Source organism: Tasmannia lanceolata, unplaced genomic scaffold, assembly GCF_043159265.1.
Source record: "Tasmannia lanceolata isolate RefF3 unplaced genomic scaffold, GAP_Taslan_0.1 ptg000005l, whole genome shotgun sequence".
Taxonomy (NCBI): domain Eukaryota; kingdom Viridiplantae; phylum Streptophyta; class Magnoliopsida; order Canellales; family Winteraceae; genus Tasmannia; species Tasmannia lanceolata.
This window is the reverse complement of record NW_027518682.1, coordinates 5,094,157-5,236,626: the sequence shown is the minus strand read 5'-3', so window position 1 is coordinate 5,236,626 and position 142,470 is coordinate 5,094,157. Positions and strand designations below refer to the sequence as shown.

The 142,470-nt window shown below is 39.3% G+C and overlaps 9 protein-coding genes and 2 pseudogenes across 11 annotated transcripts; 6 read left to right on the top strand and 5 right to left on the bottom strand.

Moving 5' to 3' along the window:
- Nucleotides 1-2,981: 2,981 nt before the first annotated feature.
- LOC143877203 (pre-mRNA-splicing factor SLU7 pseudogene) lies at nucleotides 2,982-5,094 on the top strand (annotated as a pseudogene).
- A 918-nt stretch (nucleotides 5,095-6,012) lies between these two features.
- On the bottom strand, nucleotides 6,013-10,139 carry LOC143877204 (SUPPRESSOR OF ABI3-5-like; annotated as a pseudogene). Its single transcript, XR_013250571.1, has 5 exons — nucleotides 9,761-10,139; nucleotides 8,895-9,090; nucleotides 7,357-8,382; nucleotides 6,791-6,982; nucleotides 6,013-6,623 (listed from the first exon to the last, which is right to left on the bottom strand). The product of XR_013250571.1 is annotated as an SUPPRESSOR OF ABI3-5-like (transcript).
- Nucleotides 10,140-11,420: 1,281 nt separating this feature from the next.
- On the top strand, nucleotides 11,421-25,082 carry LOC143877201 (pre-mRNA-splicing factor of RES complex protein). Its single transcript, XM_077379107.1, has 8 exons — nucleotides 11,421-12,041; nucleotides 12,617-13,370; nucleotides 14,295-14,356; nucleotides 14,527-14,585; nucleotides 15,620-15,723; nucleotides 21,328-21,400; nucleotides 21,524-21,704; nucleotides 24,555-25,082. Exons 1-8 carry the CDS (start codon nucleotides 11,828-11,830, stop codon nucleotides 24,638-24,640), a joined length of 1,533 nt encoding a protein of 510 aa, XP_077235222.1. The 5' UTR covers nucleotides 11,421-11,827; the 3' UTR covers nucleotides 24,641-25,082.
- A 508-nt stretch (nucleotides 25,083-25,590) lies between these two features.
- On the top strand, nucleotides 25,591-33,503 carry LOC143877202 (uncharacterized). Its single transcript, XM_077379108.1, has 4 exons — nucleotides 25,591-26,112; nucleotides 28,177-28,230; nucleotides 30,307-30,432; nucleotides 33,113-33,503. The coding sequence occupies exons 1-4, from the start codon at nucleotides 25,723-25,725 to the stop codon at nucleotides 33,284-33,286; spliced, it is 744 nt and encodes a 247-aa protein (XP_077235223.1). The 5' UTR covers nucleotides 25,591-25,722; the 3' UTR covers nucleotides 33,287-33,503.
- A 2,610-nt stretch (nucleotides 33,504-36,113) lies between these two features.
- On the top strand, nucleotides 36,114-44,610 carry LOC143877200 (U3 ribonucleoprotein (Utp) family protein). Of its 2 annotated transcripts, none has more exons than XM_077379105.1 (11): nucleotides 36,114-36,514; nucleotides 37,334-37,496; nucleotides 37,568-38,037; nucleotides 39,926-40,147; nucleotides 40,250-40,570; nucleotides 41,238-41,591; nucleotides 41,696-41,776; nucleotides 41,854-41,931; nucleotides 42,014-42,385; nucleotides 43,534-43,665; nucleotides 44,141-44,610. In XM_077379105.1, the coding sequence occupies exons 1-11, from the start codon at nucleotides 36,182-36,184 to the stop codon at nucleotides 44,306-44,308; spliced, it is 2,694 nt and encodes an 897-aa protein (XP_077235220.1). In that variant the 5' UTR covers nucleotides 36,114-36,181; the 3' UTR covers nucleotides 44,309-44,610. The 2 variants fall into 2 exon arrangements, with proteins under 2 accessions (XP_077235220.1, XP_077235219.1); XM_077379104.1 differs by having other exon boundaries at nucleotides 36,115-36,514; nucleotides 42,008-42,385.
- A 1,439-nt stretch (nucleotides 44,611-46,049) lies between these two features.
- On the bottom strand, nucleotides 46,050-48,636 carry LOC143876506 (expansin-like B1). Its single transcript, XM_077378209.1, has 5 exons — nucleotides 48,464-48,636; nucleotides 48,259-48,365; nucleotides 47,949-48,130; nucleotides 46,755-46,887; nucleotides 46,050-46,535 (listed from the first exon to the last, which is right to left on the bottom strand). The coding sequence occupies exons 1-5, from the start codon at nucleotides 48,606-48,608 to the stop codon at nucleotides 46,326-46,328; spliced, it is 777 nt and encodes a 258-aa protein (XP_077234324.1). The 5' UTR covers nucleotides 48,609-48,636; the 3' UTR covers nucleotides 46,050-46,325.
- Nucleotides 48,637-54,627: 5,991 nt separating this feature from the next.
- On the top strand, nucleotides 54,628-58,076 carry LOC143877198 (haloacid dehalogenase-like hydrolase domain-containing protein Sgpp). Its single transcript, XM_077379102.1, has 5 exons — nucleotides 54,628-54,872; nucleotides 56,675-56,786; nucleotides 56,902-57,056; nucleotides 57,200-57,461; nucleotides 57,557-58,076. Exons 1-5 carry the CDS (start codon nucleotides 54,715-54,717, stop codon nucleotides 57,746-57,748), a joined length of 879 nt encoding a protein of 292 aa, XP_077235217.1. The 5' UTR covers nucleotides 54,628-54,714; the 3' UTR covers nucleotides 57,749-58,076.
- A 92-nt stretch (nucleotides 58,077-58,168) lies between these two features.
- Nucleotides 58,169-66,011, bottom strand: LOC143877199 (agamous-like MADS-box protein AGL65). Its single transcript, XM_077379103.1, has 9 exons — nucleotides 65,812-66,011; nucleotides 60,578-60,637; nucleotides 60,461-60,479; nucleotides 60,283-60,347; nucleotides 60,188-60,200; nucleotides 60,050-60,111; nucleotides 59,518-59,614; nucleotides 58,911-59,035; nucleotides 58,169-58,656 (listed from the first exon to the last, which is right to left on the bottom strand). Exons 1-9 carry the CDS (start codon nucleotides 65,994-65,996, stop codon nucleotides 58,416-58,418), a joined length of 867 nt encoding a protein of 288 aa, XP_077235218.1. The 5' UTR covers nucleotides 65,997-66,011; the 3' UTR covers nucleotides 58,169-58,415.
- A 2,313-nt stretch (nucleotides 66,012-68,324) lies between these two features.
- LOC143877197 (phragmoplastin DRP1E-like) lies at nucleotides 68,325-77,765 on the bottom strand. Its single transcript, XM_077379101.1, has 15 exons — nucleotides 77,497-77,765; nucleotides 77,338-77,401; nucleotides 77,142-77,249; nucleotides 74,273-74,374; nucleotides 72,011-72,061; nucleotides 71,871-71,932; nucleotides 70,944-71,034; nucleotides 70,788-70,852; nucleotides 70,413-70,607; nucleotides 70,203-70,322; nucleotides 70,037-70,107; nucleotides 69,579-69,804; nucleotides 69,325-69,375; nucleotides 68,833-69,237; nucleotides 68,325-68,691 (listed from the first exon to the last, which is right to left on the bottom strand). The coding sequence occupies exons 1-15, from the start codon at nucleotides 77,632-77,634 to the stop codon at nucleotides 68,563-68,565; spliced, it is 1,878 nt and encodes a 625-aa protein (XP_077235216.1). The 5' UTR covers nucleotides 77,635-77,765; the 3' UTR covers nucleotides 68,325-68,562.
- A 4,406-nt stretch (nucleotides 77,766-82,171) lies between these two features.
- Nucleotides 82,172-117,702, bottom strand: NAD-ME1 (NAD-dependent malic enzyme 1). The gene is made up of 19 exons (XM_077379100.1): nucleotides 117,267-117,702; nucleotides 116,637-116,733; nucleotides 114,922-115,040; nucleotides 114,267-114,434; nucleotides 105,550-105,678; nucleotides 101,668-101,728; nucleotides 98,717-98,820; nucleotides 98,521-98,604; nucleotides 95,983-96,089; nucleotides 95,503-95,614; nucleotides 93,973-94,086; nucleotides 90,676-90,741; nucleotides 89,243-89,315; nucleotides 89,082-89,168; nucleotides 83,538-83,592; nucleotides 83,389-83,460; nucleotides 83,229-83,291; nucleotides 82,761-82,875; nucleotides 82,172-82,670 (listed from the first exon to the last, which is right to left on the bottom strand). Exons 1-19 carry the CDS (start codon nucleotides 117,435-117,437, stop codon nucleotides 82,596-82,598), a joined length of 1,872 nt encoding a protein of 623 aa, XP_077235215.1. The 5' UTR covers nucleotides 117,438-117,702; the 3' UTR covers nucleotides 82,172-82,595.
- Nucleotides 117,703-125,260: 7,558 nt separating this feature from the next.
- Nucleotides 125,261-126,379, top strand: LOC143876505 (uncharacterized). The gene has a single exon (XM_077378208.1). It carries the CDS (start codon nucleotides 125,525-125,527, stop codon nucleotides 126,227-126,229), a length of 705 nt encoding a protein of 234 aa, XP_077234323.1. The 5' UTR covers nucleotides 125,261-125,524; the 3' UTR covers nucleotides 126,230-126,379.
- Nucleotides 126,380-142,470: the final 16,091 nt, after the last annotated feature.

The following is a 142,470-nucleotide window of genomic DNA, read 5'->3' as shown; positions in this document are numbered from 1 at the left end:
CCAACCCGATTTAATTTCTGGTTGGGTTAGGGTTGAGGCCTTGGCAACCCGACCCGAACCCGACCTCAATCCTCTAGTTTCTCTTGTTCTTCTAGGATTATGTTTTTCTATTTGGCCCGAGATGAACCCGACTCAACCCGAATCCAATCCGACCTGATGTGGAGGTGGGTTGGGTTAGGGTTGAGAGAATGCTACCTCGGGTTGGCCTCAACCCGACCCGACTTGCATTACATTGTAAAAGGGGGTTCAGAAAATTCACCAGACAAGTAATCCTCATTGTCAATTCTAGGGGTATCAAATTGTGGTTTGCCGTGGATACTGGAAGAACGAATTGGCTATGACCGTCCGATCTAAGATTTGAGATACATGATGGAGCCCAAAATCTGTCTGATTTTCCTTTTAGCTGGTGATGGTTGATGTCAAAGGGCTCACATTCCATAACCGTCTGATCCGTGATCAGATGGTGTTGGAAATTTGAACGTCGATCAAGCACTGGATCATGGCCCTATTTGAGAGTATTAGTTAGAAATATTCTCTTCTCTGGGAATGATTCAGTTGGGTGCCCCATCACTGTAATACAGTAGAGCGAACCCACTATAGGGTAGTGAGTTTCGCCTATAATGATCCGAACCGTTCATTTGGTAGGCCTTGCTTTGGCTCTCCAAAGACCCAAAATCAGTGAGCAGGTCGGAAAAAAGCAGTTTTTGGCCGTCCTTGTCAACTATAAAAATACAGAGTATTAGATGTGAGGATTTAGTGATTGGCCTAATTTTTAAGTTATATGAGATTGAAAGTGAGGCCTATGAGGCGATGCAAATTGGTGTGCAAAGATTGGAGAAGGCTAATATACAAATCCAATTTAATCAATTCTCGATTGATCACTCGTCTTTAGCTATCTTAATTTGGTTTATCAAGTTTTGAAGTAACTTTCAGAAGAAGAACAAATCATGGAGGTTAGAGTGAAGCATTTTTTAGCAACTGAAGAAACTTTCACCTTCCAATCAGATTTAGTTCTATGCAACATGAAGAGCAGATGAATTTGTTTTCTTTTGTCACAATTATTGGTTACTATTCATCAAATTTGTATACAATGAATTTGCCATTAAATTGAAGTTGCCACAGAGTTGGGCCACTGACGAAAGAGGCGACTTGTGGAAAGGGCTACGTGGACAATCTCACCCCTCCACGCGGTGGCAACGTTTGAACCGCGAGATCTTCTCCGAGGGAACTTCATCGTCTTTGAAGGTACACCGGGGTTACCGAGATCTTCCCCGAGCGACATTTCCGCCCTCGTAGGAAACATTGGGATTACCACGCCCTAGATCTGATACCATTTGTAGGGACCCAGGGAGGGTGCCCAACTCCTAGTAAAGCCCATCCGCATCTATTACTTCTCCGATGTGGGATCATTGCTTTCATGTGGAACCCCCAACAATTCAGGAGTGATTTGAACTCTTTATTGAAGTTAGGGGTGCAAGTGTTGGGGAATTGGTATTATCCCAAATGCGACCCGATTCTATGGTAAAATATAGGGGTGCAACTCGGGTCGGGTTCAACCCGAACCCGTCGGCTTCAACCCGAAAAAAAGTTGAGCCAGGTTCAGGTTGAGTTTTCCCAACCCGGGTTGAGTTTTCCCAACCCGGGTTGAGTTCAGGTCAGTTCTGGGTGAGGGCATGGGCAACCAGACCAAAGTGAAATCCGATATTTTTAATCATTTTTTTCTATGAAGCTTAAAAACTCGGGTTGAACTCGGGTCGGGTAAGGTTCGAGTTGGAAAAAAAGGTTCCTCAAGTCAGGTTGGGTTGAACCTCGTTGGGTTGGAACTTGAGTCAGGTCGGGTTTGGATTGAGTAAATGGTTCCTCGGGTTAGCCTCAACCCTACCCAACCCGATGCGAGTTGCACCCCTAGCAAAATCTCACCTCGTATTCCCTAAAATCAACCTGAGTTGCACCCTAACCGGAGTTTTGTATGATAGTTCATAGTCCATATTGATTTGAATTTTTTTTCGAATATTGAGAAGTTAATTAGAATTAATCTCTGGATGAGCTGCATCAATGGAACTTGGTTTTGGCATGACTGATCTGCCATGTCTCTTGCTTATTCCTCTGTTGAGTAAATGGGCTGGGTCTAAGGATACTGCGATAACTGCAGCAGAGGATAAAATTTGTGTAAAGGAAAAAAGAAAGCTCTCTATTTATAGGCATGGTTAAGAGATGATTGTGATCTAACTGAACTTTGGTTGGTGGAGTTTGTAGCAATTACTGAAAGTGGTTTAGAAACTTCAACAACCAAGTAATCTTCACTATCCAATTCTTGGGGTATCAAATTGTGGTTTGCCATGAAATTTGGGATGCCAGATGCATGATTAAGCCCAAGATCTACGGATGGGTTATGATCGGCATGAGAATAAAAATTCCTAAGAAAACTTGAAATTTCGTAAAACTCGCCACTCGAGAACACATAAAAGTAAACTAGTATGAATGGGTGTAAAATGGTGGAACCCATACCATCAAAACATGAGGTTTAATACGGTGGACCCCACCCCAGGTTTGGGTAGAGTTGTTGGGCCCCACCCGTCAAAACCTAGGTGTAAAAATGGTTGTCCCCATCCCACAACAAGCATGTGTAAAATGGTGGCCCTGGCCCCCATCCCATCAGTAACATGAGGTGTAAAATGGTGTTCCCTATCCTATGCATGGATTTGGGTTGAGATGGTTGCCCACCAATTCAAAACATGAGTGGCCCCCACCATACGCATGAGTTTGGATTGAGATGGTTGGCCCACCCGATCAAGTATAAAATGTTGGGCCCCACCCCTGGCAAAAACAAACCATGAGGTAGAAAGAAAAGGTTTTCCCGTAAAAAAATTTCTTGGAATGAAAAGGTTAGCCCCAAATGGCTTTCGGTATCAAAATAGATAAGTCTAGAAAACTTAGGAAAAGTATACTTAAATTTGAATAGACTAGGGTTTAAGTTTCTCTATTTCTCACCGTCCAAGTCATAGTCCTAGATCAAGTTTCTCTCTACCTCTTCTGAGAATCAAGTTTTCTTCTTTTCCCCCTCCTATTCTTCTTTAAGCTTCCTTTATTTTCCATACGAATTGAGAAAGATGGCAACAACATCAGTGACATTTAAATCACAAGAGGAGGATCGAACGAAACTAAAATTGGTGGAAGCTCGTAAAGCTGGGCTTGTTCCAGCTGAGATTGATGAAGATGGAAAAGAAATCAGTCCTCATATTCCTCAATACTTGTCATCTGCACCTTGGTATCTTAATGCAGAAAGACCCAGTTTAAAACATCAAAGAAAATGGAAATCAGGGACCAACTAAACAAAGTCTTGGTATGATCGAGGTGCAAAATTTTATCAGGCTGATAAATATTGAAAGGGTGCTTGTGAAAACTGTGGTGCAATGACTCATACCGCAAAGTCATGCCCGGAGAGGCCACGTAAATTGGGAGCAAAATGGACTAATAAGCACATAGCACCGGATGAGAAAATTGAGACTTCTGAAAGAAAATTGAGACTTCTGAACTTGATTATGATGGAAAACATAACCGCTGGAATGGGTATGATATGGCCACTTATGCTCGTGAAATTGAGAGATATGAGGCAAGGGATGATGCCAGAAGGAAGTACCTGAAGGAACAACAGCAGAAAAAATTGGAGGAGAAAAACAATAACCAGGATGGTGAGGAAGATGAGGATTCATTGAAGGTTGACGAAGCAAAGGTGGATGAAAGCAAACAGATGGATTTCGCAAAGGTGGAAAAACGTGTGCGAACCACAGGTTGTGGAACCACAGGAACTGTAAGGAATTTACGTATTCGAGTGGACACAGCAAAATACCTTTTAAATCTTGATGTTAATTGTGCTCATTACAATCCAAAAACCCGGTCTATGCGTGAGGATCCTCTTCCAGACAGTGACCCGAATGAGAAGTTCTATGAAGGTGATAACCAGTATAGAGTCAGTGGAGAGGCATTGGAGTTTAAGCAACTCAATATCCACGCTTGGGAAGCTTTTGAGAAAGGAAATGATATTCATTTGCAAGCGGCTCCATCTCAAGCTGAGCTGATGTATGAGAATTATAAGAATATTAAAGAGAAATTGAAGTCCCGAGCAAAAGACACCATCATGGAGAAGTATGGCAATGCGGCTTCAGAAGAAGAAATTCCACGAGAAATTATCCTTGGACAAAGTGAGTTGGAGGTTGAATATGATCGTTCTGGTAGAATAACAAAGGGCCAGGAGATGTCCCTTCCAAGGAGTAAGTTCGAAGAAGATGTCTACATTAATAACCACATAACTGTTTGGGGTTCATGGTGGAAAGATCACCAATGGGGTTATAAGTGTTGCAAGCAGATGATTAGAAATAGCTACTGTACAGGCACTGCTGGAATTGAGGCTGTTGAAGCCACAAAAGACCTGATGAAGGCTAACATGGCTCGTAAAGAGGTTGCAGAAGAAAAGCCTAAACAAGACGAAGAGAAAAGGGTGGCTACTTGGGGTACCTATATACCGGATGACTTGGTCCTCAATAAGAAACTCCTTGTGGTAGCGCTCAAGAAGGAGGATGAGAGGAAGAGAGCAAAGAAAGATGAAAGGAAAAGAAAATACAATGTGAAATGGGATGATGAGGTTACTGTGAAGGACATGGAGGCATACAGAATGAAGAAAGCACACCATGACGATCCAATGAAAGATTTTCTGCATTGATAAGGATTCAGATTCGAAGAAGTATCCTTTGGTGCCAAGTGTTGGAGAGGTTCGAAACAAAACGTCCAACCCGGAAATGGGGGAGGACGTCCCTTGGTGGCAGGGTTAGCCCTTATAAATCAGCTATTGGGAACTTGATCATCTGCCTATTGTCCATGTAATGTTGTGAACACTAGATGAGATCATTTTTTATGTCACATTTTTTTCACATTTATAGGTTATGATTCAAATTTGTATACGTTGATTTATTTGAAAAAGATCACTGTTGAAGAATTGATAAAGCGGTTTGGATGCAAGGAAAAAATACTTCCTGACATTGTTTTGTTTTTAATTTTATTTTTGGACATATGTTATCAGACAAGGAAATTTTTTGTCTAAATCATGAAGTATGTTTATGTAGGAGAGAGTTTTTTTCCTCTTAATTTTAATTTTGGACAAAAGTAAAAAAGGCATCCTATGAGGCATAAGAAAAAAGAAGGGCGTTAAGAAGGTAGGAAATCAAACAGCTCCAACACCCCTCTAGAAACTAGCTGATCTCCTAGCATGCTTGAAAGATAAATTTGCTTCACCCACAATATCAAAGTCTCATAAAAAAATCTAGCAAACCGCCACGGGTGCACATGTAAACCCCTTGGCGATCGGATTACATTGAGGGAATCCTCTTCCACCACGATCTTATTCAAATCTTCATTTTCAAGGAGCTTTATTCCTTGGTAGACTGCACGCACTTCAGCCTTGCTTGAGTCTGCAACTCCGATGGAACCCGCAAATGCCCATCTCACTGCTCCAAGTTCATCTCTTAATACCCCTCCAATGCCAGATGGCCTTGGATTTCCAAGACTAGACCCATCAAAGTTTAACTTTAACATGCCATGTTTAGGAGGCTCCCACTTTTGCATAACCTCATAAGGGTGCAACTCGGGTCGGGTAGGGTTGGGTTGACTTTTCCCAACCCGGGTTGGGTTCGGGTCAGGGTCGGCTTGAGGGTTTGGCAACCCGACCCGAGTGAAACCCGACATTTTTTATGATTTTTTTTTAAGCTTAAAAACTCGGGTTGGGTCGGGTTCGGGTTTGAAAAAAGGGTTCCTCAGGTCGGGTCGGGTCAAACCTCGTCGGGTTGGAAATCGGGTCGGGTCGGGTTGGCCTCAACCCGACCCGAGTTGCACCCCTATAACCTTAGGATCCTATTCAGAGCTAAGACAAACCACCTTCCACCCGTTCCATAGGTCATAAGCAGACACAAACCTAAAACAAGGCAAGGCCTTAACCCTAGAGATTGTTAGAGCTATCACTTTGTTATAAGCCACTAACATGACAAACTCATTATTCTATAAATGTTAATCATAAGGTAGATGAAAGGAAAAAAATATTCAATATGGAAGAAAACATTGGATCAGATTATGCAAATTGAGGTAACATCCAGAGTGATGTGCTTCAGTTGGTAAGTGTTGGATCTGCACTTATAAACATGTCTGATATGTCTCGAGCAGTTTCAGATGATCGTGATCCGGAGACCATATAAAAACTTATTTCTAATATAAGGTTGAAAGTATATGTAGGTTGCTTCAACTTAAAAACTGGCAAGGGACAAGAACCCACATGTGCTCCGCTAAAACTAGAAATTGCGATCTTTAAATAACTTGAATTTAGAAAAGGATAGAAGTTCAAATCTGGAATAGAGCAAAAAGAAAAAAATATGAATTTGAATGCATCCAGCTATCTAGTTACCTGAAGCCATCTCTCGGAACCTCGCCTTCTTTTGTATGTGCGTACAGTATGTATCCCCTGCTTGCACCTCCAAGTGCGGATCCACCCTCCTTTGCTGGCTCCCAAGACCTGCTCTATTTTCCATGCCTTGTGCTTGGACTGGCTCTACAATACCGTTGCCAACCTTCCCGAGTCCCTGAATATGTCAAAAGTAAAGAACAAAGAAGACAACCCAACCCCAATTATGAAAATAGGGGTCTTGTCTGCCGACCAATTAGGTGTAGAAGAATATATGAATTTCTGCAGTGTCCATAAATAAATAAAACGAGCAGAGGGAAAATAAGAGGGAGAGAGATACCAAACCTTTTTGCCAGCCCATGTTGCGGAGCATCCGGTTTCCAACATTGCTCTCATCAATAGCTTTATCAGGGGTAATCACCTCATAACTCTGTTCAACTTCAATCCGTCCACGACCAACTCCTGGAGGAAAAGGCATCGCCCCCGTGTCCGACAAAGAACCCTTTAGGAACAGGCATCGCCCCCGCAAGTCCCGATCTTGACAAACAAGTAGTGGTAAACAAGCATTTCTCATAGGTTAATAAATCTTGAATGAGATCAAACAAACAAAACCATGAATTTGGCTGTGGGATGAATACATTTAGACAACAAACTAATGTTTTTCAACTATACTTAATAACTCGACAGTGTCCTACTTCCAGAAGGGTATGAATAGGTTATGCCCGTGATTTAAGGTATTTTTGTGTGTTTACATGGGGGAATTTTGCATCAAAGAAATGTCTGGTTTTGGGATTTTACCCATTTATAGAGTGAACACATCAAACATACCACATACAAATCCTAGCAATATAGGCATCATAACACGGGAATACGAGGTATAATGACCCATAATGGAAATCGTTACTGCTTACTTGGATCGCCAAGCCCAGGGTTCAATAAATCATCTCTAATAGATGAGGTTGATGATCCAGACAGGCTCCTTCTTTCGGCTGCACGGCCGCTATATGTTGTCTGAGTTTGTTCCCTGAAAGTAGTTGGTTGCCGCAGCATCTCAAAAAACCTCCGTTTGCCACTCCCATTAGCCACATGTTTGTACGAACCAAGTTCTGATGCATCTGTTCTGAAGGGAGTCAAAACAATGGCCATCTCAACATTTGCTGTTGTCCCTGCATTGTCTGTAACGGCAGTAGTAGCGGTAGCAATACCACCATCACCACCTGAAGACCCTGAAACTACTCTATCTGACTTAACCACCCCTCTCCCAGAGCCTCTAATGACACCCATTATAGTACCTCCTAAGCTATCACTAACGGGCCTCGGCTTAACCTGAGGATCCACATCTGCAGCTTGAGCAGCAACAGATGTAGTAGAGTTATTTCTGGCTCCACGACCTGCAGCTGTGGATGTAAAATCCGGCGTTCTTGTGGTGTTCTCTTTTGCGGTCACAACATCAAACTTTATCTTATTTTTCACAGATGCTCCCATGGCAGCATTGAAAGAATTGGTTGGTCTATCATCGGTTGAAACCAATGGCCAACCGTAATATAGCCTGACCTTCATGATTCCTTTGTTTCCACATTGTCAAGGCGTTACTCAACTTCTTCTCACTAGCTATAGTACTGCTCTTCGATGCCAGCCTTAACTCTTTCAATTTCTCCTTCTCTTTCTTCTCGGATGCTAATGCTGCCGTGGGAGCATCCTGCCGTGGGAGCATCCTGAACAGCATCTGGTAAAGAGTCCTTCTCGTTTGTTGATATTGTAGTAGGAGGTGCAGATTATTACTACTTCTCTGCTATTTGTGCCATCCGATATTTTGGAAGGTTTGTTGGTAGACTTTCCAGATGTCTTGTCACTCTGAGTCTGATCGGTAGGGATGTACTGCTGAATTTGGTGATCATAGGAACACCAGGTTCCATTTTTACCATCATAATAAAGACCTGCATTGAATAAAAGAATAAACAAAAATAAATAGCAAAGTGTAGCAGCAAACTTGGATAGATATCGGAATAGAAGTACACAGTTAACAACACCTAAATTTGGAAAAAAGGTTGAGCACCATTAAAAAAAAAACTAAAAAATAAAGGCAAAGTTAATTAATGGTAGGAATTTTATACCATGGGTTGCTGTGAATCATGAAAAGCTAACCGTACTCTCTCTCTCTCTCTCTCTCTCTCTCTCTCTCTCTCTCTCTCTCTCTCTGTTTTTTTAAGATAAAAAGCCAATCATATTCTAGAATTCAAATTATCTACTCCCATTAATACATAATAGCTCACCTTCTTCATGAAAATTTTCTAAAGGATTCATTAGCCGACGCCAACTAGTCTGGGACAAAGGCTTAGTTGAGTTGAGTTGAGTTGAGTTTATTAATACATAATAGCTATGGGATCACTACTTAACATTCTTCAATATAAATGCAGTTTTCTAGAAGCATGCAAGAACGAGTGTGTACCTGAGTTTGCATCGTAATAGAAGCCACAAGCAGCATTATAGAAATAGCCAGATGCCTCATCCCATACAAATCCAGATTGGGGAGCTGAACCACCTTTACTACCTTCTGGATTCTCATTGCTGCTATGCTCAGGTCCCCCATCAGACTGTTTTGCATCTGGATTGTATTCTTTAGGCTCCCATCTAACTGCATTGTACTGAAAGTACAACACAGTGCAAACTCATCAACTTTTATTTTTTATTCATTAAAAATTAAGGGCGATGATAAATTCACACCCCCCTGTAGGATAATTCACACCCCTTGTAACATGAATTGTGGCAGACTTTAACGCGGGTGCGAATCTATCATCGCCCAAAATTAATTATAGAACATTCTATGACCTATGATACAGATAACCAATGATGGCAAAAGTATCGCTCACGCATGACTTGCATAAGAATCATAGATGCAAGTTATTTTGAAGTATCAGTGCATCATAGTCTAGCCAGTAACAAATGTAAAGTTTTGAACAGAAGCAACATGTATATATAAAATGTAAAACCATATGGGTGTGTTATTAGCCGTAGGATCGTAACAGTTACGGACAAGGGAGTATATAAGCTAATCCCTTTGATTGTGAGAGTAATCTCACTGGAAAACACAGCTGAAAGCCCCCTTAACATTCATCCATTTGCATTTTAATCTTCTCTCCAACGTGGGTTATCATAAAATGTTAACAATAAGAATTTGTGTGCTCTACACTAAAAATATATGCTCAATGTGCAAAAAAAGAAAAGGAAAAAAAAAACTAGGGTTTGCTATGGCACTGAGGAGAAGAAGAAAAATGAAAAATATGGAAAAATCGTAGAAAAGGAGAAAAAAAAAACCTGTTTACTGCGTCTACTATTTCTTATTGCCTTTATCTTTGCGATTTTCCTTTCTTTCTTCGTCATCTTCCTCCTCGTCCCGACGAGTTTAGGGTTATAGGGTTTTGAGGAAGCCATTTCTGCTGCTTCAAGTGAGGTTGGAAGCTTCTATAGAGAGGGAAAAGTGCATTTTTTGTTTTTATTCATGCGGTGGCTGCTCTCACATGCAACAGCCCATCCGCGAGCCTTCTGCGATGGACGCTAGCAAATCCCCAAAAAAAAGTATATGGTATTGAACTCATGATCCAGACAGTTCTACGGCTACATGTTTCTCTTCCGCCTCTAACAAGAACTCATGGAGGAAAATTAGGGCAAAACAAGAAAATTAGGAGAGAGAGCGCCCCGCCCTTCAAAATAAGGGATAATTACATTTACACCCCCCTCTAGTTTCTGACACATCCACTTCCACCCCTATAGTTTAAAAAGTGACAAATACACTCCTGCAATTTGTTTAAGGTTTGCCCTCTCATTTGAAGGTTCGTCCATAGATTGAAGGGTTAGGATGATCCGATGGAGCTGATTTTTTGGTTCGGGTATGGGCCCACATTATTTGGATGATCCAAAGCGTTCATTTGATGGGTCCTGACATAGATAGGGTGCGTCCAAAAAATCAGGTCCATCGGATCATCCTAACCCTTCAATCTATGGACGAACCTTCAGCTGATGGGGCAAACCTTAAACAAATTAAAACTATAGGGGCGTATTTGTCACTTTTTAAACTATAGGGGTGGAAGTGGATGTGTCAAAAACTAGAGGGGGTGTAAATGTAATTATCCCTAAAAATAACGGAGAGAAGAAATGGGGGTGCGCAAACGTGCACTGATACGAACGCTAACATGAGCTCCTTAACATGCGCCCGCCTGATGTATTGGCCTTTTTATTCCCCGGGCCACACCTCTAATGTTTTTATGATTACTCTTTTTTAGGGGTGCAACTCGGGTCGGGCGGGTTGGGATTTCCAAAACCCTACCTTACCCACCCGAGAATTATCCCAGGTCGGGTCGGGTCAGGTCTAATTTTTTATAGGAAAATCTGAGATTCCTAAACCCAACCCTACCCGAGATAATTTTTTCATTTTTTAACGTAGGATGGTGACTATTTTTTACAGATTGTAGAAGAAAAACAAATCTTAACAACAAAAATTTCTAAATTTATGTGATATTTTCACATAATAGACATGATAACCTTAATCAAAATAATTGTATCAATATATTGGAAAATAATTTTCCAAGTTACTCAAGAGATATTTAAGAAAGTCACATTCTTCGTGAAATTTTTCTAAAGGATTCTTTTAGCCCAATTCAACTAGTTTGGGACAAAGGCTTTGTTGAGTTGAGAATTTAAGAAAGTCAAAGTGCACCCATATGGGTCGGGCTTTGGTTTTTTTTTCTTTTTTAAACCCAGCCCTACCCAAGATTGAGTCGGGTTTTCTAAGACCTATGATTTCTAAACCCGACCCACTCAAGTTGCAACACTACTCTTTTTACACAACAAGGCCACGATGGGGTGGCCCTAAGAAGAAAAGGGGTGCGCATTATTTCAAAAAGTACCAATCACTTTGTTTTAAATTTTTATACATTTTAATTGGGAGATGATAAATATTTCGCTCCCTTCAAGTCCCGATTCGCCCCAACTTTACCAAGTCTCTCTCACTCTCACAGACGCTGTTTCCCATCATCTGAATTCGCGCTTTGTCTCTTATACCCACCCACGGGTTTAGTAGAAAAACTAGAAGAGGGAAACAATACCTGTAGAGAGGAGGGAGGCAGGGCAGAACCCTAACCCTAGAAAGCTGGATTTTATTTCCATGGAATGTTTTTTATTTTTCATAGTTTTATTTTCCTCGGATCCAAACACCCGGTCATCTCTGTTCTTAAACCGAAAGCCCTAGAAATCTCCCATTAGGGTTCCTTTAGATCCAAACACCCAATCGATCTATATTTAGGTTTTTTTCCCTCTCGTATCCAAATCCTTTTTGATTCAATCCTTTTAATTTCTTAAACTTGATAGTCGACCAATAACAGAAAAATGGCAGCTTCTACTTCCGAATCAAAATCTCATTCCCTGAAAGAATACCTCAAGAAATACGAGAATAGCAATGAAGAACAGACAAAAAAGAAGAAGAAAAAGAAGAAAATGAAAACGCAAACGGAGGTAATTGGGGTTCGGGTCGTTGACGAAGATCCGATTTGGCAAAAACCAGTAAAGATCGAAGATGATGAAGACGGCAGCGATTCTGCAGGTGAGGTACAAACCCTAACGGGCCGTTTGGATACATGGATTTTACAATCAAGGTTTCTAAAATCCTGGATTTTACCAGTCAAAAGCTGGATTTTATTAGCTAAAAACTGCATTTTATGATTTTGAAAATGTACAATCTAGGTTTTAGCTTATAAAATTCAGGTTTTAGCTTGTAAATCTAGGATTTTATAATTATAAAATCCTTTTTATGCTAACTGTATTACTTCATAGATGTGAGTGCCAATCCACGATTTTACTGGATTTTATTAGCTAAAAACTGTATTTTAGGATCCTGAAAATGTACAATCTAGGGTTTAGCTTATAAAATTCAGGTTTTAGCTTGTAGAATCTAGGTAAATTCACGATTTCACTGGATTTTATTAGTTAAAAACTGCATTTTACGATCCTGAAATTGTACAATCCAGGTTTTAGATTATAAAATTCAGGTGTTAGCTTGTATAATCTAGGATTTTACAATCATGGTCTATAAAATTCCTTTATCCAAACGTATTGTATTTGTATTACTCCATAGCTGAGAGTGCCAATTCACGATTTTATCTCTTTTCATGTTTTAAGATGAAGAGAAGCCCCAAATTAACGAAGATATTGAAGTTAAACGGATGAAGAGATTGGAGGAAATCCGGTCCCGGCGCCCTTATCTCACCATTTCTGATGATGGAAGTGGTTGGGTTTCAGTCTCTGATACCTCCAAGCCATCTAGTTTGGGTAACCAGATCCCTGATTTGTCCCCTCCACGTCAAAGACGGGCCCGCTATGACACACCCTCACCGGAGCCCGAATCGAAACCCTCAATTTCTGGCAATGAGAGCAATGATTTGTCCCCATCGCGGCAGCGGCGCAGGCGCTATCACATGCCTTCACCGGAATCTGAGCAGAACCTCCCAAATGATGAAATTCCTGATTTGTCCCCGCCACGTCAGCATCGCAGACGTTTTCACACACCAGAATCCGAGCAAAGGCCCTCAAATTCCGGTGAGGAAAGTTCCCATTTGTACCCTCTAGAGCCCAAAATGAAGGCATCAAATTCCAGTAGTACAGTTCGCGATTTGTCACCCCCACGGCGGTCTCGTCCTCAGACAAGTTTGTCAGATTTCAAAACAAAGGATTCAGAGAGAGACCAATTGCCAGACCTATCTCCACCTCGACGGAGTCGTCACCAGTCGCGAGAAGTCGATGGTTTGGACTTTTCGCCTCCGAGGAAAAGCAGGAAGGATTCATCTTCTGTGAAAGAGGGAAGACGGGCTGGTTTGTTCACTGGAGAGGAGATCAAGCAGGAGATTGATAAAAAGAAAAAGGAGGATTGGTTGAGGTAATTATAATTTTTACACAATTCTGTACTAGTTGTATTATCAGAAGAACTACTTGGCTACCATTTTTAAAAAAAATCAGAAGAACTACTTGAAGGTTTTCAGTTACACAATACTAGTTGTATTATCATTGATTTTTACCATTTTATGGCCCATGAAGCATAGCTTCTTGTATTTGCTAACCTTTGAATCCTTTTTTTTATGGCAGTCTGTTGCATGATATTAAAGGGCTTAGCACCAAACATCCAAAGGAGAGAAACCGTCTAGTCTTTTGCACATATGCTATTAGTATGAAAACCTATGTTAGTATAGAAAAAGCACCTCTTATTTTGAGAAACATATTACATTGGGTGGATGAAACAAAGTCTATTTGTGGTACTCTTCCCTGGGCATCGCTTCATTTATCACCAAAATGTATTCATGAATTTTGACTAAGAAATGAAAATATCATTTAGCTGAAGGAGCTTTCAATTATTTTACGTAATGAAGTATTTAGCCAATAAGATTGCAAATGCACTATATTGGTGGTTTCACCTTTTATCCCAAAGCATCCAAGCATTTGAGCTTTTAGGCTTCTTGAGATTTAATTTCTTTAGCCGTATTTTTTCTCCACCTTCATGGTAATGCTTTTTTTCTTGTTTCTTCCTTCACTTATCTATTTGGGCTTTTAGGCTTCTTGAGATTTAATTTCTTTAGCCGTCTTTTTTCTCCACCTTCATGGTAATGCTTTTTTTCTTGTTTCTTCCTTCACTTATCTAATAACGAGCCTTTTTTTTGTTGTTTGATAAACAAAGCATACATTGTCTTGATACGACAAGAATACGAAGTATAAGTGTAAACCACTTCTTTATGTAATTTTGTTTTGTATGGAATTATTGTTGTATAGTAGTGAATTATTTAATAAGTTGATATGCATACACATGTAGGTTTTCTGAGATGGATCCATCTGTAACTGGAAGAGGAGCTGAACCTGTATATCGTCATCAAGGTCAGGGAGGATCATAAGTTCATGGCTTAAACACTTTAAGTGTTCTTATATATTTTCTTATATTATTTATTTATTTATTGGGTTTAGTACTAAATCATCCTAGCAGAGTTAATTTGAAGCATTTTATGTTTTATGTTATATTATGTGGTTCTTACTTAGAATTGTTGCAGGTAAACGTGTAACAAAGGAGGAATTCTTGAAACTGCAACAGGGAGAAGAAAAGCCCAAGGTACTTTTTATATTTTTGCATATGACCTTAGAAATAGCATATCTGTTTGCTGGAATGCTGCTCGAGGCTCGTTTTGTTGAAATCGTGTGACTGATAAAGTTATTGCAAATGGTATCTTATCCAAAACTACCATTTTCCGCATTAGGCTATTGCAGATTGTTTTCAATGTATTGCACACCATGGATATTCTAATAGGTGAATGGGCTTTTTGCCCATCAAATCATTATTTCAAGACGATGGTAAGAAGTTTTGGATGATCTCAGAGTGCCACCAAAATAATTTGCATAAAATCTAGTTCTTGTGTTCAATTATAAAATGCTGTGCCAGTAAGTGACATTATGTTGAGATGCAACTTTATTGTGCTAACACTTACAATGAGCCTTTTTTTGTTGCTATCTTCCCATATCCGAATTTGAAAGTCATGGAGTTCTTTGTTATGATTTTTCGTAATATTAAGTTATTTACTTCGATATTTTTAAAGTTGTTGAGGAGCAGTGAGCTTTTATTGACTAAAGCAAAAAATTTCTTTAGAATCTGCAAAATACAGAGAAATGGGATGACGTGATCTAACAACTAAACTAACAAAAAGTTAAGAAGAGGCCTATAATCACATCTCTACAGAAGGGAGAGAACTTGGCAAAACCCCAACTTAGTTCTTTCCTATACCTTCTCTTGCAAGCAATGTCTTAAGAGTTAAAATTCGTCACTCAACTTGAAACTCTCACAACCCAACTTATATTTCAGTCTTTCATGTCAGATACACATAAACTTACCGAATCAAAGCCAAACTAGCATGGTAACTCTCATCTTCAAATAAGTTACTCCTATACAAGTATACATTTATGATCTATAAGATCTACGTTCACCCAATTGTCTTGCCTATTTAGTTATTTTCCATTTTTCGTACTTTATTGGAAGCTTCATTGACATGATACAGAAGTGCATTTCATCCTCTATTATTTTTGAGATGAAACATCTCTTTCATAGACCTGAGTACCTGACCATGTGTAATCCTTCATTGTGTTCTTGCTCAGGAAAAGCCGTTGGAGTGGGGCAAAGGCTTAGCTCAAAAACGGGAAGCTGAAGCTAGGGAACATGAGTTACAACTGGAGAAGGACAAGCCATTTGCACGAACCAGGTATATTTAAGCATTCTGAATGTAGTTCAAATATACTTGATATTGGAGATTTGAATTTATGACAACGTGATTTGGAACTGGAGAAAGAAAAGCCATTTTCACAAACCCTTTAATTTGTGCACTCCAAATAAAGTTTTAAAAATATTTGGTAGAGGAGTGCTAGTTGAGTTGATGGCTAGGAACATAACAGAGAACATGACCTTGGATAGGAGAGAATGGAAGAAATTGATCCATGTAGACGAACCCAACTAGTGTCAGGATTAGACTTAGTCAATTTGAGCCGGGTAGATTCTTTCACCTTCTTCGTGAAAATTTTCTAAAGGATTCATTAGCCAACCCTATCTAGTTTGGGACAAAGGCTTAGTCGAGTTGAGTTGAGAGGAGTGCTAGCAGGATGCCCGAGCAGGACAGCAGGGCTGGAATTGCCACTCTCCGTGGATCCTCAAATCATTTTCCTATTTGGTATTGGACTAACGGACGCTGAATAAATTATAACTTACAGATACACTAATCTTTCTCAAATAAACTAATTATGCCTTGTTTGCTTAACCAATATAACTTGGCCAGAAGGGGAGGTTCCTTTTAATCATTGAATCTATAATTATGGGTGTTTGAAGCAATGATAGTTGTTCATTAAGGAATTGACAAATGAGGATATTTCCCATTTTTAACTGACACAATTTTTCTAGGAAAAGGAAATTAAGCTCCTCTTCTGAGGTAGGAGCAAAATCGTAGATTTCAAGAAGACCTATCAGCGTAGGCCTAAGGGTTCTAGCCCTTAAAGCTAAGTTTTTATTTTTATTTCTGTTTCAGTTAGGATGACAGCTCAGGTATTAATGTTTATTCTATTTTTTCATTCAAAAGAATAGTGTTAATTTATTCAGTTTTGGGATTATTTAGCTAACATTAGGGGGACTATTAAAATGGGATTTATGGAGTTCTAGGTAGTTAAAATGGAGATGTGAAGTTGCTGCTTGCTAAAGCCTCTGCTAGGCTGCTCGTTTCTTTCTTAGGTTCTTTTAATCAGCCTGAGTCTATTTTACTGGATTTTGTTCCCATTTTCCCTTCTGCATTAAGTTTGGTATCAGAGCATTTTGGGACTGCTGATGTGATTAGTATAATCATGGCAAAGGGTGAAAACCACAAAGGGATGAGATGTTGGTAGATCTAACCTGACAAGTGGCTTCCCTAATGCAACAGCTTCAGGGCAACAACCTGCTGATGGGTGTGTTCCAGGTGAAACCTGTACAATCCATGTTGACAATCAACTGGAAGGTCATGTAGGCAAAGATTGTCGGAAGAAAATCTAGAACAGTCAATCTGTCCACTTGATGCCAAATGTAGAGGAAGAGATTCCTTTTCATAATGATGGGGAATAATGAAACCCTAGAGCACAAATTTTCGGTCAAAAGTGCCTTGGTCCGGCATGCCCAGCCTTCAAAGAAGAGCACAAGAATGAAGATCAATACCAGCGGAGCACTAAATGATTTTGAGAAGGGGAGTAAAATCAAAGTTCCTAATTTTTCACGCTATGCTAATATGATGGCTGATCATAGTTCAGTAACGATTTTAAGTGGTTCCGTTTGGACTATGCTATGTATGAATGATTTTTATGAAGCTCTACACTCAAAGTTGTTAGCCTTTGGAAGACTATTCACTACTAGAAGAAAATGAATTATTTTTTGCTACACATTTAGCATGCCCAAAATGGTGTCATACATATATACCCCTTAAAGCTAAATCTTTATTTTGTATCTATTTCAGTTGGGATAAGGATGGTTCAGGTATTAATATTTATTTTATTCTGTTTTGGGTTTATTGACTAGTGAAGGGGTGCTTTGGGGAATTTGCTAAAAAAACATTAGAGGAGGGACTATTAGGACGGGGCTTAGTGTGTTTGTAGGTAGTTAGAATGGAGATTTGAAGTTGTTTGTGAAAACCTCTGCTGAGTTTTTTTTGTTGCTGTGATGCTTCTTACTTTTTCAGGTTCTATCAATAAATCTACCCTTTTTTGGTGGATTTTGTTCCCATCTTTGCTTCTGCATCATTTTCAGTGCAGCTAGCTTTTAGAAGAGCCTCTTTACTGTTAGGTCCCTATAGATTATGTGAAGCTTGCCGGCTCTAAGACAATGCTTCACACAGCAAAGAGTTAGGAAATGCAATCTTAATGCAAAAATGTGTGTGGAAAATTTCTGGAAGACTCTTCACTATTAGAAGAATATTGAAGACTCTTCGCTACTGGAAGACACACATCAAGACTCCACTTGTGAAGCTGTACGTCAAATTCATGTTATGTAATGGCACAAATTCAAATTCATGTGTTACCTTTGGAAATGGAAGACTCTTTCAATACTAGAAGTATATGAAGCATTTTTTAGCTACACATTGAGCCTGTACAAAATGGTGTTATATACGTATAGAAAACAAATCCATGACATTGTTTTTGTACACCGTAAAATTTTCATCGAGACAATGATTACCACTCAACGGAGACTAGATGTCTATTCTCAAATAATAGAAAACAATTTTTTCCCTTAAGGACCTCTACCTGGAGTTGATGCCTCTAATATGGAATAACTTCTTGATAAGTTCTGGTTTCCTATGAACATAGTAATTGAGTATGATTGATTGTCAACCGTTTAAATGTATCCTGGTCTTTTGAGTCTTTGACTGCAAATTTGAGGACCCCTGTACAGTTGCTTCCTTTGTTTTCAGCTTGGTTAGATGGATTTGTTTCTTAGTCAGAATTGTACCTTGTTTATGCTATTTAAATGCATCTAGTAGCTCTCATCCACTAGAATGAAAGGGCATATGCACTTGCTTAGTAGAGATGCCACCATGCTACTCAAATGCCTGTCAAACATGTAAAGTTTAGTCCACTTCCTATAAATTACAGTGACATGAAAGTGACACCATGATACATAGATTAGTCCCTTTTGCACGGGGCATATTTACCAAGAGATATTGATTAGTCCTTTGTGCCTGGGGCATATTTGGCTATGCTGGAAATTGATTTTTTTGAGGGGCGGTAACTTTTTTCGGATAATAAGTTTCCAAGGTAAAAGTTTTTCATCAAGAGACATTGAAAAAAAAAACCACGCTATAGCAATTTTTTTTTCCTTCAAAACATTTCAATGAAATTTGTTCAGAATTTTGATATGGCTCATTCCTCACCGATCAAGTCACGTGCCTTACACATGGGCAAATCGAACCTATGAGCAAGGTTTTAAATCTCGGTTTCGGTCTCGGTACGAAATTTCAGACGAAATCTTGTAAAAATTTCACCGAAATTTCCGAAATTTCGGGTGAAATTTTGTACTCACCGAAACGTTTCACCGAAATTTCCGACGTTTCGGTCGAAATTACCGAAACGTTTCGGCGAAGTTTGGTACTTTTCCGACTCACTGTGAATTTCGTTTCGTTTTCCACCGAAACCGAAATATTTCGGCCGAAACGAAACGTTTCAGCCGAAATTTAAAACCATGCCTATGAGGTTGGACCTTTCTTACTACCCACATTTTTTTGAATGGCCAAAATTTTATTAATGAGAAAAGAGGAAGGATCCAGGACCGAGATGGTCGGAACAATAAGAGATGACTTTCTTACTGCCTATGAAGCACGGGTACGGGTACGGGGTGCGGGTACGACACGACACGGGTACGTGGGTACGTGATTTGCCAAAAAAACCGGGTGCGGGTACGCCGAATATAATAATATATTTTAATATTTTATTATATATTTATAAAAATTAAAAAATAATAATTGTAGAGCAATCAAATAACAATAACATCACAAAAATGGAAAATTCTAATATTTCTCTTCATTTCTTAAGTGATTAAGTTCCATATTTCATAACATGAGGCATCAATACATCATTCATTAGAAAAAAAAGTCTGTCACCAGTGTGTTGACCAGTGCCTGACAAGATGAATAATTTTTAGAGACCAAATTATGAGATTTTTTTACCGGACTTTTGGGATTTAATAATGTTTGGACAAAATAGATTTTATGAATTTTTAAAATTTGAAAAATACCCTACCGTTTGGAAGTTAAGAAAGTTAAAATTTTGACCGACCATTTTTCTTTGAATTTTGTACTAGAACTGGAGAGTTGATTTTTTTCCTTTTAGATTTGGGTGTTGAAACTATTTTTAATAAATCCAAAAGGGGGGTATTCCGCTATTTACATATAAATCTTAAGTAAATGGACAATAAAATAGTAACTTAAATGGTTTACATGTAAATACCGAGTACAGGAAAGTAGAGAGAAGTACAGGAGAGGAAAGAGAAGCAGCAGGAAGAAGCAGGACGTGTCGGGTACGCGTGGTGCGCACCCGACACGCACCCGACACGCAAAACCAGTTTTTTTTTTTTTTTTTTAAAAAGGGGGTACGTACCCCGGACGTACCCGCACCCCATACGTGTCGGGTGCGGGTGCGGGAGCCCCGGGAGAGTACCCGTGCTTCCTAGCTTACTGCACATATTTGTTGCCAAGTGCTCCTCTCTACTTTGTGTTCCTAACAAGGGCTACCAAGTGGTAAGTTGTAGCACTGCAGTGGAAACCCAACATATGTCCTCAACTAAGTATAGCCTCTGTCATGGTTTTAAATTTCCACCGAAACCAACACAACAATTGAAATGTTTCCATTTCCATCCCCAGCTAAATACATACCAAAACCGAAATGTTTATCGAAATCAAAACCGTATGTGTCAGTGATATACTATATCAATATGTGTTACATAATTATATTCATATAAATTGCATGTGAAATGTGGTGTATGTAATATGCATAAAAATTTATATGAATTACTTGTTAAATGTGTTATGTACCATGTTATCATACATGCGCTTCACACGGTATCGATGCTCTTAAACCATTATGGATTGCTTTGTCTTGCGCTCTTGCTTATGTAATGATTTCTATGTGTGTATTTATGCTAATTCTAATATTTCTTGAAGTTTCATCTTAAATTTCTATCATTTACATATGTTCCATACATATCCGTAATTTTATTGGATTTCCATCGAAATCAAAACATTTCCATTCCGGTGCTGTCCGAAACAGAAATGTAAAACCTTGGCCACACTTAAGATGAGCAGAAGTGTCCATTCATACTTAGTGTTCCCTCTTTGAAACGTGATTCTTTTCCTCTTTATTATTCCTGTCAGTAAACATTATGTGATTTTACTTGAAACCATCGAATGCTCGCATGTGATTGCTAATGTACAATGTTCTTGCTAAATCTTTATCCCTAGGTTTTGGCTTAGGGGAGTGGTTATAATGCTATTTTTTTTTACATCTGATGTTTTAAAGATTTTTGCTTCAATTATGTGATCATGTCTTAGTAATTTGTGAGGTTCTTTAATAACTAGTGTTGATAAGCCTGCTCAATAAGCTTCTGGTTTCTAGTTCTTTCTAGCAGTTGAAACAGTTTCTTTAACAAGTCTACCATGCAAGCTTTGGAGACAATATCTACGTGTTTGTATATCCATTGAGGGAACTGCTCTTAGTTTTTGTTTTGTTTGTGTGTGTGTGTGTGTGTGTGTGTGTGTGTGTGTGTGTGTGTGTCTGTCTGTCTCATCAAGAACGTCCTTTCTTTGTAGAGATGATCCTGAGCTTGATCAAATGTTGAAGGAGAGGGTCAGATGGGGTGATCCAATGGCACACTTAGTCAAGGTAATCCACTTGCTTCTAGTAGGTATAAGTAATTTTGTTTTTGTCCCTTCATTTATTTTGAACAATTTGTAGTACGAGTAATTGGGATTGTTAATTTATAGCTAGATTTTTTGAATTTTGCAGCGGAAGCATTCCGACCTGATTCTGGACGATTTGGGTGATAACGATAAGATGAAAGAATCTGGCTTTGTGATTCCCCAGGCTATTCCCATGCATAGTTGGTTGAAAAGGGGAATAGATGCTTCATTTAACCGTTATAGTATAAGGCCAGGGCGACATTGGGACGGAGTTGACCGCAGTAATGGTATGTTTTGCTCCATTTTCCAGATGCCCGCAATTGCTTTTATTATATTCTTCTAGATTCCTCTTCCCTCAGTATAGACTATGGTGCACCGTGTTCTTTTTTGCTGGCTACTTTGTATCATCCTGGCTGTTTTTGTAACTTTTATGTTACCATTTGAGTCGCACCTGGCCTCAAAACCATATGCTAATGTAGCCATCGTCAGTACTTAGATAGCATCCTGAAAGTAGTTAGGGCATCGGGGTCGCTTTCAGGACTAATTCCCACTATACACGTCTAGAGGCCAATTCTATATTCATCTAGGTTTCTCTTTTCAATTCATGGATGTGCTATATAATTCATACTGCATAGTGGAGTCTATAGAACACCCTTGAGGCTCCAAATGTTGGACACTGCACCAACCTCAGTCATTATTGAGTGATTATCCCCGGTGTCCCAGCCCAGCACAACACCTCTCATATCTAATGGTCACAATGGGGCATATCTGTGCACAGTGAAGGGGCTACTTGAGTATTTATGTAATTATCATTCTATTCCTAGAATATGGTGATCTATCAACATTCAATGTTGTTCTTATATTGAGCCCTCTATAAGCCTGAGGGTGTCTATGATGTGGAACTATTAGACGAACTTGCCAAGTGCCAACAAACTCAATGCATTTAGGGCCTCTATGGAAGCCATCAACTATATCATTTCTAAAACTATTATAATTTGCAAATCATCATATTTAACTTCAAATGGACGGCCTATTTACGTTGTGGCCCATCAAATGGACAGTTTCGAATGATCATCCTATGGTGCGGGCTGTACAGTGCTTTTTGAGAAATACTGGACTATACGGGTTTACACAAAATCTCATAATTTTATTATCTTTCCCCCCTTTGTGTGATGTTATTAGTTGCACCGTCAAGATTTGGTTTCATCCACCCTCCTGGTGCTGGTGTTCAGTTTTTAGGGATGGGCCATTTTCGACACATCTATTACATTGAAACCTCAAGTTATTTCTTCTTTTTAGTATCTTGTACTTGATGCACTTGTGTTTATTGATAGTTGTTGTAGGTGTAGTTATAACTTATAACAATGTTTATGGGTGCTATATATCTACCTTTTGTGTTTAATTGAAAAGCTTCAATACATGGTGAGTTAAGTTGAACCATTTGAATAATCTATTCCTTTGGGATTCTTTGGTAGCTCTAGAGGCATTCAACTGTGAACCCTTTATCTCCATACCTACTTATTTTGGTGGCTAACGCCCTAAGCTTATTAATTCAAAAAGTGGAGGGAAGAAACTTAATTATTAGGTTTACGGCAATTAGATGAGCTCCTGCTGTATCACACTAGCAATTCACGAATGATATCTCATCTTCCTTAAGCATAAGATCTCCCGACAAGGACCCTTCGTTTATCAAGTCAGTGTATGTATGCTATGCTACGTATGAATGCGGAGTAATCGCTCGACTACTTAATGATACATATTCGAAACTGCTAGTGGGAATAAAGATTGATGTAATTCATTGGGCAAAAAGAAGCAAAGTAATGCCACTACTACACATCCATGAAACCATAATCATATGTAAAAGGCGATCACGTTCTCTTCCTTAAAACCCGGTGTCAAAATAATGATCATCATTCTCCTATAGGGAAGCATCTAGTGGGAATAAAGATTCATCTAATTCATTGGGCGAAAAGAAGCGAAGTACTGGCACTACTACCCACCCAAGAAAAGAAACCATTAGAAATCGGAGGATAAAAAGGTGATTATGTTCTCTTCCTTAAACCCTGGTGGGAACCACTTCCTATTGATTGTGTAAAGTTAAATTTTGACTGAAGTTCAAGAGGCAAACCTGGCCGTGCTGGCATATGAGGGGGTTTGCATGCCCATTACGGAGTGGTAATGAGAGCCTATTCAGGTCTCGCTGGGAGTGCAACTCAAATGATGTGGAGGCAAAAGCGCTACTTTGTGGGCTTTAAATGTTTGTGTCTGCTTAGGACCACTATTAATAGAGGGGGATTCTACTAATGTAATCTCATGGGTATTAAGGAGATCATGTTGGCTTTGGAAGCTAGCGACCATAATCTTGGAGATTCTTGATTTATGCCAAAAGATATTCCCATCTCTGACATCAATGAAAATCCACAAATGTTACGAGAGACGCATTACCTAGAGCAGCGGATAGAGATCAACTTGTTAAGGGCACTGGAATACCCCTTTTTTTTTATAGTCGCTTGCTGTTTCTCTAGTGGGAAATTGTAGTTTTTTAGTTGATGTATTTGGGTCAGCTCATTCCTTTTTTATATTGCTTTAGTTTTCTTCCATTCTAGAATAAAATCTTTTACTGTTGAAAAAATTGAATAAAAAAATAAAAATCATCATGTTCAACAAGGCCTGACCATCTGATCTAGATTCAGTGTCCAAAGACTGGATGTCAGGTTTTTTAGATGGTTCAAGCTTGGCAGCAGGCAGCATCCTGGTTAAATGAGCCTGTCTGGTCTTAACTCCTCTAAACATAAGAGTAAATGAAGCTCCTCCGAACGACCTGAAACTCGTGAAACTGCGTCCAATTAATTCAAACAGTCCCCAAGATCATTAGTCTGTAAAGCAACATTTTTGGAGCAAAACCATTATACATAAGCGCAGGGCTTCTGTATTCTTTTATTTTTCGTATTTTCTCTTCTTTTTTCTGTCAATTTTATTTTGCAGCTAGTCTTTGGGCTTTCTCTGGTTTAATAAATCATTCACCGTCAAAGAGCATTGATTTCTTTTTATTTAATGTAATAGAAGAAGAGGCACTACCTGAATGAGCTTTGTCTTGAAGTTCAAAATTAATAGATTCTATTTCTGTGTCTTTGCAGGGTATGAGAAGGGATTATTCCAGAGACAGAATGAGAAGAAAGCCACTGAGAGAGAAGCTTATCTGTGGTCTGTATCTGAAATGTGACACGAAAACATGTACAAGATAAGGCAATTATCAGTTAGCAATCTAATCCCAACAGAGAGGATACAGAGACCTTGCACTTCTGTACGTATGGCTCTTCTAAAAGCCAAAAGGACTTTTCCTTTTTCTCTGCTGGCCCTTTTCTATGGTCGATGAAAATGCCCCTGCAAAAATGCTCTACTATGAAGGGCCTCATGATACCTCCTGCCCTTGGAATTTAGGGCTATTATCAGCTTATCACTGTCTTTCTACTCAGATGAAAAGAGGAGACGGAAAGATGACTCTCGTATTTGACGTCCGATAATATACTAATAGTTTTGCAATAAGCATGTTCTTAGCCTTTCATTTTATAAACGTATTTGTCATTTACATCATGATATAAGGTATTTTTAAGCCTTTACATTGTGACATTTTGCCAATTTCATCTTGTGATCTTAGTTTTCTATGCCATGGGATTTGACCAATGGGGGTGCCCTTTGCTTCCTTCTCTGCAAGGGCACCTGTGAATCTACCATTCTTCTATTTATTTGCGAGTTTTTATATGGTGTAAGGCCTTGCGACAGTAAGGTAGAGGTTCCACTCTTGTCAACCAATTAGTCCTAAAAAATACAAATGCATTGTCGATAAATAATTTATAGAGTTACGACCTAAAATTGGTCCTTATTCTCACTTTTGCTATCCTTTCTTCAGGGCAATAAAATCCTCAGTCCCATATAAATCTAGGGAAATGATATCAGCACAGCAATGTTTTGTTATTTGTCCTAACTTAATAATGAGAATTAGAGTTATTTTAAACTGAAGGGCACCCATGTAGAAATGGGGAGAGAGGGCGCCTCCATTGGCTTAATTGCCCTTGAAAGTGGGTTAAAAATGAAAAACAAGGTCAGTTCGCCCCATTATAAAAACAAGGTCGTGCGGATATCAGTATCCTAAATTGGGCCCAGTATGAAGTTCCTGCATTTTCCGATAAAGCCTTCACAGTCCCATCGGACATCTAACTCACGACGCCCCCTCCAACTCTCTCCCCTTCTCCTCTTTGTACCACAAAATTAACCTGCGCACCCCGCCCTTTTCTCTCTCCGGCCATGACCACAACTTTGCCATGGCAGCCTTTCTTCTCCACAAACCTCCACACGCTCTCCTCCACCCACCACCAATCTATCCAGACCGTCCCGTCGCGCCACGTGGCTTCCATCCAGGCCTTCCGTCGCAGCGACTTTGACCGGTTCGCGAAGCGTGTGACGTCGGGTGAGGCCTTGAGGGACACGTGGCGGAGCGCCAACGATGGATTCGAGCAGCTCCTCTATGAAGCCCAGAAGGCCGCCGAGAGGTTCGACCGCCGGTTCTCTGTCTCGCGCCGGTTCGAGTCCTTCACTCGCTCTGCCTCCTACCGGGCTCGCGAGCTCGACCGCGAACTTGGGATTGCCCTAAAATGGCGAGCTTTCTCTGTCGATTTCGGCAGGAATTGGCCTAGTGTGAGTGTCTTCTTTCTCCCCTTCTCTATCAACATTTTAATCATGGGGCTTCCTAGTTTAAGTGATTTTGATATGTAGGTTTTTAGTATTCTGAGTTATTGGTAGCTAAAATGATTAAATTGTTGGTAGAGTGGTTATCATGCTCGAATTGCATTTCTCGTGGCTATAGTAGCCTTTGTAAACAATTTGCTTCGTATGTGGGTCTTCTTTCTATTCTGTTAAAACTGCTTCGTGGTTTTCAAGTTTAAATGCTTTTGATTTGTGGGTTGTTACTATTCTCTTCTGGGTTCTAGCTAAAGTGATTAAATTGGTCGCTAACTTTAGTTGAATGATTTTATTGGGCCTTCTCTGGGCATATTGGTGAGATGGATTACAATAAATGAGAGGTCTAAGCGTTGCTAAATTGAATTTGTCTCATTGACCAGTCTCAGTTAGACATTCTTATTGTAGTAGAGAATGCCTCCCTCAACTTCGGTAGATGGTGCCTTCTATCCTTAGAGATTCATTCATGTCATCAAGGAGATTCTTGATGCGATTGATTATCACTCCATGGAGTTCCATCACATTTTGCGGTTGGCCAATAGCGACGTAGGTCATTTTGCACAGCCAGGCATTGATAGAGGCGCTTGATACATTTGATCATCTCGGATTTTTTTATTTTGTCGGGTTTGCTGTTTCTGCTTTGTTGCCTTTTTTTTCACTTTTGCTCTATGATTTGTGGACACGGACGGACACGGAGTGTCGGACACGGCGAACCCGCAAACTTTAGAAACGGGGACACTGCTAAAATAGAAAGTATATATAATCATGATTTGTGGATATGGATTCATGTGTCCAGTTTCGACATGGATACGAGTTGTCTAAATGAGATAAATTCAATAAAAAATAGAATGTCACATTTGACATGGTACAAAAACATGTCCACACACCCATATTAAGTCTAACACTTCTAGCAATATAAGTAAAAGTGTCCAAAGGAGTGTGGACACGCGTGTCCACCAGAACACGTGAGTCGACAATAAATTCTAAGTGTTGGCCAAATCATAGCTTTTGCTTCATTTATTTTCACCGCATTCGTCATGTGCTTTTTTTGCCTCCCTTTCAATAAATTTTGACCATTCATAAAAATAAATAAAAAACAACTACTCAAATATATAAACCAGCATTGTTGTCACTTGCAATTGTTGTGCTATTGTTTTTAACTGATCCAAGTGCTCTTGTGAATCACCGTTTTACCTCAACTCATGTGTTTCTCAGTTCTCATCACTCATGTGTTGCACTCAGCCATCATTTGGCTTCTTGGATGGAGACTTTACGCGCTTTACAAAATTCTGGGATGTTTTGGCAGTTTATTAGGAAAATAGGGAGGTTTCAATAAGTGTGCCCTTTGCTTATTTTCTTTATGAGACTTCGTATAATTAAGGAAACATGATCTGGTATCTGGAAACAGTATGATTCAAAATGTGTTGCTGTAGAATCACTAGTTGGGTATGCTGAATTATTTGTTGTTGAATTTTACCATGTGTAATGGGATCATGTAAGTTTTGCTGGAGTGTGGTGTTAGATGCATCTTGCTCCGAATATACCATGTTTTCTCCCTCTTCTTGTTTGACAGGGGAATTCTTGTTTGCACTCAACTGTTATATGGCCCTCTAACTCTGAATCACTTAATTCACTTTCATCATATGCATTTTCAGTTTAGGACATGCAAGGACAACAATAAATCCATTTACGATTAAAAAAAGGACATCCAAGGACGACGTGGAGAATGTACAAATGCACATTGCTAAGAAAATGAATCAAGGGAACCCATTACAAACATCACGTATGCTCTAATGGCGTACCTTGTACAAAAAAAGGAGTTATCTTGTAGCTTCTCATGTTTATCTTCCTATAGTGCAATACAAAACTTGTTAATGATGCTTTTTGTTCATGGTTGGATTTTTCTGTCTTTTAATGTTATCTTTCTACTTTTAATATTTACAGCATATTCGTTATGTTTTATGTCTCTTAGTTGTCATCAATAGGGTGTGTTATGAATTCGTTTTCCCATTGTCCTTGCAGTACAGGAAAGAGCTGAGTGCTTTTCTGGAATCACCAGTAGGAAAAAGTATTGCTGTGAGTATTGTCTGAATGAATTATTTAAATATCCTTCTCCTTTTTTATGTTTTCTTGGTTTAATGAAATGTTATTGTTTCGGATAAAATAATTCTGTATTGCTTTTTCTCTTGACCATGTTTGCAAATCTCTAAGTTTCTGTACATTTGTAATTGTAATATATATTTGCATGTGATCAAAAGACACTTTTCTAATGTAAGTTATTGTGTTTATCACACATTTATTGTATAATTTGTTGCAAATGAAACCTAATTGAAACCTACGATCTACCCTTTGGTTGTATGTTTCTCTTATCAGCCTTGTTTGGTATATTGTGGCTGCTGTGTTTTTCTCCCTTGGGATGTGCACAATTTGAATAACCTCTAGTTCATTTATGATGTTGAGGATCTCAGCAAAGGAATCATCAACCTGCCAAAATAAATGTGACCTCTTATTTGGCCTAAAGTTACAGCATAGATGGGGCCACATACTCCACTCTTCATGTTGTACAAACATCCTACTACTGATTAACTCAATCCAAGTTTGATAGAAGATCCACACCCTTGAGTCACAAAAAATCCCTCCAAAAGAAGGTAAACCAAGATTATTTTGGTAGAAGTAAACCACCAGAGCTTATATTGATTAGTTCAATCATTAATGGACCCATCATCCAATGAGCTAAGGAATTCTCTCTCTGGAAAAACTTGATCCCACAATATCCAAGAGAAGAGGTACGACAAAGACATTAAAGGCCTGTGGCTGTTTCACTCACTTTGCAACGTACATGGCCATTGAGAAGAGTGGATTATAGTTGATTGCATATAAATTCTTTAGTACAATTGTGATATGTTGATAAAACAAAAAAAAAATGATATTATTGTGAGTTTAAAAAATTTGTAGTTCTTCAACATCTAAGAGGAATTGGAGTGCATCTGAAGGGGCTCAAAAAGAAAGGAATTATGACCTAAAGTGGAACAGACCATTATAAACCTGTTTACTTTCATATTGACAATGAGGAAGAGTAACACTGAATACACTCACCCTGGGATCTGATCATACTTAACTAGGAGTTTTGTGGTCACTGGTGTAGCTACTCATCGAAGTTAGAATGTAATACCCAGAGAAGTAGCCTAATGACCTACCAGGACCTCACCATCTGTTCATGGAAGTGGCCAATCATCTGAATTTTTTAAGATACTCAAAGTTTGAATGTGAATAAATGTGTTTCTGTTATTGCTTCCCCCCCCCCCCCAAAAAAAAATAAAAAATAAAAATAAAATAAAATAAAAAATATATATATAAAAATAAATAAAATATATATAAAATAAATAAAATAAATAATATATATATAAAAATAAATAAAATAAAATAAGCTCACCAACAGTTTCCTCATATATATATATATATATATATATATATATATATATATATATATATATATATATATGGCCCCATCATAGATAGGGTGCATACCAAAAATCAGCACCATTGAATCATCCTAACCCCTCCAAAACTGGAGGCCAAAATGGGCAGATTTGTGGACAAACACTGTCTGTCCATTTTGGCCTCCACAAATGGATGGGTTAGGATGATCCTATGGAGCTGATTTTTGGTATGCACCCTATCTATGATGGGGCCTTGCAAATGAATGGTTTAGATGCCCACCAAAAATGTGGGACCCATGTGATTTGGCACTCTACCGTACCTAACTTTAGGTACGGTCGAGCGTACAATCATATACCTATATATATATATATATAGAAGTTTGAATATGGGTGAATGAATAAATCTGACAAAGGTAGGGTATTCTAAAAACCATTCTTGTCTACCCTCAGAGGAATTGGTTAAGACAAGATGAAGGATGAATGGAATATTACTGAAATTTGCAAACCTTGAAAACAATAGAATTTTACCGTCTGTTTCGTTCCCTTCAATTATCTGTCGCTTTTACAAGTTCATCTGGAGAGCTTTTCTTGGCTTATATTTTCAATTTGCACATCATTCTACACACACACACATGCATGTATGTATGTATGACTTTTCACTCATTTACAGCATAATTCTGGTTCTCATCATGGGATTTTTGCTTTTCTGTAGACAATCTTCTTCCTTTGGTTTGCATTATCCGGATGGTTCTTCAGGTTCTTGATTTTAGCAACATGGGTACTCCCATTTGCTGCTCCTCTTCTCATTGGGACAGTTGCAAATAATTTCGTGATTGAGGTAATTTTACTCCTTTACTTCCCTAATGTTGTGATATCTTTGATGATTCATAATTGCACTATTCTATTTACGTTTAAAAAAAATAAAATTGCACTATTCAGTTCTTCTTCGTGCATGTGTTTCTATTTTCTGATTTCTACACCCACGCTCCATTACTATCTTTTATGAGTTGTTTGGGGTGAGGACATGCAAGAGTTGTGTGTTAGCTCTATACTAAGTACCACATATGCATGTCATACTGGGCTTCTTGTTTGACATAGTGCCTGCCTCTATTTTCATGCCTTCTAGTGAGCATGTCTGTATACATTTGCCTACAAATTTACACGTTCGAGTTCATTTAGGTGTATGTATTTGTGTCCGGAAATGGGCATGAATATACATCTCTCTCTCTCTCTCTCTCTCTCTCTCTTTCTCTCTCTCTCTCTCTCTCACACACACACACACACACACACACACACACGATTGCTTTAGAGAACCTACTCAAAGTCTCATTGGAAGCATGCTCCCCACCGCACTAGGAAAAAAACCAATATGAGTTTTTATAATTGAACCTTGAAATGATAACTCTCTACAACACACTTGCCTAAACCCTTTTTCTTCTCTTCTTCCTTTTTAACTTCCATCACAAAACTAACTTGGTATCAGTTCCATATATCGTATTGTCTTTTGTTTAAACAAAGGTGGCACTAATATCGACATGCAATAGGGCTGATGTCAGCTACATTGCTGTCAGTAGCATGTACGTATGTATATTTTTTGAAAGGATAGCATGTACGCATCTATTGAACATTCTTTTAAGAGATTTCATTATTCTACATTCTATTTTAATATTTGAAAGACATTTGATTTGTGTGGAAGAAGTTATAATGATTTGAAGGAGATTTGGTGAAAAAGTGTGCAATTCCCCCCCCCCCCCCCCCCCTCCCTTAAATCTGTGTGTTCATGTGCTACTCCATGATTGTGGGCTGCGCATCCTCTCCCATTTGGATCATTTTTACCCTATTTCCCTCCTACAAGTTTGTTTTCAACTTTTATCCATGCTCATTTGCATAGTTTCTAATGGAGTTTTCTCTTCATTTTTCTTACCGTGAATGGATTTTCTCTCTCAATTTTTTGGACCGTGAATGCAGTTTCTCATTGCTTCTCTGCAAGTCAGCAACCTTGATATCATAATACCATTATAAAGATAATTTTCCATGGACCTTAAAATGTCCCCATGGCATCAGAAATCATCCCCCCATCTTTTTTCTCAACATTCCTGACTTAACATATTCATGTCTATGTTCTATTTATGGTCGGTCATCATCTCCCCCACATAGTCATTCAAAGAAACAAATACATGGTTCAGATTGAAAGAAGCATGATTAAATAACTAACTTTTCATGTCAACTCTTAAAATTGTTGTTGAGTTAGCAGATCTGTGTTTATGATCAGTCATCATCTACCACTACATAATCTAGATTCAAAGTATATACCTGCAGGACACAGCAATTCTTGAAATCTTAGTGCAACAGGGCATCTCAGCGTATACCTGCAGGATACAACAATTCTTCATCTCAAAAGTGTGCATCATAGACCCTCTGTGGCACATACAATATTTACCATTTGTCCCTAGAAGCATAAGTAAATACTAAAGTAAATTTGGGTATGAAAAATGCAGGGATATGTTTCTTAGTTCCTTTCTTTTGTGTCTTGTAGAAGGAGAACCTATTCTTTTATAGACCCCCACTAGAACATCTCTTCTACAAAGAGGACGGAACAAGAAAATAGCTGAATGCGTAATCTCATGCCATAAATCTCGCCCAAAAGGATACAAAACTGCTACGATAAACTGATTGAAACCGAATAATAATTAAGGGCAAAATAGTAAAATTCACAACGGGTAAAACAGGAAAAAAGGAAGAAGCTGCAAAGGAAAAGATAAAGCTTAAGGTTCCAAGTGTTATACAAGCACCAGGTACACATCCCATGCTATGCATGACGTAATCCGGCTCAAGTTTGGTGTATCGTCATGTGATAAAACTTTCCCATATACCAAGCCTCTCTCTTCTTTCCTCTTCTCTGGTTCCCTACTCTTGAAAAAATCATGCTCCATACAAAAGCTCACAAAGTTCTCTCCGCATTCGATGTGGGACTAAAATGTGAAATTCAAAAAACAGAAAAGCAAGAAGGAAAGTGATTTCCCTCCAAAAATAATTTGGAAACATATGCCTTCTTCTTGGTTCTAAAGCTTGAAGCTTATTACTCTATAAAAATGCTGTAGATAATTATAATTAACTAAACTTTGATATGAGTTAGGATACGGTTGATTTGGACATTATCTTCATGTTTTCATATTTGTATGCCTCTACTTTCTAATTAGTTTTAGAAGAATCTTTTGCAATATTTAGTTTTTTCATTTATAGATCTTGTTATCCTTTGAAGAAAACAAAGGAAGATTCTTATGATCTGCAGTATTATTTAGTCTGGTTGTCATAGAAATTTTGGATTCAAGTCAGTTTCAAAACAGTGACTTGAATGCCACAATCTATGGAATACTGACATTTCGTGCAATGTTAGTTCCTTAACAGATGTAATGGTCTCTACATCTACTGTACTATTAGATCGCTACAGAATAATACATAAGTGCAAATTTTCTCCTTTTGTTATTGAATTTGTCTCTACACTGAATTGCTTGCAGGGTGCCTGTCCAGCTTGCAAGAAGCCCTTCATGGGGTATAAGAACCAAGTTATCTGTTGCACTAGCTGCAGAAACATTGTATGGCAGCCGGGAGACGACTCTTCAAGAGGTCCTCGGCCCCCCTCTTCAACTTCTGGGTCTAACATTATTGATATTGAGATAGAGGAAAAGTGATGCGGGTGGGCCCAGTCCAAAATAGAACTTGCAAAGGTAAAAAGAGAATGCAAGAAAACAGCAATCCCAGGTTGTTGGTTGCTGTTTATGGTTTCAAATTCAGTGTAATGGTTTTCTTCTGTGATATTTGCTTCTGTATATTAAGTGTAGAATTCAATGACACCACTGTATATTTTCTTCAGCCCAAGAAAAGAAAAGAATAAGTGCATTTGTTATATACAGAGATGTGAAGAAAGCCACCCTTCCACCTGAGGCCATATTGGCCGGGCTAAGCTAGTGATCTAGATCACTGTTTAAAACCGCCGAGTCACTCATCGACTTGTTCGAGTCAACTGGGTTTGCTTTGGCCTAGTTTTTGTTCGTGTCCGAATTTTGCCCTACCGAGTCAGTCAATCAAAACTCCTTGGACTCCCCTGAGTCAATGAAAAAATAACCACATCAATCATCGACTTGCTGGAGTCAACTCTCTAATAGCTTGGTGCTGTTTTTGTCCGAGTCAGTTATTAAACACTGGAGATTCATGTGGTTGGATTCACATTGAGAAATGTGTTATGTGCATTTTCTTATGATGTATGTGGCGTGGGTTAGAATGTAGTTTTTATTTAGTTATGGCTGTAATTTTTATTTAGTTATGGGTTTTAGGTTAGTGGGCGTTGGTTGTTGCTTATGTGTCTTTTAAGTGGGAAATAGCTCATGGGTAACTACCTTTGTGTTTGTATTTAATTAGTTGTATTTTAATGAAATGGGAAGAGAAGAATTTTACAGCATCAAAGGAAACTTTGTTTAGGATAGTTATTGTTCCTCTCTAATTGAACCGTTAGGAGGTCTGGTTGCCTCGAATCAACCTTTCCCCTCTCTATTTCTCTCTTTTGTTTTGTTAGTTTGTGTTACGGCGGATTAGGCACTTAACAAAATGATAGCCGCACGCCCTTGTTTAATACGGTTGGATTCAATAATGTCAAAGCTGTTTGGATCAAAGGATATAAACAAGGCAAAAGGTGAGGCCCAATAAGTTCCTTTTAGGAAGGAGGTTAAAAATCTACAGCTTGGGATGGTGATGTCCCACATGAAAAATGCTTCATAACGTGGATTGGTGGTGGAATTTTCACTCAGATAATGTGTCCATAACATCTGCCACACATTGTTCATGAGTTGAAAAAATCAAAACAACTTTAATTTCAATCACAGTAATGTTGCATTTCCTGGGGGATTACAAGTTTTGATTTTTGAAAGCTTGTATTATTCAATTAGACCATGTTTGTTTTGGAACAATTGATTCTAAAAATCCAAAACAAACAAGGCCTTGGCATTTTTTGATCCATTAGCCCCTGTTTGGACTGCAAGAAAAAGTTTTTCTTTTCCAAAAATTTCAAGAAAATTTCCGCAATCCAAACAGGGCCTTATAAGACATCCTTGGCCGACTTTTATTAGTCATTGGGCATTCAATGTGGGCCCCAAGTAAACCAAATAGTAGAAAATTATTCCTTGAAAGCTGTAAAATTTTGGAAAGAAAACATCCAATGAAAAGTTATCCTAGAAAAAAAAAAAATTGGCTGGAAAAGTTTAGGAGAGAAGCTTTTCCAAAATTTCCTACTTGTTCATTGTTTGTTTAGGCATAAAAAAAAGAGTAAATTGAACCACCGCATTTCAAGTTCTATTCACAGGGGCCTTCAATTTATAATGACATCCCACTAAATAGGTCATAACCATATCATTTCCCTCTAAATTGTAGAAATGAAAAGAAACTAAGAAAAGTATTTCAGTAAGAAGTGTTTTTACTACAATCCAAACATGGCCTTAGGATTCCGCCTACATTAGTCTAAAACCAAGAGTTCAATATGTCTTCTACTTTCGGAGGAATGATAGATGCAAGGCAGTAAGGGTGCCCTCCTATTGAGAGTTGGAAAAGGGCCCTTGATGGGATCCACGTCATTAAGTGCAACTTACCCTCTGGCTCTTTATGCAAGGGCGCCCTTGCAACTATCATTCCTCCTACTCGAACATGTTCTAGACTTGTGATCACCAACTTTTTATTGGAAAAGGGCCCTCGATTGGATCCACGTCATTAAGTGCAACCTACCCTCTGGCTCTTTATGCAAGGGCGCCCTTGCATCTATCATTCCTCCTAATAGGGCCCTTGATTGGATCCATGTCATTAAGTGCAACTTACCCTCTGGCTCTTTATGCAAGGGCGCCCTTGCAACTATCATTCCTCCTACTCTGGACTTGTGATCACCAACTTTTTATTGGAAAATGGCCCTTGATTGGATCCACATCATTAAGTGCAACTTACCCTCTTGGCTCTTTATGCAAGGGCGCCCTTGCATATATCATTTCTCCTACTCGAACATGTTCCATCCAGTATTTTTTACAAAGTACAGTGGGGCCCGTTTCTTAGGATGATTCAAACTGTTTATTTGCTGGGCCACAACGTAAATAGGTTGTATTCCTTAAATCATCGCCATATGATGAGCTCTGATGATTTAAAGGTTTCCATAATCTTCAGTCCCCTCTACAAATTGAAGGGTTAGGATCGTCATTGGATGATGATTTCATGCTACAAACTTTGGCCCCAACAAATGAACGTTTTGGATCATCTGAGAAGTGGACCTCACTGTAATTTTAAAAAATACTGGACTTTACGGATGGGAGTGATTTTTTCACCTCGTTGTAGGATGGAAACACCTCCCTGTAACGTGAATCGTGGTCAGACTTTGACGCTTTCGACGTCAAATCATGTTAATAGAGGGGTGTATACATCCTACAGTGGGGGTGAAAAAATCATTTCCCTTACTGATTTAGGGCTTTAAAAACAGAGTGAAGAGGAAACAAACAGTCTTACATGCTCTGAAATTAGGGCATCGAGTAATCTGTCTCTGAAAGGAATCACTACAAATGGCGGAGAAGAAACGGAAGTTGAAAGGGGAAGAACACGCGGCGAGAAGGAAGAAGATTCCGAAAACCCTAACCCTAGGAAAGAAGAAAAAGAGGAAGAACAAGGACGAAGGTGGAAGGAAAAAGGGCCCTTTTTTGCCATCGGTTCTTCGCAAGGAGCTCGACCTCATAAACCCTAACCCTAGAAATAGTGACGATGAAATCGATTCCGACGAAGGAGAGAGAAATGATGTTTATGAGTACGACGAACCAATTGCGGAGGAGGAATCTAAGAAGAATCGGCGGTTTGATCCCGTTGATAATCTCGAGTACGAACTTGCAGACGATTTTAAGGTCAGTTTTTTCTTTTTTCTTCTTGTGCTTGGATCTCGTTGTTTGATGTTAGTTTTATGTTCTCTCTTTTTTCTTTGGCAAATTTTCATTGCAAATTTGTTTTTGGGGATGTTTTTTTTTATCTCCCTTTGTTTTAGTTTCTCTTTTTTTCTATTTTCCATTTCTTTTATCCAATTTTTGTAGAGTGAGTAGTTCTGTTATCAGCACTGGCAATTTGTTACGTGCCTAATCGGCAGTAACACAAATAAACAAAGAATAAGATAGAAGAAGAGGTGGAGAGAGGTTGATTTGAGGAAACCGGACCTCCTAACAGTTCAATTCAAGAGGATTCATAACTTTGGTTGCAAATTCTCCTCCTTTTCATTAAGATATAACTTCTTAAATACAAGCACAAAAGATTGTCACATCACTACCCTATTAACCCACTTGCATGACACATAAGTAACAACTAACACCCATAACTCTAAAATACATACCCACAAGTACAAAATAATTACAACCATAATTCTAAAATACATACCCACAAGTAACAACTAACTTGCACATATCACAATTCTGTTATGTTTTTTCTTCCTTCTTCATGAAATAGGAAACTGTTTTCTATTTTTTTTTTATTTAATAGAATTTCATGAATTGCATATCGGTGAATAGCTTCAAGAATTTGATGGGTTTTAATGTTTTTGTTGATTTCTCTTTTACTTGTGCTTGCAAAACATTACAGACGTTTTCTTCTCTTTTGTGTCAAATCGTCTTTTTTCATGAAGTCCACTTCACCTTCTGGTAGAGATAATTATGCGCATGCGATTTTTCACTGTGTAGGATGAGAATTTGCCGTCATCCGATGACGAAGGTTATGATGGTAAAGGGAATGATACGGGGGATTTTTCGGACCATTCAGAAGATGAAGTTGGAGAGGATGACAATGGAAGGCATGCAAGGATGCTACAAGGAATTATTGGAATGCCTGATGAAGTCTTTGAAGGTAAGGAGATGATTCTTTGATCGAATTTTTTCAAATAAATTATCACATTAATGACAAGATTTCATGTTTAGGCAAGAAGAGGAAGAAGGCTAGTTTATCGGGGACAGACCCAGAATCTGAATATAATCTTAAAGCACTTGATGGTGATGGTCGTATTAGTATTCAAGACCTCTTGGACCCGCTCCATGGGAAGCCCGGATATAGCAAGCTCAGGAAGAGGATGCATGAACTAGAGAAGCATTCCATGTCTATTCACGCTCCCCTTCCAAAGCCAGAACGGGAAAAGTTGGAAAGGAAAGCTGCTTATGAACAATCAAAGAAAGATATTACCAAGTGGGAGCCATTAGTCAAGAGGAACAGGGAGGCACCTACTATTTATTTTGATGAAGACACAGACTTGAGGTACTCCACTGTAGGTGCGATAGCGTCTGAATTTGAGCCGCGAACTGAGTTTGAGAAGAAGATTGCTTCGTTGGTTTCTGATTCCAAGGTCATGGAAGCACACAAGAATGATGGGGCGAGGCTACTCGAGCTTAACAAGGTATTGGGATTTAGTGTGTTTTTTTGCATGGAACCTAGAATTGCACCATATTTTGTCAATATTTGGACAAGATGAAGTTAATAGTGCATGCAACATAGATTTTAGTCATTTTACTATTAATCTTTTCCTTGTTTATTCTGGATCAGTGTGCTATTATGTTCTTTTCCCTTTTTAAGTTGATGAAAAGGTAAAGTATCTTGAAAGATCCTTAAGCCTCACAAGTTAACGATACAAAAAAGAAAAGAAAAAAGAGAAGCATTCCCAAGCAACTACCTAAGCCACACTGGGATAAGTCGCTAGATCCGTCAACTCTTGAAACCTATGAACCTCCGGTTTCCTCATTGCATCTTTCCACACAGCATCAGTTCTTCGGAAAGAGTCGCCATCGCTTTCTTTCCTTCCTTTCGGAGATTCCATTCCCTTCCAACAAAAGGATTCTTCTCTCTTTTTTCTGCCCTTTTTTGCATCCGTCATAGGTTCCAGTTGGCCTTTCAATGCAATCCAGTTTGGACCCATTTTCTTTTGGATCGACCGTGAGCAACCATGGGTTAGCTTGCCAGGTTACCACACAAGCCGTATTAAAGTTCGCCTTTTCTCATTTCTCAGATTTTTTCCGTGTGACAGCGCATATCATTAGGTATTCAATGTTGTTTAACAATTATATATCGATGTCTTGCTTATATGATAGTATCCAATTGTGTATTTGTGCTCAGCATTTCCCAATGTTTCATCTTTAAATTATATCATTTGTATATATTTCAATATGTTTCCATGATTTTAAAGGAGTTCCACCGAAATTTCCAACCGAAACCGAAATGTTACCATTTCCTTGGGAACCGAAACCGACACCGAAACAAATACTTAAAACCTTTCTCATGAGCTCCTTCATACTCACTGTTGTAGTTTTTCCTTTAGTGAGGTTTGCCATGGGTTGAAATATCCTTCATAATTTTTTTTATCTGCAGGCCTTATCTTGTGCTTATATGAATTATTTAATTGGTATTCCCTCCATGCTCATAGTTCAGGTGGGCTAAACGCCCTATGAGTGCCCCTCTCATGCCCTTCTTAGTATGTCGCGCTAGCCATATTATATTAGTAAGGGAGCTAGTGCCTTTGAAGCTCCTTCCCGTGGTCTGTTAGCTCTTGAAACCTCTGGTTTCCTCATTGCATCTTTCCACATAGCAGCAGTTCTTCAGAAAGAGTCGCTATAGCTCTCTTTCCTTCCTTTCGGAGATTCCATTCCCTTCCAACGAAAGAGATTTTCGTATCTTTATACGGTCCATATTTGCATCCGTCATATGTTCTGGTTGGCCTTTCAATGCAATCCAGCTGTTCTGGTTGGCCTTTCAATGCAATCCAGCTTGGATCCATTTTCTTTGGGATCGGTCCTGAGCAACCCTGGGTCAGCTTGCCAGGTTACCATAGCAGCCGTAGTGAAGTTCGCCTTTTCTCATTTCTCGAATTTTGAGTTTTCCATGTGACAGCCCATATCATTAGGTGGTCAATGTTGTTAAACTGTTATATATCGACGTCTTGCTTATATGATAGTTTCCAATTGTGTATTTGTGCTTATTCTAGCGTTTCCTGAAGTTTCATCTTGAAATTCCAACCGAAACTGATACGTTTCCATTTCCATGGGAACCGAAACTGATACCGAAGCAGATATTTAAAACCTTGCGTCTGAGCTCTTCATACTTACTGTTGTAGTTTTCTTTTGTAAGCTTTGCCATGGGTTGAAATATCCTGCATAAATATTTTTCTCTGCAGGCTTTATCTTGTGGACCTTATATGGATTATTTAATTGATATTCCTTCCATGCTCGTAGTTCAGGTGTTCTCGGAACATTTTTCCAGCATATTTCTTTCACTAAGTTGTGATGATTTAGCAGATTTCTGTTGAAGATGTGAGGGATCGCCAGAATCGCCTTGCTAAAATGCGTAGCCTTCTTTTCCGTCATGAAATGAAGGCAAAACACATTAAGAAGATTAAATCTAAGACGTACCATCGCATGCTGAAAAAGGATAGGATGAAAGCAGCATCAGCTGAAATGCAAATGGACTCTGAAGCTGCCAAGGAATATGCCTTGAAGCAGGAATTCAGGCGGGCCGAGGTACTTGACGCCTCATTTTTATTCACTGTTTGTGGCTGTCTGATACCCGAAGTGCCATTAGGAATTAATTTCTAAATTGGTTTGTTTTTTAATTTAAAATAGGAGCGTATGACACTGAAGCACAAAAACAGCTCCAAATGGGCGAAACGCATCTTAAAGCGTGGATTGAAAACACAAGATGAAGGCACTCGAGCCGCTATCACTGAACAACTCCATCAACATTCACTTTTGACAAGGAAAATGAATTCTATGAAGGACACTAGTAGCAGTGACGACAGTAGTGATGGAGATGATGAGGTTTCAGGTAGCTCAGAGGGTGAAGAAGCATCAAAGATCCTAAAAAAAGCAAAAGAAAAGATACTCAAAGTCGTAGAAGAGGAGGATGAGATACCTAAATCAGGAGTCCTTGCCTTGCCTTTCATGGTAACCTTTTGTATTCTTGTGACGCAAGTTTATCATGCCATACGATTTCTTATTCTGGGACGGACGATATTTGTCTTTTTATTTCCTTTTTCCTCACTACTTGACTAGCCCCTATTTTCAAATAATTTATTTTTTTTTTTCAAAAAAAAAAAACCCTATTTGGCCAGCCCCTTTGATAGGTTATGTATGCCCCAAGCAATCCACTCTGCATTTTGATCCTTATTGCAGATTGATCTGGCGAAGTTTGGGCGAGTTGTGATATTCAGTTGTTCCTCACTGAATTGGAGTTCATGTGCATGTTGGCTTTGCAACTAATATTTTTATTGATGGGGATTGGCATGTTTTATATTTCCCTCATGGCTGGATAGCTATTGACCATTTAAATTTCCTGACTAATCACAATCATACTCTCACAAAGTCACAAGCACGATTTTGAAAATCTTACGATTTACGATTCAATTCTTAGGATTCAAATCAAATTTTATGGATTTCGATCTGAATTCCATGATTGAATCTAAGTTTGAATCTTGTCTTTCCTCCCTTATCACATCCATCTGCCTCTTTGTTCGAGCTTCCATTGGATCTCGTCCTTGTCTTGGTATTGTTTCTTGTATTTAATATCTAGTAGTACTTTACTGTTGACTTTGCCGATTTTGCTTATTCTTAGGTCCGCGGATTGAAAAAGAGGAAGGAGGCAGCTTATGAAGAAGCTCAGCTTGCTCTTCAAGAGTATGATTCATCATTGAGGCAGCTGGAGGATACGGATGAAGTGGAAAGTCCAAAATTGGGCACCTCAAGTGGTAGACGGGTGTTTGGGGCTGGAAAAAAACTTAATCAGGAAGTCAGTAATGGGGTCAAACCAGATAATATTGATAGGGACAATGAAAGTGAAGATGATTTTGAGGCCAAAGAAAATGTTGATTTGGAGCAGGGAGATGATGTTTTATTGCGGGAGGAGATCCGAGTTGATCCTGGCCCACTTCTTGAAGAATCTGGCATTGGTCAGGAAGCTGTATTTAAGGTATATAGAATTCGGAATTCTCTTCTCTTTTTTTCTGCCCACTTCTCTCTTTATTCAGTATGCTATAACATTGTTGGGATTTATTTATTTATTTTGCCTCTTAGAGTTTCAATGATATTATTCGAGATCATGGGCCAAAGACTACATATGAAGTTGCAATTATCGCATCCGATTCCCGTAGAAAGGTTAGAATGATTTCCACCTCTGCCTTTTAAGCAAATTAACTGTTTTCAGTTTAACATTTTGTAATTATTGTGAGCAGATAAGAAGTGAAAATGGGGGAAACAAAAGGAGAAAATCTTCATTTGTAGAGGAAGCTTCATCCCCACAGGACCTCAAGGTGTGTGTGTGGTTGGGGTTAAATTTTTCCACCTTTATTTATTTGTCTGCGAACCTTATTTGTTTGTTTTCAAAAGTTGAAGGGAGCACATCAAGATAGTGATACCGACAGTGAAGAAGAGATGGTGGATGGGATTTTGTCTTCTGGTGCAATTTTAGATTATGAACTTCCATCTCAAGCAGACCTTATACAGCATGCATTTGCTGGTGATGATGTGGAGGGAGAGTTTGAGAAGGATAAATTGGAAATTCTGAACGAGGAGGTTCCTGAACCTGAAAAGCCGGTTTTGCTTCCAGGTTGGGGTCAATGGACCCATGTCCAACAGAAGAAAGGTTTGCCATCTTGGATTGTAAAAGAGCATGAAGATGCTAAAAAGAAGAGAGAAGAGGCTCTTAAAAAAAGGAAGGATGCACGTCTTAAGCATGTCATTATCTCTGAGAAGAATGACAAAAAGGTCAGTGGCCCTCGGTCTTCCCAATTTATCCTTACGATTGTCTTTTTCAGATTTAAATATAAAGTTTATAAGCCTGTTGAATGGTCAGCTATTTGGGCAGTGGGGGAGGATTGTTGTTGGTTTGTTTAATTGCCTTGGAGTCCCAGTCTGTGTATGTGATTTTGACGTTAAACTGATTTCATCCCCGGTTTGTTTAATTGCCTTGGAGTCCCAGTCCGTGTATGTGATTTTGACGTTAAAGGAAACTGATTTCATCCCCGTTTTTTTATATTCTCAGCAAGCTCATTGGCTGCATATGGTCTCTTCTTCCAAATTGTATCTATGCAATTAATTGCATTGCTTCAGGTTGTCTGTATCCATGCTTTTGTTAAAAAAAAGCATACACCATGTTTTGAATTGCCACGGCGTCGAAATCTTGTAGATGAAATTACCATTTGCTATTATGTGGTTGCCAAAAGTCATCATAAAGGCAATTCATATCTATGTTACATGTTTCGATTTTGTTTGGATGAATGATATGCATGTCTCTTCATTGCAAACTTGATCGAAGCTATTCTTGGTTTTGCATGTGCTGTCATGTAAAAGACCACGATTGTCCATGCCTGTAAATCTGCACAAACAGTATCCGTTTCTCCATTGTAAAGATGATTAAATCTAAGCGTTTCACATTCTACATAAACCATAGGCTACTATTCTATTAGCATGTCATATCTTTTGTAACCAAGATTGTGTGTTTCTCTAAACGAGCACAAATGCAGTTCACTTGCCTTGCATAAACACACACAGTAAAGCCCTGTTCGGTTAAGATTATGAAAACTGATTGTTTGTGCTAAACTGATTACGGGACTCAAATTTAAATGTAATTTTTAGTCCAATAATCAGTTTGGCACTCACAATCATTTGACATAATCTTAACGAACAGGACCTAACTGATAGTACTTGCCGGGCAATCCTTTTTATCTCTGAACCCAGCTTCCTTCTTTGAAGTTGGAGCCATTGCAACACCTTTCAGAAAATACCTTGGCAACTGGGTTGATCAAATAATTCATTATCTTGTTTCGATTGTGCTGCTTTTCTTTCCCCTTATGAAATTATTTAGTTATTGGTAATTTAGCTTGTTTGAAAAGACTATTGTTTGCATTTGGCAGGCTGAAAAACTTCTAACAAAGACATTGCCCTTCCCATTCACGTCCAAGGAAGTTTTTGAGCAGAGCATCCGGATGCCTATTGGACCCGAGTACAACCCAGCTACATCTGTTGGAGCGCTTAACCGGCCGCAAGTAAGTGCTAATAGACTTTACTGGTCAACGATTGAAGCCCTTATTAATCCATAAAAAAAGTCAAATTTGTTGAATGTTTACAAAAAAAGTGGTCAAAATTAACGTAAAAAGTACTCTTATGTTGCCAAATGGAAATGAAAAAAAATAAAGTGATTACTTGTATGGTTAATCAAGTGAGTTTATGAAAGAAAAAGTGAGTTTATGAAATATCATGACAATTTTGAAATACCAGTGTTGCCTTTAATAAATGATGACCCCATTTCTTCACTCAAAATAACCTGCATCCCCATGTTTTGCTTTCTTAAACAACCAGCACTATGTTATTTGCTTTCTCAATCAATTTCTACTACTCTTATCGAAACAAGAAAGAAGCACGGGAGAAGTAAATTCTGAAAAATTTAGCATATGTGAAATGGTTTCAAGTTTTTATGGATCAGATCAATTTTCATCGCTCATACTACTGTTTGCTATTCAGGTGGTGAAGAAGGCTGGTGTCATCATAAAACCGATTAAGTTTGAAGAGGTGAATCCTCATGACAAATTAGGGGAACCTAGTGGGAGCAGGCATGCACCAAAGACGAAGAAGGATAAAAGTAATGGAGGGAAAAGCATCAAGAAGATGACGAAGAAAAAGAAAAGTTAATTAACATGCACCTTTTCCACACTGGAGGAGTTTGTAGGTTTTGTTCTTACTGAGTTCACATTTGCGTTGCGGTGTAGAAAGGAATGCAGAGTCATATTTATGCCGACCTGGTTTGCCAGGAAAGGGAAAAAAATTGATGTATACCCATTTTGTATTCTCAGAACTGTTCTATATCAACAAGTGTAGAACAGTTGAGATAATGAGTAAGCCAAGCCTGGCTAAGTTTCTGTATGCGTTTTGGTATGGTTAGATCTGCTAATAAACAGTTTATCTTCATAATCAAAACCCTCTTTGTTTTCTGATTTGCAGCAGAGTTTAGCCTGGAAGGGAAGCTGGCAGTAATCGTTAAGATTTAAGAACTAGGAATCTAGGATTAGGTTTGTTTTTGTTTTTTTTGCAGTGGGTCAAACCAGCCTGATTTCGAAAATCGGATTAGACAGGTTGGCAAGATTTAGAGGAAGGCTGGGTTAGAGCTGACCCTCGTTAACACGGGGCTCATGTTGGGTCGGGTTAGGGTTGAGGTATTTCTACCTTGGGTCGGGCATCAATTTCCATTTGAATATCTTTGTAGAGGAGGATAGAAAACTCATTTGTCATGGAGAAGAGAATTGTTATACCTTCCTTTTCCAATATTTCAAGCCCTTTTGTTTGCTTTTTCTAAAGATGATTGCATTTTAAAGCCTCTTGAACTTCATTTTCATGGAAAGACAAACAAAAAGGGGTGGAAGCATTATGAAGGAGGGTGGAAAGAATATTCCGGGAAAAAAAAAATCACGGTTGTCAAACATGGCCGAAATGTATGCCCAACTTCAGACCTAATGAAGAGAATTTACACCCTTTTTACAAGCATATCTCGTCCAAATCCTTCCTTTGCCAATTTCACTCGTCATTAGCATGAAATTGAGGCTCATATGTTTAAAGAGCGGAAGTAATAGTGTTACATTGGAAAGAGTTTAAAAACATAACAAATTCCTTTTGCCCTACGCCATAAAAACCAGAGTCCAACTATGTGAATAATAATCATTCTGTCTAAGTCGACGCTTCATTCCCAATAGGGCTGCAACTCGGGTCGGGCGGGTCGGGTTTTGGAGAACCCAACCCTACCCGAGAAATATCTCGGGTTGGGTAGGGTTTTTTTTTCGGAAAACCCACAATTCCCAAACCCGGCCCTACCCATGATAAATCTCAGGTCGGATCGGGTTTTTTCACGTTGACGCAATTTTTTAAGGAAAACTCTTGTTTGGCAAGGCAACTCAACTCATAGAAGCAGAAATTACACTCACATTACACTTGAATCAAACAATGATGTAATTACACTTACATTACACTTAAATCAAACAATGCTATAATCAAACAATGCTGTAATTACAATCAAAAAATGTTGAATCAAACACTTGAATCAACTCAACTCATAGAAGCGGAAATTACACTCACATACTATAACAGTGCGTGCGTGGGTTTTCACTCTTAACTTTTAACTAATAATAGAAAAACAAAATACATACTATAACTTATGTAACTCGGGTCGGGCCCCTTCAAACCTGGCTCAACCCAAGATTCATACAGGCTTTTGGATGCTCAACCCGGCTCGACTCGAAACCTGAGAAACCTGAACCCAACCCAGGCTATTTTTGGGTCGGGTCGATGCGGGTTAGGTAAAACCCGGCTCGAGTTGCAGCCCTAATTCCCAACAACATTTTACTCACTGAATTTAAATATTGTAGTTCTCATGATCAATAGAAATAACAATACTTTAAATATAACTTACTTAAGAGAACATAACATGATTATCGCTTAACAAACACATCTAATAAACCATTCAAAAAAAAAAGGCAGCCCAGTGCACGAGGATCCGGCCATTGTGGGGTCTGGGGAGGGCTAGATGTACGCAGCCTTACCTCAGCTTAATAAGCACATCTAAGAAACCACTAAAAAAAAAAACGAACACATCGAAGAACAACATTAGGAAGAATAACAATCACATCTTTAATGTCTAAGAAATGATGGACGGATTGGATCAATTCATATCCAATTGTATTCCCGAGTCGTAGACATCTCCCGCTTTCCAATCCTGTGGTATGAAATTGGTGGGCACCACCCACGTTTCGTCTCCATCTTCGCCGTTGCTTAGTAGCATCCTTATCGAGAGGGGTCCACTTGGTGGCATGACCGATGCCCATACCGCTCCATAGCTCCGATCCAACAGCCTGCATTTCAGATTTCGGGTCTGCACAGATAGAAAGGGCAATTTTGTCATTACAAAAAAGGTCAATTTCATCCAATTAAGATATTACCTTTGAAATCCATAACTCTCTCATTCTACTTCTAAAAGAGTCTCCTATGAAGCCCGCCAGTTTTTTCTCTCTCTTATTTTTGCATTATACAGTAATCGTACGAGTCAACTCGGTTGAACAAAAAAACGAAACAAGGTTAAAATGACAGATACCTCGCATAGCTGCACGGCAATAACGTCCTTCTTGCCTTGCTGATACCATATGAGAAAGGCCAAGTAGTTAGGATACTTGCTGGCTTCATCAATCTTGAACATTATGTTTTTACTTGGGAAGCTACAAGAAACACTGCAATTGTACTGCCATTTTCAGATTAGCGACTAAATAAAACTAAACCGAGTTGAGTTGAGTTAACTGAGTTGAGTTAACTCAACCAAGTTGCCCCTAGTGCTTGGTACCATGGTTTTAAATTTCGACCGAAATCCAAAATTTCGGTGGAAACCGACACCGAAATGACATAAACCCGAAATGGTATTTTGGAATTTCGGTCGAAATTTCAATTTTTTCGAAATTTCACCAAAAAAACCTGTTTTTTCTTTAATTAATTTAATATTTTACCGAAATTTCGACAGAAATTACAGAAATTTCCGTAATTTCGTCTGAAATTTTATATTGAATAAAATACTCTTTTCCTGGTTTTGCCGGATTTCGGTCGAAATTTCGATTTTCATGGGTCCGAAACCCGTACCGAAACCGAAATTTAAAACCTTGCTTGGTACAATAAATTTACATATAGTCTCTACATATTATATTTTTTCCCCATCAGGTCGCACATAGTGGGATCAAATCATAATAAGGAGGAATGATGGGCTGAAGGGGGCCTCTGCGAAAAACCATGGTTTTAAGGGCGCCTCCATTTGTCCATTTCAAGAAAGTGCACACGGAAAAATTGGAAATGGCAGTGACAACCATGGTTTTAAGTTTCGGTTTCAGCTAAAATTTTGGACTTATCCGAAACTGAAATTTCCGGTGAAATTTAAATCCCGGATTTTTTGGGACGAAATTTCGATCAAAGTTACCAAAATTTCGGTAATTTCGTCTGAAATTTCGATAAATTTTGGGATTTTCTGTTTGGGTCGAAATTTAAAACCATGACTGCCAACTATAAAATCAAAGCAGCAATAAATGCATTTCTTGACAATGACCACTATTTTGGGGTCACTAGTTAGGTACTATGATAACTGTCACAGCCCATCATCATTAGGGTATGACTAACCTACAGCAATGTGGCTTAAAACAACGTGGCATTTGTGTGTATGTACATATGTATGTATTTTGACGTATGCGTGTATGTATGTGTGTGTATATACACTTCTCTTTTAATAGTGAAGATCTTGCTTAGTACCTACCGTCTGTACTCAATGCCCACCACACCGAGGACTAGTAAAGATGGCGCTAAATACATGGTCCGAGCCATCTTGGCGAAGGCATGGCGGCTCAGTATAAAGTCAGTATTATCGCTCGCACCATGATCGGTGACCACCACGGTCACTCCTTTGTTGGAGCAGTAGTTACTGTTGGTGCATCTCACCTAGCGAACCAAAACCATGCAAATACACAAAACACAATCAAAATGTACTAAAGCAGAGTTAAGTGATCATGGAAGTTAGATTGAATCATCAGCATGTTTTTTTGTGATTTGTGTCACTTGATCATCACCTGATAACATGCTCCACATCCTACACCGTCCCTATAGAGATCAGATGTGGCCGTTACATCCCCACTGTTGAGTTTTGCTCCGAATGCCCGGAACCCACATGCCCCCGCTGCAATTCAATCAAACAGAATGTTGGCTTAGCTCACATTAGAGATCATTAGAGAAACAAAGTCAGTAATTATAACTAATTTATCCATGGTCACTAACTCTCCGTTCCAGCCTTGTCGGAATTCGGGTAATAAGCCGCTCTTGATTGGATGAAGCAGTCACTACATGTCGCGGCTCTTGCTGGATCTTGCTTTAGAAGCATAGAGATTAGGAGAATGATAGGAAATTTAAGAGAGGGTGCCATGAAAGTAAAAAACAGAAGAAAGAGAGCAAAGACGAGAAAGTTTTGATGGAAGTGGAGCTCCTACTTGGGACTATTTATAGTGAAATGAGAACTAACCTTTTTCCCAATGGTAAAAGATTTCAAATATAGTAAATGACCACCTCAAATTTCCAATATTTTAAATGACTCCCTTATATTTCTGTCCATTTTACAAAATATATGCAGAGCTGCTGTTAAATTTCTAACTGATCCTGACGTCACCTGCATTTGGCCAACTAATAGGCACTTGTGAAGTTGAAAAGGCCATAATGCACTGTCTTTTAAGCTTAAATAGTTCCTCTATTGTAATTTCTTTCACCCACATGTAACATATATTAGTGCTTAAAAACGGAAAGCAAATGAGAGAGAGGTTACTGAATTTCCAGAGGAACAGGTTCTCCAATAAATAATAAATTTTCTTGGAAAGAAAATGAATATATAATATTAATAAATAGATATCGCACAATGATTTTTTCACCCCCTTTCCTAGCTCCACTAGTAGTATTTTTCCGGAATATGAAGTTGATTTTGGAAACGAGATCAAAATGGTGCGCCCGCGCGCCTGTGTGTGTGTGTGTGTGTGTGAGAGAGAGAGAGAGAGAGCATGGTACCTAAACATGGGAGACTAAGGTAATAACTTCCTTAATAAAATGGAGTTCGGTGTTGTGTAACTTAGAATCATTGCTTGGGAACTCAAACTCAGAATGATCCCATTAGTTGAGGCAACAGGACTCCACAAAATGATATGGGTGCCAGTCGCCAATGAGAGCCCACCAACCATATAAATTACATCCTTACTAATCCATGTAAGGGTTCACCGAATTAGGTACCATGAATTGTTTTCATAATAATTAAATTAGTTTCTCCAAGTGGTGAGAGATGGGTAGTGGGGGTGGGAGAAGGAGAGACTTGAGAGGGCACGGACTAGTAGAGGGTGAGAAGTGGCTAAGCAACACAAGGAAAATGTCCATGATATTTTGGGTAGATTTTTTTGTTTCCTTGTTTTTAAGCTTTTCTTACCCTCTCCCCACTCAGTCCCTCTCCTAGCTATCTCTCTCCTAGCCTCTATTACCATTGGGTCAGGTCAGCTAATATTCTACGAAAAAAAAAATCATAGTAGCCAAACGTGCCCTAAGTGTATAGGCGTGCAAACAAGGAGTAAGGCATACTCATAATTAATAATGAGCACTTTATAATATTCACTAGGTCTATCTAAAAGACAATTAAAGTACTAGAATCTGTTTTTCTATGCATCTAGTTTGGTATAATCATATTGGCCACATGCAAGAACCCTTAAGCAGGTTGTTTTTTTTGTTTTGTTTTGGTAACTAATCCTAGTTTAATATTTAGTTTAGTGATTGCAATTATTACGTGGGTAAGTTCCCCACTTTGGTTTAATGAGTAAAGTTGATCAGGGAATTTTGAGGATGCCCTAAGTTTTATTCAAGCCAAATGATGAAAGCAGGCCTTCCTATGTAACTTATATTCAGAGAAAGGTACAGACTAGGGCTGCAACTCGAGCCGGGTTTTACCCGACCCGCATCGACCCGATCCGAAAATAGCCTGGGTTGGGTTCAGGTTTCATGGGTTTCGGGTCGAGCCGGGTTGAGCATTCAAAAGCCCGCATGAATCTCGGGTCGAGCCGGGTTTGAAGGGGCCCGACCCTACCCGACCCGAGTTACATAAGTTATAGTATGTACATTTTTTTCTATTGTTAGTTAAAAGTTAAAAGTAAAAACCCACGCACCCACTGTTACTGTATGTGAGTGTAATTTCTGCTTCTATGAGTTGAGTTGATTCAAGTGTTTGATTCAACATTGTTTGATTGTAATTACAACATTGTTTGATTACAGCATTGTTTGATTCAAGTGTGATGTGAGTGTAATTACATCATTGTTTGATTCAAGTGTAATGTGAGTGTAATTTCTGCTTCTATGAGTTGAGTTGCCTTGCCAAACAAGAATTTTCCTTAAAAAATTGCGTCAACGTGAAAAAACCCGACCCGACCCGAACCGACCCGAGATTTATCATGGATAGGGCCGGGTTTGGGAATCATGGGTTTTCCGAAAAAAATCCCAACCCGACCCGACCCGAGATATTTCTCGGGTAGGGTTGGGTTCTCCAAAACCCGACCCGCCCGACCCGAGTTGCAGCCCTAGTACAGACACTGGGAAGGCCTTTTCCCTTGCCCGTTTCATATTTTTGTCATGAGATTAAGGGCCTTGTGGGAAAAACTAAAACCTAGGACGACATAATCTGTTAGAATTCATGATAGGCATAACTAAGGCCTATTGACTCAGGTCAGATAAGTGAGGCAGTGATACTCACTGTTCTCTACAACAAAAATGCATAAGAATTCCGTGAGGAACATCCAGCCCCATTGCAAAGATGAGAATGAAGGGGAGTAGAGAAAGATCTCTCCCGTCAAAATTTCAATGATAGAGAGGTATATCCACTGCATGGTCCATTTCATAGGAGTACTTATGACTAGGGCTGCAACTCGAGCCGGGTTTTACCCGACCCGCATCGACCCGACCCGAAAATAGCCTGGGTTGGATTCAGGTTTCATGGGTTTCAGGTCGAGCCGGGTTGAGCATTCAAAAGCCCGCATGAATCTCGGGTCGAGCCGGGTTTGAAGGGGCCTGACCCGACCCGACCCGAGTTACATAAGTTATAGTATGTACATTTTTTTCTATTGTTAGTTAAAAGTTAAAAGTGACAACCCACGCACTCACTGTTATTGTATGTGAGTGTAATTTCTGCTTCTATGAGTTGAGTTGATTCAAGTGTTTGATTCAGCATTGTTTGAATGTAATTACAACATTGTTTGATTACGACATTGTTTGATTCAAGTGTAATGTGAGTGTAATTACATCATTGTTTGATTCAAGTGTAATGTGAGTGTAATTTCTGCTTCTATGAGTTGAGTTGCCTTGCCAAACAAGAATTTTTCTTAAAAAATTGCGTTAACGTGAAAAAACCCGACCCGACCCGAGATTTATCATGGGTAGGGCCGGGTTTTGGAATCGTGGGTTTTCCGAAAAAAAACCCGACCCGAGATATTTCTCGGGTAGGGTTGGGTTCTCCAAAACCCGACCCGCCAGACCCGAGTTGCAGCCCTACTTATGACAAATGAATGTTTTTTCATCGAAACATAAAAATTGGGAAAAAAAATACGAGCCTATGTGGTTGCCCTCTCACACAACATATGCTCTGTGAAATGCCTTCTGCGATGGACGCTAGCAAATCCCTAGAATTAAATAAGAAAAATCTTAGGAAAGGAAAAGAAAATGTTTTCTCCTGAAAGGAAAATAAAATGTTTCCCGGGAATCTGACGTGGCATTAGGAAAAGAAATCTAAGGAATCTGTGCAGGAAAAGATTTCCCTGGACTGTTTCTGGACTGTTCACTTGCGCAGGAAAAGGTTTCCAGGGAAACTGCTTGCCCTTCTTTTTACACTAGTTTTCCAGGGAAACGAAATCCGTGTGTTTTTGGTCGGAAATGAAAATGGGCTTTTCCATGTCATTTTTTGCTTTATTGCAAATATTCCACATGTGTAATTCTATTTTCCCTGGAAAGCATGCCAGAATTTTGTCTTGTCAAGAAAAAAAGAGGCTGTTTTCTAGGGAACGCAAGTGAACACTAGAATTTTGTCTTGTCAAGAAAAAAAGAGGCTGTTTTCTAGGGAACGCAAGTGAACAGAGCCTTAGGAAAATAGTGTATATGCAGAAAATAGATAAAAAGCCTTTATCACATAGAAAATGAGTAAAATAGACCAAACTCGTCAAAAATGACCAAAGCATCCATATTTTGTAAAAAAGACAGAATAACCATATTCAATTGAAAATTACTAAGTACCCTAACCTAAAAAGCCAAATTACCCATATCCCCTGAAATACAGATATTTTGGTCATTAAAATATTGGGATTCTACAAGTATTTTGGTCATTTTCACTAGATGAACGCATTTTAGTAATCTGTTCACTTGTTTTCCCGGGAAAGGAAAATAAAATGTTACCCGGGAATCTGACGTGGCATTAGGAAAAGAAATCCAGGGAATCTGTTCAGGAAAAAGTTTCCCTAGACTGTTCACTTGTGTTGGAAAAGGTTCCAGGGAAACTGCTTGCCCCTCTTTTTGCACTAGTTTTCCAGGGAAATGAAATCCGTGTGTTTTTGGTCGGAAATGAAATCCCTAAAGGGTGGGAAAATGGGTTTTTCCATGTCATTTTTTGCAAATATTCCACATGTGTAATTCTATTTTCCCTGGAAAGCAAGTGAGCACCAGAATTCTGTCTTATCAAGGTCTTGTCAGAGAAAAAATAAGCTGTTTTCCAGGGATAAGAGCATTTTGGCCATTTTCTATTCAGACATGGGCGTTTTTCTAATTTTCCACGAGATAGCGGTACTTTGATTATTTTTTAGAGTCGATTTCACCTCCCTTTTGATTAAGTGCGTAGGGAAATCAAATTAGGGGATAATAAAATGAGTAAAGATATACTTTGTATCGAGACTCTCGTGAGTCCCTTGAGTAGTGGAAAACCCCATCTTATTCTTACCCAATCAACTATTATAATCTTTTCATGTGTAATTAAGTTAGTGTAGGACTTGTTATTTTATCAAAAAAACAAAAGCCTTAATAAATAAAAACCCTGCAAAAGAAGGACTAAACACACATAGAGAGAGAGAGAGAGAGTGAGAGGATAATTTTTTTCTAAACTATTAGATGATTCATTTCTCTACTCCTTCATTTTATGCATGCCAAGTCCGTTTGGGATGTGACGAAGATCATGTGGCTTGTCCTATTATGTTCTATGAGATCAACGGTCTTGATTTCACTTACATTCCTCTATATGCTGGCATGTAGGACCCAAAAAATCTTTTACCATTGATCGTGAAAGTAACTTTCTGCATAGTCGCTCATATGTTTAACAAGTGACACTACTAGAGTCACATGATACGGTTGTTGTTGGGGGCCCCATATTTGTATTTTAGGCTAGTAGGTCTCACATCACTGGGTGATCTAAACCGTTCAAAAGTTGGGCCCCAAAAGTAAATAGGCCGTGCTACAAAAATCTTCTCCATCGGATGATGAATTTCGGAGGGTTATGATCATCATATGGAGAAGATTGATCATCAGGTGGTTTCGATCATTCGTTCACAGTAAATTTTGGCTACTTGGGACCTAAGATATTATGTGGCCCATATCAAAGACCCGAACATTAATACACCTTGATCTCATCATAATAGGATCAAACGGTTCAATGAACATGAAGATTATTAACGGCTTTCTTATAGAAGTCCTGAAACGTTGATATTTACAGACCTTGATTGGTCAAGGCCGAAAAACCTCAACCCATTGCCCGCCCTACAAGGCTCAATGCAGCCCTGGTCCGCCTTAATTGGCCCTGATTGGGCCGGGCTGGGCCGAGCTTGCCCTGATTGACCCTAGCGCAAATACCTGTTAAGAGTGCCAAAAATAAAGCAACCACATATCATATAGAACAAAATGATCAATAAACAGAGAAAGGGAACAAAATAAGACAATATGAATTCAACAACATGACGGGCAGCAGAGAAAATTAATAATAATAATGTAAAGAAACATCAACCCAAAATAATAGAAAACATTAGCAAAAGAAACATGCACAGATGGTTCAATTCTATAATAGAAAATTTAGGGTCGGGCCCGGTCGGGCTGACCCGAGGTATAAACCCTGAACCCGACCCAACCCTGAGTCAGGGCCTAAAAAATGAACCCTGACCTACCCTCAGGGTTGGAAAGTCCAGCCCTGACCCTGTTCGGGCTCAGGGCGGGTCAGGGCTGACAGGGCCAAATTTGCACCCCTACCTAGGATCATCTGATCATTTTAAAAAAAATATGGTGTGGCCCTAAGATGGATCAACGCTTAGGATCATCAGATCAATGGCCCACAAAGTAGTACAATAATTTTGGGAGCATCACTCACATGGCTTGTTGACAAGACAAAAACACAAAAGCAAGAAACCCCACCATTTACAAGAAGAGTCGGTAGATGCAGTTTTATTTTCTTCATTTGTGTTTTTTTTTGCCCGGTAAAATTCATTGTAACCATGCCATGTCTCGTCTCCCTTTCCCACCACAGTGTCTCGCCCAATCTTTTCCAGAAAACCAATCCCCAAAGAAGAAAATTTTGCAGAAGAAATCATGGTAGGATTGTTACCGCTCTTCCCAACATGTCCATTTCTTCAAGTTCCCATGAACCCGGAAGGTAATTTTCTCAAAACCCTTTTATTTCTCTCTCTGTTTTTTATTGTTGCTTTTTTCCTTCTTTTTTTTCTGTGGGTGCTTGTGTTTATACTCCAGAATAGAAAATCTGGTGAAATTCAATGTTTTTTCGCTATACTTCTATGCTATATGTTTTTTTTCCCTTTTTCTTTGCATATAATGGAAAATTTCTCAACAATATCAGGGCTCCCATTCAATGCTCAAGCTTGTATTTGAAATAAGAGTTACAGGCAGAATTTATAATGATGCTCTTAATAGTAGGTATAATTTTCATCATTAGGGTTAAGAGTGGACATGTCTTAAAAATTATATAATGGGCATTACAAAATTCAAACAAGTGTGTATAATAAATAGAGTACAATCCCAAGATCATCCCTGAATTGAATAGTCATTGTGCAACAGAAGACTTACAATTAGAATCTTTTTCTGTTCGATTTGAATTGCTTTCATAATTCTATTTGTGACCCAGTTATTATTTTCCTTTTTTTCTTTTCTGTTCATCTCATAAAAAATTCTGGCTCGAGGAAATGATAATTGATTACTAATATGGCATGTGAAGCTTAGGCCTTGTTCGTTTTAGATTATGACAACAGATCGTCAGTCCTAAACCTATTAGTAGACTCAAAATTACGTTTGAATTTGAGGCCAATAATAGGTTTTGGGCGCAAAATCGGTTGTCATAATCTTAAAGGAACAGGGCCTTGGTAAGAAAAGTTTGGTTACCAGCATGACTAAGGCCTTGTTTGTTTCAGATTATGACGACCGATTGACAGCCCTGAACCTATTATTGGACTCAAATTTAAATGTAATTTTGAGCCCAATAATAGGTTTGGGGCTCACAATCGGTTGTCATAATCTCAAACAAACAGGGCCTAAGGCATTTTCATTGTTAAAGAATCAAAATCTGGGACTTAGCTGGGAAAACTGTTCTTATCTTGTTCATACGCATCCATGCACTCCAAGAGAGGAATAAGAAGAAAGAGTTCATCTGTTAATGGATTATAATGCAGAATTGTTCCTTGAGTACTTTATGCTATTTAGATTGTTGTCTATATTATTTCACTTTTCTGGTTCACTACAAGCAATTTGAAAGTAGACTCCATAGACTTGAATCAGAATTATGGAAATTCTATATGTAAATTTTTTGTCTTTATACACCTACCCATTTCAGTATATTGAAACTAACTTCCCTCATACATCCAACACACTATTAATGCTTGAAACTGGGACTTGCGTTCCCTTTCTCTTTGGATTAGCTGCAAAATTCCAGACATTTCCATTGTCTAGTAAATACTAAAAATCTATATCTTTGGAAGACCCATGAATTTCCATAAGCTATTTTGGCTAAAACAATGAAATAAAATCTTCCATATGAGAGGGAAGTTGCGCTTATTATTGAACAAATTAATTCGTGTTCTCGTGGTTTTGCTTAAATTTGTATTGCGTTGTACAGAGCAGGGGTGGAGCTACATGTAGCATACTGTTGAGTTAGGCCAAATCCTTACTAGGCCCAACTCAATTGGGCCCAGCCTCCTTTAAAATTTGAAGGCCTGGCCCCTTTATGTATAAGCTTGTATAAGCTTGCCCCCCTTATGCATAAATCCTGGCTCCGCCACTGGTACAGAGGTTAATCATATAACTGCTTCACGCTCCATTCTGAAAACATGTGATGGATTTGCAGCTTTCCAGCAATTTCTAAGATTCTAGCTCAATCTCTTCCAACACGTTTTGGCGTCCTTTTGGACAACCCTCCTGATGCTTGGCTTAATCTTGCTCAAATAGCAGGTGTTCTTTATCTCGAATCTCTCCTCTTGAAACAGTTCTATTTGATATTGATGGAACAATATGTGATTCAGACCCTCTTCATTACTTTGCATTCCGTGAAATGCTTCAAGAGGTAATGGCTCTTTAATGCTGGTTTTGACCACAATTCATGAATATTTCAATTGCCGAGTCCATTTTTCCTATAATTGAATATGAATGACAACTCAGTATAAGGGCATGTTTTGTAGGTTGGTTTCAATGGAGGCATTCCCATCACAGAGGAGTTCTTTGTTGAGAATATCAGTGGCAAGCACAATGAGTATATCTGTGAAACCCTCTGTCCTGGCTGGGATCTCCAAAGGAGCCTTAAATTCATGGATGACAAGGAAGCTATGTTCCGGAGGTAATCTACATATGCTCACATGGTATTACAATCATTTCTTTTTTGCTTCGTTCTTTCCTCTTACAGGTCGTTTATGTGTTCCACTGTGTATAGTACATGGTAGATATTATTTCAAGATGAGAATTATGATGTCTGATGTACAGGTTGGCATCAGAACAATTAAAACCCATAAATGGTCTACACAAGTTATGCAAATGGATTGAGGATCGTGGTTTGAAGCGAGCTGCAGTGACTAATGCTCCAAGAAAAAATGCTGAGCTGATGATCTCTATTATGGGCCTGACCAATTTTTTCGAGCTTCTTGTAATCGGCGGAGAATGTGAACAGGCAAAACCATTTCCTGATCCTTACTTAAAGGCTCTCCAAGCACTCGGGGCATCTCCCGACCACACATTTGTGTTTGAGGTTAGCCTTCCTTCAATAATAATGTAATTAAAGAGGTGTAGGTTTCAAATATTCTCATACTCATTCTTTGATGGTTTACTGTTTTGTTTGGTTAGGATTCTGCATCTGGTATAAAAGCTGGAGTGGCCGCTGGAATGCCAGTTGTTGGTCTTACGGTCAGAAACCCTGAGCAGTTGCTGATGGAAGCGGGAGGCACTCTACTTATTAAGGATTTCGATGATCCAAAATTGTGGGCGGCATTGGAAGAGCTAGATCGATTGGCAGCACAAACAAAAGTTTCTGCTTGAGATGGTATTCGCACCGTACAGAGGGCGGCCCAGTGCACGAGGCTCGCGCCATTGCGGGGTCTGGGGAGGGTTAGATGTTCGCACAGTAAAACTGATAGAAAATTTGGTAGCAGTTCAAAGCACCTTAAATCTTTATGCCATGGAATTCTTAGTAATTTCCAATTCTTTGCCATATGGTGTGGGGATACCATACTCATGCAGGGCAATAACACTGGTAGTAGTAAATTCATATCATATGTATTTTTTCCTTTTGTAAGGTCAAGCTGGGTTTGGAGGGACCTTTCCCAGTTTATTAATGAGTAAAGAATCCACAATGGTGTTTTTACCATCATGATGTAGAAATTTGAAGAATTAAATCGATGTCATTGTGAAATCAAAATTCAAACAAATATTAAAAAAGCCACATTCAAACATACCACTCAGAACCCATTTGATCACATAAACAAACAATGTCATTCAATATGAGATAAAATGAAGAATGACTTCACACAGATGCAGGTACATGTTTATGCAGGCTCAAAACACCCCTACCCACCTTGGTTAGGTGGTCTTTTTGATTCGTTAAACATAGGTTTCTAGATAGAATATAAGCCGATTAAAGATGGCACAGTTAATAGAGAACTTCAAACTGCTGTTCAAAATATTTGCCTACTGAAAATTTGTAGAATTAGAAGTAATTCCCAGGCAGATAAGGGTAGAGAATCTCAGCTCCGCTCTTCCCAACTAATTCATTTTGTGCGGAAACAAAGTTTGAGCCGATTGGGTTACTACCTGTTACCATCATGGAACTGTTGAAACCCATGGAATTATGGTCCAGATGCTGATTTGATGGATATAGGGAGGGAAATGGCATTTCCAATCCAGAATCTTCATTTAGTATGTCAGGATTCAGAAAGCTCATGACATCTCTGCATTAAAATCAAAACTGTTAGTAAAATTTCAAGTTCAGAAACGTGCATTAGTATTATGTTAATATAGATTGAAACAAATTGTGTTAATAAAGATTGAAATAAAGTGACATTTCTGTCCCTTTTTCAGAATTTCCACCCCCTTTGGTTTGTCTTTTCCTGAAAATAAGACATTTTCAGTTAAAGGGGCTGGAAATGCTGAGTTGGGGGTGGAAATATCATTTTCCCAAATTGAAATGACATAATGCATATACCCTTGAGGCATTGAGAAGTTGAAATCTGCACTTGGGTTGTACTCTTGGTTCATTGCAAAGTTGGGATCTGCACTCAAGTTCCCACCTATAATGCCACCTTCAGGTAATTGAGAGAAGGGTTGGACCTGAAAACAGTTCTAGAGATCAAATCAAAGCTTGGCACTTCTTTTCCTAATAAAAATTTGGGGAGTGATATATATCCTCCCCCCCCCCCCCCCCCCCTTTTTTTCTTCCTCTGGCCAGCCCCGTCTAATGTATTTATGACTTCTGTTTTCATCCATTTCAACATACTGATCTCGTGTGGTAACTTCTCGTACCATTTGATGCTATCTTTAGTTTTCTGAGATAGGTCCTGTTTGGATAGCAGGAATTTTTTGGAAAAGTTTGGAAAGAAAAATAATTCTAAAATTTCCTACCGTTTTTTTTTACGTGATATGAAAAGAGAAAACTAGAAGCAATCCTATTCAAGTTTGATCTAGAGAGACCTTCAAATTTATGATAGTATCACACTAAAGTAATCATAATCATGTCATTTCCTTGTAAATCATAGAAAGAAAAAAAATTCCCAAGGAAAGAAAGTCCATAGTGATTCATAAAAAGTACACACCTTACTCGCCCGAAGATGATTAAGAGATTTAAGGAGAGATTCTTCCATATCGGTGATCTGAATTGGGCTAACAAGTTTTTCCGGGGCAACCCAACAGCTACAAAAAATCACAATCAATTATCTATCAGGGCACCAGTTCATTTCCATGCATATTAAGAATATTTGACAGCATAATCAATATCATGCTTACAAAGATAGATAGCTAAAATACATGGTAAAAAAGCTTAAAAGGCATTGTATAAACTATAGTTATCCGAAGCTAAAATCTTATCGCTTCCATCGCACGTCTTCTCGAGCACTGTTTCCTATTTAGGTGATTATTTGTTTTTTCTTTGGGCATATTTAGCAGCTATGAAAACATGTAATATTAGTTTACCTAATGTAAGAGAGGGGCACAGACGTGGGTGAGAGAGATATCGGTTTTTGGCACTTTCACCAGCGGTCTTACCGCCCCTAAAAATCATTTTTGTTGTAGACCTTGGGTAAACAAATATTTTTCTAAGTTTTTTTTATAAAATAACATCTTAATCACCTGAGTCTCTCGTGAGCATCACTGAGCCTTGCTTCCATCTGACCATACTTATTTTTGAAATCCTGTTCATGCATCCACAAAAATATTTAACAAGTATTGATTGAGCTACTAAAGAGGTGAATTTTGTATGGTGCATACCTCCAATATTTGGCTGCAGTAGACACAAAAACATAAATATATTAGGGATCAGAAAAACTTGTATGCCATTCATGAAATGATCTAAAGTAAATTACCTTCCATCTGAAAGTGATCCTAGATCAATCTCATAACCCAACTTTTTTAACATGTCCTTTAGAATCTGCCATTCAGATGCACAGAATCAATCCAGGAATCATAAATAACTACTCAACATATAATTTGAACCACAACTGCACATGTAATTTGCTCAACAAACTGCAAATCTGTTCTTACTTTCACATTATCGCGCTTCCTGTTTCAAGAAATGAAAAAAGTTTCACCATCTATCCAGTCAGAGAAATTAAGAATTAACCATTTTGTTATTCATTGAAGGTAAGATCAGGACCCCACCTCTTGGCTCTATCAAAAGGATCTATTTCTGAAAACCTTTTCAGAACTGTGCCCAAGTCGCTGAAAGATGGCAATTTTAAGAGTAAGTATTCCATTCAAAGGGTAATTGATCAAGTCAGAAAAATGCAAATAACTATCTACAAGACCTTGTCTTTCAACCTTGCAACATCTTTCAAATGGATAAATTTTCTAAAATCTGGTTAAGCTGGAATAGATTGTAGAACACAAAATTAAAACCATAGTCATATATGCTTATCTTTAATATTTTTGAAACTATTGTCACATTTTAAAAAACATCAAGATATTTTCTTATTTTATATTTTATCAGAAAAATATCACTAAAATATCGGGATAAATTCATGATATTATTTGTTATGCTAATTTTGTTCTTGAGTTTTTTATTTTATATACATTAAATATTTATTTTTTGTTTTTGGCTATATAAACCCAAAAAAAAATAAAAAATTAAAGTATCCCGATATACATCCCGAGAAATTCCCTGGACAAATATTTGTGACTTTGATTAAAACTACAGATAAGGGCACAAAATTTGCCCCTACAAGTTCCCATTCGCCACCCTTCTACCTGTTGTGAAACCCACAATCAGTAGTCTCTTCCCTCAGGCCTCAGGGTCTAGATGGGAAGTGATATATTCAACACTCCCCCGCCCCTATACTTGGGACAACGGCCATCTATTCTATACATACAAAGTTTTTATATGGTACAAGCCTATATAGTCCAGTATTTTACAAAAAGTATAGTACGGCCCACATCATAGGATGATCCAAAGCGTTCATTTAATAGGTCATAGCGTAAATAAAGTTTCTCCAAAAATCATTTCCATAGGATGATCCCAACCTTCCGATCTATAGAGGTTTCCATAATATGCAGTTCCTCTATAAATCGGAGGGCTAAGATCATCCTAAGGAAATGAATTATGGGGCACAATCTGATGGGGGGTAAAAATTGACACCTGATTTAAGGCAAACACGTGGCGTGCATGGACCCAAATGCTCCAAGGGTATTAGGTTAATTTCATAAGCTCACGTGGAAGCCTTAGAAACCCTAGATTTGAAAGTAGCGGCTGCAAAGCGAGCCGCCATCAATCTTAGAAACCACCTATTACAGGAAAGTAGGCCACAAAGGGTATCTATGGAATCATGTATTCTAGGAAATTGATAAAATCTATGAGGAAAATTCTGCAATTCTGGCAAGGGTTCTCACCCAATCAGGAAAAAGTCCTTTTATCAAGTTGTGTAAAAATTGACACCTAATAAAAGGCAAACACGTGGAGTGCATGGACCCAAACGATCCAAGGGTATTAGGGTAATTTCGTGAGCTCACATGGAAGCCCAAAATACTCTAGATTCGAAAATAGTGGCTCCAAAGCTAGCCGTAGTCAATCTCGGAAACCACCTAATAATTCCAGGAAAGTCAGCCATAAAGGATATCTATGGAATCCTATATTCTAGGAAATTGACTAAATCTATGAGAGAAATCGTGCAATTCTGGGAAGGGTTCTCACCCAATCAGGAAAGAGTCCTCTTATCAAGGTTTGTAAAAATTGACACCTAATAAAAGGCAAACATATGACGTGCATGGACCAAAATGCTTCAAGGGTATTAGGGTAATTTCGTGAGCTCATGTGGAAGCCCTAGAAACCATGGATTCAAAAGTAGCGCCTCCAAAGCCAGCCGTAGTCAATCTTGAAAACCACATATTGTAGGAAAGTCAGCCACAAACGATATCAATGGAATCCTGTATTCCATGAAACTCACCCAATCTAAGAGGAAAATCCTGCAATTATGGGAAGAGTTCTCAACCAATCAGGAAAGAGTCCTCTTACCAAGTCATGTAAAAATTGATACGTAATAAAAGGCAAAAACATGGTGTGCATGGACCCAATCGCTCCAAGGGTATTAGGGTAATTTCATGAGCTCACGTGGAAACACTAGAAACCCTAGATTCGAAAGTAGTGGCTCCAAAGCCAGCTGTAGTCAATCTTGGAAACCACTTATTCCAAGAAAGTCAACCACAAAGGATATCTATGGAATCCTTTATTCCATAAAACTGACTCAATCTAAGAGAAAATTATGCAATTCTGGGAAGAGTTCTCAACCAATCAGGAAAGAGTCCTCTTATCAAGTTGTTTAAAAATTGACACGCAATAAAAGGCAAAAACGTGGCGTGCATGGACCCAATCCCTCCAAGGGTATTAGGGTAATTTCATGAGCTCACGTGGAAACACTAGAAACCCTAGATTCGAAAGTAGCGGCTCCAAAGCCAACTGTAGTCAATCTTTGAAACCACCTATTCCAAGAAAGTCAGCCACAAAGGATATCTATGGAATCCAGTATTCTAGGAAACAGACTCAATCTAAGAGGAAATCCTACAATTCTGGGAAGAGTTCTCAACCAATCAGAAAAGAGTCCTCCTATCAAGTCAAGTAAAAATTGACACGCAATAAAAGGCAAAAACGTGGCGTGCATGGACCCAATCGCTCCAAGGGTAATAGGGTACACATGGAAACACTAGAAACCCTAGATTCGAAAGTAACGGCTCCATAGCCAGCTGTAGTCAATCTTGAAAACCACCTATTCCAAGAAAGTCAGCCACAAAGGATATCTATGGAATCCAGTATTCTAGGAAACTGACTCAATCTAAGAGGAAATCCTACAATTCTGGGAAGAGTTCTCAAGCAATTAGGAAAGAGTGCTCCTATCAAGTCGTGTAAAATCGACACACAATAAAAGGAAAAACATTGTGTGCATGGACACAATCGCTCCAAGGGTATTAGGGTAATTTCATGAGCTCACGTGGAAACACTAGAAATCCTATATTCGAAAATAGTGGCTCTAAAGCCAGCTGTAGTCAATCTTGGAAACTACCTATTCCAAGAAAGTCAACCACAAATGATATCTATGGAATCCTGTATTCCAGGAAACTGACTCAATCTAAGAGGAAATCCTGCAATTCTGGGAAGAGTTCTCAACCAATCAGGAAAGAATCCTCTTATCAAGTCAAGTAAAAATTGCCACGTAATAAAAGGCAAAAGCGTGGCATGCATGGACCCAATCACTCCAAGGGTATTAGGGTACACGTGGAAACACTAGAAACCCTAGATTCAGAAGTAGCGGCTCCAAAGCCAGCTATAGTCAATCTTGGAAACCACCTATTCCAAGAAAGTCAGCCACAAAGGATATCTATGGAATCCAGTATTCCAGGAAACTGACTCAATCTAAGAGGAAATCCTACGATTCTGGGAAGAGTTCTCAACCAATTAGGAAACAGTGCTCTTATCAAGTCGTGTAAAAATCAACACGTAATAAAAGGCAAAAACATGGCATGCATGGACCCAATCGCTCCAAGGGTATATTAGAGTAATTTCATGAGCTCACGTGGAAACACTAGAAACCCTAGATTCGAAAGTAGGGGCTCCAAAGCTAGCTGTAGTCAATCTTGGAAACCACCTATTCCAAGAAAGTCAGCCACAAAGGATATCTATGGAATCCTGTATTCCATAAAACTGACTCAATCTAAGAGAAAATTATGCAATTCTGGGAAGAGTTCTCAACCAATCAGGAAAGAGTCCTCTTATCAAGTTGTTTAAAAATTGACACGCAATAAAAGGCAAAAACGTGGCGTGCATGGACCTAATCCCTCCAAGGGTATTAGGGTAATTTCATGAGCTCACGTGGAAACACTAGAAACCCTAGATTCGAAAGTAGCGGCTCCAAAGCCAACTGTAGTCAATCTTTGAAACCACCTATTCCAAGAAAGTCAGCCACAAAGGATATCTATGGAATCCAGTATTCTAGGAAACAGACTCAATCTAAGAGGAAATCCTACAATTCTGGGAAGAGTTCTCAACCAATCAGGAAAGAGTGCTCCTATCAAATCGTGTAAAATCGACACACAATAAAAGGAAAAACGGGGCGTGCATGGACCCAATCGCTCCAAGGGTATTAGGGTAATTTCATGAGCTCACGTGGAAACACTAGAAACCCTAGATTCGAAAGTAGGGGCTCCAAAGCTAGCTGCAGTCAATCTTGGAAAGCACCTATTCCAAGAAAGTCAGCCACAAAGGATATCTATGGAATCCTGTATTCCAGGAAACTGACTCAATCTAAGAGGAAATCCTACAATTCTGCGAAGAGTTCTTAACCAATCATGAAAGAGTCCTCTTATCAAGTTGTGTAAAAATTGACACGCAATAAAAGGCAAAAACGTGGCATGCATGGACCCAATCGCACCAAGGGAATTAGGGTAATTTCATGAGCTCACGTGGAAACACTAGAAACCCTAGATTCGAAAGTAGGGGCTCCAAAGCTAGCTGCAGTCAATCTTGGAAAGCACCTATTCCATAAAGTCAGCCACAAAGGATATCTATGGAGTCCTCTATTTCAGGAAACTGACTCAATCTAAGAGGAAATCCTACAATTCTGCGAAGAGTTCTCAACCAATCATGAAAGTGTCCTCTTATCAAGTTGTGTAACAATTGACACGCAATAAAAGGCAAAAACGTGGTATGCATGGACCCAATCGCACCAAGGGTATTAGGATAATTTCAGGAACTCACGTGGAAACACTAGAAACCCTAGATACGAATGTAGCGGCTGCAATGCCAGCTGTAACCAATCTTGAAAACCACTTATTCCAAAAAAGGCAACGACGAAGGATATCTATGGAATCCTGTATTCCAGGAAATTCAAGGAAACTGACTCAATCGAAGAGGGAAATCTTGCAATTCTAGGAAGGGTTCTCACCCAATCAGAAAAGAGTTCTCAAGAAGCAACTTTCCCTTCAATTCCATTCGAGGACTTTCACCCTATACAAACTATTCAAAGGCTCAATGGTACGAACTATTCAAAGGCTCAATGGTATGAGTTCTGCAACCAATACTTTTGTTCTTTACGTATCTGTTGCTGGCCTGGCTTAAGCATCGGAGGGCCTTATCGGAGAACAAACTCTGGATGGTATTCTAACCGTTTGTTCGTGTGGACAGGTAGCACTTTTTCTCCACCAGGGTCATCTCAGCATCCATCCAGATGTAGGCCCATAAAATAGATGGTTTGAATCATCTGTAGGGGGCGAACTTAGGCCCCTGAAGTAATAGACACACCTTTGTTCTTGTTTCTACAAGATGTGATGAAAACAGTACAGATCTTAGCATTTTTGAAAGAAAAAATAAAAATAAAAGCAACTGAAATAGGGATATATAAAAAAATATTTACCTATGTTCACCAAGGCATAGGGTGGGTTTACCAGCAGGAGAAAACATTACAAGAGCAATGTCTATGTCACAGAGAATGGATATGTCCTTCACTTTCTTGGTAATACCAACCTTACGCTTTGCATACCTATTCTGCCTCTCACTCGCACTCCCCAACTTCTCCATCTTAATCTTAGCTTTTCCCATCTCGATAAATAACTCTTTAGAGCAAAGAAATTGATCAGAAAATATATGAAAATATGCTTGCAATTGAACGTAAAAACTACAGGAAGAACAAGTGATAAAGAAAAGAAAAAAGGAAAAAAGCCAACCCAGATACAGACGAAGCTTTCAAAGGCGACTAAAAACTTGGCACAATGGGTTTGTGATTTGAGTTGAATATAAGTAGTAGAAGAAGAGGAATATTCGTGAAAAACGTAGGCCTGGATTTCTCCGCTCATGCAGAATGCACTCGATTATTTGGATAAGCACTGCAGTTTTTCTGACTAAATTTCAGAAAATTCGGAGACTCGCATTGAATTGGGAGAGCGACTTCATACGTGTAGATTCTTTTTTTGGACTGTAATGACAGTTTGAATCTTTTCTTCTTTGGATACCATTAGAAGTGACGAATTTTTAGGAACAGAGAAAAGTTTTTCTTAGGAATTCATTACTCTGTTTGGTTTCCCTTATTTTGAGAACAATAACAGGGAATTTAATTCTAGTGATTCGCTGAAGGGTGTTTGGTAGCGAATTTAGCGAAATTGGGAGTTTGACCACCGGGCATGTTGGGCGCTTGTCGGGTGATGTGGAACCCTGAAAATTCGCTTCGCCTGATGAATTTCTCCAAAACAAAGAAAAAATGGGAGAAATTCTCGGGCAAATCTATTATTTGGAGTTTTATTAGGAAGTGGCAAATCTTGGCCAAACCAAACAACATCTTTTAGATTTGCTCTCAATCTCCCCTTTGGCTGATTTCCTTTTGATTTGCTTCTAATCTCCCTTTGACTTCCTCATCTCCAAATCCTCCCAACATCTACCAGGAACCAAGCAGAGCATAGAGGTGGTTTCTTACTTCTTACTTGTTACCGAAGTATTGAACTTAAATGGGTCGTGGATTAAACAGAGGGAAAATAACCTTGATTTCCAGTTTCATTTTGATATCTAACAGCAGTTGAGTGCCCTGGTTTTGACTTTTGGTTTCGAAGTCAAGTATTTTTGAGAAATGAACTGGGCCCACATGGTTCGATGATCCAAACCATTCATTTGTACATCGATAGATAAAGCGAGGAAAATCAACTCCATAGGAAGATCGGAGGGCTAGGATCATCTTATAGAGTTGATTTTCAGGGCATGGCCTATCGAGGTCGAGCCCAACAAATGAAAGGTTTAATTTATGGAATCATGTGGACCCGACTATGAGCATGTTAGGACTCCTTAATTGATTTGGACAATGTTGCCATCACAGAGAAGCCCAATGGGTCCAACTCTTATGCCAAACAAAGGTCTCATTTGCAAGATTTGAGGTGTGCTAGAATTAACAATTTAAAGTCATATTTAGGACATATTTTCACCATGCTCGATAAAAGGCATAGAATTATCCAATAAGGGCGGGGTTAAAGGGCAATTGGGCCTTACTAGTGAAGGCAAACAATTTTCATAGAGACAATAGTCGTACATCTTTTCAATAAGTAAGAAATCCAAACCATACATGGTTGTTTTCCTTGGGCTTGTTCCTTTTGATGTAAATTGGTTGTATCGTAAAACAAATCTCAACGAAAAAGAGGCATAAAAGTTCGATGTAAATTTGTTGCATAGTAAAAACAAATCTCAACGTAAAAGAGGCGTAAAACAAGTTTTATGCCGACTTTAGGTCAAAAGAAACAGCCACGAAAACAAAGTTGGTGTTAAAAAGATATTTCTTTTTTCTTTAACCCGTTTGGATGCCAAGAAGATTTTGATTTAGATTTCTCACATTTGTAGCCCTTTTTCCATTGTAATTTGGATCGCATCAAATTCTTGGATTTCTAATTCAGCAGCTGACAGTGAGAAAAATCAGATTTCTAAATTTACTGTGGAAATAAGAACTTGGAAATCCACAGATATGGCAGTTTCCTTCGCCCTCTTCGCTCCTCAACCTCTCCCCTCCACTAGGAAGTACCCCCCTTTCTCTCTCTCTCTCTCTCTCTCTCTCTCTCCACATGAGCTGCCGGATCTATTCATTTTGTATTCCAAACTCAATTCCAAATCCAAATACAAAATGAGAGGAATCCAAACGGGCCAAGGGTCCATTTCTTTTGGCATAAAATGGGCGTAAAACTAAATTTAGGCACTTTTTTCACTTAAAAATGAGAATCTCCTTCCATAGTTATCATTATCAACGATGTTTAGATGATTAAGCAACGATGTTTAGACTAGGGTAATCAAGATTGATAAAATTCATTAGTCAACAGAAGGTAATTGGCTTTTAGGTGGAACCAGCCGATGGCACCCCCTACAGTCAGGTATCTATTGATGTGTTACCAAAGAACAATCTAAAAGAATAAAAACCAATAGACGATTTCTACATAGAACTCTACAGTGAATCTGAGTGATATACAAATATCCATATTGAAAAGCACGAAAGAATTGCAAATACAGCACAGAGATCAACTATGAATTGACAACAAATATAACAAATATAAAAGAAGCCTCGTAGCAGCGTTGAATCGGAACCCTCTGTAGCTCAATCCATGTTTCTATCATACGTTGCTTCTAAACATACACTTTGCTCTTACCTGACCCAGGCTACTGAATCTACTTCATCCCTTGCCGCCTTATACAATTCAAGCCTCTTTGCACACTGTAGTCGGCGGTCCATCAATGACGGGTCCTCGTCCAACAATTGTGCAAGCTGCTTGCTCTGCACCAACGATAAAAAGATAGAATCAGTTTCCGAACAGAGACAAATAAACCAATTCTAGGCAAAAATCAAGCACTTGCTTAGAATCAGTTTCAAAACGAAGAGACAAAAAAAACCAACATAGGGGAAAGAATTAAACACCTCTCTTTTTCCCACTTGTGTATAAAAGTTATTCAGTAAAGATAGTTTGGCCTCACGAACTTGACAATAAACCACTGCCTTTGGAATCGTGTTCTTGAGCGTATCCGACACCATAGACACATAAGATGACACGTTCGACCCTATCCTCCTGAAGTGACCCTCTGAGTACCGATCAACGGTTGAGGCAGCAGGGTTTCCCCCTCTAACGGCGGTGGCAGCAGCAGGGTTTCCCCCTTTGGCCTCCACTTCCTGTGGAAGCTTCCGGAAGAATTCCACAGTTAGATATGAAGCTTCCATGTCCACCAAACGCAGTGATGTCTTGCGACTATCCTCACGAAATCTTTCCAAAGCTTCACCGGTAGCGGCTGCTAATTCAGCTTGTAGTGTAGGAAAGCGCCTCAATTCCTACACTCCATTCAAAAGATCAGAACAAATTTTTATTTAGCAGGAAAAAAGAACATGAGATCTCAATTGCTTGGCTGAATCTGTTACCTGAGTTTCTCCTATCGACTTACGAACAAGGTCCTTCAAAACAAAGTGCACCTGCAATACAGTTTCTAAATCTTGAATACAAATTAAACAACTCGATCAACTCTAAAAGATCACTGTTTTTGGAGTTATAATGGGATTGGGTGGGATTGGACCTAGAACTGTCCTATCAAGGTTAAAGTTTATGCCACATGCTAGAAAAATTCAATCAGGATAGCTGAGGAATTAAAATCAGTAAGAAATGAGATTTTACATACAGCATCCACTGAAGCTTCTGCCGGGCCTCTGAAATAATTGAGAGAACTCTCAATGAGACGACGATAACCTTGCTCAGGAGCAATGAGATGGGGCTGATAACCATCTGCTTCGGAAACTACTTTCTTTACATTCTGCAGAGAGAGATGACGATCAAATGGAAGCTTCCTCAAAGCCGCAGGGAGCTGGTTATCAAAAACACCATATATCCTATCACCACCAGGTCGCCTGTGCTCAGGAAGACAAATTTCAAAACAAATCAGAGCAGAGTATGCACATCGCAACAGCAAAAAATCCATAGAACCACTTCAAATCAAAACCTGAAAACATAATATGTATTCCTCAGATCTGCATGGACTTTCATAAAATCTATTGAATAGAGCAACTATGCGTATTGCGTTGTACGGATAAAAGTGCTTTAGATGCCTAAGAAGATAAATAACAAAATTGATGCATTTACCCTCCATCAAGATGCTCTTTGAATATCTTGTCAAATGCACGACAGAGTTCTAAAATAGTATACAGTTGAGCCTGAGGATACCAAAAAAGGCAGAATTAGTTATAAAATTCAAGTCCAAATATGCTCTAATTTTCTGGATAATTGAATTGAGATTTCTGAACCTTACCCCTGCATCCACAGCAATGGGCCTACCAAGATGATCCATTTCAGATTCAAGCTCATCAATGGTTTTGTTTATCAAGGATGTGATACTTGGTATGCGTGCCCTAATCACGGACTCCAAGTGCTGCACTCATAATCAACCATTAGAACAAAAGTGCACTCTTAAAATCATGTAAACAAGTACATTCACACAAGTGAATAAGTTGGAGTTTACCTTGGAGAGAAGTTTCGCAAGATATTCTGAACCCATTTTACTTGCCAAGTGACCATAGTCAGGACTCGACGCAAAGTATTCCCGTTCCCTCCTCCTGGCAGCAATCATGTCAACATTCTTATTGATATCAGCTTGCGAACGGTTAACTACCCCAACCCAAGGCTGTTGCAACCGATAAGATCTTCCTTCAAGAACCTTAAAAAAACGCCAGGAAAAAACAGGAAGGTTCTTAGATATACACAGGAATGCCATTATCTAAATAGACTAAAAGATAAATGATAAGGATGAAAGGTCAGATAAAAAATGTTTCCTCCCCGCCCCCACCCCCCCCCCAAACCCCCCACTATAGCTAAAATCATACATAAGGTAACTTACTTCCAGTGCATTTGTTCCCTTATCCATCAAATCTAGTTTTGTCAAGACTCCAAATGTCCTTTCACCTAAGCACAGTTCAAATAAATTCAAACATAAGACAAAAACACCAGAGTGGGGATATCAGTCTAATACAAATGAGCCTGGCCTAGAGATTACCCATGGGATCAACTTCCCTAGCAAGCTTGATAGCATCTGATGTTGCAATATCTTGATTGGCTGGGGATATTGCTAGGATAATAGAGTTAGGCTACAGAAGAAAATAAAAAATAATTAACTGGTAATGATATGAAAGCAAAGCTGTATACCTGAAGTACAATAGAAATATATATAAAACAAAAAATAGAGAGCAGATCAAAGCCACAAACTATATATTGTGACAAGAACTTATTTACAGAGCAATAAAAGAACAAAAACACCACACAGGATCAACAATTAATTGTCTACATCAACCATACCGAGTCTCTTTACTAATACCCAGCGGCAACCTCATATACATATCAGTATTCAGTACACATTGGATTTTAAGATTACCAGAACAAGATACGAGGAGAGTATCTTATAGACTCCCATATTGTTACTGATATTAATACTATTCAGTACACATTGGATTTTCAGATTACCAGTACATGATACGTGGAGAGCATCTTATAGACTCCCAAAAGAAGTAGCTGGCGTCGAAACTTCCAAACCAAAAGAGTGAGTGAAGCAATGGTTTCCTTATACCTATCTTAACTAAAAAATTAAGATAAAAAAATCCTCTTTATCTTGAACTTGACACGTTGAACTCAGATTACTTGAATCATATGCACACCAAAAAAATGAAAATAATAGCTCGCAATATGCTGAAGTATTAAAATGAAATAAGATAACCAATGAAAAATCACATCCTCAAATGAAGCACCCTAAGAAGATAAGGTTCACCAATAAAAAAAACAGGTAAGCAGCACCCAGGATTCCATCCACACATACTAGAAACTTGTGACCAGTTTCTTTTAAAAAAAATATAGAGCTCTATAATGATCACACGAATAATTTCAATTTAATAAGTGAAAACCTCACTGTATTAAAATATTTTATCATTACCTTTTCAACAAAAGAGCGGACCATGTTCTCAATATCGTCGACAATACTCTCAGGCTGTCCCTCTACATGAAATATCCTTGCTTAGCTTAAGTGAAGACACTTACATAAAAAAAAAGGTTACAGTTTTAAAGAAACCTCACCTATAGCAACCTTCGTCAAACCAGGTAGATCTATCAAAGTTAAGTTGACAACTGACAAATGAAGTAAAGCATTTCATTAGAAATATGTGGAATATACAATACATTGATCAAACAGAATGAACAGAACATTGAAGATACTAAGAAAAATTATGAATCGGTGGGGGATGGATTCAAGAACCATTTAACAGCAAGAGCAGAAACAGCATAAGAAATAATTGTGTCATTAAAAACAGCTTAAGAAATAACAGCAAGCAATATAACATCATAGAACATAAGATGGCCAAAAAAAATGTTGAAGTATATAACAACACTAACAAGTGTGTAAAGCATCAGTTTCTGCAATGGACTAAAGAAAGCCAAGAGTTTACAACCAGACCAACCAAGGCTAAGTCTTGAAATGCGGAGCACCATTCTTAATAACTTCCCTTTGAAGCATCCGGTGTAGTCCTCTACCAACTGAATGGCATTCATAGTGTTTGTCATGAGCCATAAAGTGGTGGAAACAAATACTCTCCCAAGAAAGAATGCCAAAGAATCTTAATCTCAATCGCTGAGGACTGATAAACATTGAAAGAAGAATCCACAATATCAATTTCCCATCATAATGCTGAAAAAGAACCACCCCTCCCCCCCCCCCCCCCCCCACCCCCCCCGGAAACATTTCTAGGGTCCCTTTATTTGTCTATCAAAAGAGCAGCTGCTTCTTCTTAATTTCTTTGGTGGGTTATTTCAGTTTTATTTAAGGACTAACTAGGTCAACTCAAAGCAAAAGGATCTATCATTCCTAAGCTCTCCAACTCAGCCATAAATCCAAGAGAAGGAAACAGAGAACATTGATCTCTGAATTACCCAATGAGTGGTTCTCCAACTTCACATGATAAATAGAAAAAAGCCCTACATCATTCCTCTTTTTCCATACCAATGAAAGTGAAAGGAAAACCACCACTATTGCATGAGATAAAAAGGTTCTACAAACAAACCTCACGTTTCATTTTTACACAATAAATTTTTTGCCAAGTACTACGCAAAAATTGACCCCCATCATTTGTGTCATTTGCTATTGCATATACAAACACTAAATCACTGTTTCAAAGACTCCCCCACGTCAATGCTTGACTCGCCTGAGTCGACTCCTTTTACCTTGGCCAAGTTCCTGTTTAAGACTATGTTTTGCCCTAACAAGTCAATTGACTCTCATGAGTTATGACTGAATCAACCAAGTACTCAGCCGCACCGTGCCGTGCCGAATCGACTTGGACTTGCCCTAGCTAGGTTTTGCATCGCATCCTCATTTGGAAACATTGCAATAAATATATGAAAGTGATGTGGGAATTGTAGAGGAACCAAGTCGGTCAACCTACGATTAGGTCCTGTTCATTTAAGATTATGACAACCGATTGTGAGTGCCAAACCGATTGTTGGACTCAAAATTACGTTCAAATTTGAATCCAATAATCAGTTTAGCGCTCACAATTAGTCTTCATAATCTTAAACGAATGCGGCCTTAAGGTTTCTCCTATGATTTAGCCGACACTTCGATTGTCAGCAAACATAGGTGTTGACACAGACACGCGTGTCGACAAATATCGACACTCTTATCGAAACATGTAAACGTGCGACCAGAACTGCCAGACATAATGTTGGGACATCAAGATGTTATTGTACCGTGTCGAGTGAAATACTATTTATTATCGAATAATGTGTTTACCTCATCTTTTATCATTAAGTCTAATATTATTATTAACACTTCATTTTTATCTCTTCTTCAACTAATATTTGTGTTATCCCCCCCCCCCCCCCCCCCCCGAAAAAAAAAAAAAAAAAAAACCCCAAAAAGAAAAAAAAAATAAAATCATTCAGTAAACCCTATATCTTAACACAATCATGTTGTTTGACCATTAAAAGTTTGCATTTGAAAGTACAAGCTTTATTATTCGCCACTTCTTGTTTGTAATTGTGACCTTTTCCTTTCTTAATAGCCTATGAAGACATGCTATCGAAGAAACATCAATAAAATGCTGAATAATATCTGAGGCTAGTGCATTTGTTCCAAACTAATAATAAATAGTCCATAACATAAATACAAACACAAAAGAAAATAAAAGGAGGTCGCCAAACAATGTGATATCTACAATACCCACTTGAAGGGAAAAAATGTCACCTGTGTTTCAATTGCAGCATATTACTTACATATGCTAAGTTGATCATTAATATATAACATAAACTGGAAAAAAAAACTGGGATAGTCATAGATATACACACCATTTGGAGAGTATATGCTGAGATGAATAGGAATCGGAGATATTTGTTTAGACCTTCCAGTCATTCTATCAGTCTCATCTTGAATTTCTTTGCGCACAAGGGCTGTAAAATCGTATGAGTTGGTCAAACAATGCGATTCAACTTCCATAATTCTATCCAAAATGACAAGCAGAATGAGAAGACATTCACAAAAAATGCATTTATTTGTGAAAACAAATTGTGCCAAACATAACATGAAACAATAAAAAGCATTATAGCATTCTCATAAGTAACACAATAGAGCAATTAAACTCTGCCACCAACAAGTACCTACAAAAACCATACAGAAGCATGATAAGGCAAGCAAACCAACGCCCATAAAGAACATCATAGCTAAAGAATAAAAACAACACCTCGATCAAGGGTTATCAAGAAGGCGTCTTCTTAAGGTTTCCAAGAAAAGATTAAACATTGAATGCTTCTAAGCCTTCATATTGCAGTCACGATCTATGTTCTGCACTCCTTTGTTTTGATAATGGCACTCACTTTGTTTCGAGGAAAGGTTAAAAAAACACAATTATGATTGGCACTCACTTCTATAAGACATTATTATGATTCCTTTAAAAAAAATCACAATTTGGATTGGCTGTTGATACCTTTTTTAGAATTATAATAGCCTCAACATCTAATAAGAAAAGTGTAAAATAAAGAGAGGTGTGTGTGACACGCGTATTTACATACATTGAGTCCCCTAGTGGTCTCCCATCGAATAACTATCCTGCTCACTAGCGACACATGCCTCTATCATAGTTCCAAGTTATTTTAAAATTTGAAGTTAGCATTTAATCTATTTTTTAATGATAAAGGTGTTGGTCCAATTGAGCCCAGCCTGAGGGAGTGTTGGGAGCAAGGCACACTAACTAGTTATCCTTCCACAATTTAAAGAGAGATGTTAAGAGTCATTACCGACATATTTACCAAAAGGGTTGGGGTACAAGAAGTTGGCAAAGTTTGGAAAGGAGCTTGGCATGACCAGTAGAGAGACGGCTCTAGGGGGGGGGGGGGGGGGGGGGGGGGGAGTTTTGAGAGCCATTGCCAACTCGTGCAAAACGTCAGAGGGGCTGGGCCGACGTGAATGGGTCCCACTTTAATTTTGTAGTTAGGATCTTGTTTGATTTAGAATAACTCTAATTTTTGTTGGAGTTAGGATATGCAAAATTGTATGTGGCTGTGGAGATTTAGTAGGAGTTGAGTTTTAGTTAGGATTTTATTTGACATTTAGTCAAAGTTAATTTTATGTTACCTAAATAAAGCCAAAAGAGGAGTATCGTATGTTTCTTTGTGGTTGTTTTGGAGTAGGTTTTTAGGTGGTTTTGCGGTAAGTGGACTTTGAATCCTAGATGGAGTCTTCTTGATTTCGTCACAAAAGGGGGAAGGTGCAAAAACGTGAATGTGTAATTTGTGTAAAGGCTTTGAAATATTATTCAAGAGAAAAAATTTCTCGCTCCTTGCTTTGCGGTCTTTTTTGTTCTTGATATTTGCTTCTTACTTTGATTTCTTCTTGAACAAGAGAGGTGTAGCTTCTCTTTGAAGCCTGCCTAGTGCATTGTTAGCATTTAATCTAGTTGGTTCTTCATATCAGTTTTCCCACAGATTGAATATCCAAAAAAACTAAATTGTATAAATATGACCAAGATCATTAAGAACTTAAAGAACACCAAATATGCATAAATAATATTTTTAAGAAAAAGACAAACTAGCACATGCTTTGACAACCAATATACACATAATTGGTAACTGAAAGAAAATACAGGAGGCAAAAATGTATGATGGAGGAGTGTACTGCCATGGTTTCAAATTTCGGTTTCGGAATGCGTTTCAGTCTACACCGAAACTGAAATTTCGGATGAAATCCAACGAAATCGAATTAACACCTATTTTATCTCGTAGGGAATTTCGGCTGAAATTTTGGGATAATATTAAATAATTATAACAAATCAAGATTTTTGGGTGAATTCCCTTAAATTTCGGACGAAATTTTGGCCGAAATAAACTACCATTCCGGGTATTACCGATTCCGGTTCGGTCTTGACCGAAACCTGAAATTTTGGATTTCGGTCGAAATTTAAAACCATGTGTACTGCACAGCCCAAATAAAGAACGACCCTGATCTTGCCACCGAGAACAGGTAGGTAGGTCTGCCTAGACCCTCAATTTATCATGAGATCAAACATTGTACAAATCTAAGCCTACAAGAATAACAAGGCACATGTACCATTGTTGTCTTGTCACTTGCATGCAATTAAAAGTTTAAAACACCCAAAGAAGACTATCTGTCCATCTGGTGGTGAATAAATTTCAAAGAAAATTAAAATCCCGATATTTTTTACAACGTTTTTTACAAGGTGAAGAGGATCTCCGTGTTTTCAACAAACATCAGGTTTTCCTGCAGTTCTCTGTTAATTTATATGTATATAATACTTAAGTTTCCTTCAGAGGAGAACATAAATACTAGGCATAACATGGAGAGTTTAATGGCTAGACATCTAATGTCTAACATTGTACACAACTGAAAACCAAAATCCTTAAGAATAGCCGTCACCAATTCCAACTCAACTTAAGATTTTATTTTATCCAATTTCCTAGCTCTAGAATAAATACGCAAAGAAGATAATATCTCAAATCCTTAAAACAAGACACTTTAGCAAGCCCTAGTTTTATCAATCGCAATAACATACTATATCATATGACAGATTTACAACGAAAAACAGACTGGAATTAGTTAGGTTCTTCTCGAATAACGATTTAGACAAAAACAAATGATAGCTTAATCAATTACAACAGAGATCAAATGAAACATCCTCAACACAGGGAAAAACAAGAAACATACCAAAATCAGTAAATTTCCTATTTGACAAATGAAGAAACTCGGCGAACTCCGTCTGTCCATCGTCCGTCTTGTGCAGCTGTAAAACCAGTGGCCTCCTCGTCACGATCCCTGCAAAAACAAATGAAAAGTAAAAAAATAGAAAGAAAAAACTCGGAAAAAAAAACTAGCAAAATAAGCGAGATTTCGGAGCCCTAACCTGATCCTCGAGGAAGAAAATCGCGCCCTACGATGCTCTCTAAAACTGAAGATTTTCCAGAACTCTGCACTCAAATCAAATCAAAGAAAATGGAGAAAAATGAAACTGATGAGAACGATGAGATCGAGATCGAGATTGAGAGATCTGAGAAAGAACAACCTGTCCTCCAACAACGGCAACAGAAGGAAGAGCTTCCCAAAGTGTAGGCAAAGCGTTGTCGCCTCCAAAGTCGCCGAGGACCGTACAGGCCCTCTGGATTCTGTTCACGAGCCCAATCAAGCTCTCCATGGTCGTCATCTTTGAAACCCTAACCCTAATCTCTGGTCTGAAACCCTAGAATTCAAATGAGAGAGAACGATAAGAAAAGAAAGACGGAGTTAAGAAGAAAAGCTTGCTGTTGTCCGTTGGAAGTTCTTCTCTCATTTTCTTTTATTTGACTTTTTTATCTAATTAACTTTTTAAGGGCCATGATAAATTCGCACCCCCTGTTGGATTATTCGCACCCCTTGATGTCGTAGGCTTTAAGGCTTTTTGACGTCAATTCACGTTACAAGGGACGCGAATTATCCTAAAGGAGGTGCGAATTTATTATTACACGCTTTGTCAATTTCGTGCGTACTGTTCCGACCGCTTCTAGATATTCTCTCGCTAGTCGGAATTTCAAAGTTGAAAATGTTCTTGGCGGCCCGTCCCAAAAAGTGGCTCTCTTATTACCTTATCCTATCCGGGCAATGATAAATTCCCACCCCATGTAGGATAATTCGCACCCCTGTAGCGTGAATTGGCGTTCAAAGGCGTTAAAGTCTGCTACGTATGCTCCTTTACAGTGGCGCGAATTATCTTAGAGAGGGTGCGAATTTATCATAGCCCTATCCTTTTCTCGAAAATAGGAAAGCTTCCAACTCCTTCGATTTATTTTAGATTATTGGAGGCTTGTAAAGTTTATCTTCTTAGTTTTTAACCGTTTATTTGAAGAGCACAAAATGGAGGGTTGAGATTGTTTGATGGAGATTTCTTCTGCAATGAATGGTTGAATCATCAAACTAGTAGGGCCCACTTGTAATTTATGCTCATAAAATCAATAAGGGATTTGCTAGGGACCATCGCAGAAGACTTTTTGTGGAGCGGCTCTTGCATGAGAAAGCCCTCACATAGCCTCAGATTTTGTCTTATTCATTTTATTCATCTGATGTGGCTGCTCTCTCATGCAACAGCCCCGCCGAGAAATGCAAAGAGTAGTAAGTTGATACTTTCTCGAGAAATTGTCTTATAGTGGCCAAGACCGCGCCACTGTTAGACAATAATACTGTTTCGAAAAATGAGACTCTGATCTGTGAGTCACAAACGTCGACTAGGGTCCGTTTGCCAACCCATTCTAGGGGGCCGAGGAAAGTCCCGTAGGCAAAAGGTGGCTTTTCAGCCATTAAAAAATTAATCCAATATATACATTAGACTTTAGATAAAATGGCGAGAGCCTCGTGCACTGGCCGCCCGCCCTAGACTTTAGATCTATTTTCCTAAAAATTATATGATGAATGGGCGTATAAACACATACTCATCATCTTATCCTTGCTATTTGATCCAACAGCAGCTCACTTTTTAAGAAGCTGATGTTGTCTCAAATATCAAGGGCGGTATACTTCCAAATTCCAAATTACCTTGGTTATATGCCCATTCATCATATAATTTCTCCTATTTTTACAATGGCTGATAACCCACCTTTTGCATTAGGACTTTCCTCCAACTCAGTATCAACTGAGTGGAGAAATTATGGTCGGCATTGATGACATCAGAGTAGGAAATAGCTAGGTATTACTCTGAAGATTTACCCTAAAAATAAGGGCCCGTTGGATGCCGAGAAGATTTTTATTTGGAATTTGAATTTCCAATTCAGCAACTGATAGTGAAAAAAAAAATCAGATTTCCAAATAAGCTGTGGAAATAAGAAATTGGAAATCCACAGATCTAGCAGTTTCCCTCACCCTCTTCCCTGCAGCAGGAATTACCCCCTTCCTTCTCTGTCTCCCTCAACATGAGCTGGCAAATCTATTCATTTTGTACTGAAAACTCAATTCCAAATCCAAATACAAAATCTGAGGTATCCAAACAGGCTCAAAGGGTATTTGAATATTTTAATTGACTCTAGATTTTGCCCCAACGATTAAGCCATCTTCTTGTTCATTGTGCGCACATTTGGTTAAAACTAGGAAGCCGTTTTTTTATCAAATGGGGTTTCGTTTTTTGCTAGCAATTCTCTTTTATTATTTTCTAATAATATGATTGTGTGTTTCAAAATTTAAGTACTTAAGTATTTAGCAAGTGGAACACAAGGAATTCAGAGTAGGTCATACATCCTTAGCAAAAACTAAGCGTGTTGAACAACAATACTAATTTTTGCCTGGTCCCCCATTTATAGTTGCCCATAAAAGTAAAACTAAATTAAAAAACAATTTTAAACTGAATGATGAGTAATGATGAAAGGAAATATAAATTAATTAAATTTATGTTGGTGAATGAAAATAAATTAGGAAACACGTGCATGGGGAAGTAAATAGGAAAGCAAGCATTAGATATTAATGACACTAAAAATGCTTAAAAAACCTCATCTACATGATCGGATCGGTTTATTCGGAGAGTTAGGATCATCCTATGGACAAGAATTTTCCTCAGGTTAGGTTAGGTTGTGCCTCGAAGATCCTAACCTTCGGTATCTGCACCTATCATTCTCAAATTTGTGCATTGTGTCCTACCACTAGAATGACTTGGCCTACAAATCAATGTTTACTATCAATTCAAGGATCCCACACATGTACATGTACATGCACTCGACCTTTTTAGGGTCTGTTTGGAGCAGGAAGAACACTTGCACGAGTAGATTATAGGGAGGAGACAGGAATCGGAAAACCCCTGTAGATTTACCTGGGTTTCCGTTGTTTGATTCTGAGAAATAAGTAATCTAGGATTATACTAAAAGGACTTTCATGCCATGTCCCTTTACATCTTTTCTTGTCTTTTTTCTGTTTTTGTCAAATTGACTTCAGCTTTTTTCCATCTCTTGTGTTCTTCCGGACCGGGTGGGCCTGAGCGGAAGGAGCAGCAGGTTGGAAGGTGCAGCATGAGCAGGTGTTGCGGGGCTAGGGGTGCAGCTTGGGTTGGGTTCAACCCGAAAAAAAAGTTGGGTCGGTTCGGGTTGTCTTTTAGGACGCGGTAGTGTTCGGGTTGGGTTTACCGAACCCGAGTTGAGGGCTTGGGCAACCCAACCTGAGTGAAACCTGACATTTTTTTAGTTTTTAGTAAGCTTAACAACTCTGGCTAGGTTGGGTTGGACTTCATCGGGTTCGAACTCGGGTCAGGTTAGGGTTGGACCCGACCCGACCCAACCCAATCCAACCCGCCCAAGTTGCATTCCTAAGAACACCAAAATACTGTACTCTATCAAGAGGCTTGATAGATCAAAGAACTAGGATCGCCCGATCAAGGTGTTCTCAATGGCAATTGGCCAGATTTCCGGTTACCTGCCGAAACAAACGATACTATCAGATAGGTGTGGCACATGCGTGGTGGAGTGATTCTAGGAACGAGCCTAAGAGCCAGTGCCTCGGCATTTTCCTTGAACCAAATTTGCTAAGCCTCTGTTTATCAGCTTTGTTTCATTCCACATAAAATGGGCGTAAAACCAATTTTAGGCTCATTTTACAGTTTACACGTGAATGGTCGAGAGAGGTACGCAAACCCATATCTTTAATATCATCCATGAAGTCAGCAATTATCTACGGACCATATCTAATCCCTTTGGCCCATAGTCCCATAAGATTGTGTTCGAATGATCACTCTCCAATTCCAATCACTCCATATGCCTCGTGAAAATGGTCAATCCTTCATAAAATGCAGACCTCGATTTTTGTGCAGTTTGTATGAGAGAGAGAGAGAGTATTTATTGGGAATGTCAACAGGACAATTCGATAATGGAATCCGAAGCTGCTCTGTTTGGTTGCTTGTAGGTGGCTGGGAGAATAGGAGAAAAATAAGTCAGAGAGAATTAGACAAGAATGGAAGATGGGGAGAATATTAGGAGGGAGATTTGCGAGTAGTGTTTGGTTGCGCTAGGAAATTAGCAGAAGATGTAGGGTGTCATTATCAAAATATAGGTAGAAGAGAGAGAAAAGTAAGAGAGAGAAAAGAGAGAAAAAGAATAAGACAAGAATTTCTCCTAATTCCTTCAACAAATTTCTCTCCATTTTGGTGAAAAAATGGGAGAAGATTATGGGGGGAACATCTCCGCCACGTAGGAGCCACCTAGGATAAAAACCAATAATGATGTCTAGAAGTTGTCTAGTGATCAAAGGTGTAAATGACAACCAAACATGCTTTGGGGAGATCTCTGGGAGATTTCATACATTTGAAACTCCTACAATCCCCCCAAAACAAGCAACCAAACATAGCAGGCCCTTAAATGGTAGTTACAGGCTGAGATTAAAAGGTGGGTTTTTTAGTGAGATTAATCTCAGCTCTTCACATTAAAGTGAAAGGCTGATATCAGGGGAATCAACTTCCATGTCACAGACTTTAAGTAAATACACAAACAATTAGGAAATCTGTCAAAGATATATGCTGTCAAGATGTACCTTCAATAAAATGGGTGATGATATTTCCACGCCCCGTTTATTTGTCTTTTCAGGAAAGAGAATGAATAAGCAGAAAGTCACTTTTAAGAGAAATGGCAAAAGACAATTTCTGGGTTCCACAGGACCAGATCTTGTATTACATCATGAGGCAAACACCCCATGTGTAAGATAGAAGGACCATCCAAAATTGTTAACAGGGAATCAGGAAATTGACATCGGTAACTTTGCTGGCTCATCTTCTTTAACAATAATCACTGCCTTCTTGAGTATAACAGTTGAACATCGTGTATCCAACTGCATTCATCCATTCCAAAAAGAGAAAAAGAAAATGCAACCATTAACTTTATTAATACAAGGATAGGACATTGACCTTCCACTGATCTAATGGTATGTGAGACCCACTTTCGGTTCCGACCGACATGGAGCCTGAGATTTTTTTCAGTGTCTATACATGGAGGATCAGTGTTTGCATACCAAACAAGGAATGATTTTGAAATTAAAAAGAACATGAACACTGAAGAAAACCACGCATATATGGAGATTTTGACGTTGATACCTGAGAGGCTGAGATTAAACTGTTTGTTGTGGCTTCTCCCATGATTAAATAAACCTCTCATGACACAAAGCTGGAGGTCACTCCTGTTTGTATACTAAGGTTGGATAGACTGGATCCCACATGTTCTTCTTCACATATTCTATTGTTTCCTCCTTCAACCCGTGGATAATGTGTTAAGAAGACAGACAGAAAAGTAAGATAAACTAACGATTACACAGAGATACATGCAGAAGAATAGATACCTGAGTTAGTTTCTGAAGCTCTCGAGCATCCATGGAACGGTATCCCTCAGCCAGACCCTCCACTACAGCCTCTCTCACCACAGCCGCCGCTACCTCCTTGGTTATGTCGCGTATACTGCAGAAGCAATAGATGCAACAGATCAACACATCCATGTTGGGACATAGAACATTACCCCCTGTTTGGATGGTAAGAATTTTGTGGAAAAGTTGGAAAGGGAAAATATTTCAAAAATGTCCTAATTTTTTTTACCCGCGAAGAGGTTGATTGGAACCAACCCTATTCGAATTTTATTTAGGGACACTTATAGTTTATGTTAAGATCCGTCCAAATTAACCTAAATCATATCATTGCCCTATAAATCGTGGAAAGAAAAAGAAAATTCCCAAGAAATTTTTTTCCATTAGAAATGTTTTTCATACACTCCAAACAGTTAGTGTCAATCACAAAGCTGTTACTTTGTTATATACCTGGAAATGGATGGATATATGACCCCTTTAAGAAGCTCTTCCTCTTTCATATATGCTGCCAGGCTGTAAGAGGTTTCAAGAGAAAGGTAGAAAACATTTAATTAGTCTCTGAAAGTAATCAATATGATAGATTGGCTTTAAAAGAGTAAAATGAGACTACCATTCTGCTGCAGCCTGTAGCATGCCATCAGAAATCACCCGAGCACCGGATAAAAGGGTACCAAGGCCGATCCTGCATGATGAAATATACAATATATTGATAGAGGAACACTAGACTTTCTTTTAACTAAATGACGTACGATAACTAACCCTGGAAAGAGGTACATGTTATTTCCCTGGTTGCTGTGGCCAATCTGACCATTTCCTGAGACAATGAAATGGTTTAGGATGACGAGCTGGAGGAAACAGAAATAATAACTGAATTTCCATCAACATTATTTGCATAATTCGTACTAGAAACGCAGATTGCAGAAGGCATTGATTTGTTATTATGCTTTCCTTCTGTAGAAATAAATTTGAATGGAGACGATACATATTGAATGCTTCCAAAGGATATAATTATATTGATGTGCTTTGGGTTTTGGGTTTTGCCATATTTTAATCATGTTTTATTTATTATGGTTCTATTTTACATAATTTGATTTGGTGTGTTGGTGTGATTGTCAAATTCTCTAGCGATTTTTCTACTTCTGGTGGACTCTTGGTAGTTTAATTTCACCAAATTAGTTTCAAAAAAAGTTTGATTTGGCTACCGTTCGAGGGATCATTGTGGCATCAAAGATGCTCTGCTGCTCTACCAAAAGGATTGATCATTTGGAAGGAGTCTTCCATGGAGCCTTGCAAAGGATACATAGAGTCATACTAGTTGTGGATTCACCTTGTGTATAGGAACCAAGAAGAAGATGTTGATGAGGAGTTGAATGGAGGAGGCACTGACATCAACCCATTTAATTGACAACGGGGTTCAAATGTGAATTTTGAGGTCAAGATCGTGTTGATTGATATCTTGGATGCATTGTTATAAAGTTCATTCTATTTCAATGCAGAAACAAGGTCAAGGTAATAATACCTAAGTTCCATGGTAAATTGCATGTAAAAGTCTCTCTATAAATATTTTAAACCCAACCTTCCAAAGAGGAAGGTCTGAATTTTCTCAATTTATAGAGATTTTTAAAAGACATTAAAGAATTCAAAATTTATGTATGTATCAGATAGTAATGATGATGTTCAATCAAAGACTTGTTCCTAAGCATCTAGTGTATTTCTTAAAAATGACTATGAGGGAGCCACCTACAATAGGAAATAGGTTAACTGGAATGGTCTTTTTTTTTGTTAGACTCCTCAGATTACTGGGTAGATTCCCTGTTGCTGCTTTGTTGGGTGGAGAAGATGGTCTATCTAGGCCTCATCTTTTACTCTTCTCATCTGGTCTTCCTCTCCGGTGCTTGGTGGTTTTCTTTATTATTGGGATATATCACCATTATGCTTTTGCAATCAAATGGCCCCGGGCCGTTAGTTGTTTTTACTTTTTGATGTATCTTTTCTGTCATGGCGTTGTTTTAGGGCCCCTTTGTAATTCATGTTCTCTTTATCTTACTTAATATATCTGGCCGGGGTCCCCCTAACCCCAGCTTACTCATCAAAAAAAAAACAAAAGCATCTAGTGTACTCTCATAAAGAAAATAAAAAGTTGGTTCTAGAACATGATGGAAAGCATGAAAATGAGCTTTCTTTAAATCAAAGGTGATCCCATCTATGATGATAATGAGAAAAAAACAATATAGGATTTAAATAAAGGAATGTCACTAAACTTTATTTCAAGTACTATTTTTCAAAAAAAGGGTAATATTTTTCAAAATAATTCTTTTGATATAGAATTGTTCCTAAATCGGGTATGGAAGAGTTTCATTTTATCCCAAATCTTCTTCATTTAATCATATTTGGAGTTTCACTCAGATTTGTGCTGAGTGAAGATTCACACTAGTGAAAGCCATACAATATACATATGTTGTTGGTGCTGCGTGCAGATTTATACAACCTTTGATGCGATATTTATACCAGAGTGATGCATATCTAGAACAAATCTGAGTGTAGCTCTGTCCTAGTACAAAATGCAGGAACTGTGACAAACCATGATATATGGGTGTTGCATTTTGGTAGATCTAATGTGTGTCATCATGTCTAGGCAATTCATTTTCGTAAGAGATATCTCCCGTGTAAGGTTCTGATTTCCTTTGCGGGAATTATGACATCAAGTGATAAACCAAAGCTTTCAATTTCGAATCTCTCTGATGCTTCTGGCCTTCAAAAGACATCTGTGAATCTCCCTTTTCCATTGGTTTTGCTATCTGATCCCAAGAGAATCAGTGGCGTCTCTCACCTCTCTCACTTTCTCCTCACCAGAAGTTTGCTAGGAGAGAATCAATTCTCCTCAACACTTGCTTGGGGGGATGAGTAAAGATTGGGATACTGTTTAGGACATGGTTTAATAGTATAAGCTTGCCTCCCGAATTCAGTAGCTTCACTTTCCAACCTTTTAGTCTCGAACTGATTTTTCCAATCAACTCTTCAAAATATGCCACCTTGAGTCTTCTGGGGTAGAGTGGGCCCCTAAGTATGTAATGGGAGACTTTTTCCTGCTAAAACCAATGACTTCCTCGATAATTTTGATCCTTGAGGGAGAGAATTTTCGGCCACTGCATAGCAGCTCTTGTATTGGTTTATCTTGTGCCCTGATGCCTTTTCATACTTATTGAGGAACCACGATCTTTTCAATCCTGGTTTGCAGCCGTTTGAGAAGATCACAAAATCATCCGCGAAGCCACAATGTGTTTGATCACCTTGAAGAAAGCTCCAGCTAATTCGGTCGAATGCTTTGGCCATATTGATTTTCATCATCACAGTCCCCACACCAACTTTATGTCTGAGACCTGTCATCATTTCTTGGGCAATTGCTACGTTGCAGTGTTTAAAAACGCGAATGTGGGTCAAAATACAGCCATGAAAATCCTTGTCGACTCGGCGCAGGCGAGGCTAAGAACGCGGTTGACGCGGCTGAGTACTCGGTTGACGTGGTCATAACTCGGGAGAGTCTAAAGGAGTTTTTATTGACGGTGTAGGGCAAAATACGGAACGTGACCAAGGGAAAAGGGAGTCGACTCGGGGGAGTCCATGATGATGCGGGAGAGTTTTAAAACTCTGCTACGTTGTCATTCTGTCTTTCACAAAAGCACCTTGTTCTGGAGAGATCAATTTGGGTAGCCATCTAGCTGTCCTATTTGTGACAATCAGACAGCCATCTACATTACCAACAACTTTGTATTTCATGAAAGAACCAAGCACATTGAGGTTGACTGACTTTTCATCAAAGACATGGTCATGAGTCAGAAGATAAATACTCCATTTATTAAGTCTAAATAACAACTTGGTGATGGGTTCATTAAGGGGCTTAGAAGTCAGTTTTAAATGATTTGTAACAAGCTGGGCATGGATGATAGGAGTATTAGAAATCATACTACAAGCTAATTTATCCAATAAGGGTATCTTAGCTGTTTTGATACTTATGACTTTAACATAACACAAAGAGGGGAGGAGGTCGATCATTTTTCTTCACCTTCCCCGTTTCCCTCCATTCTTTCTTATTCAACTAACAAAAAATAGACACAAAAGATATCAAAAGATAATGTTAACATCAATAGTACACCCTATAGGGTTTTTTTTTTTTTTTTTGAGTATCGAAATGTCAAGAATGGGATACCCTATAGGGTTATATTCGCCATGAAAATTTGCAAATTAGGTGATGAGGACAATCCTAGGGTCCGTATTTTAATTTTTAAGGCTCCATACATATATGTCAGGAATTCTAAGTGGGGAGAGAGTTTGAAGTCATTAGAGGATATTTTAGTCCAAAAGTGTTAGGTTTTGTTTATGGTTTTAGAACTTTTTAGTTCTCTTCTTTTTCTTGAAAATTGTAAGCCTCAAGATACTTTTCTTTTAATGAATGATGATTGAATGGAGATTTGGAAAGCTTCTTTTATTCGGTGGATGTGATTTCCACTCCTTGCCAAGGTGTCATCTCTTGATCTTCCTTAAGGTGTGATGCTTAGAAACCCCTTGGTGCAATGCCTTGGGTTTTGGTTAGTGAAATTTCAACTTTGCTATGTATCTATTTCATATTTCTTTTCTTTTGTTGGTTTTTTTCCCATAAACCATCTTCTCGGGAACCTCAATCCTCCACTAATCTCATCCAAAACCTCTTTTGAATTATTTTTTACCTATCATCTACACAAAACCCCTAAAATAGCAACTGTAAAAAAATTCCTACCTTAAAAACATCATTAAAATCCATTCATACCCTACGCCCTTTTTGTTTGTCCCAAAACAAATTTTACACCTTCTCGGCATACATCTGCACTCTTCTAAGCCTAACCTAAACCTAGTAGAAATATTTTTCCAATTTCATCAAAAAATTTAGGACCCAAAACCCTAATTTTTACCCATCATTTTCACCCCTAACACCCCTTCTATAGATTCATCCTGCATTAGATTTGGTATCAGAGCGAAGTATCACTCCTTCCATCGATCGTCCTGCATCATTAGGTCATTATAACAGGGCGGGTTGGCGCCGGATGTTGCATTCCCCGTCCCTGCCCCACCCCGCTTCGGGGATGGCGGGGAATCCCCGTCCCACGGGGAATATCTAATCCTCATCCCGCCCCGCACACTAAAAGGCAAAGGCCAAAAGGGTGGATTTGGAATTTTTTTTATAATGCATATTATGTACTTATAATGACATAATGTAAGGTATTGAATCGGGGCGGGGTGGCCCAAAGCGATCCCCGTCCCTGCCATGTCCCCGCTCCAGGGAATTTTTCAAGTCCCCGCCTCGCGCAGGGCGGGGCGGGGCGGATCCTCGTTTTTACGGGTGAAATTGCCAGCCCTGTCTGAATGGGAGTAAGATATTGCTCAAGATTGGGAACCACCGCGGGCCGGATTTCTTAAGCTAAACTTTGATGGCTCCGATTTGGGAAATCCGGGTCCTTCTGGGATTGGAGGTGTGCTTAGGGATGATCAGGGTTTGGTGGTGTGGGTTTTTTCAGGCCCCATGGCTTGGCAGATGCGAGTAAGGCTGAACTGAAGTGCGAGCGGTCCATCATGGTATAAAATTGCTAGAGAACCTTGACCTTGATAAAGTGGAGGTGGAAGGTGACTCGCTTAATGTGATTAGATGGTTGAAGGAGTCCAATTCGCATCCTTGTCGGTTTGCTTCTTTTTTTGACGAGATCCAAGATAGAGTGGCAGGGGGCTACTGTATCATTTCACCATGTCCGTTGTTCAGCTAATTCGGTAGCTAATTCTCTGGCTAGATCTAGGGTTTCGAGGGAGGAGGTGGAGTTGTTCGATTATCTTCCTCCTTGACTAACGTTTCGGGTGGTTTTGTATTATTCTTCCCCAAACGGGATGGCCTTTGTTGTTTCTTTTTGTTCTTGTTCCCTTGAATAGACCTAGAAGGCAAGACTTGGCGCAACGGTAAGGTTGCTCCATTGGGACCTGGTGGTCACGGGTTCGAGTCATGGAAACAGCCTCTTTGCAAAGCAGTGGTAAGGCTGCGTACATCTAGCCCTCCCTATACCTTGCAATTGCAGGAGCCTCATGCACTGGGCCGCCCCCTTTCCCTTGTATAGACCTCCTTGGTCTTTTTCTTTGAATGTAATTTATTCTTACCATTCCGAAAAAAAACAGGGAAAGGAGACCTTAGTTGAATTTAGGAACACGATTGTAAATAGTAAGCATGGGAACATGATTATAAAGATAATATAAATGATGGGTTTCAAAATTCATAATAAGACATACCAAGATCTACGTCCTGGAACGGGCTTCCACTTGCATATACAATATGGCCACCAACAGTAGAAAAGGCTTGCTGTGGGGTGCATTCAGCTGTGATGCAAAGCATTCAGAAACAAACTAATGAGTGCAAAAGCAAACTTATATAGTGGTCTGAGTTCACATACCATTTGTTGTAGGATTTGACATTGCGAAAATAGCTGGTCTGGTAGAAGTTGAATCTTTAAGGGCCTCCAAAACCTATAAATAGTACAATAAATAATATCAAATTGTCAAGTAAAAAGCTCATATTAACTTTTACTTTTCTGTGGGTTGTTCTCTACTAAAGTATTTCATACACCATTTTGAGTAAGAATATCACAACAAGGGTAAGGATAAAACCTGTTCAAATATTGCATAATCAGTTAATCACTAATCATTACTTGCTTAAAAGATGTGAATAACACAGATTAACTTATTTTTACAAAAATATCAATTAATAACGTACATGAGAGGAAACATTCGTGCATTTACCAGCCAAGAAATATCTTAAAGTTCAGAAATATGTATGATACCAGAATGGACTAAAAGTCTACATAATAAAAACCATCAACCACCAACCAACAAATAACTAGTTTTAATGGATAATGATTAAATTATATGCAAGACATCTGATTCTGTAAAACAAAAACTTTACCTAATAAATCAGAAACCAAATTACAATTTTAATTTTTTAATCCTCACGTGAAAGACCTTTCTATTTCTTTTTGACACCTGAGAAGTATCCAAAAATCTTCTTGTAGATGGAAAGGAATATATCAAATACCAAAGAAATTTCCCATGAAAGCATTCTCCCATTTCTTTTCTTGTTTTTTCTCCTCCTTTTACATCTTTTAACTTATGATAGCAAACAGTAGCAGGAAATAGTATTTCCTTTCAACATTTTCCCATTTCTTTTCTTTTTTTTTCTTCCTCATTTTACGTCTTCCTTAAACTTGTATGGTAGCAAACAGTAGCAGCAAATATAATTTCCCTTCACTATTATGGAGTGTGGACTGTGTTTAACTTAATGACTAATTTTTCCGTGTCAAACTTTTCTCAAAAATAAGATCTTCATTATGATTCCTTCCCAAGTTCAAAGTATGGCTCCTCTTGGCCATCCTAGTACTCTTCTAGGTCATACATACATACATACATACGTCTATACGTGCATGCGTGTGGCTAAAAAGCTAGGAACCTAAAAAATTAAACAATGTCATAATGACTACAAAATATAAATTAACCTCACAGAAGCAATTTGACTGGCCACCTTATCCATGTATGAGATAATTGTTAATATTCTAGGACTGGAAAGCGCACAAAATTCTCCATATACAAGCAAATTATTTTTTGAAGCTTTCCAGAGAGTGATTGTTTTTTGTTGCAATGATTTTTAGCAAGGGAAGCCAAACATGAGCTCGTCACGTGAATCTTTATAATGAATAAGCCACTTTGGGCCATTTCTTATTGCCTTTTTGACAAAGCATCAATCTACTCTTCAATCTCCAGTTAAAAACATAATAATGACACGTGGAAGACAAGTTCATCAGAAGATCTTTGTGCTAAAAAAACTCTTCCTTACCTCTTCGGAGAACAAACCCCCCACTGCAGATAACCCAAGGAGTACATCGGGCTTTACTTTTTTAACCTGATTATCACACGTTCAATTTTCAGCATTCACACTCAAACATAACTAAAGGTACTTTGAACAAAAGCTCTGATGTGATTAGTAATTAGCACAATAGAAATAGTTAGATCAATGTTCTCAACAGAGCACACACTGTCAATCAGATTTTTCCTATCACACATTTTCTGTACCTTAATTGTAACCGAACTCAGGTCATGAAAAACATAGTGGCTATTCATTGAATGTGTGTAAACTGAAATTGCGTTTATTAAATGAATATTTTTTGAATGGCAGCAAATTTCAAATTTCATTAAAAAAAGGGAAGGCCGAGCAGGGCATTTATTAAATGAATGTTAACTAAGACTAGCCTTACAAGTTGAAGAATAGGCGAATAAAATGACTCAAAAATATTTTCTGCAATAATCAAAACTACGGAACTTTGCAAATACTTTGCCTACAAAGCTGATGATACAAGAAATTTAAAACAACGGAGACATTCCTAAAAGTTCTTCAGACATGATGGAAAGACAAATTTATAGGTTCGGGAAAACTAAAATGGCAAGGAGTACTTGGCTTCTGCCTCCTTAAGTGACTCTTGCCTGTCGTGTATAGATTAAAGGGACATGGAGGCTGCATTATTGATGTATGTTTGAACTCAAGCCTAACCCTTCGATATGATCATCCTGAACCTTTGATTTGTGCCCAAAAATCATCTCCACATGATCATCCTAACCCTATCTATAATGGATGATGCAAACCCTGAGATAATTGTTTGGGTGATGCAAACCATTCATGTGATGGGCCCCGATATAGATAGGGTGTGCCCAAAAATCATCTCCATATGATCATCCTAACCCTTCGATTTGTGGAGATTAAAATGGACGGTGCTTTAAATTCTGATTTTTATCCTCTTGTGAAGTTTAGAGATTATGACGTAGGACCCTACGGAGTTTCATGATGAGAGACTCACGCCTATATATAATTACAGGTTATGCTGCATATGATGAGTCCGGGTCACGTGGGGATGCCTAGAGTGAGAGAGCAGTGTTTATTGGATATGCTGCTTAGCCTGGACAGGTGACACTGTCTGATGTTATTACTTTCATTTCAGTTGAATGTTATTTGGTTTACATAGTTGTTTTGTATTTCTCGAGTAACTTTTGTTGAGCTCTTATAATTCTGATGTTGGTGGATTTAGCAATAATCCCCAGGAGGTACTTGTTATGCATGTTAGCAATTAAATTGGATATTAAACTAATGTTTTTTGAGTTCTTAGTGATATCTTGTTTCAAAAAAAAATTTGTATAATTATTCAGATTTCTTTCTTTTGGTAGTGATCCGTCGTTACAGGATTTTTCAAGAAAGAAAAGAGAGATTAGGGGTTTGAAAAGAAGATGGAATCGCGAACTATAAATAAAAGAAAGAAGGATCTCGGGTTTCGATGTGTGTAAGAAGAGAGGATATGTGTATCTATGAGGAATTTAAAATTGTTAACTTACCAACTTCTCCAATAGCTTAAGCTGTTGGAGAAAGGCGTTATTTATCTTTTATACTTTAACACTCCCCCGCACGTGTGGCCCACTTGGCAAACACGTGGCACATGTGGTCCCACTTTGGGCTAACCATTGCATGTGGATTTTCGCTATCCGGGAGGTTTGAACTCGAGACCTTTGGCTTTGATACCATGTTAACTTACCAACTTCTCCAATAGCTTAAGCTGTTGAAGAAAGGCGTTATTTATCTTTTATACTTTAACAAAAATCAATCCCTTTCTAAGCAACATTGGTCCTTAGCCTCTAAGATCATGTAAAATAGTCTCTAATCATTTAAAAGAGAGAGGCGAAGAGTCATTCAGGACTCAAACATGAGCCTTCCTAAAGGCCGGATAATTATCCATCTTGGGAATGATAATGATCTCCTTTGGGTAATGACGTTTGCGGTCCTATCAAAGATTTTAAGAGAGAGGAAGTGGGGCTGATTGAGGAGAATGAGTCTCAAGTGAAAACAATATAAAGTACATCAAAAATTATCAATTGTGCACTAGTTAGGGAAGAATTACGGGGCTTAACAGACCATGAATTCATAGAAGTTGATGAAAACCAGAAACTTGAGGACTACCAGATGGATTCCCCCTCCTACAACTGTCATTAAATTCAATCTTATTGGCTACTCCCTTGGGAAATCCAGGGATGACGAGGGTGAGAAGAATGTTAAGGAATGATGAGGAGGAAAAAAAGAAGGGAGGGGGGTTACGAAGGTTTCTAGGGACCTATTGCTGTAAAAGACTCGAGTTAGGTGGAAGTGGGTGCTCTTCTCATGCCCATGGTTTTAAATTTCTGCCGAGCCAACACGAAACGACTGCAATGTTTCCACTTCCATCCCCACCGAAACTGAAACGACCAAAATGCATAAACCAAAATCGAAAGAGTGGTAGTGCCATACTATATCAATATGTATTACATAATTATATTTATATGAACTGCATGTGAAATGTGGTGCATGCGTTATGCATAAATATTTAATAACATGTGAAATGTGGTATGAACTAAATTATCAGACGTGTGTGACAGTGCATGTCACTAAGTGTTCGATGTTTTTAAATCATTATGGATGCTAGTCTTGCTTATGTGATGGTTTCTAAGTATGTATTTGTGCTTATTCTGGCATTTCCTAAAGTTTCATCTTTAAATTCTATCATTTGTTTCTATATGTTTCAGTGATTTTACAGGATGTCCACCGAAATTTCGAATCGAAAGCAAAGCGTTTCCATTTCTATGCCAATCAAAATTTAAAACCAGGCTCATGGCCTCTGCATACTCATTAATGGGATATGGGACACGGTAAAGCTTGTGGTGAAGTTCCACTCAATCTAACGAAGAAGACATGGTCATGGATCAAAATGTGAAAATTTGCTCATGGTGTAGATGAAAACAATGAAACAAGTAGACAGTTAGAGCATTTATTTTGTTCATATTGTAATAGGAAGTTAAAACTGCTCAGTAAACAAGAGATTATCTAAAATAGATTCCTTATATGCAGGGCAGTTTCTGCCCCTACTATAATTTTTTCTAACTTTAATATTTTTTTTATCACCGCAAAGGAAAAAAAGAATCATTCATCCACAACTTATAATAAAACAATTTTAAGCAAAAAAAAAAAAACACACACACAACAGGAGAAATCACTTTGGAAATATTTGTTTGTTATCGGTACGTAGTGCTCCAACGTATAACACCCATAGGATATACTTACCACTTCGACTAGGCTAGCTCCTTCTGTTAAACCTTGATGGGTAACTTCTTTAAGCTTTCTAGCAAATGGCAAAGCATCTGGATCGATATTGTTGCGAGCCTCTGTTATCAAGCCCTGTGCTTCCACAAGCAATAAGAGGTTATTTGCAATTTATCCCAAATAAGATATAAACAATTATTTGTATATTATGAAGGCATAAAGAGACTTATCTATAGATAATATAGGAATGAAACACAATATGCTACATTTTAAACAAGCAATTAGCAATTGCTTCAGGGTGGTGGGATACAAACATGTGACTTGAAAAGAATTACCTAGGAATGTAGGCTTTCAAACATTTATTCACAAAAATATATAAATAAAGCAACATCTGCAAGAACATCAAATGCTACTATGGGCCACTCTTTAATCAGTGATATCAACTTTATTGATAAAGGGGAGAAAGAGGCCAAGTACAAGAGACAAATAATATGAACAAAAGGTAAGGAACCATTACATACAAATCACCTCTAGAAACATGATGCTTAACCAGAACATCAGCCAAAATATGAACAAGAGGACAAATCACCTCACGAAACATGATGTTCACCAAATTCTCTTTCCTATTCACATGGAAGCCTTTGAAGTTTGAACAAAGAAATATAACATGACGAGAAGGAAGAGAAAAATAGCTTGGTCTTGGTAATATTATGAGAGCTACCTAGTGTGTTTGCAGTATTCACTTGTCAGGAATAAATAAAAAAGAATTTGTTATCCTCTAGCATAATGAAAAATATTGCTGAAGCAAGAAAATAGAGATATTGTTTCTATTGCCATGAAATCTGAGCTTGACTCCTTGGTAAACCAGAGATGGTGTATCCAAAAAATGTCCTTGCGCATGCAGGAGTCATCATTCCTGTCATAGCGTTGTACTCCTAAAGTTCTTTTGTAATGGTATTTTTTGTCAATCATAAAAAAACAGAGATCTGGTTAAATTTAGGCAAAGTCTTCCCACGTTAAATTTTTTGATGGGATCCACCCTGAGGTCCAAATTTTAATTTTTAGGTGCCTTTAAAGTCCCTTTAGTTATATGAGGGGTATCATGGTCTTTTCCCAGCAATATCATTTAGTCTCTTTAATTTGTAGGTGTTTAAAATGGGGCCCACAGTTGTATTACAAAAATCTTAAGTGATAGGGTCCATCTAAGTCATTTGTAATTAATCACATAAGTAAGTGACCTCAAGGCTTGTGGATCTTTCAGTCAAGACAATGATGTAATACGATCTAGGAGCATGATCTTTCCAGTAACTTAGAACACGCTTTGTGGATCTTTTCTGTGCATGGACTAATATGCAGCAGAAGCAAGCAATGACTAAACTTGGTTTCAAAAAAAAATAATTAAGAGTCAAAATGCACACAGCATAATATTGCCACACTGGTTACAATCTGCAACTTAAATTACGAACCATGTCCTTATTTCACTTCATACTGTATGAGAGACATCTAGAAGATGATTTCCTGAATTATTAAGTGAATATCCCTTATACTCACCATGGCATCAACAACCCAGAACTGATTCCGTGCACTTTCAAATGCAGATTCATTATTGCCTAGCATCCTTGACATCGTTTTCCTTGCAGCATTGGCAACTCCTATTCCTGCACTGCAATAGCATGAGGTTTTTAAGTTTTGTGGAGGTTATTAGAATGCTTTTGGTTTGATATATACCTGGCTAATGCCTTTATTCTACAAAATGTTATATCTGTGTGTACACACACGTACACCATCCCGCGCACGTATAAGAACACATCTAATATTACACACACACACACTAGAGAGTTGTCAGAGAGAATAACTTTATGAAAATGTGTTCCAAGTATAAAACTCGTATTCTAATCTCAAAATGGTTTCCTTATCACAATTAAATACTAAGCATATTAAATTAACATTTTCACCTCCGGAAGAAGAGTTTGTATAGTGAGATAAAATCCTAATGTGATTCAGATCCAAAACATGAGAACAATATCAAACCTTCCAGCACCAGCAAGGACAATTTTTTGCTTTGGGAAGTCAATCATCAGTCTTCCTTGTGCTCTTACAGCTCCTAAAAGGCCAGCTATTGCAACACCGGCAGTACCCTATGGAGAATAAAGAAATTGCATAGCATCAGAAGTGTGTGCGTCTCTCTCTCTCTCTCTCTCTCTCTCTCTCTCTCTCTCTCTCTCTCTCTCTCTCTCTCTCTCTCTCTCTCTCTCTCTCTCTCTGCATATATATATATATATATATATATATATATAGAGAGAGAGAGAGAGAGAGATAGATATATACGTATATATTGAAAGGTATATATTATATACATAATGTGCATGTATTATATACTAAGAAATTTTAATATGTTTAGGGTTCCACCTATAAAATTTAAACCCTTGATTTTTGTAGTCCTTTATCTTGCACATGGGATGTCCATTCAGGACGGGACCCAGTCAATGTGGGCAGCCTCATAATGTATTACATGATCAATGGTTTTGATTTCACATACATGTCCTAGGGTCATCCAATCAAGGCGTTCTCATTGGCATTTGGCCGGACTCATGGTTGCCATTTCAGCTCAATGGATCTAATCACACGAGGCACAAGTGGGCCTAGTAAGTATCTTTTAGGAAGGAGGGTAAGAGTCCGTCTTAGAAATCAAAAATGGCATGCAGAAAACTATCCAAAAGGGCATGTATAAAGTTTTTTTTTTTTTTTTTGATAGGTAAGCTGGATTGGACCTCTGACTTCTTGGTTGAGGGACTAATAGTTTACATGTAAGTTTTCAGATGCCAGTATCAAGCTTGTAAAAACATATTATTTAAGCAAAACAAGTATGGTCTCTATGGACCAGAAGATTTCCAACACGTGCATAGAAATACAGTAGTATCAGCTGATGAAAAGTAGATTCCTTCTCTGGATAATGTGCCACGCCATGTAAACTTTCATCAAGTTGGTCTGGTGTATGATAACATGGTAACCAAATCTCTTAAAGGGTAACTCATAACATCCAATGTCTTCCAACTTGCAATTGGTATAAAAAAAAGAGAGAAATACTTCATAACTCGGCCTTGGACCCACTGGCAAGGAGAAAGGACAGTCCACTTGCCCTGAGATTTACCCAAGAAAAAAACCCTCATCGTGTAGCATAGGGTTTCACCACATGTGCCAATGTAGGGACAAGTAGACCACCCTACTCCACTCGTGCAACCGGTGATAGCAGTACTCCACCTAGGCCTAACACTCAAAAGGGATAATCTCAGCAAAAATGTCACCCTTCTCCACTTGTGCAACCGGTGATAACAGTGCTCCACCTAGGCCTAACACTCAAAAGGGATAATCTCAGTAAAAATAATTTCAGTTGCTGAGGTAAATATTTCTCTTTCTTTTTTCCTGAACAACAACAGAAACCATTTATCATTGCTGTTTTCACTATACTAAAATAACTAGGTCATATACGAAAAGTTCACTGATTCACGACTAATAGGGTAAGAATGACAGGAAACCATTCAAAAAAAAAAAGGTAAGTTGACAGGAAAAGATAAAATGAAACAGATGGCCTCATGGTAATATTCGTAGATGGATAACCATTACGATCTTTGCCAGTAATGGTAAAACTGAAGTTGTAATGAGTAGGGAGTAGGAAGTAGCAATGTGACAATACCAGAGGACATGAAATTACAAAAGATTCACGTTAAAATTATGACTACACCAAGTTTTGAAGTTTTGGATTTCCAAGACGTACCGAATCGGTGAATCTGATTTGTACCGTAGTTGTTGTTTTTTTAATGGCAAAAATTTTATTAAAAAGCAGAGCAGGAAGACCCGTGACCAAGGAGATCAATACAGATGAGAAAAAAGGAAAAACAAACAATCCATTAGACTCGGCAAGTAGGGATTCTGAAATAGACCCGGAATCAACGTAAGCCTCAAAGGGGGAGATAGTCAAACAATTCAAAGCTCTCTTTAGAAACCCATGCCCTGGCAAGCCTATCGGCATCGCTATCAGCCGATCCCTTGACATGACGGAAGGAAATCGATGAACCTGAATCTCGTCCAAGTAAGAGGCAAATCTCCAAGGAGGGGCTTGGGATCTCTTAAGCCACCTGATGACATTAAGAGAAACCCCCTCCACCATCACCTTGTCCATACTGTTCCTCTCCAATAATCTAATCCCCTGCAAGATGGCTCTGACTGCTGCCTTGGAGTCATTGATCCCAATGGGGCCCGAGAACGCCCATGACGTCAAGCTGTTCTCATCTCTAAGAACACCACCTACTCCAAATTGGCCCCATGTTCCCCACCTAATCCAGCCGCCACTACCCTTTGTCGTTTAAAAGAGTTTTTATATCTTTAGTTGAGTTGAGTTTCCCAAAACCTAAGCAAACCCAACTTCTAATTTTAGTTTCCCACCACAAGGAAACTGTGTGGGAAACAAGGCAACTTTCCCAACAGAAGTTAAGAAAGAAATAAACAGTTATTAAATCATAGTGACCAGTGAACTAAAGTGCCATGAATGCAATAAAGCAAGTTGTTTACCTGAACATCATCATTAAACATTCGATAAGTATTCCTATAACGCTGCAACAATTTCAATGCCCACTTGCTTTGAAAGTCTTCAAACTACATGAGGCTAGATCCTGTTAGTATTTCCTAATCATTGTAATCAATAAAAGTAATTAAGAGAGTTTGAACATCTAATTATAGCAAACATGTACAAATTATTTCAGATTACCTGTACAATTACATGTGGCCAACGAGTAAAAACAGCCTCCATGAATTCGTCAATAACAGACAAGTACTCCTCGCCATCAAGGCGGTGCTCTTGTAATCCTAGGTCTTTAGACAAGCAATAATTAGATAAATTCATCAATAAATGATAGAGATAATGATAGATTTGCACAGCATTAAGGTGAGAAGAACACAAGATCAATGGCAACAAGGACAAAATATAATAATTGTCTTGTAAATGTGTGCCTGTTAATGGGTCACATTCTAATATAAAAAAGGAACACGGACAGGCATAATAATTGCTGTACAATAAGGTGCAGGTGAGAGTCAAGAAGCAATAAAAATAAAGGAACACAAAAAAATTCTAAAACGAGTGTGTGTGCGTGTGTGTGACTGTGTGTGTGTGTGTGTGTGTGTGACTGTGTGTGTGTGTGTGTGTGACTGTGTGTGTGTGTGTGTGTGTGTACATAATTGTTATTGTGAAAGGACAAAGTTTGGGAAGTTCCATAAACAGTCCAGCACCTATTAAGACATTTTGAACATCTTTGACAGTACATACCACAAGGATCATAATAGAAATGTAGAGCAAGCCACTATCCAGTTGTGACCAATATTTCTATGTGTGATGCAAAGAGTATGTGCTAACAAAGTTGGCTGGAGACAGCTTCATAAATACTCTGTGTTCTAGTGATAGTACCATGAGACTTGTCAAAAGAACCTTCCACCTGTACATGGTGCTCGGGCCCCCTTCCAATAGGTTTTGTCTAATATTACTTCGAAAGAAGATTGCTCAAATACAAGGCACGAGAATGGGTACATTCACTACTTTTCTCAGTACACAATACAATTGGGCTCATTCAGGTCTTTCCTCTGACATGCAGTATGTTGAAGGAAGCTTGTCTGGGTTGCGCCAATACATACTACTAAGCATATATATATATATATAGCAACGAGATTTGGGTTATTTGGAGAATTGCTTCATCATGACTCTTGTGCATTCAAAGGTAATTGTCAGGAATGTTGATCTTACCATTCCAGATCACAAGTGATGGTTTCTAAGTGTGTATTTGTGCTTATACTAGCATTTCCTGAAGTTTCATTTTAAAATTCTATCACATGCATATGTTTTCATACATTTCTGTGATTTTACAAGATTTCCACCAAATTTTCTAACCGAAACAGAAACATTTCCGCTTCTGTGGTGACTGAAATCGAAACCGAAATTTAAAACCATGACCACCAGGTCCACCACAAGCCCAATATGATTGGGGATGCTTTTAATGCAAATAGACCCTTAAGGGCATCTAAGATTTATAGGAAAATTTGATAAACAAGAAACAATCCAAAATGTCCATATTTGACCAGAAAATAGGTTAATGAGTTCCAGTGCGGGGTTTTCCTGTTTTGTTCCAGGAGGAATTTTCAGAACATTATGTTTGAGGAATTTTCAGAACATTATGTTTCAGGTTTGGAAATCAGGAAAAACCCCGCACAGGAACTCATTAACCTATGTTTTGGTCAAATATGGATATTTTGGATTGTTTCTTGCTTAGGTGGGATTGGTTGGGAGGAAACTTTGTTTTGTCCAGAGAGGCCAGTTCTTGAGGGCTGTTGTCCCTGTATGAATGGGGAAGTTATGCATGTCTTCCACTAGACACCAACCGGTCCAATGGGATTATGAAGTGATTCAATAGAAGTTTGTTCAACATGCCATAACTTCACACAGATGGGAATTGATTTTGGCGAGGATATTTGAGAATGAGTGGAGATAAACCTATGGAATCAGAAAATAAATCGAAATTTGATCTGATAATTAGTATGTGCAGCTATAATAAATTTGATTTATTGGGAAGCTATGTATAATAGAATTGCCCAATGCCACTAATGTAAATACTTGGATGATGATGATTTTTTTGAGTATCCACCACTAGTTATGAAAGGACTATGTATAATAGAAGTACACAATGCCACTATTGTAAACACTTGAGTATCAACCAGTAGTTATGAAAGAAGTTTTGACCTCACATGAAATACCAAGAAAGACCATAACTTTAGGGATTGTGGGAATCCTACAAAGGACATAAGGATGCAAGGATGGAAGCAGAAGTGCCCAAAATATCAATGTTCTGCATGATGAGGAGATAAGTTGTGATTTTCGACATATGCTGAATTTAGGATCCACTTGGAAGTTCTAGACCTTAATGTGCAAATAATATGAGCAAGGATTGAAATTTCGGTTTTGGTCTCTACCGAAACCGAAAATGGCCAAATTTTGGCCGAAATTTAAGCTGAAATCAGAAATTTAAAATTTTCGGTCCCTGCCGAAATCCGAAATTTTGGACCAAAATTTCGGATTTCAGCCGAAATTTAAAACCTTGAATATGAGCTTTTTCTAGACAACTGAAGCCAACCCAGTATATCTCATTAAGCAGCTAAGATGTGCACGTAATCATCAAATGTCCATAGCTGACATCACATTTAGTTGCAAACATACACCTCTGGGAAACGGTGCACAGTACATAAGCACCTTGATCTATATGTATTTCCAGGCCAAAAACAGTGTGCGGCTCAAAATTTAAAAAAAAAATTAGATTAAAGTAATATTGCATATGATGAATATGGTTGCTTGTACGCCACCTGGGACTTTGGATGGTTAGGTTCTGAAAATTGTGCACTTCATGACATGATGTAGGTATACCAACTCAATACAACTGTTAGAATTTAAGATTGCTCAAAACAAAAGAACTTGGTAGTTCAATAAAATCTCCTTTAGATGGTCAATGCAGACAGAAGTTGTTTACCAAAACTGAGAATCAAAGACCATAATAGCTCTACATGCAAATGTTCATTACCATGTGAAAGATGTAATTGTATTAACTAGATAACCAATAAGAACATTTTATATACATGACATGGGCACCATCTCATATGTATTATAACCAAAGAAATTCTTACAAAGGGGGTTCTTCAAAAGATTCTCATTGTTAGTTCCAACATCAATCATAACCGGAAGTACCTATAGTGGAGAAAGAAGTTAAAAAATTTCATGATCAGAAAATACCACTACAGTGAGGAGCATGAAACAGTAAAGAGTTTAACAGCAAATATTGATTATAAAAGATTCAATTGCCATTTGTTACCCATGGGAAGATGCTAGCCGTTAAATGACATTAGAAGACGGAGAATCCCAGTTCTATTGGAAAGTGATAACCCAAAACACGGTTATGAGAATTTTGTGGTAGATAAAAAAACTGAAATTCACAGTTGATCCATGTCATGACATACATGTTGGTAAACAATTCAGTTTGATACTCCCATATGGATACAATATTTTAGTGACTATTTCATGAACTTCAACAAAACAGAAGGTTTGGACTGGTCTTAATTGATACAAGTGATTTATTGATAGGGGTGTGTTCAACGAAGCAATATGGACCAGGTATGGTTACATCAGAAAGCTTTTCTAGAACAGATATTAGAGATCTTTTTTTCTTTTTTCTTTTAATGGTAGCCAATCTTATTAAAAGAAGACCGAGATGGTCAAGTACAACGGAAAAGAAAGAAAAGATACGGCACAAAAATGCTAATACAATCAAGGAGGGAGAGAGTCGAATAAAGCCAATGATTCCTTAGATACACCCTCTCTTGCTAACCCGTCTGCTACCATATTAGCGGAACGTTGCACATGCTGGAATACCAACAGAAAAGACTTCACCCAATCATACATCTCATCAAACAATTACTCAAATCTCCACGGGTGTTTTTCCTATTTATTAAACCATCGGATCACATTTATAGAATCTCCTTCAATTATCACGTTGGTCAACCCATCTCTAGTCAACAGCTTTAAGCCTTGGTAGACTGCACGGACCTCTGCTTCCGTTGCATCCGCTACACCAATGGGACCCGCAAATGCCCAAAGAGTGTCCCCATGTTCGTTTCTCAACACTCCACCAACCCCAGCCGGTCCGGGGTTACCAAAGCTAGACACATCAAAGTTGAGTTTGAGGAAGCCGGAAGGAGGTGGAGTCCATTTCTACATTATTTGTTCTTCTCTCACTATTACAACATACTTCTCTCCACCCTTCCCATAGAGCATAGGCGGATACAAATTTGAACTACGAAGGATCTTGGCCCAAGTTATTGATAAAGCAATAACTTTGACGAATAGGAAGGTCGGGCTTTTAGAGATCCTGTCAAAGACTCTAGCATTTCTTCCTTTCCAAATAACCCACAAGGTGGCCACGAAAAATATATTCCATAGAACTCTTCCTCTTTTTCTCCCAGGTGCAAATGACCAACCTTGGAAAAAATCCAATAGTTTTGCAGGGAAAACCCATTGGATACCGAATCAACATAATATTTTGCACCAAAGTTCTCTTGCCACCTTACAATGCAAGAATAAGTGATCCACAGACTCCCCCTCCTCTATACATAAAGGGCAATGATCAATGATAAGAATCTTCCTCTTACAAAGGAAATCCACCATCCGAATCCTTTCCAGCAAGGCCGCCCACCCAAAGATGCTCACTCTTGGAGGGGCTTGGAGAGTCCACACTCTATCTACCGGTGCAGAGACAGGGGTCGCCACTAGGGTGTGATAAAAGGATTTTACTATTAGTATACCAGATCAAAACCTGCTTATCTTCCCGATGATATTAGAGATATCTTCTCAGAGTAATTTTTACAGTCTCAAGAAGAAGTTGATAGCACTGTTTAAAAACTCTTCGATACAATCATTGACTAGCACAAGTTGACTCACTTTTACCATGGATGAGTTCTCATCTGAGTGTGAGCCTTTCCCTACCAAGCTCATCAGAACTCCTTTGACTCGCTTGAATAAATGAAAAATTAACAGCATTAACCTTTGACTTGCCTGAATCAACACCCAAGGATTTAAATGTTGGTTTCAACCATCACCGAAACCGAAATATTTTAGTTCTGGCAGAAAATTCGGCCGAAATCATGTAGAACCTAGATAAAAAATTTTTTTTTTTTTAAGTTCCACATAAATGTATAAAATTTTGGTGGAAATTTCAGCGATTTCGGTGGAAATTTCGTAAATAAGGGTGAAAAACGAAAATTTTCAGAATTTCAGCGAAATCCTGTATTTTTCCAATTCAATGTACTTTCGGTTTCGGTGCAATCCGACGCCGAAATATTTCGCCCGAAATTTAAAACTCTGGGATCTGTTCTAGAAAAGCTGAAATGTTTACAAATGAAAATATTTGCTCACAAAAGAGCTGAAATATTTAGAATCAACTCAGGGAGGAGGAAGCAAAAAGAGGTCGTTGTCATTGGACGCAAGGAAACCAACCATAATTGCATCATCGAGACAAATATTATCTTTGTTGTTGATCTGATTGAGGACAACACCCATGGTGAAGGTGTCGTCTTAACCAGGCTTGAGGTAGAGGTAGCGGTAGAAGAAGTCCTTGCAAGGGTAAAAATTCGTGTAGGTGGCAACTTTCACTTGATCTTGGACCTGGACTCCCACAAGATGTTTTTAGAAGGTGCAATAATGGTGGAAGAAGAAGCCCTTGATAAGACAGTCCTCCATTGACAGGCTACAACTGCTTTCATAGACCTCAACCGTCATACTAAACTGCCCAATGAATGACAAGCAACAAATATTGAAGACAGGATCCCATTCTTCGAATTAATCCCAAGGAGATGGTTACCACTAATGATGAAGGATTGGTAACTGCATCCAGCCACAAAAACCAAACATGAAAGTCAAATATTTCATATATGTCTCCCTCTCCCTCAGTTTTTTCAGGAAACTGCACCCGACATAAGGGAGACCACTCTTTTGCTACTGGAGATGAGGCATTGAGGCTTCAACTACTGCTTCTTCATTTGTGTCTGCCATGTCATCACCCCCACTCTTTCCTTCAAGCAAACCAAGGACAGATAAAGAATGTTTGTGTGACTAGGAAAATGCTTAGAAGAAAATAAAGAGTGAATGGTCAAAATTGGGGGTGAAAATATCACTCATTTCTATTATTTGATCCCAGAAGTTAGGTTTTGATAACTTGGTAACAGTTTTATTTTGCATTGCCGCAAAACAATTCTAGACAAATCAGAGACCGATGACAATATTTCTTGCTCAAGCCATATTTTTTTCTGTATAGAACACTATAATAGTTGCCTTGCATTAATAATTCAGATATTCAGAAGCAATCATAGTCTAAACAACTTAATAGTTGTCTCTGTCACTCTTTTCCAAACTCTAGTCTGCCTATCATTTTACATATATTGAAACTTACAAACTGATGTTACACCAACAATTGGTCACCCCACTGTTTTCTCTCAACCTGACATGCAGAAATGAACTCATCAGACCTGTAGAGACATAGCTTGTGTACAATCTAGAAACTCTTATTAACAGAGGGCCAGTTTCTTGTTCGTTCTTCACTAATATGGCTTTGTTTATTGTTGTGTTCCCTTTATTCTTCTTTGCAGTTTTTGCACTCAACCTAAAATCTAAAATTGTCTCAAGTTTTATATTTTCCATTATATATGCAGTTTTATGCATAGTAACGCTTTTGGTCATCCGCTTCCACACTCAGGCTCTAAGGAAGCATGCTTTTAGCATAATTCTAATAAATGAATCTCGATGTCCATTGCGTTCTGATTTAACCCACATGTTTACCGATGACACTCTTCAGTCCTCTTCAAAAACGAGTAGTAATACTACTTTCTTAAACCCCATAAAATTCTTTTCTAGATTTAAAAAAAAGGCATAACTAAAATTCTTTTCCAGATTAAAAAAACAAACATAACCATCTGCATCTTTCAAAATTTTCAATGGCAAAATAAAGCACAAATTAATACCCTCTGAGGATTTATGCCAGCAGCAGCAACATATAAATCCAGCTTCCCAATTGCAATGCCAATGCCCTGAACTCCAAGATCTCCAAGGCCCAAAATTCTACTTCCATCAGTCACAACTATCATATCAACCTACAAAGAAATAGATTTTATCAACAACTTACACCAAATTGGCATATAAAAGTTCATTCCAAGCAAATAATCTTAAAAGGCATATAAAAGTTCTAAGCAAAATTTATGGATGGTAGGTCCCTAAGTTTAACAAGCTTCAATGGGTTGTTCACAGTGTAACAAATGATGCAACAATAGCAGTTTATCACCAAAATTGGAAACTGGAATTATACTCCCAAACAAATATACTCATTTTAATATAAAGCATGTTATTAAGTTTGACCCATTGGAAGCAGCTATACAACCAAAAAATATATATATATATATTGTATGCCAGGTATACAGTGTAACAGCATGAATCCTAATCGAATGATAGAATCAAGCATTGCAAGTAATCATTCAGGTTTAACTAATTGGTGTTATGCTCGATGAACTAGTTGATGGAATCCTAACAGTAAGTTCTTGGAAGCTAAAATTCATGTTAAAATTATTGGATAATGTAAGGGGTGATGGGTTTTTTCTTTTGGGCCAAGGAGAATGCTCCTGGGCAATTCATACTATGTAAATCTGGTGGGACTACTGGTCCCCATTGTAAATTTTGCTGGTATGAATATATTTGTCAATTTTAAAATAAAATAAAAACATGTTAAAATTCACTGAAGTTGGACTATTAGATAGATCTAGAATCCTTGCAATCAATAGAGGATTTTTACTTTTCATCCAGCATAAACCCCTATCTTCAGAATGAAAAAGATGATGAAATATTGCTAAAGAAGTTATAACAGAAAATGAAGAACAGATGATATGGACAAGATGACTGGCTAATAACCACATGATGTTATGAACTAAGTACCTAAAGGAAGACTCACCTAATTCTTTTTTCTTTTTGAAAATTGACAAATATATTCATAATGTCAAGATGTACAAAGATTGGGGACAAGTCGGAAGACTCACCTAATAACAACCAACCATTTTTTTAACTCGATATTATTAGTCAAAAGGCTTGCTGTAGCATAATGCAAGGAAGTCTGGTCTATTTGCTCAGGTAAAAAAGCACCACATGTGGTACATCAGCAAGTAACATGCCTTCCTATCATAAACCTAGCTATATAAAATGGATACATACTTTGTTACTTAAAAAGAATCTTTACAATAACAAATAAAGCAATTGATATGGGTGGGCTCTACAAACACAGTTTCCTAATATAACTAGATAAGAAAAATTACATTAAAAAAAAAAAGGTAACCAAAATAAAGGAAAATAGAGAAAATGCAAAAAATAAATAAATAATATAGTTAATTTTCAAAAAAATAATAAAGTAAACTTAACACTGCATTTCTACCTCAGGCTACCGTAAGGAACAGCTTGTCAGCCAAGAAAAGATGTCGTTCTAAATTCGCAGGCAAGGTAAAAACATACAACCTTAAGAAGAAAAAAGAGGAAGAGAAATGATCAAATTCAATATGTTTAAACTTTAAACACACTTAGATGTAATCTGAATGACTCTTGTTATCACAAAAACATAGGTAAGGAACTACGAAGGGCCAAAGGCAAACATCAAGATTGCAATGGAAAGCCTGGAACCAAATAATTTTGCCATACAAAGAAATGGAAATAATTGGCTTCAAGGTGGAAATGTACAACAATGCATGATGTCAAGGAGAAGTCATGACGACATGACTCATGAGTAATACGTGGAGTGCAATCATCCAAAAATAAGTCCCCCAATGAGCTGGTGATAGCAGGTAGAGTAGATCATCTTCAGTTATGTTACACTTGACATTCAATACTAATTGCGTAGCAACAGTTCATTTCCTATTAGGTCATGTTTAGCAATCACATCCTGAGCATATTTATATTGAGAAAAAGCACAACCCACACTTAAAACATGTTAACAGGTCTTTAGGTCTTTATTATAATGCCCAAGGGCATACTTGTCTTTGTAATTCACTCTTTATTATTTATATTACATGAGTGAGGGGGAGATCCCTAACTCAATCTTTTCTCTCACTCTTTACTTTCTCTCTTTTCTCTACCTCTCTCAACATGGTATCAGAGCTCTAGGGCATGGATGCCTAGGGCCATTTTTTCTTTTCTTTTCTTTTCTTTTTTTTCCTTCTTTTTTTTCCTTCTTTTTTTCCCCTAACCCTAACCTTAACATCCACCTCCATCTTCTCCATCCCTAACCCTAACCATAACCCCTCCATTCTTGCTACAGTGAATCGCTACAGTACTGCTACAGTAAATCGCTACAGTACATCACTACAGTACCCTCTTTTCCCCACTCTTCCTTGCCCTAATCTGATCCATCATAATCTCTTCTTCTTCTTTTGGGTCATAGCTATGCCCTAGATTTTCTTGTTCGGCTTGATCACTATCTTCATGGTGTTGTTCTGGATTTGTACTTACATCATTGCGATGTTTGTGGCTCGGAGTTGTCTCGACTTTGTCTTTATGTCATGAGGCTATCTCATGCCTCCCTTATGCATATGTTGTACTCACGAAGCCACGGTCTATTAGCTTGCTTATAGTCTTCATCCTTGTCTCTACTTGCTCGTTGTTGGTCCTCTTCAGTCTTCTTCCCAGTTTCTTATGGAAGATACCCCTCATATTGAGGACCCTACTATTCGTACTCCAGCTATGGCTACTAGTTCCCAGCCGCGTCAGGCTGCGTCGTCGTTCCTTGTTAGAATGGAGTGGCTGAGAGGAAGCTTCGCTCCTTGTTAGATGGGGCCCGGACACTACTCTTTCAGATGCGGGTCCCTAAGACCTATTGGGCTGATGCTGTACTCACAGCATGCTACCTGGCGAATAGGCTTCCCTCTTCGGTCCTTGGTGGCACCTCTCCGTTCTCGATTCTCCGTCCTACCTCTGACCATTTCCCTCTTACACCTCGAGTTTTTGGTTGTCTCTGTTTTGTCCACGTTCTTGGGTCAGGATTAGATAAGTTGGATCCTCGGGCCAAACGGTGTATCTTTCTAGGTTACTCTCGGACCCAAAAGAGTTATCGGTGTTACAGCCCTCACCTGCAACGATCCTCTCGGCGGACGTTACATTCTTTGAGACCCAGTCATTTTTTAGTCTGTCCATCTCGTTGGATCCCTCCCCCTCTACACTTCAGGAGGATTCCTCGCATACTCCTGTTCTTCCTCTTCCGGTTCTTCCTGATCCCATCCCTGTTTCTGCACCTCCGGTGTCCAGTTCCTCCCCTACAGTTGATTCTACTGTTATGCCGACGTCAGCGCCTTGTGCAGTCCCTCTACCTCCACCATTGAAGCAGTATCAGCGTCGGACCAAATCTGTTGCTCATTCAGCCCCGCCCGAGGCATCATCATCTCAGCCGGAGATCCCCACTTCTGAGGTACATTCTGACTCTCCCATTGCCTCTCGCACTCGGTCTCGCAGTACTGCTCATCCTATTTCCTCTTTTGTGTCTTATGACTTTCTCACCCCTGTATTTCGTAGTTTTGTTTCGTCTTTGTCTTCTATTTCTCTACCTAAGACTCTACAGGAGGCACTTGATCATCAAGGCTGGCGAGCGGCTATGGATCTTGAGATGCAGGCCCTTCAGGCCAATCAGACATGGGATTTGGTCCCTCTACCATATGGTGCTCCCCCCGTTGGTTGTCGCTGGGTTTATGCAGTCAAGCACCTTCCTGATGGTACAGTTAAGCGTCTTAAGGCTCGACTTGTTGCCAAAGGGTACACGCAGACATATGGGATTGATTATGACGAGACTTTTTCACCAGTTGCGAAAATTCCTTCTGTCCGTGTCCTGCTATCCCTTGCTGTGAATCATGGCTGGCATCTTCATCAGTTGGATGTAAAGAATGCCTTTCTTCATGGTGATTTGGAGGAAGAGGTCTACATGGAGCAACCTCCTGGATATGTTGCTCAGGGGAAGAGATCTTCTCTTGTTTGCCGTTTGAGGAAATCCATTTATGGTCTCAAACAATCTCCGAGAGCCTGGTTTGGAAAGTTCAGTGCTACACTTATTCGCTTTAGCATGAAGTAGTGCGCAGTTGATCACGCCGTCTTCAGTTTTCAGTCTCAGGCTGGTTATGTTCTGTTGATAGTATATGTCGATGATATCATTATCACTGGTAGCGATACAGGTGGCATTCAGAGGCTCAAATCCTTCCTTCAGACAGAGTTCTCTACTAAGAATTTGGGTCTTCTTCGGTATTTCCTGGGCATTGAGGTTGCCTATTTGAGTAGGGGTATCTACCTCTCACAGAGGAAGTATGTTCTGGATCTTCTTGATGAGACAGGTTGTTTGGGAGTCAAGCCTGCCTCAACTCCTATGGACCAGAATATGAAATTACTCCCTGAGGAGGGAGTCCTGTTAGAAGATCTAGGACGATACAGACGGTTAGTTGGTAAGCTCATTTATCTTACTGTTACACGTCCAGATATTACCTTTGCAGTTAGCGTTGTTAGCCAGCATATGAGCTCACCTCGCACTTCACACTGGGCTGCTGTACTTCAGATATTGAGATATCTGAAGAGTTCGCCAGGTAAATGATTGTTATTTCAGAGGCATGGGCACCAGAGAATTGAAGGATACACTGATGCAGACTGGGCAGGATCTCCGGCTGATAGGCGGTCTACTACAGGATATTGCACCTTTATTGGAGGTAATCTTGTTTCATGTCGTGTCTAAATCCAGTGCCGAGGCAGAATATAGAGCTATGTCTCATACGAGTGGGGAACTCATGTGGCTACGTTCCTTACTTTCAGAGATTGGATTTCCTCCTTCTTCTTCTCCAACTCATTTATACTGTGACAACAAATCCGCCATTTACATTGCCACGAATCCAGTCTTCCATGAGAGGACCAAACATATTGAAGTGGATTGTCATTTCATTAAAGATTTGATTCAGCGAGGCTACATATCTCCCGTGTTTACCAGATCTACAGATCAATTAGCAGACATGTTCACGAAGCCTCTAAGTAGAGCTAAGTTAGTTGATAATTGTAACAAGCTAGGAATGTTAGATATCTACATTCCAGCTTGAGGGGGAGTGTTAACAGGTCTTTAGGTCTTTATTGTAATGCCCAAGGGCATACTTGTCTTTGTACTTCACTCTTTATTATTTATATTACATGAGTGAGGGGAAGAACCCTAACTCAATCTTTTCTCTCACTCTTTACTTTCTCTCTTTTCTCTACCTCTCTCAACAAAACAAATAACCCCAATGCAATGAAAGTCGGCCCAAGAGGCCAAGACTTTCATCTAAAACTATTGTTGATGAAAGTCCTCAAGTTTCCCAGAGGGGATAACACCATTTCTTGTTATGACAATGTCATCACTGATAAGTAAAAGGAAAAAGGCCACAAGCCAAACAGAAAACTAATGAAGAAGAGCCAGCTCCACTCTGTCTAAAGCCCAAACTGAAGAACTGAAACCTGAAATCAATAAAGATATGCATGACGAGTCTGTTTAAGGCTGCAAAGACCTTTTCAGAAATGGAATGCAAAACCAGAACTGATGACTGAAGGCCCAAAGGCAGCCATATAAAAACTTCAGTGAAGACCACTACGAAAAAAAAGTGGTCTTAACATCCATTTCAGACAGAGGCCAAAAGGAACTCCAACGATCTCTATAAGAGTATGACCGCCAGCCATCTGTGCACCCAAAACAAGCATTTCTCATGACAATTATATCCATCACATACACCCTTTAAGTATATTTGTAACACAAATTGAGGTTTTCACTTGATAATCCCATTAACATGTGTCTCAATGTTATAAACCCAGTGACAACCAAGGGTGTTTTTTCCACAAAAGGTCTTGATTTGTGACTGCAATCAAGAGCAGATAATCTTCATGACGGTGTGCAACTGAATTGAGATGCTTCTTTGTAAAAGGGCAATTCTTACACTGAAGATAAGAAAGGCTCAATGATAAGTTGAAAAAGATGTAAAGAAAATAAAGTATCAAAAGCATGCTAAGGAATACCATTGTTACAGCAACTCACATGCTGCAGCAAAGATATGATGCAAAATTAGTGTAGACCAATTCACAAGTCAGCTAAGCTAAGAGATGACAGGATCAGGGTGGCCTGCTCCAAGAAAACAAGAACAACGCTGTACAGTACTTAAAGGACAGCCTGATCTAGAATAGCAAAGTAAAAGAGTAGCACCCAGAATATCAATGGTAGAGCATTTGACTGCACATAATGAGGTGAAAGTCTGAAGCTGGTGAGGGAACTAAACCTCCAATGAAATAGGAGCAAGCTAAGAGAGGTCTCAACGAAAAATGATGTCTGGGAAATAGCAAAATGGAATATGTTCAAGGAAAGGGGAAAAGGTGCGCTGAAATTCAGTTATGTGCCACATCGGTTGGTAAACAAAAATTTCTCAAAAAATAATAGATAACTAAATAAGATAGAAAAGAGCACATGATGAAGACCATTTTTCAGCAGTAGTCGCTGAACATATACCCATGTTGATGCTGTGCACTCAATTGCTCAAGGTCGCAATTTTACCAGTGACAAACAGTTGAACAAGTGAGCCCAAAAACACGAAAGACAACTCCAGTTACAGAGATGAATAGATTAGTAAGATGCTCTAGGAAGAAGGTTCAGCCCCAAGGAAAAAAGATGGGACGTGGCGAATGAGATATACAAAACACAGAATGGTGTCAACTCAAACGGCTAGAGAAAACTGCATAGTAGATATAAGAGAATGAGCAACTTCAGGTACATGCTTCTCTTTCCATTGAGCTAACCCCGCAGCAACTTCAGGTGCATGCTTCTCTTTCCGGTGAGCTAACCCAGCACAGACAAGACCAATGTAGAATAAACTCAGAGGAAAAATAAACTCTTGAAGCATCAAACATGTATTCTCCGCAAAAGTCAGAGCAGAACGTCACAACAAAAGAACGATACAGAGTTCTAACAAAGAAAGGAACTTCAATGAGTAAGAACTTAGACTTGTGACTGATATATAAATCCTAGTGTATTTGCTGACATTATCAATAACAATTGACAAGTGTCAAACTGAATAGCTATGTTGCATCAATACGGATGTGAGTCTCGGAATCCGACACAGGTAGTCGGGTATGGAGTGTCGCATTAGGCAAACCTCAAAAAGAGCGATTCGTGGATTCACCATAATATTTTAATCAATTTTCAAATTTTGTTTTCATACATAATGATATGGTTATAACAAGAAATAGATTGAAAAAAATCAATTAATTAAGTGGGATTTGCTAGCGTCCATCGCAAAAGGCATTTCGCGGATGGTCTGTTGCAGGTGAGAACAGCCACCAAGGCTCACTTTTCAGCAGATTTTGTCTTCATTTATGAGGTGGCTGCCCTCACCTGCGACGGACCATCAGTGAAATGCCATCTACGATGGATGCTAGCAAATCCCTAATTAAGTCGATATAATATTTTTTCTATTTACAAAACTTACTAGTCGGATGGGTAAAACTCAAAACATGATGTAATTGTAAAGTTGTGGTAGTGGTATCCAGAAAAAACAAATAAAAGATATCTAGAAGTGCCTCAGAGAATGCTATTAAAAAAAAAGTGTCTCAGAGAATCCTGAAGTATTGGAATCCGAGACGTGTTCGACACGGATTCTTCGCCCATTTAAAAGAATCCATGTAACATAGCTGAATAGTGGTAAGAGGGCAAGAATCAGAATGAATAAACTGAAAATAAGTTACAAACTAAATATGAAAAGGTTGCTCCATTGTGACCTGGTGGTCACGGGTTCGAGTCACGGAAACAGCCTCTCTGCAGAGCAGGGGTTAAGGCTGAGTACATCTAGCCCTCCCCAGGCCCCGCCCTTTTTACTAAAGATGAAAAGGACCGCAAAGTTTTGCAACAGCTAAATCTTAGAATAGAGTCAATGATGTGTTCAGGTAAACAAGGATAATGGCAATTGAACAAACCAATGGATGGACCCATGGTCAAGGTGGCCAAGACAGCTGCATAAAAAATTCCATAGGTTTCCATGAAGCAAGGTAACTGTAAGTAGATAATTCTGGAGCAATTTACAGAAGATGACTTCTTGTCATTCAATTTAAAAAATGGCCGATTATTAAGAAAGAATCTTCAGTCATTTCTTATCATCCGGTGAAAAAACTAAGATGATATAATTATCTGAAACAAAGTGATCCCAGGTGCACTGAGAAGAACAACTGCGAAGAGCCTGAGGTTTCCAGTAGACATAAAACAAAATAAAGTTACTAACACAATCAATATTAATAAGCTGCAAAGGAAACTAAGACGGGCCATGGTTAAACAACAAATTCAAATAAATGAAAATAAATAGAGGTACAAATATAATCAACTTAGAACTAACCAACAAAACTAGATCGAGCAATGCACTTCTGGATGTAGGGCAAATGTAATTTTATTTGCCAGAGTAGAAAAGGGCATACCAATCCTACCAAAAAGGAATAGAAAAAGAAAGAACAAGCTTTTTTCCCAACACAAATAATTAGCATGCCTTTGGAAAACTTCAATGCATAGAGACACATAACTAGCATAAGTGCATTGACAGGATAATCAAGAACTGATTGCTGTAATTCACTTCAAAGCACAAATAAAAATAAGATTACAACATGGCTTCACATGCAAAGTATAAAATACCTGATCAGCCGGCCAGTTGTAAACCATTGACATCATTTCTCCACGATCTTCTGCACTAAAATACATTCCCCTTGGCCTTCTAAACAAGCCACTATAGTTCTGGCAAACGAGACCAACAGTAGGTGTATATACTATAGGTGCATATTCCTCAATATTATCAATTAAAACCTGTCAAAATTGAAGCAAGATCATTAGAAAGTGATCCATACACAAGGGGGCTCATATGGTTCTGCCTAAAATGTTTTTAATGCTCGTCAAATGGTATAAGCTCCACCAGCACAGCATGCTCAAAATCCCTCTTAAAACCTACAAGTTCATCTTTTGCCACCACACACTGACAAGTGACAATAGTAGAAGTACAAAAGAGGAAGGGTAATTTGGATAAAGTACGAACAAAGCTATTGTAAAAGTATAAAAGATTAAATAATCTCATCTCCAACAGCGTAAGCTTTTGGAGTAATTGGTTGTTTCACATGGTATCGGAGCAATTGCCTGGGTTCAAAACCTATTGATATTAAAAATCCACATGTAATGGCCAACCCAAAAAGAGGGGCCACATGTGAGGAGGAGTGTTAAAGTATAAAAGATTAAATAACGCCATCTCCAACAGCTTAAGCTTTTGGCATAATTGGTTGTTTCACAGTTATGATCGCACCTGGTAGTACATTGTCTCATTTCTGTCATGTAACCTATTAAGGATCCGCCACTTGGCCAAAGCATTCGGATCAGACGGTCCATCTCTGGCATGCACTTCTAGTCTTTTCAAGTCAACCACTGTTAATAAATAAATCAGATTTTTATTTTTATTTTTGAATGGCAATAAATCAGTTGTTATACTGAGGAAATAGTAAGACTTGTGGTATAAGTACCATTTGTAAAGAGGAAATAATTAAATTATAAAAATCATGTTCCCTGTATTAGTTATAAAATTTAAAATCAATCACAGCACAGTCATCTAATCACCTCCTTTAGTGGTTCCACAACATCAGCATTCATGAATTAATAATCCTCCACTAGTATAAATGTACACTGTCATAGACAATGGATATCATAACTGCATGTTTAGGTATCTTTTAAGGGTATTTCATTTCTTGGGCTTCCAATAGGTTCACATTCTAATGACTATATTAATTGCATGCTCAGAGAATTACAACAGTCAATAGCTCCTATTTACAATAATTAAATCGTTCAAACAGACAACCAGTTAGATCAATAGATTCATCAAAACTGAAGCTCCGCACATCATCATCACACATGAGAACAGTTAAATTAGACTTCAACATAAAAACTGACTGAAAAGTTATACAAACAAAACTATACAAAGGTTGCCCCCTGATTCTTATGGCAAGGAACTGAATAAACCAGGAAAAAACTAAATCAAAACCAGGCCAAAACGCAAATGCTCATGATTCAAGACTAAAAGGTATGCACCAAGAAGAGTAAGGCAAAACCATGAAAGACACCATTAAAATCTGCAGTTTCCCAAGGAGCCCACTACTACATTTGCCATTTCATAGTGTATTTAGGTGTGGCTAATACTATTATACTAATAAAATCTTCCTCCACAAAAAAGACAACCTCTAAAGGCTTATTTAAATTCCATCGAGATATTTACGCTTCAAAGAGGAGCAACCTCGCCACACAATTATCGGATAGAGACATGTAACATCTTCACATCTACTCCATGTGGCATAACAATTGTTGTCATAGGTGTTTATTGACGCATTTGTCGCCTCCTCTGCCTTGTACAAACATTAGGAAGGTGCACGGTGCACCTACTCAGGCATGCATGTGCATATTGTATGTGACCTCAAACATGAGATGTCGCCTAGGGCACCACATGTGCAGGCCTTTTTAATAATTTTACCACCAATTATGAGAGGAGATGGGTAAGAAGGAATAAAATTCCAATTAAGAGGACCGTGCTCATGAAGAAAACTCATAAGGCAGAGATCGTCATCAAGTTTTTATGGTGTCTTCTCTATTTTATATTTTCTGACTGATGGATGACATCCCTTCATCTTTCAAAGTTCCATATTTTATCAACTTTGCACCTCAATTTTGCAAATAAAATAGCATGATGCAGTTTAAGACTGACACAGCCAAATTTTGATATACATATAGATTCGTACAGTGCACATAGATATAAATGTTAGATTCTGTGTGATCTTTGTGACGATATGTGTTCTTCTGTTGTTCTGGAACAGAGATTCTTCAGGTTAATTCTGTGTTCTCTTTTGTTACACTATTGATTTACAGTGCAAACACATATGATGAAAGTAAAGATACCAAAAGGATATAAACCACATATAGATCCAAAAGGAATGGCTCGTCTGCATGACCTAATACAAGAAGCAAGTGCAAGCTTACTGAAACGCTCGATTTGCTGTTGCGAAGACATAACATTGGGAGGAAGAAGGCCACGAAGATCAAGCCGGTCTCTTTCGGTCATGGAGAATGCTGTTCCCTTATTATAAAAAGAAAAAGAAAAAAAGGGATCAACCATATGATGTATTCAAATTGCCACAATTGCAAACAGAACCAGCAGTCATTTGGTATAAATTAAAAAAACACCTAATTTATTTTACCGAGAATACCCGTAGAAGTAGTGACTAGTGATCTTTCGCATTTTGCCCTAGGTTTCTCTACTTAAAAAGTGTCAGGACAAAATTTAGAGTTCAGAAATACATAGAAAATCTCAATATAAAGATATGTTGTATGAAACTAACAATGTAAGAAACATGAATTTGACCTTCTGCAGTTATAAAGCAGCTTTCTGATCTGATGCAGTAAATTGAGACACGCATCAAGATTTGGAAAAAAAAAATCCGAGACATTCACTATAACAAAGCAATCGTAGAATTTTAATCAAAAAATAAAAGACGGATTTCTCAAATAATTCGCAAACAGTGACAGATCTTCAAACGGTGCATTGAGAAAGGCCTAGGTTACGATGAATGCAATTCTCACATAAAACGAGAAGCGGATCGGATCCAATACCTTGTTGAACCAGGGATCGTGAAGGATATCGAGGCTGCGCTTGTGTACAATGGTGGGACGAGATCCTTCGGTAGTGGTGAAGGATCTTCTACTCTGGATTGTCGTCATTCGATCCTTGAGACGTTTGATGAGAGAAGAAGAGAGTCTCAGCTGAGAAGAAAAGTTCGACATTTTTGCAATAACAGTTTCAGAAATCGTTCCAGAGGGGAAGCACAAAACCCTAGGAGAGAGAGAGCGAGTAGTGACTGTGGTGATAGTGAAAAGGGGTTAAAGGAGACGAGAAATTGGGGAATTTATTTTCAGTCGTTTGCGCTAAACCGGAAATCCGACCAGCACATGGAGGAGATGTGAAATTTTAGAATTTTAGTCAAATGTCGACGATGGGGCCCACCACTTGCGCGGTCTTCAGTCCCCGCCAGACAGGACTCCCTCTTAATGTAGAGGACGACACCGTCGACACGGATAAAATATAAAAAAGGGAAGTGATCTTAGTGTGTAAAAAAAAGGTCTCCTCCCGGCGTTTGATCTGAAGAAAGATCTGTTATGTGGACCCTTGCCGACACCAAGAAATCTGAGATGAGTCGGAGATATACTCCGGGGTGCAACTCGGGTCGGGTTCAACCTGAAAAAAAAAAGTCAGATTGGGTTGGGTATCTTTCAGATCGGGTTCAGGTTCCAGTTGAGTTTTCCTAACCCGGGTGGCGTTTGGGTTGGGATCGTCTTGGGTTCAGGTTGAGGGCTCGGGCAACCCTGCGAGTGAAACCCAATATTTTTTATCATTTTCTTGTAGTCTTTATTTTGTGCACTTAAAGCTTAAAAACCCGTTAGGTCAGGTCGGGTTAGGTTCAGGTTGGAAAAAGGGGTTCCTCGGGTTGGGTTGGGTTGAACCTCATCAGTTTGGAACTCAGGTCAGGTTCAGGTTGAGGGTTCCAAGGGCAGGGTTTGGGTTGGCCTGGACCCGACCCAACCCGACCAGAGTTGCACCCTGTATAGACTGATAAATCGGAATTATCAGCTAACGGCAACAAAGTCCTTGGCGGCATGATCAAATTATGGCGCTGTGGATGTCAGTACCCTCTTTTAAATTTGTTTTAAAAACTGAAAAATCGAAATTAACGGCCAATAAATGGGAATATCACCACACCGGCAACGACTTTTCTTAAATATGAATTTTTACTACTATAAATAGAAAAAACTGAGATATTTCCAGATAGGCCCATCTCATGACAGACACATTAAGGGTAAGGTGTTGACTTTTCCTTTAGGCTCTGTTCACTTGAGTTCCTGGGAAAGCAAATCCCTGGAAAACAGCCTCTTTTTCCCCTGACAAGACCTTGACAAGACAGAATTCTGGTGTTCACTTGCTTTCCTGAAAAGTAACAAGCCTAGGTGGAAAATGTCAAATAATGACATGGAAATTGCCAAAAATGATGTGGAAATGTCTCTTTTCTCACAAGTGTGGGAAACCAAATCCCACTATTTTGGTCGGATTTGCTTTCCCGGGAAAACTAGTGAAAAAAGGTGGGCAAGCAGTTTCTCGAGAAACCTTTTCCTACACAGTTTCTGCACACGTGAACAGGCGCGGGAAACCTTTTCCTACACAGTTTCCCTAGATTTCTTTTCCTAATGCCACGTCAGATTCCTGGGAAACCTTTTCTTTTCCTTTCCCGGAAAAACAAGTGAACAGAGCCTTAGAGTAAGGAAAAAGCCCTTTGGTAATTCAAAATTACCTGTGTAATCTATTTTTTGCCCTTTACCTCATCTGCTGCCTTCTACTATCTATTTTGGCATTTACCTCCAAATTTGAATTTCCATCCATCTTTTTGGCTTTCAAGTGAGTTAGAAAAATGAGAGGAGAGGAGAGGAGAGGTGTTGAATCTTTAAGGGCATGAGATTCTTAGAGAGAAAACCATGAAGTTTGTGAGAAAATCTTTACCATGTGCACCAAGTTGGGTCGTGAACGTGGTGTTTTTTTATTTTTTTCAATTTATATTTATTTTTTATTTTGATCTTATTTCGGTTTTAGCAACCGCATAATAAGTGGTGCTCTATCTTTATCTTTTCATTGGGTAAAATTCTACAATATGAGTTTTTATATGATGGCCGACCGGGTAATTTACAAGCCACATAGTCCTTGATTTTTTATCTGGTCAAAACACCTTTTTTGAGTGTTTTGACCGGATCAAAAATCAAGGGCTACCACCTGGCCTTGCTATTTTGACGGTTGGGCATCATATAAATTCTCCTAACCTCAAATCAAAACCCTGCAATCCAACAAAATCCAAAAACCAGATTTCAATTCTTCTCCTCATCGTCCTGTCTCTGTTTTTTCATCCAACCTTCAATAAGGGCATCCTTGTTTTGGATTTTAAGAACCAATTGTGAGCCCGAAATTGAATACTGGTCCCAAATTTATGTTTAGGCCCTCTTCCTTTTAGATTATGACTCAAATTAAGTAACGTTTAATTCTGACTACAACAATTGGTTTTGAACTCAATTGAGAGTCATAATCTAAAACGAATTGGGTGCTAATTTTGAATCCAACAATCTGTTTTAGACTTAAAATCAATTCTCAAAATCCAAAATGAATAGGGCCTTGAGTTTCTATGTGGTGTCCATGCGTAGTTGAATGTAATCAAGGCTCCACACTTGATGTTTGATTTAACATCACAGTTTCTTAAGAGGCAATGGTGAACATAAGAGCAGCTACTATGTAGTACCCCTGGCATGTGCCATAGAATGAGAATCCCCTGGACATTTTAGAGGGCAAACAAAAAAATTCCTGATGTGATTCACATTATAAAAAAGTGTATTTAGAAAAATCACTTGGGCCTACTTTGTTCAAAGATCCAAACTGTTCATTTGTTGCAAGTTAACATAAATAGACCTGGTGTCAAAATCATCTCCCTAGGATGATCCTAACTCTTCGATCTGTTGATATTTATATATTGTGCCATCGTATTAGATCGGACGGTTAAGATCATCCGATGGAGATGAATTTTCGTGCATGACCCATTCATGTTGAGCCTCAACAAATGATTAGTTAGGATCTCTTAATACGTTAGTTTCTTTGCTGAGAGAGAGAGAGAGAGAGAGAGAGAGAGAGAGAGAGAGAGAGAGAGAGAGAGAGAGAGAGAGAGAGAGAGAGAGAGAGAGAGAGAGAGAGAGAGAGAGAGAGAGAGAGAGATTTCTCCTTTGTTCGTCAGCTGTTACTTAGATTGAGACAGAGAGAGAGAGAGAGAGAGAGAGAGATTTCTCCTTTGTTCGTCATCTGTTACTTAGATTTCTCCTTTTTTTCGTCAGCTATTATTTAAACAAAACACCCATTTTTTTAAGAAAACGTCAAAGGTAATAAAAAGTACACTTTAAATGGTTAGGATCATCGTATGGAGATGATTATGGAGATGATTTACAGGGCACTGGCTATTGACGTTGCTCATGACCAACAAATGAACGGGTCTATGAAGTGGGCACACTATACTTTTTTTTTAAATATTGGACTTCACGCTCATACAACATATAAAATCTCCATCAGTGTGTCTTGATATTGTTTTCCATGGTTGAATCTTCGTTCCTCTCTAGAAAAACAATAAAAATGGCCTTACCCCAATGACTTTTCCCTTCTCAATGTGAACCGTTGCTCTTATCTTTTTCCACGAGCTCTTTGAAGCACCACCTTGCTTTGATGGTGTGATGGTCCTGATAGAGACCCCTCTTAAGGTATGGATAACATCGTTCGAAGTTTCAAATGATGGAAAAAATAAGAAGCAAATGGGAATACAAAAAGTTGCCCTTCTTCCAACGCTTGACCAAAACACACTTTCCATTTAGCAGTAGGGACAAAAACGTGGAAAGAAGAATTCCAAGGCTTAGTAGTGTTGCAAGTTTCCTAGAATATTCCAAGAATGATGAATCAATTTTCAAGAATTAGATAACGAAGGGTCCGAAATAATATCTACTCTCCAGAAATTTCTTCCTAGAATTAATGGAAGTTATTGGACACCCAGTCATGTGGCTCTGGCTCTGCTAGTCGATCTAACACCAGTATTTGGGTGTAATGCAGAGTCAAAATAGAGTCTGTCGCTAAAAAAAAACATTGCTTTCCTACCACCCATGCAATTTCTAACATTGCTAGCCTAGATTTGGCCTGTACAGTTTGCCTAATAGTAGATATCAAAGTAATCATGGTCTTACTCATTGGGAAGCAGTGAAAAGAATACATTAAAGTAACTAAGCACCTCAAATTATGTCTTCGAGTAAAAAATCTTGAGGTTCATGGTTGAAATGATAATGATTTCTCAAGCGTAATCAACGACAGTTAGCCCATTTCTGGAATTATGTTCATATTTGGGGGTGCAACTATTTCCTGGTCCAGAATATTATTGTTCCATGTCGAACGCGTCCCGCTTGGATTGCAGTTTCCGAAAAAGTTTGAAATGGAAAAATATTTCAAAATGTAACTACTTTTTTTTTTTTTTTTGCATACTAGAAATGACAGCTTACCAATCCTATTCATATCCCTCTAAATTAACAATTATCATTTCATTTTTCTCTGAATAGTGGAAAGGATTTTTTTCTCAGCCTTTCAAAAAAAATCTCAAGGAAAAAAATTCACCAAAAATGTTTTACTTGCGATTTGAAAAGGGCCTAAGTTTCAATTTTCTCCTTCATTAGGAAGTTTTCAAAATATTTATGAAGAAAATGTAGCACTTTTTGGAAATCGGCTTTGTTGACGAACCATTACTTCAGCACATTGTCTACGAATGACACTAGTTAAGTCATTGATCATGGTCGAACCAGCCCACCATATCAATATATCCCACCCCCCCCACCCCCCCCACCCCCCCCCCCCCCCAGAAAAGAAAAGTGCATTTATGCTAGATCAATGGAGTTTTTATATGGTGCCCGACCGTCAAGTACCATCAAAACAGTACCACCCTTGATATTTGATCCAACAGCAGCCCACTTTTTAAGAAGTTGTTGTTCGATCAAATATCAAGGGTGGTACTTTTGAGGTACCACCTTCACGGGACTTGACGGTCAGGCATCGTATAATATCTCAATGATAGCAGACTTTGCTTTGTCTTTTATGTGTATCATTGAGGTTTTCGTAAAATCTTTACAGAACTTTAAAACTTAAAAAAAATTGCTTTTCATTTTGTCAGTAGATCTTTTGAAAAAAGTTCAGGCTGCACAAGTATATCTCCGTCGAGTTTTGTTACTTGATCATATCTGTTCTCATTCCCTTTTTGTTCACATTTATCCTCTAAATCAAGTTTTGCCCTTGCTGAAATTCATTTAAATTAAGCAAAAAACAAAGGGGGTTTCTAAATTGATCTTAATTTTGGTGAAATCTAATATATTTTAACCTAAGATATAGTGTCTGATGTAGAAAAAACAACATTTTGAATATCTAAGTCACTGTCTACTTATAAATAATTTAATTTGATTAGGGTTCTTTGTTTATCTCATGACATCCTTCTGTTCATGTGAATACCCAATAGAAATTTCATACATTTTAAAATATTATAATTTTTATGTATCATTTTAATTAGGTTAAATATGGCGACATGTTTAAATTTTGAGCATGCGTATGTACATTTTTTTAATCAGATTTCATTAACATGATATGATTTAAAACTCACTTTTCATGCGCCCACCTTTTTTTCTCAATCGTTTTGACTTTTTCATCTGTTTACCCAATAGAAATTTCATACATTATAAAATATTATAATTTTTATGTATCATTTAATTAGATTTCATTAACATGATATGATTTAAAACTGATCACTTTTCATAGGCCCACCTTTTTTCTCAATCGTTTCGACACTTTCATCTGTTTCTCTGTGTCGGCTTCCCCTAAGGATATTTCCATCCTCAGAGGCTAAACCGGGGTTACCACGCCCTCGACTTGTTGGTACCTGTGTAGAACTCACCCTTAAAAGCTAGCCGTTAAGGAGAGGGTGCCCAGATCCTTATAAACCCATCCACATCCTTTCACATATCCGATGTGGGATTATTGCTTTCACGTGGAACCCCCAACATTGAACTCGTATTTTTTTATAAAAAAAAAAATCACAAACACATTGTTGTTTATAAATATAACTCAAAAATCACACCAATCGTGCAATCTCAGGTGGCAATAACATGCATTTTTAGCAATTGAATGCAAAACGGAAGGCTCCAATACAAAAGGTCGTATCACCACAGTGGGTGCCCGCTACTGACATGTCCCTCATGTAACGATATTTTGAAAAAAGGGGAGGAAGTTACCTTGTTTTACAAATTTCAACCAACTGTCAAAGGGCATTATAACCCCAAAAGGATACTGAATACTGATATGGCATCATGTTTTGATAATGGGGCAAACTCATTTCGTTGTATGTTGTTTAACAAGCTGGTCAAAAGCTGTTACAATTTCCACGAAGCTCTTAGCAATCAATTAAAAAGTGTAAGACAAGGTGGGTCGCCCCAATATCAAAACATGGTACTGCACATATAAGTAGCCTTCCAAAGAACACTCTCAGCAATCGAGAGAGAAGAGTAAAACGAAGTGTAGGAATGCTAAATTGAAGGGTACCCTTGCAAAAACCAGTACACAACGGCATGTCATTGTATCCACGTCACCCAACTGCATTTACAATTCCTTAGCAAAGTGAGTCGTCCCAATATCAGAACATAGTCGTGTGGATATCAATCCACTTTTCTAGCAGATGATTTTCAAATGGCTGAAGTCTAACATATTACATGTGGAATGCTAAACTGAAGGGCACTCTTGCAAAAATCAGCCATTAGGATTTAGGACTCCCCATTGTCATCAAAGTTCATATAAATATTCCTTTACTTTTATATTTCTTAGCTATAAAAAATGTATTTTGATGGGGTGGATCCATTGGAATCACCCTTGGGGCTGATTTTTTTGCGAGGGCGCTCATGAGTTTAGTATTTCTATATATATTTTTTAATCTCTGATTCGACTAGACTATATCAGATAGAGAGCGTAAAAAGACGGCTATTTACTAAGAAAAAGAAGTAACTTATTCGTCAAAGAAAAATAAGAAAAAGGAGTGGGATGGTCATATTGAAATTATTTATGGCGTATACCTATTTACGTTGTGGCCCAAAAAATGAACGGTTTGGATCATCACATGAAGTGGAATGGGTCCGCAGTACATTCTAAAAAATACCGGGCTTTGTGCGTTCATACCATATAAAATCTCTTTGAATTATATCCCAGTCATAGCAGTGTTAAAGGATTCTATGAATAATGAAAGCATGAGAAATTATATTTGATCCAACAACGACTCACTCTCGGAGGACCTACTGTTGGATCAGATATCAAGGGTTGGCCCCTTTACGGTACCACCTTTACATGTTCATACGGCCCTCCATCATATAATATCTCATGAAAGCAATCTCTCAATTATATACAATCCCTGAGAAAGAGGCCATAAGAAAATGTGCAAGTTTTGCTCTTCTTAGACTCACATGTGCAATACTGCCTGTTTACCCTGAACTTTACTAGCAGCCAAATGCACTATGATCTACTTTTTCATGCATTCTACTAGCCCTTTAGATACAATCAAATGCACATTTTTTTCCTAGCATTCTACTAGTCCTTTCCACGACAGCCAAACAATAGTCGAAAAGTTTACTTGAAGACTACTTAAAGACAACCTTACTACTATTTTACAAGAAGAGCCTCTACTCAATGAAAATCCAAGTGAAATAACCACTCGGAGGCTTGGGATTTGTGATATGGTTGAGGAAGGAGAAGAGAAAGTGTGCCCTGTACTATAATGGCCATTTTCACCGCAAGAATGACATTTTCGTAATTGACTGAAGAACGTTAGTTGCATAACGGTAGATGTACCGGGTCTTTTAATTATGTTGAAAAGACGACCGTCTCTTTTTTAAATTAAGCCGTAGTAAAGGTGGTCTTTTATAAAAAAAATCCAATATAATTTAATAAGATCTCGTATAGAAAGGCAGAAGATAGACACAAGTCACACAACAGCGCAAGAAAATCTCCCTTCACCAAAAAAGGGGTGGAGAAATTGAAAGAAAATCTAGCCTTAATTTCTGCAGGCCTTATATATTTTACCTTAATTTTTTCTTGTTTTCGTTGTTTCCAATCTCCGAAGCAGAGAGAAGAAAATGGAGGAGGAAAGAGGGAAAATCGACCACTGAGTTCTTAATCGCACCCTTCATTTTTATATTGGTAATGACACACCCTACTTCTTAGTCAGGTAAGGGAAATGAGGTGTAAGGAGCATCCCCACGAACCAGGCCACGTAGGCATCTGCGGTTCGTGTCTGAAGGAAAGGCTTTTGACTCTGATCGCCAAAGAAACACACGCGGTTGAGGATCGCCCGAAATCTGACCCACCGCCCACCACCCCCGCCGGAGACACGTGTCAGCAGCGGCAGCAGCAGCAAGGGTTGTACACCACCCCGCAGGTGGGCCCCACTTTCTGCAAGAAGAAGAACACGTGTCGGTTCCCTCTGTTCTCATCCCTGTTCGGCTACAAGGCAGAAGTAACCAATACAGATCCTAGGGTTCGTAAATCATCCTGGTTGTCGTCTCTATTTTCCAGTCTCCCGAAAAAGAAATCACGGCTGTTCTCTTTAGACGAAGAGGTTCCCGATGGCCGGCGAGATCGAGGGATGTCTCCGGTGACGGAGACTAGTAAGGGGAAGGAAGAAGAAGGAAGCGAGTCTCCGATCGGACTCGGATATTATTCCGAGTCTTCGTCCGGGTTGAGAAGACCGATTCCGGCTGCACGGAGACAGCACGCGCGTAGCTTTTCTGGTGTGGCTTTTTGTTTAAGCCCTTTGGTGAGGGCAAGCCCTAGTAACAATAACCGGCACGATGCCGGATTTTCCGGTGACATTCGTAGCGCGAGACGACAGATTTGCGCGAATAGATCGAGGAAACTGGCGGATATCGGAAGGTACCCCTGAGTCGCTGACTTTGTCCATTGACGATTTTGCCCCGGCATTGTTTTTCTTTTTACTGGATCTTGATTCCTCTGTCATTTGAATGCTGTATAAATGGATTCAATATTCAAAGAAATGCAGAAATAGATGATTCTTTTTTTCCGAACACATAAAGTAGAGTATCATTTTTTTCAAGGAAAATGATTTTATGCTAGATACGCGGGGGAATGTTTTTCTGTATTTTATGGACTTTTCTTAGATCGGATCAGGATGACGGGTTACTGTACTGAGGTCTTGCCCCTTTTATCTTACTGTAGTGAGGTCATCTAGTGGATAATTCAGCTGTTCTTTTGCGTTCCCTGGGAAAGCAAATCGCTGGAAAACAGCCTTTTATTTCCTTGACAAGACCGAATGAATTCCGGTGTTCACTTTCTTTTCTGGGAAAATAGAATTACACGTGTGGAATTTCTACAATAAGTTAAAAAATGACATGGAAAAGCCCATTTCCCCCTTTAGGCTCTGTTCACTTGTTTTCTAGCTACGAAAAAAGAAAAGAAAGAAAAAGAATCTGTCGTGGAAAACTGATAAAGAAAGGAAAAGAAACTGTGAGAAAATTTGTTGTTCACTTGGCCCAGAAAGGAAAAGAAAGTATGTAGGCAAACTAGTTTTCTCATGAAAGTGATTTTCCCATCCTTTTGGTGAGGAAATTTAGAGGGAAAGTGCAAGAAAATTAGTTTTCCACGTCATTATTTATATTTTTCACCTGTGTAATTCCGCTTTCCTGAGAAAACAAGTGAACGGTGTAAAATGTCAAATCATGTCAAATCACGGGAAATTTTGGCTTACTTTCTTCTCCTTTCCTTTCTCAAAAAGACAAGTGAACAGAGCCTTAAGGATTTCATTTCCGACCAAAAACACTCGGATTTTGTTTTCCCGAAAAACTAGTGCAAAAAGAAGGGCAAGCAGTTTCCCTGGAAACCTTTTCCTGCGCGCAAGTGAACAGTCCAGAACCAAGGAAACCTTTTCCTGCACAGATTCCCTGGATTTCTTTTCCTACAGTTGCAAATGACATTAATTTTGTTCACTGCACACTAAAGGAGAGGTACTTTGGTCTTTTTGCAAATTCTCATGACCACTTCGGTTACGTGTCAATTCTCGGAGCCGTTGATGAAGAGACTTTGTAATGTGAAATCAGAAAGCAACCCTTACTGACCAAAATACCCTCCTTTTCTTCTAAAATAACCCTGTACAAGTGGGAAGAAGAAACACTTGTTATTGTATGTGCAGAGATAAGAGATATGGCAGTACATCAGAATTAGGAAAAGGGAAATTCACTCCCCGCCGCCCTCTACGTTATTCGTTATAACTACGCACACGGCTGCTACTCTTTTGATCCTTTGCTACTCATCTCATTTTCTAAAATATTTTAATTGATTTTAAATTGTGTGAACTGTGAACAAGTGAAGAGTATTTTGCTGAAAAAGAAATGGTGCCAAATACCACAACAGGTGGATGGCAACAAAATTAGAAAGAAGGGGTGAAGAGGAGACTTTTCAGGGAATAGTTGGAGGTGGGTGGATTTTGCAAAGCGTTTATAACTGTGAGAGATGATTTTCTTTGATAGGAAAAGAAGCCCTTTTTTGCGAATAGGTCAACCGAGGGAAATATTTCAACGAAAGGCTCTCTCTCTCTCTCTCTCTCTCTCATGCTTGTTTTGTTTTTTTTACAAGATGCAGACCATGAGTTTTTAGATAGGCACTTACGCCGTATCTGGCGGCCATGAATATATTTTCATTATAAATTAGGGGTCTTTTGGATGCGGGAATTTTATAATCCAGGCTTTAGTTTGAGAACAGTGTAAAAGAGGGTTCGTGATCAGTCTGTTGTATGCTGTCCGGACAATGTTTCTTGGATTTTAAATATGAAATCCAGGTTTTAGAAATCTCTCCTCTATCCTTAGATTTCTAAAACCTAGAAACATGGGACGATCATCCGCTCTCTTGCTGTCGGAAAGAAGGCCGAGAAATCAAAAGACGACAGCTGGTCTCCTTTTTCTCGTCTCCCATTCATGATTTTGATGAAATCCAAGATTGTAAAATCCACGTATCCAAACGGCCCCTTAGTGTCCCCACTTGGTGAGAGAGTGGTAGGGCGGGTGGTAGAAGCAGAGAGATTTGAGAGCGACAATTGTGATGAGCGTGAGGAGTGGCTAAAAACCAGGAAAGAGACTGTCCTATTTTGAGTAGAGTTTTTTGTTTCTTGTTTTCAGCCACTTCTCACCAATTGGAGACGCTAGTTTATTAGTTTTTAATTTTCTGATTTTTAGCCACTTTACCCACCTTATCCCTCTCTCATCACTTGGAGACACTATATTTATCATGAAAAAAAAAAAAAAAAATCATGGTAGCAAAACATGCCCCTTAGAAGCCTTCCTTTCTAGTCGCCTTTATGAAACATTGAGAATATATGATTACCATAACCTAATAAATATGATTAGTAGAAGCCGGTAAAGCTTTTCTGCTTTTATGCCAGCGTGTGCACAGCACACGCTGTGCACGTGGAGATAAAGGGGAATCTTGTTGTAATGTATCTTGTTTCTCTCGTATTGCCAACTTATCAATTGTAATTTGCAATTTTTTGTAGGGGTGCAACTCGGGTCGGGCAGTTCCAAAACCCTACCCACCTGAGAATTATCTCAGATTGGGTCTAGTTTTTATAAGAAAATCTGATGTTCGTAAATCAAACCCAACCGAATATAGTTTCTCGGGTTGTGTCAGGTCGGGTTGTCTTCTTTTTTTTATATGGTTGGATAGTGACTAATTTTAAAGATTGTATAAAAAACAAATCTTCACACCAAAAATCTCTAAATTTATGCCACCAAGTTTATAAGTTTTAGAACGACACTATATTTCCACATGACATACATGATCACCTCAATGAAAATAATTGTATCAATATATTGGAAAATAATTTTCTATGTTATTCAAGAGATATTTAAGAAAGTCACAATACATCCCATATGAGATAGGTTTTGAGTTTCAGGGATGTTTTTTCTTTAAATCCGCCCCTACCCAAGATCGGGTTTTCCAGTTCAAAACCTGACCCTACCCCAACCAATGATTTCTAAACCTGACCATGTTATTTTCAGGTCATGCGGGTCAGGTAAAACCCAACCAAAGTTTCAGCCCTAATTTTTTGGTTAGCCGAGTGGACATGTATGTGACATCGAGACAAGAACATCGTTGTCCAATGGTCGACCCATGTGATCTTGGTCCCATCCAGTAAGTGCATCCCACACATAAGATAGACTAAACAAATAATTTTTTTAAAAGATGGGCACTTTATTAAGAAAGAAAAGGTGGAAACCCCGTGACTTGAATGGTCCGAGATACAAGAAGGCAGCAACAAACCACTGAAGAAAAAGAAAAAGAAAAATACAAACAAGAGAGAACAAGTAGGGAGAGTAAAAAATCTCCAATCTGGCCACACTAACTCGGGAGATACGATCTGTCTCTCCATTAGCTGATCTCATAATATACTAAAAACAAACTGGCAGCCCTCCACTCGATCCTAAATCTCTTCGATTAACCCTGCAAACCTCTATGGGTGAGGCCAAGAGCCGATCATTCATGGAATAGGGGAAAATCCTAACCCAGGAAATGATGATTGATGGGGTCCGGACTCAGCACTGAGGGAATCCGGACTCAGCCCTGAGGGAATCCGGACTCAGCACTGAGGGGTCCGAACTCAGCATCCAACTAGCTGCTGGCACGTGGCCCTCACAAGGACCGTTGGAAGGCCAACACCTGTCTCCACGAGGTGTGGCACCTGGACCAATCAGGGACCTCCACCTACCCTTCTTAGGTATGAGACCTGGTCCATACAGAGCCCACCACCTGTCTTGGACAGGTGGCTCAGAATTACCACCTGTCCTAGACAGGTGGCTCAGAATCACTATAAATAGCCTTCACTTGTGCTAAGGTGAGGGTCCTGGAAATCTGAGAACCAAAACTCTAAGCTTTTGCTCTGACATTGCTCTGCACTCCTGCTCATACTGACTTGAGTGTCGAAGCGCCCGTCCGGAGTATCACTCCGGGTTGGTCCTCTGACCCTTTTCTTTCTTGTATGTACTCTTGTGCAGCGCAGGACTCAACCAACGCCTCAGTTGTGGCTTGTTAGCTCGGACCACCCAGCCCTACCATAACCTGTTACCGATTTTAGGCCTAACAGATTTGGCGCCATCCGTGGGACCACGCAACAAAAAGCTGTTCGAAATCTCACTCAGATAAAAATGGTAGGACAGACCGGCAAGCGAGCACCTCCGACTTCTCGGGCTACTCGGGCTACGGCCCCCCGTGAAGGACGAAGTGAGCGGCTGGCCTCGCAGGTGGAGGTCGGGGCGGCCGTGGAGCGGACTTCGCCCCACTCGGACCGTTCAGACCCTACCCCGACCCCAAGGGAGATGCGGGCCCTTTTTCAAAAAATGACTGATGTAGTTGCGCAGTTCAGGAATGCGGCCCCCGCACTCCAGCAACACCCAGTCGAGGTTTCTCGACCCGTTCAGAGGGAAGAAAGCTCCCGCAGAGAACGCGCGTCTCCACCCCGGGACCAAACTCGTCACTCCACAAGAAGAGACCACCGCTCGCGGGACAGGAATGTGCGCCCTGAGCCTCGTCAGCATCACCGGTCACGATCTCCCTCCGTGCAGAAACGTGGCAGCAAGAGAGACCCCATGCACGGAGAGGGATCGCGGCACCGGCGAAGGAGTCCCCTCAGCCAATCCGGATCCGCAAGGAGCCCATCAGCCGTAAGGAGTAGACCTGCCCGTCTGGCCGAACAGAGGGATGATCCGATGTTACTGAGGATCCAGAAGATCGATAATAGAATCGAAAAGCTGGCTAGAGGTCATGGCCGCCCTGCTTCAAGGATCTTCAGTAGCAACCCCCCTTTCACAGACAGGGTACTCGGTGCGGCAGTCCCCTTGGGCTTCAAGATGCCGCAGATCCCGCAGTACGATGGGACCACCGATCCCGTGGATCATCTGCAGACCTTCAGGACCACGATGCTTCTCCACGGGGCGTCGGACGGGTTCCTTTGCAGGGCACTCCCCACCACATTAACTGGAGCCGCGAGAGACTGGTACTCGCGGCTGAAGCCCAAGTCTGTGGACAATTTCGACGACTTCGGGGACGACCTGGCCCGACATTTCATGAGCAGCAGAAGACCTCGAAAGACAACGGCTTCACTGATGGCCCTGAGGCAGGAAGACGGTGAGGCCCTAAAAGCGTTCGTTGGCCGGTTCAACAGGGAGGCCCTGCAGGTACCCAACCTGGACCCCTCCGCGGCAATGAATGCTCTTCTGGCCGGAGCCCGGTCCACCGACTTCAGAAGAGCAGTCGCTCGACGCAATCCGCAGTCCTTGGCAGATCTGATGACCGGGGCGGAAGAGTACATTTCCGTCGAGGAAACTCTCGCTGCCCTGGATTCCGTCAGTAAGAGAAGACCAGAGGAGAAGAACCCCGCCAAGCAACGTAGGGACGATAGGCCCCAGAGGAAGGAGAGCAGTCCGTCCCGGAAGGAAAGGAGCTCTCCCCGGCCTCGAAAGGAGAGGAGCCCCCCGACGAGGGAGCGCTACACGCCGCTCACCGCATCCAGGGCTCAAATTTTGGCAGCCATTCGGAAAGAAGACTTCATCCGATGGCCGAAGAAGCAGACACCAGAGGCGGGCACGCAAGATATGTCCAGGTATTGCCGGTTCCATAAGAGCCACGGCCACGACACCAATGCCTGCATTCATCTCAAGGAGGAGATCGAGCAGCTGATAAGCAGAGGGTACCTCGGGAGGTACTTAAAAAATAATGACAGCAGAAGGGAGCTGTAGACACCCCATTTTGACCGTGCCCTAAACCTTCCAATTTTTTGCAAAACCCCATCAGATCAATGATCTAGGGTCCCAAACTTAACCCTAGGCTAGCTTTGGGTCCCAGCTAGGTCCCCGCAAAATTTCGTCAAAATCCGAGTACGTTCGCCTAGCGAACGAGCAGAGAAAGGACCGTAGTGTAAACCAGAAAAGGGGGGTGAATTATCCTGGAACGGTGCAGAGCAGATTTCGAATAAGACACGATTGGATGGTGCGCCCATCAATTTTTCCGCCAATAGTGCGCCCATCAATATTGGTAGTGCCAATATCACCACCCTGTTTTTATAAAATAAAAAAAATAAAAAAAATAAAAAATCCGTTTTTTTTAGAGAGAGAGAGAAGCGAATCGTCGGTTTCTTTTATATATATATATATATATATATATATATAATATAAAATAAAAACCCATCATCATTGTCCCCCCTTTTTCTCTTTTCTTGGGCCCACACCTCCCATTTGACAAAAAAAAAAAAAAAAAAGAAAAAAAAATCATGATGACTCATGATTGTTTTCTCTCTCGCGAGAAAAAACCAAAAGACCAGGGGAGAAAAGAGAGGAGGGAGAGAAGAAAAAAAACCAGAGGGAAGAGAAAAAAAAAAAAAGAAGAAAAAACCAGAGGGGAGAGGGAGAGAGAGGGAGATCTGCAGAGGGGAGAGAGAGAGGAGAGATCTGTAGAGAGAGAGAGAGAGAGAGAGAGAGTCTTCTCCTCCGGCAACCCAGCCGGAATCCGGCGAGGCCAAACCCATTTCCGACCGGCCATCCACCGATCACCACCACCTTCTCCGACATCCTCCCAACCAACCACCGGAGCTCCACCGGCATCCACATCTCCTCCACCCCACCTCCAGCGGGCCCCACCTCCAGCGGGTCCCACATCAGCGGGTCCCACATCAGCGGGCCCCACACAAGCACGACTCTGTCAACACCTTCCTGGATCTCTTGTGGCGTAAGTTCATTTTTTTTATTTTTTATTTTTTAATTATTCATTCTTTGCACTACATGGGTCCCACAGTGGGTCCCACAACGGGTCCTACAGCGGGTCCCACATCAGTAGGTCCCACAGCGGGTCCCAGCGGGTCCCACAACAGCGGGTCCCACAACGGGTCCCACAACAGTGGGTCCCACAGCAGTGGGTCCCACATTAGCGGGTCCCACATCAGCGGGTCCCACATCAGCGGGTCCCACATCAACGGGTCCCACAACAGCGGGTCCCGCAGAGGGTCCCACAGCGGGTCCCACATCAACGGGTCCCACAGAGGGTCCCACATCCGTGGGTCCCACAGCGGGTCCCACATCAGCGGGTCCCACAACGGGTCCCAAAGCGGGTCCCACAGAGGGTCCCACATCCGCGGGTCCCACATCAGCGGGTCCCACAGCGGGTCCCACAACGGGTCCCACATCGGCGGGTCCCACAGCAGGTCACACATCAGCGGGTCCCACATCAGCGGGTCGTACTATGAATAGTAGTTTTGAATAGTACTTATAAATAGTAATTATGAATAGTAGTTTTGAATAGTACTTATAAATAGTAATTATGAATAGTAGTTTTGAATAGTACCTATAAATAGTAATTATGAATAGTATTTTTGAATAGTAATCTTGTATAGTAATTATAAATAGTAATTATAACAGTCTTCAGCACAGGAGTCAGTCCTTCAGTCAGTCCAGAAGTTTTTCCTATCATCATAGGGGTTAGGATTCTGTCCATCCTCTCATCAAGTCGTGATCTTTACCCGCTCCTGCAAGGTATAGGATGCTGTCCAACCCTTGCCGAGTTATTTTCCTGTTCGTTCCCCCGCAAAGCATAGGATGCTATCCAACCTTTGCGGGATTCCAGAAGTCTCCCTACCCGTATGATGATAGGATTTTATTCTCTGGTGTCAAAAAACAATAAAAACATTTCAAAAATACTTAACAACAAAAACATTCCAAAAAACACTTGAAAATTCAAAAACATCTCAAAAACAATTCAAAATCCAAAAACATTTTAAAAATCAAAATTTCAAAAAAAAATCTTGAGTCATGTGCAGAGTAGTTAGGAATTCTGGTCCGAACTACGCTGGCTTGATCCCTTTCAACAGGGTACGTAGTGCAGCTTGGGGTCCACATCCCAGGTCCAGCCAAACCTTTAAAAATAAACATTTCAAATATTCCAAAAAAATACAAAAAAACTTCAAAACATTTTCAAAAAAGATCTTCCCCTAGAGTTAGGAGTCTGTCCTAGATATTTAGGGTGTTTTAGAGTTAGGAGTCGGTCCTGATTTGTATTGATATGGTGTGTCCTGTCGTGTGAGTGTCCCTAGAGTTAGGAGGCCTCAAGTCGATCGGTTAGACATTTAGTCGAACCGATGGCTAGACTAGGAAGCATATAGTCAACCCATGGTTTTCCTTAGAATGCACAGCCTAGATACACATAGGATATAGGGCCCACCTGCATTAGCTTAAGGCTAATCAACTTGCATTAGTTAGGGCATATAGAGTCCTAAAAATTACAATCCACTTGAATTTAAGCAATCGCACAAAAAGCTTTAAACATCAGTCGAGTCTAGTGGATCGAGTCTAGGATAGCGGTCCTAGAGTTTTAGGCATCGTAGTTTAGAATAAGGCACCGAACTACGTTGGCTCTGATTCTTCCCGAGGCCGGGATACGTAGTGCAGCTAGGATGGATGGCCATCCTGGTCCGAGTCAAGTATTGCATTAGAGTCTAGGGTTTGTCGTGTCGGGTCATGTGTCGAGTCGTGTTGTGTTGTGTGTTTTGCTGTGTTTTCTTATTTTTATGTACAGATCCTATACCTTTAGCTGTAGCATGCATGTGCTTGTCCACCAGAACTTAGACACCAATTAGGCATGGCACTCATAACCTAGCTATTCTTAGGCGACATATCTTTCATTTCTTTTGTGTGTGCTTCTTATTCATCTCCGAGACATGCATGATTAGCTAGACGTTATCTCGGAGATATTCGTTCTCATTTCGCATGATTTTCGCCCAAAACTCTTCAAAATTAATAATAAATGGCATAAGAGACCAGGTGCTAGCACTTGGGCGAATTGGGGCGCCTAATCCCTTCCCCATTCGTCATCAGGCACGAACCCTATTTTATATCTCTGGTTATCCGTTGCAACAGAGCACAGCATGGGATCCAGGGCCCACTTCCTTGGATGGCGACTCTTCTTTGTTTAAGATACGCCTCGAATCTGGGCTAGTCCCCGAATCGAGAGGTATCTCACTTTACATCGCCGCTCATGCTGTGAGGGGCACTCTTTCGAGAGTTCCTTGGTGGGGCTCTCCTTCACGTGGACGATCTAGAGAGACTCGCGCGGGGGCCCGTCCCTTCACGCCCGTCCCGGATCTGGTTCCACAGGCTGGCGACTCTGCTGGGGAGTTTTTGAAACATTGCCTAACTCCGTAAAAATGCCATTTTAATTAATTTTGAAGAAATTTGGGTCAAAATCAAGCTAAATGGGAACTTTATCGTTAGAAATCCAGGGGCACCAAGTAGGTGCGTAATTAAAACGAGGGATTCACACACTGCACATCATATGTTGCCATATCGTTCATTCTTTATTTCTTTCGTTGTTTTTCATTATTGGCTCCACGGGATAGATTCGATGCGTGCCCGACTGGGATGTCATTACACCCTGATGGTGCTGTTGAATCTATTTCCAAGCTATGCGCCAGCGCTGCGGCCGTAAACACTCGGTGCACTTGTGTTTACAGCAGCCGATGAGCAATGAAGCATACTATGTATAACACTCGGTGCACTTGAGTTATACATATTAAGTATGTTTCATATGCATAGTACCCGATAGATTGAGTTCGGAGCCCTACTTTGTTTTATATATTATGTATATACTTACTGACCTAGTGAAACCCAACTAGGAAGTACCCGTGTTTATATAAGTATATTGCATTCATATAAGGACGAACATGTGTGGCTTACACATGTTGGAGCCTAGGTTTAGGAGCCATGTCCTATCTATAGATTATTGTAGCCCACCTTATGTGGCTACAGACGCAGTCCTAGTACACTCACTTGTCTGTCATGAGTCGAGACTCTCTCGACTCCGCTAGATTAGACTAGGGTTGGTGCCCCTGGTTAGGATGTATATATATGTATATATTTATTATTAGATTAGGGCTTGCTTCTTAGTTAGGTTTTCTTATAATCTAATCAATTTTTCCCCATCTATCCATTCTGTGGATTATCATAAGATTCTTGGCTCTTTTAGTCATGATCTGTTTTCCGTGAGCCTGATCATTTGATCGATCCTGATCAGATCACTCCGCATGTCGATTATGAGTCTATCTTGCCATCATCATTACCGGAGTGTGTGTTCTTGCTGAGAGCCCTGCTTTATCTTGACCATGACGGCATACTCTTCATGTTTAGTTGCTGAGTCTCTCCTACTACAGCCGTCATGCTGCCGGATTTTTCCTAAATACCTTGAGTGTGGTCACTATCTTTTTAGGCTTGTTGACAAACCATGTGCTTACCGTACCATATCTCCTAGTATAGCCGTCATGCTGCCGATTTTTTTTTAGAAACCTTGAGCGTAATCATTATCTTTTCTGGTTCGTTGACAAACCATGTGCTTATCTTACCACATTTCTTGCATAGATGTTATGCTGCCGGATTTTATCCATGGGAGGATATACTCGTATCATCTTTTGTCTCAGCTTGTGTATGGGATTTTCATTTGATTACCCTATATTGAGCTATAGTGTTTGTCCATTCCATGGCGGGAATCTGACCTTATTAACCTCACTCATTTGCAGTACCTATTTCTATTCAACCCACACCAGAACCTATGGCTGAATCTGGAAATACTCTGGCCGAGATGAATGAGTTGATGAAGTCTATGCTCCAACAGATGAATAATATGAGTGAGGAGATAGTCCGTCTGAAAAGTGATAGAGGTTCTACTTCTGAAGAACCTGTACCCCGGCAAATTCCACTTATACCTCCCCCACATCCTGCAATGGCCAGGCTTGCTGTTTTGAATGTCGAAGACGATGTCGAGGATGAGCAGTATGCAGAAGATAATTGTTTCCCTCATCTGGAGAGAGCCAATGAGGGCAGAGCGATAACAAATAGATTGGATAAGCTAACCCGAGAAATGGAAAGCATGAAGTTCCAAGGCCCTAAGAAGTTGAACATGTCCGACTTCATGACAGTCCCGGGAGTTGTTCTTCCTCCTAAGTTCACAGTACCTGATCTTGACAAGTATGATGGGACGGGATGCCCCACCAGTCATCTGAAATCTGTCATTCCTCTTCTACAGCAACATGGACTCTCTCCAGAGCAGATTGCTTTCCTATTCCCCAGGTCTCTAGTCGGAACTGCAAAGAAATGGTTTTTGAGTCTGAAGTCTGAAGAGATCCGAACCTTAGAAGACATTGCTAACAAGTTTGTGGAACAATTTTCCATGGAGGAAGGGATAGAGGTAACCAAAAGGGATCTGAAAATGTTGAAACAGGGGCATAATGAAACTTTCACTTCCTTCATCCGAAGATGGAGGAGAAAAGCTGCTCAGATGACCCACAGATTGTCCGATGAAGATCAGATCAAGATTGTAGTTAAGAACCTGTCTCCACAGTATTATCATCATATGGCTATCCAATACTTTCTCGATTTCAATCACCTCATCAAGACGGGAACCCAAGTAGAGGATGCACTGGCTAAAGGCCTAAAGACAAGGACCTCAACTGATGTTAGAGACGGAAAGAGGACTATGGTAGCAGCTGAAGAAGTCAGTAATGTGGAGACCTCTCGTCAACCTTTCAAGAAGGTGGTTCAGAAAGGAAACAAGCCTATTCAGAGGTTACAAGAAGAGATTCCTCCATTGCCGAAGAATCTTGAAAAAGCTTTGAGAGAATTGGTCGAAGTGGGTAAACTTGAACTTCCTGAACCTTCTTCTCCTCCAAATCCTCTTCCTAGCAAATTTTATGAACAAGATTTCTGTGAATATCATCGAGTTCATGGACATTCATCCAACAGTTGCCAAGCCCTGAAACATAAGATCCTAAAACTTATCAAGGGTGGTAAGGTAGTTGTTGGAGAACCCGGGGCTACCAAAAAACCAGTGCAAAGATCAGTTGGCCCTTTACCGATGGTAGGAGCTATCTCTACGGATGAACCATTATTGGATCCTGCATCCCTTATTCGTCCTATCTCAGAAATGCCACCTGTTCCATCAAGCCTTCGACCAATGGAGGAATCTTTTGAAAGGTCGGCCCTCATCCGAATGGAAAACTGGATGGTTAAACTCTTTGGTCAGATGGCCATGTTAACTGAAGAAGTGAGGGAGATGAAAACTCAGATACGATATCTGTCTACCGGATATGATTCAGCTCCTAAGCAGTTTGCCGATATGGGTACTATGACAGAAGAAACATCAGTTCAGAGTTTAATTCTTGACAGATACGTTGATTTGCATAGTGGGACGAAGCCTGTATTTGTTCCCAGTGAAGTTCAGAATGTTGAACCTTATCGTCAACCTTTTAAGAAGCCAATCATAGAAGTGGAAGAGAGGATGGGTCAGAGACTGAGGAGAGAATGCGCTCAGCTACCATGTTCTCAGGAAGTTATCATGAAGAAATGGGTCAGCGAAGGTCGTTTGACACTTTTAGATCCGAAGCTTATTCCTAACCCACTCCCCAAGCACTGGAGAAGAGATCAGTATTGCGAGTACCATAGAGGTATTGGTCATACAACAGAAAAGTGCCTGGCATTGAAACACAAAATTCAGGACGAGATAGATGGAGACTCTTCCCTTCCTGAACTCTGTGCTTTCATGAATTATGCACCGGTTAGACCTATTCAACCCTTCAAAGGTTCCACCACCTCTGTTTATGCTGCATCAAAGCAGAGGGATGAACCGAAAGGGAAAGAAAAAATGTCAGAATGTGAGCCTCCGAAGAATGTCAGGGCAGAGAGCATGATGCCACCAGCAGGTTTTCAAGGGCAGTTTGGGCCAGGTCGACAAAACTGCATGGGACCGCCTCTTCCGAGATTCCTATACCAGGACCGAAACCACTAGCCGACAACATCATGGAGGAAGACGTGTACTTCTGAACTTCAGTGCCTAGTCCTTGTCCGCGTCCAAGTGTCGTGTTTCAAGTGAGGTGTTCCAAATGTCATGTTTCAAGATTTAACTTCTATCGAGTGTATACCAACTCTTGTGTTGAAGGTTGGTGAGTCATAGTGTCAATGTCAAAAAAAAAAAGAAAAAAAAGAAGGGGGTGTCCTGTTTGTCAGTCTTTTTCATTTAGAGTCGGTGTTTTATTTTCTGTCAAGTCTGATGAAGACCCCACTGAGGCGTGTTGAGAACTATTGATGTACTTGAAAGTTTTCAATTCAATAAAGTTTGATTTCAATATCTTCAATGTTTTATGATTCACTCTTGGATCTAATGTTTAAAATAACTAAAGACACCCTCCTCGGACGAGGATGCCGATGAAATTCTCCTCGTGATTTGAAAGATAATCAAACGAGAGGAAGAGCGTCGAGCAAAGCCACTTGCAGATGAAATCGATACCGTGGATAGTGGTATCGAAATCCGAAACTCGGGAAGTAAGGATTGGCAAAATCTCCCGAAGAGCGCAAAGAATCGATAAACCTATTTAGAGGGTTCAAAGAAGTGTTGCTTGGTCCTATGAGGATAAACCAGAAGCGTGCCTTGGCATCGTTCAATGTGAGTCACCCTCGGCTTCAGACAGGTCAAAAAAGCAAAAAAATTCAAATAAAGAATACCAAACATCAAATGCAGTGAATGAAAAATTGAGAGAAGACTTTCAGACAACAAAGTCATGAGCATAGAGCATGAACCCCAAAAAGAATACTTGGGCTATACATTGCGATGGAATTTCAAGTTAAAGCATTCCAGGCGTAGGGGCATTCCCCACATCCAAGCAAAAAAATAAAAATCAGAATGAACAAAGAAAAATAAGATAGAATCCAGAGAAGAAAGGAGAAGGGAGCATGCCCCGCGTCAACTCCTCAAGAGAATCAGAATCGCAGGAAGCGGAGTCGATAAGTAGATTGAAAATTTCAAAATCTTCAGCATTCAGAGAAGACCCAGAGTCGTAGAATCCCAAATATCAGTGCAAGATCTCAAAGACAAAGTGGGAATTCAATCAGTCTAGCTTGCACAGTGCAGATGAAGTCTTGCCAGGAAATGCCGCCAGACTCCTAAAAAAAAAAAAAGTTCAAAGCCATTGAACCTTAGCCATTCAAGAAGCTTGTATGCCAAAACATCAGAAGGTCATCCTTGGACGCCAGAGCCTTAAACGCCACAAATCCCAAGTTTAAAAAAAATCCTTTTGCGAACACCTTCGAGCCTCAACAAAATCAAACATTCTTTTCAAACACCCGCAAACCAGGGGCATTTCGACCCGAACTACGCGGACCTGATCCCCAACTCTTCGGGGGTACGTAGGCAACTTGATCAATTCAGGTTCGGTCAAATCCTTGGGGATAAAAGCTAAATCATCCCCTTTTCAAACTTTTGAAGCTAAAAAGCTAAACCATTCTTTGTTAAACCCAAAGCGAACTACGCGGATCTGATCCTCCATTTTTGGGGTACGTAGGTAGTCTGGCAAGACCAGATTCGATCCAAATCGTTTGAACTTCCGATATCTAACCCTTTTGAACCCAAGCCCGCCTAGAAAGTCCTTCTGGTGAACAAGCAGAGGTTCAAAGTCAAGAAGAAAAAATGATGGAGTTTGAAGACCCGCTAGGTTGAAAACCCGGGAGGGCGGTCTAGGCAAAATTTAGGGTCATTCACCCGCTAAGTTGACAACTGAAAAGTCAGCTTAGGCAAAAGTTAGGGTATCGAGCCCGCTGGATTGAAAACCCGAAAGGGCGAACCAGGCAAAAGTTAGGGCAAGCGGTCCGTCAGATTGAAAACCTGAAAAGGCAATCTGGTCAATGGCAATGACTTCCAGCAAAAAGTGAATCATTGAGGTGGAGAAACAGTCTTCAACCAGGGTAAAATCTCGGAGTCCAAGTAGTGCCAGCAAGCTTACTTTAACATTCCTCTAAACTGAGGGCATCGAAACCGAGCAATCCAAAAGGGATAATAACCATGACATAAACACCGAAAAAGGAGAGTTGTGCATCTTGACACGGTCTTCGAAATACTCTAAGAGTGGCTAAGCCATACCCTTAAAAAATGACACATCAGATCCAAGAGTGAGTCAAAAGCGAGTCGAGTCCTTGGAACAATGAGAATCTTCTTTGATTGAGTCCTTGGAAATCTGTTCCTCCTTCATATTTGTGTTCCCTCTCCTTGCGAAGTCCAAACTGTCAGATGCTGGAAGAATGGGAGCGTGTCATCCAAAATGCGAAGAAAATTCAGAGTAAATCCTTGTTTAGGTATCAGAAGGGGCGGGAGACATCTTGTTCAAACCTACCAGAGACCTTAAGCCTCCAAAAGTGAGCAATGCGAAAGAAGGGATTTTCAGACTCAGCCATCATGGTTATTGTCCTATTCTCTCCATACAAAAGAACTTTGCATCCTTGAGCCTTCATGAAATGAAGCATCTTTTCTTCAACCATCATTGTCCTGCCTCCTTAAAACTCCTGTCATGGAAACACAATATACTAGGGGCATCTTTTATGACTTGCGTCATAAAAGATATCAAGCACAAAAAGCAATCAGTGCCAATGTCTTCGGTAAGTTGAGATAAGAGATGTACGAGTATATCTCGAGCCAAACTTCAAACTTCTCAGACGAGTGCACTCTCTGAAAGGTCAACTTCCCCAGAAAATCAGTTTCCCAAGCAGAGTCTAGAATTTGCTCGCGCAGCCTTCAATCCCCGGCAAAATCAGAAAAATGGTCAATACTCAAAACCTCAGCAAGTTACCTGTGTCTGGTTCTCAGCAGAGATCACACACTCCTAACGTTCTCGGCAAGAGACAATCAATCATGTAATGGAATCGATCGAAATCTCGATTTCTTGAATCAAAATTGTTCCTCCTTGAGTTTCGTGTTCTTGATTCTTAGAGTGGTTTGATCATGATAGCTGTCTAATCATTCCGCCATGTTGATCTGTCAAGATGCTATCTTCCCAGATCCCAATTTAGGTTTGATCATGATAGCTGTCTAATCATTCCACCATGTTGATCTGTCAAGATGCTATCTTCCCAGATCTCAATTTAGGCTTGATCATGATAGCTGTCTAATCATTCCGCCATGTTGATCTGTCAAGATGCTATATTCCCAGATCTCAATTTAGGCTTGATCATGATAGCTGTCTAATCATTCCACCATGTTGATCTGTCAAGATGCTATCTTCCCAGATCCCAATTTAGGTTTGATCATGATAGCTGTCTAATCATT

Bases quoted from the DNA above. Each gene is read 5' to 3' on its own strand.
- LOC143877202 (XM_077379108.1), top strand. From the start codon at position 25,723: ATGACCACAACTTTGCCATGGCAGCCTTTCTTCTCCACAAACCTCCAC. The intron at 26,113-28,176 runs GTGAGTGTCTTC...TTGTCCTTGCAG, and splicing joins TCGGCAGGAATTGGCCTAGT to TACAGGAAAGAGCTGAGTGC. The intron at 28,231-30,306 runs GTGAGTATTGTC...GCTTTTCTGTAG, and splicing joins CAGTAGGAAAAAGTATTGCT to ACAATCTTCTTCCTTTGGTT.
- LOC143877197 (XM_077379101.1), bottom strand. From the start codon at position 77,634: ATGACGACCATGGAGAGCTTGATTGGGCTCGTGAACAGAATCCAGAGG. The intron at 77,250-77,337 runs GTTAGGGCTCCG...TTGTTTTTGCAG, and splicing joins TTTTCTTCCTCGAGGATCAG to GGATCGTGACGAGGAGGCCA. The intron at 69,376-69,578 runs GTATGTAAAATC...ACTGTATTGCAG, and splicing joins CAGAAGCTTCAGTGGATGCT to GTGCACTTTGTTTTGAAGGA.
- LOC143876506 (XM_077378209.1), bottom strand. From the start codon at position 48,608: ATGGCACCCTCTCTTAAATTTCCTATCATTCTCCTAATCTCTATGCTT. The intron at 48,366-48,463 runs GTTAGTGACCAT...ATTGAATTGCAG, and splicing joins CGACAAGGCTGGAACGGAGA to CGGGGGCATGTGGGTTCCGG. The intron at 46,888-47,948 runs GTAGGTACTAAG...GTACAATTGCAG, and splicing joins GTGGGCATTGAGTACAGACG to TGTTTCTTGTAGCTTCCCAA.
- LOC143877201 (XM_077379107.1), top strand. From the start codon at position 11,828: ATGGCAGCTTCTACTTCCGAATCAAAATCTCATTCCCTGAAAGAATAC. The intron at 12,042-12,616 runs GTGAGGTACAAA...TCATGTTTTAAG, and splicing joins AGACGGCAGCGATTCTGCAG to ATGAAGAGAAGCCCCAAATT. The intron at 14,586-15,619 runs GTACTTTTTATA...GTTCTTGCTCAG, and splicing joins AGGGAGAAGAAAAGCCCAAG to GAAAAGCCGTTGGAGTGGGG.
- LOC143876505 (XM_077378208.1), top strand. From the start codon at position 125,525: ATGAGGTGTAAGGAGCATCCCCACGAACCAGGCCACGTAGGCATCTGC.
- NAD-ME1 (XM_077379100.1), bottom strand. From the start codon at position 117,437: ATGTCGAACTTTTCTTCTCAGCTGAGACTCTCTTCTTCTCTCATCAAA. The intron at 101,729-105,549 runs GTATTAATTTGT...TCTCCACTATAG, and splicing joins CTGGCATAAATCCTCAGAGG to GTACTTCCGGTTATGATTGA. The intron at 83,593-89,081 runs GTATGTCTTATT...TCATTGTCTCAG, and splicing joins GTTCCAGGACGTAGATCTTG to GAAATGGTCAGATTGGCCAC.
- LOC143877198 (XM_077379102.1), top strand. From the start codon at position 54,715: ATGCCATGTCTCGTCTCCCTTTCCCACCACAGTGTCTCGCCCAATCTT. The intron at 57,057-57,199 runs GTAATCTACATA...TCTGATGTACAG, and splicing joins AAGGAAGCTATGTTCCGGAG to GTTGGCATCAGAACAATTAA. The intron at 57,462-57,556 runs GTTAGCCTTCCT...TTGTTTGGTTAG, and splicing joins ACCACACATTTGTGTTTGAG to GATTCTGCATCTGGTATAAA.
- LOC143877200 (XM_077379104.1), top strand. From the start codon at position 36,182: ATGGCGGAGAAGAAACGGAAGTTGAAAGGGGAAGAACACGCGGCGAGA. The intron at 41,777-41,853 runs GTTAGAATGATT...TATTGTGAGCAG, and splicing joins CATCCGATTCCCGTAGAAAG to ATAAGAAGTGAAAATGGGGG. The intron at 43,666-44,140 runs GTAAGTGCTAAT...TTTGCTATTCAG, and splicing joins GAGCGCTTAACCGGCCGCAA to GTGGTGAAGAAGGCTGGTGT.
- LOC143877199 (XM_077379103.1), bottom strand. From the start codon at position 65,996: ATGGGAAAAGCTAAGATTAAGATGGAGAAGTTGGGGAGTGCGAGTGAG. The intron at 60,638-65,811 runs GTAAATATTTTT...GCCATCTTTCAG, and splicing joins CTATGCCTTGGTGAACATAG to CGACTTGGGCACAGTTCTGA. The intron at 58,657-58,910 runs GTATATGCATTA...ATTTTAATGCAG, and splicing joins AACTTCTCAATGCCTCAAGG to AGATGTCATGAGCTTTCTGA.